Source organism: Musca domestica, unplaced genomic scaffold (genome assembly GCF_030504385.1).
Source record: "Musca domestica strain aabys unplaced genomic scaffold, Musca_domestica.polishedcontigs.V.1.1 13, whole genome shotgun sequence".
NCBI classification, from domain to species: domain Eukaryota; kingdom Metazoa; phylum Arthropoda; class Insecta; order Diptera; family Muscidae; genus Musca; species Musca domestica.
In genome coordinates, this window is record NW_026712172.1 from 5,411,633 (window position 1) to 5,555,811 (window position 144,179).

General features: G+C 35.4%; 3 protein-coding genes across 7 annotated transcripts; all 3 read left to right on the plus strand.

The window, feature by feature from the left end:
* The first annotated feature begins 551 nt into the window (after positions 1–551).
* Positions 552–65,773, plus strand: LOC101887563 (alpha-actinin, sarcomeric). Of its 5 annotated transcripts, none has more exons than XM_020035511.2 (9): positions 552–702; positions 32,965–33,099; positions 57,414–57,830; positions 57,907–58,060; positions 58,381–58,529; positions 61,382–61,474; positions 61,540–62,069; positions 63,412–64,546; positions 64,633–65,773. In XM_020035511.2, the coding sequence occupies exons 2-9, from the start codon at positions 32,983–32,985 to the stop codon at positions 64,789–64,791; spliced, it is 2,754 nt and encodes a 917-aa protein (XP_019891070.1). In that variant the 5' UTR covers positions 552–702; positions 32,965–32,982; the 3' UTR covers positions 64,792–65,773. The 5 variants fall into 5 exon arrangements, with proteins under 5 accessions (XP_019891070.1, XP_011291032.1, XP_011291033.1 ...); XM_011292730.3 differs by lacking the exon at positions 552–702 and adding an exon at positions 31,768–31,924 and having other exon boundaries at positions 32,706–33,099; XM_011292731.3 differs by lacking the exon at positions 552–702 and adding an exon at positions 31,768–31,924 and having other exon boundaries at positions 32,706–33,099; positions 58,381–58,466.
* Positions 3,423–5,987, plus strand: LOC101887949 (protein ultraspiracle). The gene has a single exon (XM_005179903.4). The coding sequence runs from the start codon at positions 3,825–3,827 to the stop codon at positions 5,214–5,216; it is 1,392 nt and encodes a 463-aa protein (XP_005179960.1). The 5' UTR covers positions 3,423–3,824; the 3' UTR covers positions 5,217–5,987.
* A 4,542-nt stretch (positions 65,774–70,315) lies between the features above and the next one.
* Positions 70,316–70,980, plus strand: LOC101889297 (uncharacterized). Its single transcript, XM_005179911.4, has 2 exons — positions 70,316–70,512; positions 70,579–70,980. Exons 1-2 carry the CDS (start codon positions 70,366–70,368, stop codon positions 70,795–70,797), a joined length of 366 nt encoding a protein of 121 aa, XP_005179968.2. The 5' UTR covers positions 70,316–70,365; the 3' UTR covers positions 70,798–70,980.
* Positions 70,981–144,179: the final 73,199 nt, after the last annotated feature.

Genomic DNA, 144,179 nt, shown 5'->3' on the forward strand with positions numbered 1-144,179 from the left:
GCCGTACTAAAAACTTTTAAGCTGGGAATACATAAAGCGCTTATTTGGCTGGCTTAAGTCATTGCTTTACATTATTGCAGTTCTGGAACAGGCCATATGTTTTTTTGCAAAATTATGCTTTATTCCAGTACTAGTAAGAATCTACGAGACTTGTAATTTTCTTCGATATCATAGAGGGAATGTCGGTTGCCGTAGTAAAAACTTTTACATTATTGCAGTTCTAACTCACATTTTCAACATTTTCCAAAAATGATCACATGTTTCCTTCGGAACCTCTCTCATAATTAGTCAACATATTGAATAATCGAAATGCAAATCAAAATTTATTTAAATTCACGGACATTGGCTAAGGGCTTACATCTGTCGACAAACGCTTTTATTGTGTTCATGGAAGCCCAATCAATGTAAAACCTATTTTTATATTGGCAACATTGTTCTTGTTTTGACGTTTGTTCTTTGTGTTGTTGAGTCGGAGTGGTGAGTTTGTTTTTGCATTTGCAATTGCATTGTGCAAACCGAACCTGCGTCGCTGAGAACAGAGCGCTGTATTTATTTTGTAATCTCATAAAATCGATAAATCAGTTCTAAAAGTAGTTATTGTTGACAGTGTTACAGAAGGAAAGCAGCAAGCAGTCTGTTAAAATAGTTAATTAAAGTTTTCTGTTCGTGAGTCTGCAAACGAGATTTTGATCAAGCCGGAATGTGAGTAAATTTGTTCTTCATTATTGGCTGAATAATAGAAATTGTGCTAATCAATGGACGTGGTGTTGTTGAAATGCATTTCAAGTATTGTTGTTGTTGCTGTTCTTTGACGCCGCTGTATTGCATATAAACAAATATCAGGTGTGGTGAATTGAAAGGGAGCCACTAAAGACAAGAGTCAAATTTGAAGTCTATTGTTTATATTAACCCCTGATGGACTGCAAGCCAAAATTGTAACATCACAAATAAACGGGTATGTGTGAAAGCCTCAATGCCGCTCAGACCATGCATTTATTTACTCGTTAGCAGCTACAACCATGGTACAATGAAATCCTGGTGGGGCATTGCTACCAATCGGTTTGAATGCTTTCCATTTGCCTGGCTTAATTTGTCCATGTGTGTGTGTTCTTTTCAATTATATGAAAATTGTTCAGAAAATATTCAAATTCAGTTGTATTCAAAATGCGTATTACAAAATATCTGTGGACAAAATTTACACTCTTAATGGCGATATAAATCTTTAGAGAAGTATAGAACATGCTTTTGAAGGGAAATTTTGACCTCTCATTTAATGTTCGCGTTTTTTTTTGTTTATTAATTCAAAGCCAATGTTGTTATTATTATTTATTTTTTTTTTTTTATAATAAACAACTTGTTGCATTCTATTTGATAGTAATTCTTGTGTTACAATTTATACAGGCCGGCCTCTTTACTTGCAAATTTTTCCAACTTAGTCTACCTTATCTTTATTGTACTTATTATTGTATTTATTAGGAGGAGCAAGTTGAGTTTAGGGACTATGATCGGGTCTGTATATTTTGGGCATACAATATCTTTTTTATTTTTTACCATGCGATAGTCTATATAAGGCCGGCTAGTAAGGCAGCATTGTAGTCTTCTTGGTCGACTTAATATGGGCTTTGGTATGACGCATATGTCCTTAAAAGTTGGATGAGGTTTGTTTTGTTTACCTACTCAAACAAAAGATAATACAAAATAGCTATAACAAAGCTAATTGAAGAAAATTGACATTGAAAAATAAGCACCAAGCAATTAAGTAAAAAGATATATATTTTTGAAAGGTAAATCTGGATGAATAAATCCGGATTCGAAAATGGCTAACAATTAACGATTTCTCAAAACAGCAATTGTGATTGGAATCATAGTGCAAATTATATAAGAAACTGTGAGGAAAACGTACACAAATTATTGACATTTCGTTCGATTTTGAAAACCTTGTGTAACACCAAATTATTGCGCCGTGACTAGTAACAATAAACATATGATGACATATACTGAACCAATTAAAAATTAACATCATTACGTAGCGTACGAAAATATTCATATTCCCCACTATGGTAAAATGTTTTGTAATGCAGATATGGTTTTATTTTTTTTATATTTTCTTGACTTAATATTTCAACTTTATTTGTTTTTGTGTGTGTATTCTTTACAATAATAAAAAAGATGTTCAGAAAATATTCAAATTCCAATGTTTTCAAAATGTTTAGAGATATAAAGAAGATGATTTTCAAAAGAAATTTTGACCGTTCATTCAGTTTTTTGATTTTCAATTATTTATTCAAAATCAATGCAACAAGTGGTTTGGATTTTTTATTCTGATAATTCTGACATTACAAGCCAAACAGGTAGACCCCCATACTTGCAATTTTTTCACCTTCTCTTTATTATACCATGGCTGTAAGAATAAAATGGTGCAGCTATTTATAGGAAGCCTCATACTAAATAAGTATATCCAGCTCTGCATTTTTTGTAATTTACAGACAACGACATTGTTGCAAAATAACCACATCCAAAATTAATTAATTAAGTGAATCCAGGCCTTAATTTTTTGCTGTAAACAGTTTTCGTGATAATCCATCATAATGGATGAAAATGCTAGAAAAAAACGTTCGCTTTTTTTATATTACAACAATTATGCAGATTATTTTGATCAAAAAATATATATTATAAAAAATTCCCTTTTGACAGCAAAATAAGACAAAATCTGGTCTTTCCGTTTCACTCTGTAGATACACTTTGGCCAATACCGATCTTAGTTTTGTCTTTTTGGTTATGAGAAATAAAAACAGGAATAATATAAACATTTGATTGGGCAAATTTTGGATTATACGGCAATTTACCTTATTAATAGACGTGTTATATGTCTGTTGACATAAATAATCAAGTAAAAAAACATTAGGCTCGGCCGGACCGAACTTTAAATACACTCCATCATTAGCTAAAGAAAAGATTTTTTTTTATAAAAGTTTCTGCATTTAAACGTATTTCACTTTAAACTGAAAATATCAGTGAGATCGGTAGGAGAATGTAGTAAAAGCTTTCAAAATACAATAAAGTGGGTGGAGCCGTTATATGGGGGCCATACCAGAACGAGAACCTATATAGACAATTTTGTACTACAAGGATTATTATTAACAATTTTTTCATAATAATTTATTGACATTATGTAACTTTCAACATTAAAATTTGTTTCATGGAAATGTACGCACAATTTATGTTCTGTGGCAAAACAATAAAATATGGTTATTGGTTTCCAATTTGCAGCATCTACACGCACCCATAAAAAAGTAAAGCATTCCATAAAAACACAATGTAAGTAAAACACAGATGCGATTTATTTGTATAATTATCCGGCTGCAAAGTTGACACATAAACAAATACAGACATTTGTTGGATATCATTTTTGCACCACACAATTGATGCAGTATCTGTGGCTGCATTCCCATACAGCAAAGGGTTAAACCAGACCAAATTGTGCATCGCTGTCATATCGTTAATACAACTGTGCATTGTTGGTGGTGTGGTGAAATACTCGCACTCAATTTAATTTACCTATGGTGAATTTGAGACGTGAGAAAATAAAATGTCGACGCGAAAACTTTTCATTCATTAGTCAGGCGGAGTAGAGACATTCTTTGTTTGTTAATGAAAAAAATTGAACGACGACTTCAACAATTGAGACTAGATTCGATATTCCACACGAACTTGGAGTGATTAATGTAGAGTAGTGACTCGCAGATTTTAAAGCTCGTTTTGCATCCAGCCAAAAGGACAGGAAAGAGTGTAAGAGCGAGCAGCCAAACAAAGAACAGATCAAAATGGACAATGACCAAGACCATTCCGGATTTCGGATGAGACCGATGTCACCACAAGAAATCAAACCGGATATTTCACTACTCAACGAAAACAATGCATCAAATTTTTCCCCAAAGCCTGGCAGTCCTGGTCCCTTTGGTGCGATTGACTTGCAGGCAATGAATGCTGTGGCAGCTGCTGCTGCCAACAATCAGAACCAAATGCTGCAGACTACGCCGCCACAACAACAGCTACAACAACAGTACCCTCCCAATCATCCACTCAGTGGTTCGAAGCATTTGTGCTCTATATGCGGTGACAGGGCCAGTGGTAAACACTATGGTGTCTACAGTTGTGAGGGGTGTAAGGGCTTCTTCAAGCGTACGGTGCGTAAAGACTTGACGTATGCCTGTCGGGAGGACAGGAATTGTATAATTGACAAACGCCAGAGAAATCGCTGTCAGTATTGCCGTTATCAGAAGTGTTTAGCTTGTGGAATGAAACGCGAGGCAGTGCAGGAAGAGCGCCAACGCGGCACGAGAGCTGCCAACGCACGGGCCGGTGGCTTGGGCGGAATAAGTGGCAGTGGCATTGGTGGCGAGGACTTCAAGCCAAGCAGCTCCTTGCGTGATCTTACTATTGAACGTATCATTGAGGCCGAACAAAAGGCCGAGACACTAAGCGGTGATAATGTACTGCCATTCCTAAGAGTCGGCAGCAATTCCATGGTTCAGGCTGATTATAAGGGCGCGGTGTCGCATCTTTGTCAAATGGTCAACAAACAGCTCTTCCAAATGGTCGAGTATGCCCGACGTACACCACATTTTACACACTTGCAGCGGGAGGATCAAATTATGCTGCTTAAGGCCGGCTGGAATGAGTTGCTGATAGCCAATGTGGCCTGGTGTAGTATAGACTCGTTGGATGCTGAGTATGCAACGCCAGGAGGCGGCCATGACAGTTCATTTGGACGCCGTTCGCCTGTGCGCCAGCCACAACAGCTCTTCCTTAATCAAAATTTCTCATATCACCGCAACAGTGCTATCAAGGCTAATGTTGTATCCATATTCGATCGCATTCTATCCGAGCTAAGTATCAAAATGAAACGTTTGAATATCGATCGCTCCGAATTGTCGTGCTTGAAGGCCATTATTCTGTTTAACCCTGACATTCGTGGCCTAAAGTGTCGCAAGGATGTTGAAGGATGTCGCGAAAAAATATATGCCTGCCTGGACGAACACTGCCGTACAGAACATCCAGGTGATGACGGAAGGTTCGCTCAGTTATTGCTCCGATTACCGGCTTTGCGTTCCATAAGTCTAAAATGTTTGGATCATCTGTTCTTCTTCCGTTTGATTGGCGAACGACCATTAGATCAACTGTTGGCCGAACAATTAGATGCTCCAATGTGTTAAGAGTTTCATATGGGGTTTCATGTGTGATGTATGCGATGAGAGTGCGTTGCATGAGGGTGGGCGTTAATGGTGAAACCATGCCGCAGGCAAAGCCTCGTTAGAGATACGCCCACTTTTGCAGCTGAAACTCTCACAATTCGAATAGTAGCATAGTTCCATTAAGCTTTTATCACTTTCTTGTTATAGTTCTTTTAGAGAAAACTAAAACCAAAACAAACAAAGACGATATCAGTACGAGTTCGAATAATTCAATGTCAGACGATAAGCTTAGAAATTCGGTCTACACATGTGTTTAAATTCGTACTTCATTTGCTGCTATATCTCCAATAGCCCATTGTGCTAACAACACGCAATGAGCCAACAACCAGACTCTAACCAATTGAATTTGAAGTGGACGCAGTACCCCAAGGCAAATGCCGCCTCTGTATATCTTTTTGAAACATTTTTTGGTTATTTTTAATATTTTTCTTAGTTCCCAATTGCTTTGATTTAGTTATATTTTGAGAATAAGTTCAGAGTTTATATTATTTCTCTTTCTACCTATTTCCATGGATAATTTGGTTTAAATTATATTGTGTCTATTACATGCTTATGTCTGTGTATGTGACTGTAAATTAAGAATTTAAATAATGTTCTAATATTAACTATTGTATATTATTGACAGTTAAAACAATAATCAATACCTTATATAGATACAAATAGTATATAAAAATATGAAAGAAACCGAAAAAAAATATACTTATTTTATCCTGTTGAATCAAAATTATCGAATTTATCTGAATTTTTAATTGTTAGATAACCTGGTTCGGGTTAATTGCTGATTTCAGAAGCATATGCGGTTACAAATCATTCTTTTGCAAAAAAGTTAAAAATAAACCGTTAAACTTGTCAAGTAAATTAAAAAAAGTAACAAATAGTGGTCAATTGCAGGCCTTATATTCAAAATATAACACTGGACATGGTAAGTGTTCCATTGAAATTTACGTTTTTGACAGCGAGAGTCCTTCAGCATGATCGAGACAATGCAAGTTCTTCAGGTAAAATTAATAGAGAAGTCGAATTTAAAGGAATTAGGATCAATTTAATTTTTTATTCCCTATAACACTATGTGTTGGGGGTATTATAAGTTTGATTGGGCCAAAAATTATGTGACACCTCGAAATATTGGTTTCCCACATGGGAAAGTATATATGGATCTTCCTATCTCGCCGAGCTGAGTCGATCTAGCTATGTAAGTCCGCTGTCCGTCTGTTCATGTTAATTTATAATCACTCTACAGGTTGTAATTATGACCCGATCCTCACGAAATTGAAAATGGAGGTGGGGTTAAGGTCAGAATAGAACCCTATTTCTTTTGGAGATGATCGCATAATATTTAGGGGGTGAAATGGACTAAAAACTGAAAAATTTCCTGATATTCCAGTTGCTCTACAGGTCGCAATTATGGACCAATCGACGCATAACTTAGCATGTGGCTAGAGCTTAGGGCTGGGCAGAAGCCTTCCAATTTTTATGGTCATCGGCTAATATTTAGTGGGTGAAAAAGGCCATGACATTTGTGTTAAATAAAATCAAATGTTAATCCCAGCGAAATCACAAATAGACGAACAGGTCAATCCTGACCGTTACGTAGATGACGATAGTAAATATATCGGATATATGTAGCGAAATATGTACAATACATATTTACAAAGGAAGGGAATGCTAGCTAAAATAATTATATATCAAGAATGGCTGGACCGATTTTGACAAATTTTGTCAATTCAGAATGACCTCTTGGCATTAAAAGATGCCAGTATTGATGTTAATATAGATTTTGTTGTATTTTGTGACATTTTTTTTTATTTTTTTCATATTTTTTATCGCATGTGATTATTTAAATTTGACTTATAATATTGAAGTGTAAATTTTGTAATATTTTTTCACCTTACAACACAGGTTGGGGTTATTATATACAGATTGCAGTTATCGTCCGATCCTCACGAAAATTTTCACAAGGGTAGGGTTAGGCTCAGAAGGGCTAGGCCAATTGTTTTCAAAGATGTCCGCAATATATTTAGTTGAAATGGGCCAACAACTAAAAATGTTCCTGATCCTGCAGCCGTTATAAACGTCACAAATAGAAACCAAAGGACACGAAATATCGTACGAAGTTAGAGTTTAGGACAGCGGGTAAAATGGATCACTACTTTTGTGTGAAAAAATAAGAACATTACGTACAGGCGATATCCGAAATATACAAAAGGCGAACTTCTGACTTTTTATGTTGATTTCGTTGACGAAATCAACATAATTGCAGACAAGCAAATCATATAGATGAGTCTCAATTTGTAGATGATCGCAAAATATTTAGGGGTTCAAACGAACCAAAAACTGAAAAAAAATTGCTGATCACACAATTGAAGCCAATCGACACGCCTGAGAAGAGAGTTAAGGACAACGAAGAAGTCTAGCATTTTTGTTGTTCATTGGATTATATTTAGCTGTAAAATGGACCCGAACAACTAATGACACGACGCAGTGCGTAAATATTGGACAAATGTCCCTGGTCAAATTGCTAAGGGTAATACTTAGGCAGTGCGAAATCTTCTAAAATGGATTTGGACAGGGGGCTTCTAACATATTGTAGTGTTGTAGGGTATTACATGGTCGGACCCGCACAACTATAGTCTATGCTTACTTGTTTCAATTTATAATAGTGGACAATTGTCAAAAGAAATAATCAAAAAATAATTATAAAAAGAAACTTTAAATATGCAATGTTTTCTGAGGCCGCGTTCAGGCACAGAAAACATAGGGATTTTATGTATTTTAGACATTATTACTAACTGAAAATTAGAAAAATATTTGATTTACAAATCAAATGATTTTTGAGTTTTAACCACTTCTAGTCAAGGGTATTATAAATTTGATTGAAATATCTTGATAATAAAATAGGCCCAAAGTCGGCAACGATTTTACATTTTAGAAAATGAAACGTTTGCTGAGCTGAGATAATGCCAGATTGATTGCTTTTCATTACGAATTTCTAATACAAAATTTATTTCAAAATCTGACTATAAGTGCGTTTACATATAGAATCTTTAACCCTGATAATTGAGCAATAAATTGATGCCTCCGTCTCCTTTACATGAAAATGTGGACTTATGAAAATAAATTTGGGGAAGAGGTATAACCACCTAAATTTCAAATACCAAAGTTGAAACTATGCCATTGAAAAAGAGTGTTTACAAATGTCACATAATTGGTCGATATAATAGACCACCTTCAAACTTGGCATGCGTGCAAACAGAAGAAGCTATGTGCAAAATCTAAGTAAAAAAGCAGTTAGTTCTGCCGGGTCGAAAATAATAATAATAATAAAATAAATAAAATCTATTAAAAATTCAGTTGAAATCTTAAAAATACTGAATATCGGAAGGTGCCGATATATGGGGGATATAAGATGTTGTGGACCTATATAGACAATTTTATTTAAGGGGATAAAGTACTCACAAGGAATTCCTTGTTTGGATTTTCAGACAATTCGATTGAAAAATGTGACTAAAATCATCAAAATACCGAATATCGGGAGGTGCCGTTATATAGGGCTATACGATATCTTGAACCTATATAGATAATTCTCTTCCAGGGGATGAAGTACTCAGAAGGAACTTCTTGTGTGGATTTTCAGACAATTCGATTGAAAAATGTGGCTAACATCATCAAAATACCGAATATAGGGAGGTGCCCTTATACGGGGGATATACGATATTGTGGGCCTATATAAATAGTACGCTGATGAAGAATATAACATTTCGTATCGAGGAGTTACAAACTGAATGACGAACTTGATAAACCCTCCATACTATGTATGGTGGAGGGTATAAAAATTTGATAATCCAGTAAGAAAAGGACATAAGTCGAGCGGGCGTTATTACTTTCAGATGGAACTTGTATACGATATTTGGTCCAAACTTGGCAGACTTTTTCTAGTTGAAACTTGAGACTGCTGTCATTTCTAAGCCACTCGTCCGACAGTTGTTAGAATTATTCCAGTGACTGCTCATTATATTATTTACAAGCGTACAAAAGCATTTTGCTTGGAATTTTCCAGAAAAAAAGTTATTCGTGATGGAATTCAAGCGTGATAGTGTGATTTCTTTGTATTTGGCTGGAAAACCACAAGTGGCTATCGTTAGAGCACTCCAGCATTTAAATGTGAATAAATCTTTTGTGTCTCGTACCATCGCTCGTTGCTGTGATACTGGTAGCGTAGCCCGACGACAAGGAAGTGGACGGAAGAAAACCGCAACATCAGCAGAAATGGTTCGAAAAGTAAAGAAGCGACTTGATCGAAACCCGCGTCACAGTGGCCGAAAAATGACTCGTGAGCTGAACATATCGCAATATTTCATTCGCAAATATTGAGAAATGAGCTTGAAAGAGCTAAACAGTTGCTTCGCTTGGCCGAAAGTGGTAAACTGCCGAATTTGGTTTTCTCCCATGAGAAAACATTCGTTGTCCAGCAGTTTATAAACAAACAAAATGATCGTTTTTATTTGCCAAAGAGGTAAGCTAAAAATGTGCACCTTCGGTTGGCCACCAGAACTCAAGCGCAGGCCATGGTGATGGTGTGGGCCGCCATAACAGCCGATGGTCGCCCTCCGCTCGTATTAATCGACCGTGGCATCAAAATAAATGCGGCATATATTTTTGCGAAAATATTCTGGAGGGTGTATTAAAGGCTTGAGCACGCAAACATTTTGGCCGCAGACCTTGGACATTCCAACAGGACTCAGCACCATCGCACTCAGCACGCACCAACCAAGAATGGTTATAAAATGAGGCTTCTCGCTTCATTTACAGCGCACAATGGCCACCAAAATCTCCGGATACCAATCCGTTGGACTATTGTGTCTGGAGTATTTTGGAAAGCAAGGTTGGCACTAAATTGTCTATTATTCTATTTTACGCATTTGGTGGACTATAAACACAACATCGGGTAATGATGTGTATGCGGGAAATTGCTTTTACAAGAAAAGTGAGAACTCTTATTTTAATACTTTTTCTGCAAAAAAACTACACTTTTGATGAAACTACATCTGCAAATGATTACATACAATTTGTCGAAAAAGTGTGCAATCCTCTATTTAATAACACTGCACCTCAAGCGGCGCCTGAAAGTCTTGAGATGAACTACTCTACAACCGTGGGGCACATAGAACTTAATGATGAAAACTAGAAGGTTTGTCTCCTGGGCAGTGGTAGCCAAAGTTTACTGGGCGACTCACCCATTGGCTGTTTAGAAAAAGTTGACAGAACTAATTCCAGTTTCAAATATCAATGAAACTTAAATATATTAATAATTGAGTTTTGCTTGTTGAGGCGAAGATCATATGTTTATGAGTTTATTAGCTTGTTTCACTTTCGAGAGGAACTCAATAGTCTGACATTTGGAATGAAAAGGAAGTACAGAGTCAATTTCATTGCATATTTCAAGATCCTCTCGAAACAGTGGGTTCCGGTATTTTGATGATTTTTGCCAAACTTGGAATTATTCCATTTAGAGTTTGTAACCTGCTCAACACCCGGTGACATTACATTGCCTATATAGGTTAAAGTTTTACTATAGCCCCCATATAATTCGGATTATCGGTATTCTGAAAATATTTCCTAAAAATTGGTATTTGTAGTTCGTAACGGGTTAGCAGGTTAGGGCAGCTATTACGGTACCTACCGTTATTCGCCAATATTTTGTTAATTTAAGTCACCTTTTTCACAAAATAGTTTAGTATTAAGAGTTTGTAATGGAGTTCAGAGTTGTAGTAAGAATTTTCTTTACAGTTTCTGGATTTGGTATTGTATCAATATAACGGTTCTACCTATTTTTTGGTGTTTTGAAAACTGATCTTCCTAGTATTTGATTTTTTCTAATATTAAAATACTTTTTACTTTTACAACACCATTTGTTGGGAGTATATATATAATGTAACACCTCGAAATATTGGTTCACGACATAGGAAACTATATAATTCCTATCTCGCCGAGCTGAGTCGATCTAGCTAGGTATATCCGCCCGTCTGTCTGCCCATGTTAATTTGTAATCACGCTACAGGTTGCAATTATGGTCCGATCCTCATGAAATTTAGCATGGAGATGGTTTTAAGGTCAGAATAGCAGCTAATTATTGTTGTTGAATAATTTTGTTCAAGCTTCTGGTTTAAAAATTTGGCTGTAGCCAGAGATCTTCTGGAGTCAGTTGGGTAGGTTTGGCTGTGCAATTGTTTGTGCGGACCTGTATCACACGCCGGGCAGACGTCACGCATATCTTCATCAATTCGTGCATTCATTCTATAACTGCTGATAGCATCCGCGACTGCATCGGTATGAATGCCACTCAGACCTGTCTGATTGGTTTCTTGATCTAGAGGTTCTCTCTCATAGCGTTGGACCTCCCTCTCTAGATCTGTATGTCCTTCCTGACACGCCTGGGTGGGGGAGTTGTATCCACCATATGATGATTGGGATGACTCCCACGGTAACAGCCAAGCAGGTACTGCAACGGAAGCATATGATTATGCAGACGTAAGGGATGGACTTTCGCCTCCTCATGTAGATTGTCTACTGGTGTCATAAGAAGGCGCCCTGTCGCAGTTCTCAGGGCAGAATTCTGGCAGGTCTGGATGTGCTTCCACTGCGTATCGCGTTATTAGAGGTCAAACAGGTTTCCTTGTCTGAACCCCAAGTGCTGCCGGCTAGCGCCTTGAGGACCTTGTTCTTACTTTTCATCTTGTCGCAGATAGCTGTGGCTTGCGCGGACGATGTGAACATTCTATCGAATGTGACCCGTAGAATCATGGGGTAGTTCGTGGTCGATATTAAATTCCCCTCGACCTGCACATTCAGCTGTCTTCTCATCTCCGCAGACCATGTGGTAAAGAGTGTGGCCGTTGATTTCGTGGCGGATATTTTCATATTCCTCGCGTGGAAGTATACGGCAAGCTCCGCGAGATAGGGGTTCAGCCTTTCACATATGTCATCGACTACTGGGCCCGACACCATGATCGTAAAATCATTCGCATACGTTACGATCTCTATGCCGACTGGAGGGCGAGGAATTCCGAAAAGGTAGAGGTTAAACAGTTTCGGAGATATCACCCCACCTTGGGGACAGGCTTTGGACTTCTTGTTCCTGAAATTTCACGTACGACTGGCGTCCACACAACGTTTCAAACTTGGTCGGAGGGTGGTTCTCTTTCACGTCCTCCTACAGTATGGCATGATTGACCTATCAAATGCCTATGATAGGATTCTAGTTCAATCCTCTACTTATATGTGTGGAAATGGTGTGTAATGCTATTGTGGTACTGTGTTGTGGACGGAACTGTACTGATGGTACTGATGGTTGGCAACTAGATAGCTTCCTCTAATGCTAAAGAGGAGTAAAGCCTCAAGAGTCTTAGCTACTGGCGACAAAAGCGAAATCGGTCTGTCCGATTCGCCTTTACTGGCTTCCTTGACTGGCTTCAGTAGCGGGAACACCCAGCCCATATTCCAGACTTCGGGCACTATGTGGGTGGCTAGCGAGAGGTTGAGAACTTTCATTAGGTACACGACTCCCAGCTGTTTCAGCATTACCATTGAGATTCCGTCTGGGCCTAACGCTTTGGTTGACTTAGCGTTCCGGATGATATTTGCAATATCACCCATCGTAAACTGTTGTGGTTCCTTCGCTTCACCCTGTCGCACTCGGGATGTTCGACAAATTGTCAGTTAAAATTTTTAGGGGTTGAAATGGACCAAAATAGAAATATGTACTTTGCATTTGGTCTAGATTTCAAAATTATAGAGCAATTAGCGGAATTTAGCATGTGGCTAGAGTTTTGGGCTTGATGGTCATCGAATAGTATTTAGCGGGTGAAATAGACCATAACTTTTATGTAAAAAAATACTAACTATTCTATTAAAGCGCGAATATTTTTAATTCAAGCAAAATTATAAATACATGATATCCAAGATATCGCATATATAGAAAATTATATACAATCTCATCTTTCAAAGAAGGGGATTTTAGTTAGACCGCTTATAACTCAAAAAACGGTTGGACGAATTTTGACAATTCTCACCAATTCAGAAAATTTGCATGAAAAGATGCTAATAAAAATGTGAATTCTTTTCTGTAATATTGTGAGTTTTTTTGTCATATTAGGTGTGTCTTGGTACGCTTCCTGCAGGAATTGTCCAGCAACATCTTTCTGAGAGAGTAAGGTAGTTTTATTCTCTTTAGCCAGGAAAATGCGAAAAGTAAACAGACGGTATTCAGCTGATTTGTCAAAACAAATCAATTAGTCCCCCATTCAAAGAATTAAAAGAAAGGAAGCACCACCAATTTTAGAAGTTTTATAAATAATAAGTAAAAAAGCAGCTAAATTCGGCCGGGCCGATCTTTTAATACCCTCCACCATTTCGAAGGAAATTGAAAAATTTCAAAAAAAAAAGTTCGAAAACTTCACTTAAATGAAAACCGTTATATGGGGACTATACAAAGATGTGGACCAACATACGATTTTTTTGTCACAGGTTGTAGTTCCCATTACGAACTTCAAATGCGAAATTTGTTACAATTACGGTGAATAATGTCGCAAAAAATCATGAAAATACGGGGTATCGGGAGGTACCGCCACATGGAGGCTATACGAAGACGTGGAGCTGTATACGAATTTTTTTTGCCATAAGTTGTAGTACCCATTAAGATCTTTCAATACGAAATTTGAAACGATTCCGGGGAATAATATTGCTGAATTCATTAAAATAGCGACTATCGGGAGGTACCGTTATATGGGGCTATACGAAGATTTGGACCTGCATACAAAAATTTTTGTCATAGGCTGTAGTGTCCATTACGAACTTCAAATACGAAATTTTAAATAATTCCGGTAAATAATGTCGCTAAAACCACGAAAATACCGAATGTAGGGAGGTACCGTTATATGGTGGCTATACGAAGATTTGGAACTGCATACCAACATTTTGCCATAGATTGTAGTACCCATTAGGATCTTCCAGTACGAAATTTGAAACGTTAGAAAAGCACTTATGGCCTAGCATTTTGGATGGTCATGGGTCATGGTTTATTGTGTGAAAAATACCAAAATCACCGATATCACAAATGACATGAATGTAAAATTTCTGTTCTTTCCAAAAGAACCAATTAGGTATTTGACGTAGTAGAATCATCCGTTTCGTAAAACACCGATGATTTTTTTGAGATAGAATGTTTTTGGAAAATTCTGGCTGTAATGATTAAAGAGGAGCAATTAGGTTCAACATTTGATTTTATTATGTAGTAGATATGTTTCTTAGGGGAAACTTCATTCTAGTCAATAGGGTTTCAGATCAGCAGAAACTTTACCGCAAATAGTAGTGTTATAGGGTATCAAATGGTCGGCTCGCTTGACTATAGCCTTTGCTTACTTGTTTATAAATGTTTTCTTTCATTCATGGTGGAGGGTATTAAAAGTTCTACCCGGGAGAAATTAACGTTTTTTACTTGTTGTTTTATACCAAAAAATAGCCTACAAACCATTTATTTTTATTATTTATTTATTATTATTTTGATTTATATATATTTATTTATATAGTGGCAGTGAGTTTGATACATCCAATTTATTTTGGTATTTAGTTTTTATATTGAGCTTAGCCGAATATTCGGCCTCAAATAGGTGTGAGGTAGTAAAGGGGGAAGGACTTGGATAGCTTCATCGAAGAGGCAAAGATACTCCGGGTTGCCCACTTATTTCATACTAGCTATTGCCCCATATTATTTTGCATCCTATGAAATTAGCTTTGTGCCCTTTTTTATATATGGCAATATTACCGATGGACAATTTTGATGAAATCCTTTGTATATACAAAATAAATAACGAAAATTTATAAAATAATATATCACAGTCTTTGATTGCATGGCTATGAACTTATTTTTATGACAGACTGTAGGTGCTTCTCTGCCTTGTCTACACTGGCCCATTGAAAATTTTATTGAAAATATTCCATAATCATTTTATTGGAATATTTTATTCATTATGTTTGATAAATGTATGTGTGTATATTAAGTGATAAAGATCTAGAGCATACATATCTGGAATAAAACCAAATTGATCAGAGGGAAGATGTAGATACCGAGGCATACGAACACATAACTATTTATTTATATATTTTTAAACAACCTTAATACGTTCGGGTCCCTTGCCTCTTTTAAGCAGACTAAATGGGAAAACGACAATCGTATAACACATATATATATCCGCCCGCGGACGTAAGCATATTTTTATGCTAAACATACGTTGATGTTAGTTTGCTGTGGTTTTGACTTTTTTATGAGTGAAATATTTATTAACATTTTTTGTTTTTCGTCAGAAGTTGAAAATAGAAAAGTTTTGTGTTTTTTTCTCCTGTGCAATACTTATTAATAAAATTTAACAACAACAAACATTTGTTGTCATTTGGCAAACATTTGTTAATGTTAATTTTACTGATTTATTCGATAGCCAAAATGTATGAATTTATTTGGCATTGATACGTTTTTTTTTTGCTGCATATACGATGCCCTTCAATAATCCAGCTTTATTTTCATATTTTGCAAAACAATTATATACTCTCCATAAAAAATAAAAAAAAAATAAGTTAAAAAGTTCAGTCGTTTTTGCCGACAGATGCATAACCACAGCCCATTCCTGTTTATTTAAATATATTTTGATTTGCGTTATGTTAATTCAAGCTTTTGACCCCTTATGAATGAGGTTCCGAAAGAATTTGCCAATATTGACTTAAGTCTGATTTAAATATTTCATGTAGTGTAGTGTAGTGTGAAGCTAGTACTGTATAGTAAGTTCGACCGGAGCGATTACGTTTAAGACTGCTTTAGGTGTGTTTTTTTTTTTTATAAGCCTGTGATTACAATTGATACTTTTCGTTGTCTCGTCACCTTTGGCACGAATAATGGCCTTCAAACGGCCAATGAAAACGTCACACGCTTCCTGAATGCTGCTCTGCGGTATTTTGGCCCATTCCCGGCGAAACGCCTGCTTGAGGTGATCGACACTTTAGTATTTTTTAGTGCCAACCTTGCTTTCCAAAATACTCCATACACAATAGCCCAACGGATTGGTATCCGGAGATTTTGGTGGCCATTGTTCGCTGGAAATGAAGCGAGGAACCTCATTTTGTAACCATTCTTGGTCGGCGCGTGCTGAGTGCGGTGGTGCTGAGTCCTGTTGGAATGTCCAAGGTCTGCGCCCAAAATGTTTGTGTGCCCAAGGCTTTAATACACCCTCCAGAATATTTTCGCGATAATATTCGGGCCCACACCATCACCATGGCTGGCGCTCGAGGTTTGGTGGCCAACCGAATTTGCACATTTTCAGCTGACCTCTTTGGCAAGTAAAAACGATCATTTTGTTTGTTTATAAACTGCTGGACAACGAATGTTTTCTCATGGGAGAAAACCAAATTCGGCAGTTCACCACTTTCGGCCAAGCGCGGCGACTCTTTAGCTCTTTTGAGTCTAATTTAATTTCCGCTGCGGTGTAAGTTCTTGCACTTTTTGGAATTTCAATGGCTTTACCTCGAGCCCATTTTTCAATATTTGCCTAATTTAATATTGCGATATGTTCAGCTCACGAGCCATTTTTCGGCCACTGCGACGCGGGTTTCGATCAAGTCGCTTTTTTACTTTTCGAACCGTTTCTGTTGATGTTGCTGTTTTCTTCCGTCCACTTCCTTGACGTCGGGCTACGCTACCAGTATCACGGTAACGAGACACAAAAGATTTATTCACATTTAAATGCTGGAGTGCTCTAACGATAGTCACTTCCAGCCAAATATATAGAAATCACACTATCACGCTTGATGTTCGTAATGGGTACTACAACCTATGACGGAAAATTGTCTATGTAGATCCACGTCTTCGTTTATCCCACATATGACGGTACATCATTTTATTTGGTATTTTGATGATATTAGCGACATTATTCAGAGGAATTGTTTCAAATTTCTTATTTGAAGTTTCGGAATCGGTACTACAGCGTATGACAAAAAATTACTTATTTAGGACCACGTCTTCGTATAGCCCCTATATAAAGGTTTTCAATTGAGAGATATTTTTCGACATAGTTTTTTTTTGTATAATTTTGAAAATATAATTGATTGACGTTACCTTCTTAATTCCACTATGAATTTAAATAAAATCGATATGATTTTTTTTTTCTGAAAAATAAGAAGGCCAGAAATAAATAAAATTCCAAATTGAATTGAACTTTGCAGTGCTCAAATAATTATGTCACTAGGAAGAAAATATCGTAAATGTTTTTTTTTTTCTAATATTATGCAAGCAAAGTCAAAGTCAGTATTTCGTTGGGAATTATTTTCATGAGAGGGCTTCTGCACATGTCTTATCCATTGAACTGACTTAGGCGGAACATTGGATGACGTGATTGCGTATCATTTATCCTTTATGATTTTCCACAAGGATGATTTCTTGCAGGTTTTCAAGTAGCAATCGCTCTTTTTTTTGATTCCACAAAGTTTTTCGATGGACTATAGATGACATGTTTTAACATTATTGACAGTAAGCTAGTCGTAACGTCTTGTTAACAGTGCTTGAGGATGTTATCCCGCTGAAATATCCAGGCTAAGTGTGTTATCTGAATAATAGTTTAATAAGTGGTCCTCTAGAATATTTTTGTACACAGTACCAGCTATTTTTCCACCAATGTAGATTCAGTGGAACCGTCCATACCTTTACAGATACGCCCCCACATTTGTGTATTCTTTGTGTATCTAGGGTTAAATTCCTGTAGCGAAGGATGTCGGAAATAAGGCCTGTCATCATTGTCGTATGCATTGAATTTAGATTGATCGTTCCAAACAATGAAATTCCAGAGCGCTAAATCTTTTTAGATTTCATTCGAATCATTTTGGGTTTGAATGCGCAATATCTGACATAAATTCGATGATTGTATTTGTTATTCGAAACATTTTAAATTGGTTTCGAAAATTTTATTTATAATTTTTATACCCTCCACCAAATATTAACAGTGTCATTCCGTTTCTAACTCCTTGAAATTTTTCTAATAGACGTCTGTCTGTCTGTCCATCTGTATGTTGTAATGACGCTATATTTCGACCGAATTGAGATAGAAGGCTAAAATTTTGCATAAATGCATAGTACCAGTAGGCAGGTTAAGTTCGTAAATGGACCATGTCGGTCCACGTTTCCCCAAAACCCCCATATAACGGTATCTCGCGATATTCGATATTTTCATGATTTCAGCGACATTATTTACCGGAACCGTTTCAAATTTCGTATTGGGAGATGTTAATGGTTACCACAACCTATGGGAAATTTTTTGTATGCAGGTCCACATCTTCGTATAGCCCCCATATAACGGTATTCAGATGATTTTAGCGACATTATTAACTGGAATTGTTTCAAATTTGGTATATGAAGTTCGAAATAGGTAGTACCATGGTACAATGAAGAGAAGGTAGGCCAACTTTGAAAAAATTGCAAGTATAGAGGTCTACCTGTTTGGCTTGTAATGTCAGAATTAGTATCAAAACAATAAAAAATCAAACAACTTGTTGCATTTATTTTGAATAAATAATTGAAAACCGCGATAACTGAATGAAAGGTCAACACTTCTTTTCAAAATCATGTACTATATATCTCTAAAGGATTATTTCGCTACAAAAACTCTAGATTTTGTCGATGCATACGTTGAAATAAACATTTTGAAAACACCCGTTGAACGTTTTCTGAACAATTTTTTTGTTATTGAAAAGAAAACACATACATAAACAAATAAAGATGACATATTAAGCCAAGAAAATAAAAAAATTAAAATCATATGGTGTCATAACCCTACCTTGATATCATTGTACCATGGGTAGTACCATGTTTTTTAAGTTTTTTTTTTCAATATTCAGCTTTATTGGCGAGGAAGGTACTATCGGATATTTTCATAAACATACCGTTAGAAATATTACATAAATATAACTTATTACATTAAAATGGTACAATAAAAAGGTAAGGTAGAGCTACCAGCTGATTACAATTTTTTTTCTATGTGTGTCCGACTTCTGTTAGTTTAGTGTATGTATTTATTGTTTTGAAAAATGAAAACAAAATATTTTCAAAATCAATGATTGGAAAAAACTTAAATAGCGGGGCGCGCATTAATAATATTAAGCAGATTCACCAAGAAATTGAAAGATTGATCACTTAGGATCATATTTTTAGAGGACATCAAGGCATTTCATTCACCTTTCGCGCTATTTGACTCATTTTAAAAATAAACAAATAACATCAAATAAATGAAAACAATTTGTTGCATATAATTTTGAGTAAGCGAAAATAGCCTCAGGGATGTATTTCTCTGTTCTACCTCCTTATTGTACCATGTACATTAAGATATTATTTTCTTGATTGTAAAACTTACAGCTGTATAGATTTATAGTTTTCATTCAATTTGATATCTGACGAAATTTGTGTACCGATTTACATGCCATGGCCAATTAAAGTTGTTTGAAAACTGATATTATACCCTCCACCATAGTACGGAGGGTATATTAAGTTTGTCATTTCGTTCGTAACACTTTGAATATACATAAAATTCTATGTCGATTTAGCGATGTTCGCTCGTCTATGCGTTATGTCTGCAGGACTTTTGGTATTGAAAATGGGCCATGTAGGTCCACGGTTTGGTATAGCCCCCATATAACCCCCATATTATTTTAGTGACCTTTTTCACCGGAATTGTTTTAAATTTGTCATTTGAAGTTCGTAATGGATACTACAGCCAAAGGACAGTAAATTGTCTATGATGGTCCACGTCTTCGTATAGCCCTACTCCCGATATTCGGTATTTTGATGATTTTAGCTACATTTTTCACCGATTTTTTAAGTTTCCCATTTGAGTATTGTAATGGTTTATGACAAAAGTTAAATATGCAGGTCCATTTTTTTTAACGGATTTTATTATTTTTGAGAATTGCTAAATGGTGGAGGGTATTCAAAGTTCGACCCGGCCGAACTTACAGCTTTTTTATTTGTTTTTAAACTGCTTTTTTACTTGTTTTTAAACTGAAATATGTCATTCTGTTTCAGAGAGGCAAAGAAACGTTTGCAATATTCTTGATTTAAAAACAAATACAATCACAACAAATATTTTTTGACATGATCTGCCTATCCCTTGGAATTGATTTAATTTTTGGAATTTATCTTCTTCTTCTATATATATAAAAATCAATTGTTGTTCGTTGGTAATGGAATCAGTTGAAAACGGCTGGACCGATTTGCATAATTTTTTGTACAAACGTTTGTCATACCCTGAGTTAGGTTTTTAAAGAAAAAATATTGACCATGCCTCCTTTTACGTCCACCATTTATATAAAATCCTTATATTTCCCAAATAATGAAGATATTGGTTTAAAAAATATTACACGAGATACTGTTGACCTTCCCTCCAACACTAAGTATTTGCTTGGGGGCTAAGGAACTGACCACGCCTACTTTTTAATCTATCTATACATAATAGAAAGTCGTGTTAGTTACTACGCTTATAACTTAAGAACCGCTTAACTGATTTTAATGATTCATACAAATTCGGAATTGTCTCCTATCCGAAAAGGATAATATACAAAAAAAAAAAAAAAATCACGTAAAAATGTGATATATTAACATTTTCATTTTGACTTTTGAAATGTACAATAGTAATGTTTTATTTTGCATGATTTTTTCCAGTGTTTTTTGTAGTGTTTTTTATATTTTATTTTTGAATTCGAATATTAATATCAATTTATTTAATTGACTTGATTTCTTGAGAACTGAAATTGATGACGGGTTACATGGAAGTGTAGTACCGAATTATGTGGTGGCGAAACGGAATAGATGATATCGAAATAATTTAACGCGGTCACACCAAAGTTAAAAGAACATTACTTTTTCAAAATCGCTAAAAATATTACGAAAAAAGAGATCTCATTGCAAAAATTCTCAAAACGGGACAATATCAAAAAAAAAATTCGAATGGAATTGAATTTTAAAATAAAAGTACATTCTATTGACAAACTTTGTAAGGATCTTTAAACAGTTGCTGTAAAAAATCAGCGAACAAGTTGAAGATTTTTTAATTTGTTATTTTTCTTTTGTCATTTTTTTTTCAATTTGTATTATCATATTGAATTCAGTGGATTTTTTGTGAACGAAATAAAGAATAATTTTTCACTATATACAATTTTTCACCAAAAAATGAAATAAGTGCGAAATACGATTGTAACTGACATCTACCTTTCAACTCCAGGGCCCACATTGTGCTTCAGCTGGAAGATGCGCAAACATTTTAACAAACAAAAATGACCGAAAAAGACTAATGGGGCTCATTTCAAAGCGTGGACCTACTTCTTTCATGTGACAATAATCCGTCCAATGAGAGCTCAAAATGCAAAAAATTTTGGGACTACAATGAGTAAAGTACCAAATATAAAGGGTGCAAAATAGTAGAGCGAATGGGACTTTTAGTAAGAAAAGGATTTCTATCCTTCCAAAAATTCTTCCCGAACATTTAAGATACCTTAGATCGCTTTTGCATGACCTGCAATATGATATATGATATCGATCATAAATAACCATTGTATGATTTAAGCTATTTTTGGAGTATTCGCCATTTTCTTCTATTTTTTGCCCTTATTTGGCATCTTTGTTTCTAAGGGAGTAGAAAATTCTCGGAGTAGGGCCCATATTGGTCTTGACCACTAAAAAATTGTATTTATGCTACCCTGGCGTAAGGAACCATCGTACAGATAATTGCCACATAGAAATTTATTCATGTAAAGTCCCCACATTGGAGTATCCCCAAGTCCACTTTCACATCTAATGTGTGGTCAGAAAAGAAAAAATTTGTATTCTATTGAATTTGTAACCCCCAAGAGAATATTGGTTGGGAACGTAGATATAGATGTACATCCCAAATCAAATAAATTAGTGAAAACAAGAACAAATTATAAATATAAGAAAGTAGCACGGGACCGAATATTTGTTGAATCGTCATTGAATTATACTATGATGAAAAATATGGACTTTATGGCGTCTCCAAATTACAATTTAAATGACAAATAAAATTAGTTCTCTTCTTACGGTAATGGGAGTAAAAAACTATCCTGAATTCAGTCTGCCCTCAATTATGAGATGAATAAAATTATTTTTACTTATTTAAATCACGTGAATTTTTTTCAGTTTGACATGTTATGTTGTTCTGCTATATTTTCGATTTGGCCTCTATTTGTCATCTTGGATTATAAGGGGTGAAGAAAGTTTTCAATGTAGGTCGATGTTTCGCAGTAGTGCCCACATGAAGGTAATTACTGATTTTACCTTACTTTAAAGGATTTGGCTAAAAATGTGTATTTGGGGGGTGAAGATCTTACACAAAAATTTCAACATATCTACAAATTTTAGAATTTTCTCCATGTAATAGTACCCCCACAAGTCCACCTTTTGGCGGACTTATGAGAACTCTAATGCACAATCTGAGGTGTTAATGGGTTTAAAAAAGTAATTAACTTTGGCTATTCTTAAATCATTCAGCCCTCAATTATGAGGTGTAACAAAGTACAGTAAATTCCAAATTACTGCTCATTTGACTAAAAATTAAAAATTAATCGACCAGTACATGAACACTTATAACAGTCATATCTTTGAATAATTATGCTTTGAAAAATATGCATAATAGACTAAAACTACGGGCCGGCAAAGCGGACAGGGTTAGCTAGTTTTTTATAAAATTGTTTGAAATTTGGATTGTGTGTTCCTAATGACATAACCTTCGAATACTGAAATTTCGGCATTTACATATTTTTACATGAGGGAAAATGGTGGGGGTATAAAAAGTTCGACCCGGAACTACTTTTGTACTTGTTTCTACTAATTATTTTAATTAATTTCACTGTTTCTTCGTGTACATCAATGGTCTATACTCTAGAGTGAATACGGGACCTCCCAAAAGGTCAACATTTTAAATAAAAATAACTCTCAAAAGTGTCTGATTTTCCTAATTCCAAGATTTTTTCCAATATAAGAAAATCAGATTTATGGGTACATTTCTTCTTGTACCTCTTCGACAAATGGTCAACATTTTGAAAAATAGCAAATCTGAAATGAGTTGGTCGGAGTCCAAGGCTAGGCCAAGGTCGTTCCGATCCGCCTTGTAACTTCTCTAAAAAATTATGAAAAGTAATAACTTTTATAAAATAAAAATTTGTGTTTGATTTTCTTAAAACTTTGCAAAACTTCAGCTCATATTATATATGGAATTGGTTCAATCCTTTTCCTACGATCAAAATTTAAAGAATATATATTTTTGTTATATTTTAAAGGAGGGTATATATCGCTTTGCCGAAGGCTGATACTTTGAAGTTTGTTTGGATAACAATCACTGCTATTATTGTTGCGTCTCGGAAAAATTTATCCAAATTCCAAATATTTTTTATAGAATTTTTCAGTTTGACAAAATTGCATTTCTTCATGAACACACACACACACACACTTCAATTTTTATGAGTGAATGAATGTTAAATTACATCAAAATTGAAAGATTCGTTTATTTGATGCTAATTTTACAAACATGAAATTATTTTTTTCATTATTTCTAATTTTTAAAATGTTTACCTTGTACTGCTATTTTTTCATCATAATTACTCGACTCGGTGTGTGTGTGTGTGTTTGTGAATGTTTATGTTTTGAAACAGAAAAAGAAATTATTTTCACATGATATGGGGCATTTTGGCATTTTCTGTTGAGTGGTTGTGGGGTTTTTTTTTCTCTGATAAAAATACGCCCGTGGTGTTCAAACGAACACTACACATCTCACTACATACAGACAAATGTACTTCATATATAAAATTCATTGAGTGAGAGTACCCTGGGGTAAATTCATTAATGGCAACCAATAGTTTGGGGAACACAAATTCTTTGATTATAAAGTATACGTTTGATTCAGGGACGTTATCGAATAAATTTTGCGCACTTCGCATGTCAAAGGAATTGTTCGATTTTATCAGACATATATTCGATTGTTATTCGAACTTTATGTAAAATAGAGATGACGAGTCAAAATAACAAAATTTGCGAGTATTCTGAATTTTGGGAGTTATATCGTTATGGATTTATGACCGTGGAAATTATGTCTTCGTTCTAAGAAACAACCAAAAATGTATGTGGCTTTGCAGAATGATTTCTTTTTGTATGGCCATGCAAACTGAACTGAATAATGAATCAGATATCATATTAAAAGGTTGGAACATAAAGAGCTAAATTCGTTCTGATCTACCACGTGCACAGAGTAGCCAATGAAAAAGTATAAAAATTAATTTTAGGTTTATTCCTGTATGTATCAGAAGCTGACAATCATGTCACCAGATCAGATTCGTATATTAAAATGTAATATATATATAAGGAGTCTCTGTTTTCCCAAAGTTTTGTCAGTTGTGAAAATTGGCAATATAGGTCTATTTATTTCTGTATCTCCCCACAAAGGTTCGGCTTTTTGAATATTTAATAATGATAATAATTGTTGTCTAAATTAGATATAGTTGGGTCATCTGTCCTCGTTGACAGATACACCGATATTTCTAAATGAATTTTCAAATTTTTGAAAGTACACATTATCGGACAACCTTTTCCGGCACTTCGACAAACGGTAAGAAATGTACGAAGCGAAGGCCTCGTTGAAACCATAGGTCTGTTCCAGAACCTGCAAGAATTTACTAGTTTTGCAATTTCCCTCAATATCACAAAGTGAACATCGGTTATCGTTTTGCATTCTTGCAGTCCTGGAACAGACCACATAGGTTTTGTACCTCGTTTAATTTGAAATTAATGTCAAGGCATAACAAATTTTATTGAATAAAAGCAAAAAATGTTGGAAATAGCATACATGTTTAGAATAAGTTTAGATTTGTTCGAATTGGTCACCTTTGGCACGAATTATGGCCTTCAAACGGCCAATGAATTTTTTTGCCCATTCTCGGCGAAGCGCTTGCTTGAGGTGATCGACACTTTAGTATTTTTTAGTGCCAACCTTGCTTTCCAAAATTATTCCAGACACAATAGTCCAACGGATTGGTATCCGGAGATTTTGGTGGCCATTGTGCGCTGGAAATGAAGCTAGGAACCGCATTTTGTAACCATACTTGGTTGGCGGGTGCTGAGTCCTGTTGAAATGTCCAAGGTCTGCGGCCAAAATGTTTGCGTACCCAAGGCTTTAAAACACCCTGCAGAATATTTATTCTGATGCCACGGTCGATTAATACGAGCGGAGAGCGACCATCGGCTGTTATGGCGGCCCACACCATCACCATGGCCGGCGCCTGAGTTCTGGTGGCCAACCGAAGGTGCACATTTTCAGCTGACCCCTTTGGCAAGTAAGCAATGTGTTTTCTCATCCCAGAAAATCAAATTCGCAGTTCACCAATTTCGGCCAAGCGAAGCAACCTCTAGCTCCTTTGAGTCCATTTTCTTTCTGTTGCGGTGTAAGTTCTTGCACTTTTTTGAATTTCAATGGCTTTACTCCGAGCTCATTTTCTAAAATTTGCCGAATGGAATATTGCGATATGTTCAGCTCACGAGCCATTTTTCGGCCACTGCCACGCGGGTTTCGATCAAGTCGCTTCTTTACTTTTCGAACTATTTCTACTGATGATGCTGTTTTCTTTCGTTCACTTCCTGGACGTCGGGCTACGCTACCAGTATCACAGTAACGAGCGATGGTACGAGACACAAAAGATTTATTCACATTTTAATGCTGGAGTGCTCTAACGATAGCCACTTGTGGGTTTCCAGCCAAGTATAAAGAAATCTCACTATCACGCTTGAATTCCATCACGAATAACATTTTTTTATGGAAAATTCTCACCAAAATGCCTTTGTACGCTTGTAAACTATATAATGAGTGGCAGTCTTTTCATCTCACTGCAACTCATTGGTCGACTTGTGTATGACGCTCGGCATGTAATCCTATGCAAAATACCAGCAGTGTGATAAATGTTATAACAATGAATGTTGTTGCTATAAACATATCCTAGATGTACATATGAATAGACATTTATGTACATACAAATGTGTAAATACAGTAGTAAGTCAATTTATTCACTTCATTTCATCCGAATTCAATGAATCGGACCATCAACCAGCCATCCATACATTGTTTGCCCAAATGATGGGACTACTGTTGACGGGGCTGGTGCTGACGGTTTTGCTGCTCTTCTCTTCAATGGGTTATGATGCCACCGGCGGCACGCGGTGCTGTGATGATGATGGCACCACTTATACCGATCAAAATAGAAACTGAAGACAATTTTAGAAACAGAAAAAAAAAAGCGAAAGAAATAACAAACCTCCGATTCATTGCCACAAAATTAAAAACTTGTTCAGACATTTGTCCAATAATTATTTCGTTTCGAGACTCTTTCATGTTGTACGAATTTAATTAGTCATCATGGGAGAAAAACTTATTGAATTGCTGTTGCATCATAAATCTAATGCAAACTTTAATACTCTTATGTATTTAGGATTGAAAATCAAACAAATGCAGAATTAGTTTACATCCAAAAATATATCCTGACAATTTATTTTCTATATTTGGTTGATCGGGTTTATAAGTAATGCAGTGTATGTGTGTTATTAGTAAGGCTATTCAAAATAATACTTGATTTAGATTTATTTTTAAGGAACTGGGATAGAAATCTAAAAATATATAACTAGTTTAGTCATTTAGGTACTTTTTTAAACGTAAATCTACAAAACAGATATTTCCGATTCCCTCTCTGTTAGCCCAAAGGTTTTTGTTCATTTAGTAATTTGCAATTGTCCTAGGTTTTTATTAGGAAATGTCGACTTTTCGATTTTTACCTTCAAAGAAAAAAGTTTACAATTCGAGCTTCCGATTTCGTTCCATCAGTTAAACATTGACATTCGGATTTCAAAACAGAAAACAGAAAATGTAAAATCGTTTGCCAAAAATCGGCTGTGCGATTTTTTAGACATTTCAACAACAAAAGTCGATTGATCGATCTATTTAATGGTCATTGTTAGGCCTTCATCGTGTTCGGTCCGAAGGCAGATTTCTCTCATTGACTTTCTTTTTATTTTCGTCGAAAGGCAGATATGTCGTGGCATTTTTTATTGTCACTACCCTAGGTAGTAGAAAGAAAAGTGGTTTCTTGGTTCTTTAACGGTCTATTCGAAACAGTTTGATCCATCTCACTCCGATGGGTGATGTGGATCGTAGGTTATTCTATAGGATTCTAGGAGTCTCCGATCCACCTTAGCGTCGTTATTATACCCTACACCACAAGGTCGTCAGGGTATTATGTCTTTGTGCATTTGTGTGTAACAGGCAAAAGGAAACGAGATAGACCTATAGTTCCTTTTGATGATCTGCATAGGATTACATTCTGAGTCGATTTATGCATGTTCGTCCGTCTATTTTTGTAAACAAAGTACAGTTCGCATTTATTGCCCTATATAGATGAAATTTTGCACAAATCATTTGTTTGGCCCAAGGACCCTATTGAAATTGGAAATAATCGGTCAAAATTTAGATATAGCTCCCATATATATCTTCGTCCGATTTGCCGTTTATTGTGCACCAAACGTGTAATATCAGCCCGAATAGTATGGAATTTTGCACTTACAACAAAATTAGGCCTGAAAATAAGTATCCCAAATTTGATCGAAGTCGGTTCTGATATAGCTATAGCTCCCATATATACTGTTCATCCAATTTGTTATATTTGTTACCCACAGCCGTAACAACATATTTGGGAAAATATATCAAATACAGCTCAGAAATACATTTGCTAAATTTTATCGAGATCGGTTCAGATTTGGATATAGCTCCCATATATAACTTAGTCCGATTTACCTTTTATTGTGCACCAAACGTCTAATATTTGTCCAAATGGGATAGAATTTGGCACTTACGACCGAATTGAGTCTAGAAGCTAGTATGTTAAATTTGGTGAAGATCGGCTCAGATATAGCTATAGCTCCCATATATACTGTTCATCCGATTTGTTATATTTGTTACCCACAGCCGTAATATGCACTCCGTAACAACGATATTCAGGGAAATATATCAAATACAGCTCAGAAATATCTTTGCCAAATCTTCATCCGATTTCAAATTAATTGTGCAATACAAGTCCGAATTTAAAAGATACAAATGCTTCGGCATATTTAGTCCTTTGAACTTTAAATTATAACAATAATCATAGCGTGTATGATTGATTTCTCCCATAAAAATTTTTAATTGTTATGCAGAGCTTTACTAAATTAGCAAAGTGGTGTAGGGTATCATAAAGTCGGCCCGCCCGACTTTAAGACTGGTTTTTAGTAATGAAATATATATTTTCACACCTATGGTAGAGCTAAGATATTCAGTGGAAATGATTATCAGATAGAAATATATTGCAAAGATGTTTCACACTCGTTAAGAACCAGTCATGTCCAATTTAAAGACCATTTTGTTGAGAAGTCCTTTAATAACCTTAAATTGGGTTTATTTTTACAACCTATACTCCTAGTTTTATTTATAACAAGTTAAAAAGTTTCAGTCGGTTTTGCCGACAGATGTCAACCCTCAGCCAATGTTCGATTATTTACAAATATTTTTCTATGGAGTGGGTTCTGAAGGAATGGGCCAGTATTGTCCATTTCATATCGATATAAATATTGTCACGTGCCAGGTTTGGTCTATATTGGTAACTTCATCCTAAAGTCCATTGAGAGAAATATTAATATATATCAAATTGTAAAGAATCGCTGACTGGTTTCGCAAGTTATGATAGATAAAAGTATTGAAAATTGTGACCCTTTGTAGGTGAGATACAAGAAGTAGATATAAATCATCTTCACAACAGATCTTGTGTTAGCAAAAGTGTAAGTGTGAAATTTAAATAGATTTGAATTCATATTTGACTTACTTTGATCGTTTGGTTTCTCAAAATCTTAAACCCTATGGGAGTAGGTACCAGAAGAAATGGTCCGATCTCTCCCATCTTTATAACAGATCTTGTGTTGATGGAAATATGGAGTATACTAAGTCTGAATGGAATCGGATATTTACTTCGCGTTTTATGAGCTTTATGGATATTTAAAATTTCGACCTTTTGTGGGGGAGGTACTTAATAGAGTGGACCGATATTGTCCATTTTCTCCCCTGACCTAGCACTGACGCAAATATTTGGAAAATATATTTTTTGAAAATTTCAAAAATTTTGTGGGGGAGGTACTAGAAGGAGTGAACCGATATATTCCATCTTAATACCAGGCCTTGGGTTCCTAAACTTTCAAATTAGTTGTTTTTGATCTCTAATATTTATCAGAGATTAAAAACAACTAATAACGAAATTTCATGTTTGTGCAAAATACAGGGTGAGATAAAAAAACTGCAATGAAATCAAACGCCATTATTTTTACATTTTTTCTTAATTTTATTGAATCTCGGAAATAGTATCACATTATAGAATAAGTTTAGATTTGTTCGAATTGGTCACCTTTGGCACGAATTACGACCTTCAAACGGCCAATTGTGCGCTGGAAATGAAGCGAGGAACCGCATTTTGTAACCATTCTTGGGTGGAGTCCTGTTAGAATGTCCAAGGTCTGCGGCCAAAATGTTTGCGTGCCCAAGGCTTTAATAAACCCTCCAGAATATTTTAGCGATAATATTCGGCACTTAATCTGATGCCACGGTCGATTAATACGAGCGCAGAGCGACCATCGCAGCTTGAGTTCTGGTGGCTAACCGAAGGTGCCCATTTTCAGCTGACCTCTTTGGCAAGTAAACACGATCATTTTGTTTGTTTACAAACTGCTGGACAACGAATGTTTTCTCATCGGAGAAAACCAAATTCGGCAGTTTACCGCTTTCGGCCAAGCGAAGCAACTATAGATCTAGAGATTGAGAGCTCAGTGAAGCCACCTTTATTCCACTTCTTCGAAATACTGCTAAACACTATCTTTGGAGATTTCAACTAAACGGGCTAACTGAAAGGGGAGGTAATATCTCCAAAAAGATTTGGCCGGTGAACTCCGAAAGGAGATCAAAGTCACTCATATCCATGACGAAGTCGGACTTGAAGCTTGTGGTGGGCCTAATTACAGGACACTGCAACATAAGGGCCAAGATTTTCACGTGGGGGTGACGATACTGAATACTGCATGCTTTGTCAGGGCGAGGGGGAAACTGGAGCACTAACTCTGCCACTGCCCAACTCTTATCGGAGTGAGACAGAGGCTACTGTTTAAGTAAATTTTGCCCGACTTGTCCTCCCTCTCCGAAACCGAGCCAGCGGTCATTCTTCAGTTAGCCAGAGGACTAAAATGGCTAAGGGTGACACGCTGATTACACCGTGTATACAAACCTACTAACTTCTCTATTAATATCGTCAAATTCACGCTTCTTCACTTATCGTTTCCTTCCCTTTTAATATTTTACTCTTCCATCTTCTCTGGACACAATGGACCAACGAGTGGAGTGGTTGTTTACACAACCACACATCCTTTAACCTAATTTAACCTAACCTAAGAGCCTGCACTTTTAACTGAGACTTGACACTTTTTCACAGAGTAGTATAAGCATCATGTTTGTCACCAGGGGATGCATGGGGGATAAAGGTCGTCTGCTACTTCATTTGTCAATGATCTTAACTGTCCCGAGTTTAACTTTTGTCATGTTTTTTTCCATTAGAAATCAAATGCAGAAACACCGCTCATATTGTCACCCATAGCACCCACACATATAGCTGTTGACAGTCGCCTCATTCTTTGTCCAGATGATAAATAACTTTTTGCTTCTGTCAATGGGGCAAATAAACATTCTTTAACGGTCACTTTGTATGTATACACACATACATATGTATGTACCTTTGCTATGTGCATCTTGGGGTATATTTAATAGCTATCGACAACGAACATCCTGTCTATTGATTGTTGACTCTTCGATATTGAGGCGATGAGAGAGGGCTTTTTGAGTTCGGATGTTATTTTGTATGTTTGTTTGGCTGGTTTGGTTGATGGCAGGGGGGAGGTGTAGTTGATGGCAGGGGGGAGGTGTAGTTGATGGAAGGGAGGTAAGCAGGTTGCTCTCCTGTTATGTTTCCTGAGCCATCGATTGATTGTTTCTCAGCCAATATTGTGACGTCGACGACAACGGCAACGTCAGTCGTAAAACGAACAACTGGCAAGACAACAACATTGCTTTACATCTGGTGTCTCCCCTTTTGGTTGGCACCATAGCAGCGCAGTTAGCTGCAATTTTGTGTGACGTCAACGCAGCTGTTGGGGGCATTGAGAATGGTTTGTTTGTTTGTTTGCATAGTGTTTTGGGTGAGCGGCGAGTGTATGAATGAGTGCGAGCAATGGCCATTCATCAGACACGAACATCGAAACAAGAGCACTGAGAGAGCCAAATGAGTAGCAGGCAACCAACCCACAAACCACTGAAGATCACGGCGAACACCGAGCACCTAGGGATCCAAAGTAAAGTTGCACAAAAATCCAACAGAAAGTTTTCTTACGAGTTCGAACGCACGATTATCGTTGGCGCAACATTAGTTTTGAGTTGGCTACCAACGCGAGCGGGTCATTCTCTTTGCAAGCGACACACGTATCTATCGTTCTAAAAAACCAAAAAAAAAAAAAAATATTCATCCTATATATACAATAGATATATAAATTCGATCTACATACATATATACACACACATAATATTAATGTGTATTATATGAACATTTCAATATCGAAAAAATATATAATTTTTTTAAACTAAAAAAACTCATGTGGATATTGCTGCTTTGGCCGACATAGAAATATTTTTCTATTTAAAAAAAATAATATAAATATAAAAATTGAATTTAAATAGAGAACAACAACAACAATAAACTAGTGTTATACAATCACAAGAATAAAAAAGAAATGAAAAATTTGAAAAAAATAAATCGAAAGAAAAATCTTTTAAAAAAGTTTTATTTTCCATTTCAACCAGAAGAAGAGGAAGAAAAGAAGAGAGGCAGAAACGAAGAAAAAAAAGAGGAAATTGCCTCTATTACGAAAATTTCATTACTTTTTTCGCATATATTTGAACCAACAAACTGAATTGCTGCATGGCAATTATTTTCAAAAATTGTGCCAAAACTCTGCATTTAAAAATATAAAGAAAACAAAAAAAAAAAAAGGAAACATTTATATGTATTTTATTTAAGTGGATATTTTAAAATTAGATTTGAATTTGCTGCAGTTAGAAGACATCCCTGCTTTCTTCTTCTTGCATTTGTCGTTATTTTCTTCTTTGGGCCTTTGGTCTGTCTCTTGCTTACATTGTATTTTTCTGAATTTCTTACGTTTTCTTTCCCTCTTTACCCTCTGAATGTGTATTTTTTTCTATTTAGATTTAGAATCTTAAGGATACTTCGAACGAAATACCAATTGCTTTAGTATAATTCGCTAATTTTTCGCTTCCAACTTTCAAGAAGTGTTGGAATCGACTTCTTAACGTTCTAAATCCCTCTACTCCCTGAAAGAACAAAACGAAAGAACAGCAACAAAAACACAAAATAGTTTAAGACACAAAAAATTAAACAAATCTAATAATAAATCCGAGAAAACCAAACTAACTAAACTAAAACGTCATTTCAACTTCAACTACAGTAACACGACGAATTCAAAATGATGATGGAGAACGGTCTCTCCATGGAAGGTTATGGTGAAAACTACATGGAGCAGGAAGAAGAGTGGGAGCGCGAGGGACTTTTGGATCCCGCCTGGGAGAAACAACAGAAGAAGGTAAGTGGTGTCGAAACTCTCACAATCATTGTTACATAAAAATATCAATATTTGTCGATATTAGAATGGATTTGTCAAATTCAATTCATAGAGAAAATTGATTGGCTACTGATATATAATCCCAATATATCTACCACCGATATACCCACACACATACACACACGAATCCTACTGATGCTGCATACATATACAAATATAAATAAATGTAGAGATATTGGGCGATCTGTGCATGTAGACATTCTTCACATGCTCGCAGCAGCTGTTGAACACCGCCCCAAAGCACCATCATGATGGTCAGATCTCTTCTCCTCGCACTCCCCACCCCCACACACTCGTATGTATTTTCATACATATTTTCTTTTTTTTTGAAAATTTATGTGAAAAATTCCCTCCTTACGTCTTCTTTGCCTCACATATTGGAATACTAAATTTTTGGTCGTTTTTTATTTTCCCCGAAAAGTGAAACGATAACAACAAAAACAACAACAGCAACACAATCTTATAAATAATATTTTGTCGCTATATTGCAAGAACCACTGAAAGCCATCCATCCACCCAAACGCCCACACGAAAAGTCTATTTTTTATAGAATTATTTTTAAAAATTTCAAAACTTTTTAGAATTTGTTTTTCAGTATCAAAATTGTCTTGGCCGCGAAAAGTCACAGAAGGTGTGGGCCAGCTCTCGCACACTTTTCCCACCGACCCATTTTTCACATCTTAATAAGAAAGGGTGATCCAGTTCGGTTCCCCTGCCACTGCAATACCAAGTCCATCCTCTCTAACTTTTATTCTAGATATTTCCTGCCCCCCTTTCTTCGATCTTTATCAAGTTCTTTATTTCGTTGGATTTTCAATAGATACGAACATTTTCATTTTTCAGTAGGTAAACTCATGAGAAGCGCGAGAAAGAAAAGCTTTTTCTCATATTTAAAAATAGACTTGTTTTTCACATTTTCTTCACGCAATACATTATCCTCATCTCCACAGCATCGGCATCATGCATTTTTCATCGATTTCTTCTTCGTTTTTTTTTTATTCAAACATATTTTTCCGTTTCTCCGTTTAAGTAGCAGTATGTGTGTTTGTGTGGATATATGTGTGAGTGCGGGGGAAAAGTGGCCCAGCACTCATTTTGAAAAGAATAGCTGTGTGTATGGTTTTGAAAAAAAGAGAGAAAAATAGAAAAAATGGAACATTTTTAGCCGAATATCTGTCATATTTGTGACAATGTCATTTTTTGATTCACTGCAAATGGTGCGTTGAATTTGTGTTAATGGTTCTAGGGCAAAGTGGGTCCGTTTTTAACCAACAAAGATTCTAGTCAAAAATACTAATTTTAGAGTGGTGGGTCTCTATTCATGATTTTTTTATCCAGGGATCTGATATTTGAATGGAGTCAAAATTTGGGACGGGTTATTGATAAAAAGTTGCGAAATTGTTTAAATTTTCTCCAAAAGTAAGAAAATACGTAAAAGACTTTTTAAGTCCTCCATGAGGACATGAGGAGAACTTCAATTATGGTGAAATCGCTAAATAAACACTTGGCTTGGGCCTTTAAAATATTTTAAAAATCCAGAAAGTACCGGAGTATAAACGAAAACTCTCTCAAATCCTTCTTGGAACTGCATTTTTAAAGTTGTTGCACTTGCCTTATATTTTGCTCGAAATATTTTGCAGGGCTCTTCAGAAGATCTGATCTACTGAGATTTTAAGTCTCTTCCCCCTGTGCTTGATTGTAGGCTGGGTGCTTGTTGCATCAGCCTTGACCACAATTGCAGAGGATTGCTATAAGGCGTAATCTGCAGACAGAACAAAACCATCCTTCGGTGTTGAATTGGAAGGGCAAAAAAATTGTCCCTTTGTTGACGTTCCCCAGGAACAGTTTATTATTTTCGTTCGCAGGAAATACTACATTGAATGGTCCAATCAGCTCTTCGAAGGGACAACGTTACGTAGACATGAGCTGACGACAGTACATGGATATTGTATTAATTTTAGTTATTAAGTCCGATGGACTCTTCCGCCTCCGGTTATTAACATTGCGTGTCATCAGGCCATTAATGGATTTATTAAACTTAGTCAAGAACAAAAGTCGACTTTGTCGACATTGCTAAAAATCGTTTCCGATTTTAGTTTTTTTGTTTTTTTTTTCGATTCGAATTTTAGATTTTGAATGGATAATAAAATTGGGGTTATACGAAAATATGGGTCACAACTTAAAATACTTTGTTTATATTTTAGCTCGACCAAGAACTTATTATCGAAAATCCAAATGTTGACTTACCAATCCCTTTAAGGAACATATCTATCCTGTCACCACCTCCAATAGTATCTGCTTTCACACAAATTCTATTTTTTAACAACCACCACATACCAATTGAAAGTTGGCCGTACGCCATTCCTATTTAGCACAACTGACGCCTTTTGAATTTTAACTCCCTCAGACCAAATGAGAAATTCATTATCAAAATTCTTGTTTTATAATGTTTCAAAACTAAATTTTCAAATTATAAATATATTAAGGTAAATTTAGGTGTATATATATTGAATGATATAGAGCGCAGAGGAGATATTCTATAGCTATAGGGTGGATATGGAAGTTGTCCGCCTAAGTTTGTATTTCGTAGCCTTGGATAGCAAAAGCTCGATTTTTTTTGTGTCTGCCGTGTCTAGCAGTGGTTCAAATTTCGGTAGTTTAATTGCGTTGAGATCCTGAATGTACAGGCACATTCCTTAGAATAGCAGTATCGTCATCTGAAAACCTATGTAATTTTGAAATTACAATGCAAACAAATTGTTAGACGATTTTCTTTTCGGTAGAAAAATCCATAATGCAGCTAGGTAAATGAAAATCGCTATGTGTAGATACAAAGTTGGTTCATGTTAAAAATTAATAAAAATTAATAACACCTCTGACACTGTTAATATCTTTCACAAAACATTTCCTAATTTCCTCATACAATTTCTCGCAATTACCGTTCTTCACTATCAAAGATCACGTTTAGTCAACCATTATCGTGATTAATATTCAAATTTTGGTGTAGACTATATTTTTTATCTTCTCGAATGAAAATGTGCCCATGTATCCAACCACAAGATATTCCCGATTTTGATAACATCTGCATGGGTAGTAGCTGTTTTGTAGCATTCTTTTCAATTTCCCTTCCGATTGTGGTGTGCCAAGGTCACATTGTTTCTATGACGATAGCAATATTTACGGCAGTGCATCGAAAGACAGTTGTAGTTTTTGTAAAACAATTGTAAAAACATTACTCTCACCTCTCGCTTCGTTCCAGCTTGTAAGGTGTGGGCTTTTGGAAACAAAGTGGTGGTTATATACAAAGTGATTGTGCAAATTTGTTGTTTTTCTTGTTCGTTCAGAGAGACAAAGTATGTTTTTCTTTGACTTTTGTCTTTTTCTTATGCCGAGGTATGAATCAAAATGTTTGTAGCAGCAAAGTAGAAAAAATCTTCTTTTGCTCTGCGTATCAGATTTGGCAACTATAAACAATCTCCCACCTGTGTTGAGGTGATGCTTTCATTAAAACAACAACATACAACTCACAATTGTTGTAGAAAAAATACAGACTTTGACAGAGATAAAAAAAAGTACAAACAGTAATGCTTTAGAGGCAAAAGATAACCACACCAACATTATCACAATAATCCACCTCATCATATCTGAGCGGTGGACATGGTTCATCGGAGAAGAGTTGGGGTACGGAGGAGGATGGGGGCGGACGGTCGGACGACAGATCAGACGCACTCGTCGCTCGTCAGTTATGGGAAAAAAGAAAACGGAGACAAAAACATAGATTGTCATGTGGGTATGCTGAGGCAAATACGTTACTACGATCAGTGTGAAGTAGCCACCGGCCATCCATCCACTTGAGTGATGGGCAATTTCTGCGAAACCTCCATGCTTCGACTTTGTTGAATTGAACCCAGACAACTCACCAACGGAGCATATTTATTTTACCAAATGGTTTACACTTTCAAATAGATACTTTTTTCTCATTAACGCAGTAAGAATTTTTTTTTAATTTTTTTTTTTTCATTAAATTGATATCGTGCCTTGGGCGCCACCAAAACAAACTTACATAGTCTAGATAAATGTTTGGTTGTTGAATAAGAAGCATTTTGAATAAGAAGCATTTTGAATATTGAACAATATCTTCATTTCATTTCCTTGCTACAACTATAAAAAATGTTTGGGGCGGTCCACTGTCTTCGTCCCTGGTTTTTGCGTTATCTGAAGAAGATTACAAAACACTTTCGCGAATTGACTGTTTTAGTATGGAGTCTGATGTCCTCTCAAGACATTTTTAAAAAACATACCAGTGCCTTTTTAAAATTACGATTAAAAACAAATTTTCTAGAAACCTGCAACAAATTAATAACACTATGAACGCTGTTTTACACTTTTACTAAATTAACAAATATCAACGGTTTTCTATAGAAAAAATTCTAACCACTCCGTAGATCCTAACTAATGCTAGACCACCAAGACCTACTTAACTTTTTTTTTATAAAAAACGCTTCTTTATATTTTTTCAGTGTCTTTGAGTTTATAACTTATTCAAAATTCTCTAGGTCTCAGTCAATTTCAGAAGTCTTTCAATGACTATATTGCAAATTATATGGTATTATTTGGGTTCATACCGATCCATCCTTCTGCATCAATAATTTTTAAGATCATGAATCTAGACTTACTCGATTGTAATTTTCTTCAAAAAGCTTAAAAAACTTCAAACTCGTGAAGCTTATGTACACGGCGTCCAGTTTTGATCAATAAATTTTGAAAGTTGAAACATGTATAGTTTCCACACAGGTGATCAAAATATTAAAAAGTCTTTATTGTCTTGCATTTCAATTCTGTTCTGACTCCAATAAGCCCTTTATTTGATTAATTTAGTAGATTTTTGGCCATCTCTTGGGTAGATTTGTAAATCCGCAAAAAATCGTGTATTGTATTTTGCTAGAAAGAATAGTTAGCATTTGTGAGTTTCATTCAGCCCCCTTGATTTCAATAAAGCTCTCTTTTCCTGTGGTAAACTTCAAGCGTCTTCTTACGGACTAATCAATAAAATTGAATTAAAATCGGATGTTAGGAAATTTCATTGCCAAGAAAAATATAAAAAATGTGTTATTCCTAGATCTTGCAAACCTGCCCTCGTGTATACGAATCTTTACTTAGACATCACTCTGCGTACACAAATGTTTGTATGAATAAATTGTTTTAAATTACAATAAAAGTCACACACACACACGCACCCTCTTAATAGATGTCAAGTTTAACCTTTTTCGCTTAACATCTTTAATATTTCGAACAAAAACCAAAAAACAAAGTGGTACAAATGATATTTTAAGCTATTATCACAAATAAAATTCAAAGAAATTTACAATGATTTGCTCCCAGATGACCCGACCCTATTACCTAAAAAATAATCATAAAGGTGGGTTACTCTCTTAAATTTCCATTCCATCAACATTCTCAAAGGCATTATTCCATTTGCAAAGCTGACTGTCGAAGTGAATTTCGTTCTTTTTTTTGGGAGGTTTTGTAAAAACAAAATTATGAATTTTGTAAACATTTGCACAAATATAAAAAGAACAACGACCACAACAGTAACAACAACACTAACAATTCAGCAAAAATTGTAGCCGTTCAATGACACACAATTACTGCTGCCTCTGCTGTTGTTGTTGATGCGCTGTCGACGCTACAGTCGTCGCCTTTGCCACCACAGATGACGAATGCCCGGATTTTTTTTGTGTAATTTTTGTAGTAACAATTTGGCCGTTCATCGATTTTCCAATTGATGAAGAATTACTGGGAAAATCTCTATCTACATCTATATCTACCAAATACAATTTCAGAATTTTTACATGGTAAAAGAAATCGTATTTCCATATTTATGGTTTTTCAAAGATACCATTTAAATATTTGAAATATCTTCAAATTATTTCCAAAATTTATTTGGCTTTGCTAATTGCTTGTTGTTTGACCTTGCAGAATAGATTGTCTCAAAACAATGATTTATTATTGTTATTTTGACATTATCCAACAATTAAACATTGCTTTGGTAAAGGTGAAAAATTATTTTCTTTTTCAAGAGATAAAAAGAAAAGGAGGACAAAAATCAGTTTTAATTATTTGTCTTGACCATTATGTGGGCAGCGGCAGCCTAGCACTGCGTGGGAGACATTGTCAGCGGTGGATGATGATTGGCAAGCAAGAGTCGCCAACAAAAAAAAAAGGAAAATAATTGCTTTAGAAATATTTCTCTTTGTCCAAAAAAAAAAATGATCTTGAACCATTTTTTAACATCTATACATTGCCACACACGCCTGTGTTTGTCACATCTTGAAATAAATGCTCTCAAGGTAATAAATTTCGAATATTACAAACAGATTTGTTGTAGTTTTTTTTTCCAAATAGAATGTTTTATAATCATAAATTTATAAAGAAATAATTTTTAATTCCCTTGAGTTTAAAAAAATAAAGATATAAATTTTAAAAACATCTAAAAATAGATCAGATGCTGAAAGCAGTTTAGCCCACGGATTTTAAAAATTAAATTTAATGGGACATAATTTCAGGCAGTTATTTTCAAAATTAAATCCCCATCTTTGCTGAAATCTTCAAACTGGATACAGAGTAAAGTTTTCAATGTTATTTGTAGAAGTTGACTGTTTGATCTTTCGATTTTGTCCTATCAAATAAAAGTCGACTTTGACAAGCTTCTATTCGAAAAATTTTCGGCCTTCAAATTAACTTCCTCTCTCTACGCTTACAATCTTCCCACGATATTTTAAGTTTTTTGTTAATTGCGGTTAATATACATTAGATCTATAATTGATAGAAGTATTGAGAAATAGCATGTTTGTAGAAAATCCTTGATTTCTTTCGCATGTTATTTTTTATAGAGTGATAATTATTCAAAATGTAACCTTTTGTGGGAGGTACCAGAAAGAATGGACCGATAAGACATATTCACAGTAGATCTAATGTGCCAAGTTAGAAGAAACATCGAACAATTATTTTAACATTTATGATATTTGTAACTACAAATTGAGCAATTGTGGTCAGATGTATCAGAAGAAGTTGGTCGAAAAATCCCATAATCGCATCATATCTCGACTTCAGCGAAAAATTGAGATACACTTAGTGTGTACCATGTTATAAGTACTTAAAATTTTAACTCATTGTGGGGGTGGTACTTCATTTTCTATTGTTTGTAGATGTGTTGGAATGTACCAAATTCAAAATGAATTGAATGTTTATATCGGAAGTACCAGAAGACAAGGTCACATCTTCACACCAGATCTTGTGTTAATAAAAATATTGGAATGAACCGATTTTGAAAAGAATCGGATTCTCATTTACAATTTAATGAGCGTTATGATTATTCAACATTCTGACCTGTTGGCGGGGGGTACTAAAAGGTGTGGCCCGATGTTGTTCATTTTCCCACCTGACTTAGCCCTGATACACGTATTACTATTTGCAAAGATTCAACTAAATCGGATACTCCCTTCGAGAGTTATCGTGCGCATCAGCCAGACAGACATCGACTCCTCCAAATGTGCAAAACTAGAAGAAACATCGAAAATTGCCTTCCAAATGGATTAAAACTAAAAAAAAAACTTAAAAGTTGTCAAGATCATTTCAATAAATAATTTCTTAATAAAATTCAAGTTGAGTTATATTTTATGCATATAGTACTTTAAACGAATAATTTTTGGTGTGCATATATTCTCAAACAGAGCCAACAGAATGTTCGAACAGAATAAAATGATTCTCATATATTGTTTAAAATGTAACTTCATTTTACATTTTTGATTTAAATCTGGCGATTATTTTTTTTTTCTGTCCAAAAAAAAAAAATGTTTTGTTTTTGTTGTCGGCAAACAGCTTCGATACCATTTTGGGAAAGAGCTCATTATATAATCTAGCCCCGAGTAGAATTAAATACTTTTTCTTGAAATTGTTGTTGAGTAATGCAATTTTTTGACGAACAACCAACAAAAAATGCAAATATGTATTTGGTCTGTGTTGCTATTTTGAAAATTGTCCTCCGTTTTCTTTGTGTTTGTTGTTTTGCTTTACTTCAGACGGCCATTAAAAATAAATTTATGGCAAAAATAGCCGATAAGTGACAGCAGTATGTCAATATTTCTATATTTAGATATTGTTATACATATGCATATGCATATTTATATAAACATTTAGAACCGAAATCACTGTTGTTTTCTATTTTCTTGGTGAGAAGGTATTGTATTTCGCTTTAAATAAATGAAGACTAATTTGGATGAGGTTAAGATTGGGAGGATAGATGTTGAGAAAAGAAATACCTACACGCAAGGATCTCACCCCTGTCTAGGTATATTAGTATATTACAGTACAAATTTGGGAAAAGCGACATCTATAGTTCTGCCCATATACTGACAGTTAGTTCTCGTACACCAGTAAAAACCGTTGATTTCGATTTTTAAAATCAAAACGAAAAGAACTTTACTTCATATCATATTATAATGAAAAGTCGAACAAAAAACTATTACCTCAAAATCAAAAATCGATTACGAAAAATCGATTTCGACTATTCAATACCAAAAATCAATTAATTGAAAGTCGGCATCCGGAATCCATGAGGTAGTGCAAATAACCATGTTTTGATTTTTTTTTTTTCATTTTGGTAACTAGAACGTATAATCTTCCGTTTAGAAAATATGCATTTTTCTTGACGTGGCCGAGAGCAGACTACGGAGTGAGATAAAAAAAAACTGCAACAAAGTCAAACGCCACAATTTTTACATTTTCTTTTAAATTGTATTGAATGAAAGCAAAAAATGTCGGAAATAACATCAAGTTTTATAATAGGTTTAGATTTGTTCGATTGGTCACTTTTGGCACGAATGAAACCGTCACACGCTGCCCGAATGTTGCTCTGCAGAATTTTGACCCATTCTCGGCGAAGCGCTTGCTTGAGGTGATCGATGGCCATTGTGCGCTGGAAATGAAGCGAGAAATCTCATTTCGTAACCATTCTTGGGAGGCGCGTGCTGAGAGCGATGATGCTGAAACCTGTTGCCCAAGGCTTCAATATACCCTCCAGAATTGTTTTGCGATAATATTCGGCATTTATTCTGATGCCACGGTCGATTAATACGGAGAGCCTCCGGAGAACGACCATCGGCTGTTATGGCGGCCCACACCATCACCATGGCCGGCACTTGAGTTCTGGTAGCCAACCGAAGGTGCACATTTTCAGCTGACCCGTTTGGCAAGGAAACACGATCATTTTGTTTGGTTACAAACTACTGGACAACGAATGTTTTCTCATCGGAGAAAACCAAACTCGGCAGTTCACCACTTTCGGCCAAGCCAAGCAACTCTTTAGCTCTTTTGAGTCAATTTAATTTCAGTTGCGGTGTAAGTTTTTGCACTTTTTGGAATTTCAATAGCTTTACCTCGAGCTGATTTTTTAATATTTGCCGAATGGAACATTGCGATAAGTTCATCCCACGAGCTTTACTGTTCGAATCATTTCTGTTGTTTTCTTCCGTCCACTTCCTTGACGTCGGGCCACGCTACCAGTATCACGGTAACAAGCGATGGTACGAGACACAAAAGATTTAGTCCCAGTCTTCTAGTAGTGTAGGTAGACGCGTCGATGGATGCGAGCCTGACTCGGCAAAGTTCATGATTTTTCAAATCATTAAATGGAGATAGCAATTTAATTTTGACCTTAAGTTCGTTATTGCATTCTTTTATAAAAATCTGACTACATTTCATAGAGAATTTCAAGCTTGCGTGAACAGCTCAGGTCAGGCACTTAAAAGACTTGGCTAAAAAATAAATGGCAAAGAGCAAATAGTATGCTTTGTCGGCCTTCAATGAGTTTATAGGAGAAACATTGAAAACCTGGTCATTAGTTTAAGAAAATACAAACCTCATTTAATTATTGTGAGCGAAAACTCTATCCACCTTTTGGAGTTATGATGGTCTTGCCCTAGTGTGTGTAGATATTTGCCATTTGCAAGACTTCGAGTTCCAATCCAGTGTATAGCACCTCTGTGGAAAGAAACATGCTTATCTACAACTATAGTTGTCATGTCAGTTGGAGATACGATATCTTATTTTTCCAATAAGTGTCCAAATGCTAATTTAGTATAGCTTGACTCATTAAGGCCACTTGGGAATACATTTTCTTAAGATTTCTCTTTAGTTTTATTCAATACCACTTTCAATTATTTTTTGTTTATTGCCTAACATTCAAATTTTGCATAACATACACAAAACCTTCAAATGTCAAGTTGACAATAATTAAGATCAATATGCAAACAGTTTTTTTTTTAATAAAGAAGAAGACATTGAAAAAAATAAATTTCAGCAACAGACAAATATGCCAGACTTCAGATGATGACAATTTGACAGTTAGACTGACAGACAATTGAAAATTCTATTATTATTTTGTTTTTCTCCAAGATGTAATGAGCCTATTTGTACACACATATGTGAATGTTTGGAGGCTACGTGGCGGGCCAAAAGAAATATGTGTCATCTATGTATTTGTCTTCCTTCGGAACGCTCATGACGTTACAAATCGAAATTATTCATAGTGGGTTTGACCGTCTCTGGCAAGTGAATATGAGCTATTTTCAACAAAACGATAAACAGCAGAGCTTTTTCTTTCTATTTTCCTTGTGTTTCTTTCATGATCAATGAAGGTTTTCACTCTCTCTCTCTCTGCCTCTCTCCTTTTCTCTGTGTTCCCAGTATGCCATAATAGACAAGGGTCAAATTACATTGAACTAAAAATGGTTTTAAATTGTTTGCAATGCGCCGGTCAGAGCTTCCAAAAGCTTTTCTAGCCATGTATCTCCATCTGCAATGAATGGGAAAAGCGAAAAGAAATATTGTTGTTAGATTCCCCACTTGAAAGCTGTGAGTAATGCGGCAAACAACTTTTTTTAGAAAAGCTGGTTGTGAGGGGGGAATGTTCACGAGTTTTCGTTATTTTGCGCATGCGCATAAAAGCTCACGAGGCAGTGAGGGGGAAATATCTGATTCCCAGATGCTGCTCTTCTTTTTGAATTGTTAGAGAATATTGATGGTAATGATGCAATGGCGTAGGAGTCTTAAAGAGAATGGGGGTAGGCAAAAGGGGGGAATTAATTCAATGTCTCTCTCTCTCCCTCTTCATATAAATACATAATGTTCGTTCTGTATGTAGTCTATTTGCTGCTGATCTTAGCCAACATCATACATATGACAGGCGTCATATATTTCAATTTTGTTTTCTGGCTTTTGGCAAGCGTTTTTTTTTTTTGGTGTTGCCTTTGGTTGTTTTCTCCTCTTCACATCATCACTGGGAATATTTCATAATATTTGTTATCGTCGCCACCGTTGCCATAGCCAACAGTATTTTTAGCAGAATTATACAATACTTATGGTCTATTTTTATAAAAAGAATTTATTTTTCAAAATCATTGGCCAAAAGGAAAAAAAGACGACGATGAACAAAATGCCACCCTACAAACTAAAAAAAAATATGAAAAAAGCAAAAGCAACAACAACTGCAGAACTAGTATCAACGAAATGTTTGTTTACCATTTAGAAATTACAATTTGTTTGATGACGGGAGCCATATGCTACAACTAGACAGGTATGTACCTCGAACCAGACAGACATACCTTGCAGGTGATTATCTTCATAGTTTAGGATCGGAAGAAGATATGGTTTGGTTTAGTTTCATGTTGTGGCATTTTTTCTCACTTCTTCCCCCCCGCTTCTCATTCTTTAACGTACAGATTATTGGCCGATCATGTATTTTTTCTGGCAATGTTTATTTTAGACATTTTTTCGACTGCCGCAATTAATGCTGCTGTTGGCGTTCAATTCTATTTTCTTTCATTACTCTACAATTTGAGCTTTTTTTTTGTCTTGTTTTGTTTATTCGGAATATTTGATTTTATTTGTATTTATTCTAAATTTGAAAACGAATTGTGTTCAATTGAATAAATTCGAATTAGTCATCATCATCAGCACTCGGCTGGTTGAATATTTCGAATTAAATAGAACAGCTAAAAAATAGCAAAATTTATCGAATTTTCGAGGGCATGAATGGATGAATAATTACAATGGCCATTGGGCTGTTTTCATGCGGGGTGATAATGGTTTGTAAATAAATGTTGTGATAACTACTGTGTTACTTATTCACCACGATTTTCGAGAAGCATATGTATGTGGCTTGCAAGCAACATAAAACAGCTGAGAATTTCAATTGCCGCCAATTGACATGACAATTTTATGACTCACTCAGGCATTGTTAATATGTGAGTTTAAAACGGCCGAGTACAATCTCTCTCTCTCTCTCTCTCTCTCTTTTTTGTGATTTGTCATAACAGGTGGCGATAGGTCACTGTCCCCTCACAATAGGATGAGAGAGAAAGAATTTTTCCCAAAGAATACGATCTATCAGGATGGACCTCACAACACCTTGTCAACAGGAAATTGAGCCCACACAGTTGGTTTTTGAATTAGCGTGTAAGGGAAGGACATAGGGGTAAACACCCCTAAGGACACATTATGCACTACTACTAGAGATAAAAACCTACGAAGGATATTGGGGTTGTCGTACAACTGCTCGTCTTTATGTCCCGCACTGGGTATTTGCACAGAAGTGTAGTAGTATCTGACAGAAGGGACAATTTTTTTGACGTTTTTGGAACTTTCGGCCTTAAACAATCTCAATTTGTTTACCATGGAGGGAGTATGGAGAAATATATACATTTCGAAATATACATTTTAGACCCCACAAAGTATATATATTCTTAATCAGCATAAAATTCTATGTCGATTTAGCGATGTCCGTCCTTCTATCCGTCTGTGGAAATCACTCTAGCTTTTGAACAAAATGAAGTAGATTGATAAAATTTTACTCCAATGTATATTATGTCTGCAGGATTTTTGGTATTGAAAATGGGCCATGTAGGTCCACGTTTTGGTTTAACCCCCATATAATAGTACCTCTCTGTTATAAATTTAGGATCTTGAAAATGGTTTTTTGGCTAATAGAAAAACTTCAAAGCTACTTATTTTTTTTTGGATGAAAAACGTTAAAAAAAACTGAATAAAAAGTTCCACTGTAACTCGAAAAGTACCGTTATGGCACATGCTTAGTAATTTCAAAGTAATAGAATATAGATCGTCCCTGAAATTAGAACTCACTCACCCATCAATCTAAAATCACAAATTCAAAATGTTGTTCTTTGGTAGAATTAAGAAGGTAAATTCATGCAATTATATGTTTACAATTTTTTTTTTTTTTGAAAATAATTCATTTGACAACATCTCATTGTCAAAATGTTCATATACAAATATTTAAAAGTCAGAGATGGCAATCTGTTTTCTACACAGTGTAATTTGGCAATGAAAATGCAGAGATGGATATGCTTATTTGAAATGACTTTACCATTTTCATTATACCATGTGTTGTTCTATATGAAAATTGTAAATATATTGTTTAACTGTTTACATTTAAAACAACAAAAACAAAATAATTAGACAACATAAAAGGCAAGCTAGCTGTGTCATAAATAATTTTACGCACTGCCTGGGCTTGCCTGGCGATATTCAAATAATTGTTCAATTTGCTTGCTATTTAATTCATTTATTCTGTTTTTTTGGATGAAAGAAAACTTAACATATTTCCCAAAAAAGAATTGTTTACAATAGAAGTTTGGTTGAGGAATTTGTTTTGTTGCTGTCTATGTTTGAAAAGGGGTGGGGGTTTATACAAATGGTAATGGATAATTATGACTAGAATGAAATAAGTGCAAGTTTTGTATACATGATTTTCTGATATAGCCAGTTGCTATAATCCAGTGATGTCATTTGATCAAAAATAAAATCTCTCCTTTCCGACCATAAAAACTTGGCTGTATTTTTTTGCATTTTCAAAGTAATTGAAATCATTTCCCAATCAGATGAAGATTTGTTTTCGAATTGAATGAAATGTTTAACAATGAAAAAATGGAAATTATTTTAAAATTTGATTATAGGATGTATGTTACCCCAGTAAACTTTACCTTTTAGTTGTATTTAAGAATGCAACTTCCATTTTTGCAGTGCTGGAATCTCCAATCACCAACTTCATTAGTGCAATGGTTAAATAAATAGTACGTTTTGCCGTTGCTTTGTTTAAAATGTAGGGTAAGTGTACCAGTAGTCGGCACTTTTAGGATTTTCACCATTCTGAGTGGAACTTTTCAATTATTACAAAGTTAATTTATTCAGATTCGAAATTTTGTATAGTTTTTGCAATAATAAATAAAGTTTTAATAACTTTTTATTAAATTTCATAAATTTGTAGTTTTATTAAAACAATGCTTTTGTGCCAGTAGTCGGCACCACTTGCCAATTGTCGGTATGGCATTTTCCAACAGTCGGCATACCAATTTTTTGTAAGAATAATTAATAATAAGAATAAATTAATTCATTAAAATATAATATTTTTGTTTAGTTAAACTGATTCGACGTCTTTATTGTACTTTTCTTAAGAATATGGATTGTTGAGGACCTTCACAGAAAAAAATGTAATTTTTATTAGAATAAATCATCTTTTTTAGCGAAATTGTACACAAAGATAGCTGACAATATATTTGAAGTAAACAAAATACATTTAGTTATAAAAGTTTCATTTATTTGGGCTTAAAAATAAAAAGTGCCGACTACTGGGACATGTCGAACTTAGGCACACTTACCCTATTTGCAGATCCGAAGTGTGTTAAATTATTTAAGATATCAATCCATAATATCTATTTCCTTATTAACTTATACACAGGGTTAGATAAAAAAACTGCAACAAAGTCGAACTCCTTAGTTTTTAAGTTTTTTTATGTCGGAAATAGCATCAAACTTTAGAATAAGTTCAGATTAGATTTAGATTTGTTCGAATTGGTCACCTTTGGCACGAATTAAGGCCTTTAAACGGTCAATGAAACCGTCACACACTGCCCGAATGTTGCTCTGCGATATTTTGGCCCATTCCCGGCGAAGCGCTTGCTTGGGGTGAACGAAACTTTGGTATTTTTTAGTGCCAACCTTGCTTCCAAAATACTACAGACACAATAGTCCAACGGATTGGTATCGGGAGATTTTGGTGGCCGTTGTGTGAGAGAAATGAAATTCCATTTTTGTTTTCAATTTATACGCATTAACTAATTAATAAAAATGTAGTCCTATATATGTATGTATTTGTATGGCGTTTACCAGTTTGTAACTTGCTGCTCCGTTTTTTGCCTTGCATGGCATGGTTGGTCGTGTTATTTGTGCTCTTATTTTTCTCAATATTATTTGCAGTTAATTCTGTAAAAGGTATTTTCAAATGAACCCGGCTTTTTATGTTTATGACGTACTGAAATTATTATTCTTGCACATGAAATATTAATTCTCCACAATCCTTACTTATTTAGTTTACAATTACTACGATAGTAATATAGAGTTATTTATTTTATTTGTTTGCGAGGAGAATTTATTTCTATTTCCTTCCACCTCAAGCCGTATGATCCATGCTTTAAACTACACCTTCTTTTATGTCTTCCTAATCATCTCTCCATTGTCATCTTCTCAAGCAGATGCGAGAGGCTTACTTATGTAAATAAATAATTGTCCATACAGTGACGGATAAAATTGCACAACAGAGTCTCTTTTTTCTCAGCTTGTCATTTTCAATCTGTCGTTTCGAATTGCTGAACAAACGCTTAATTGGGCTTAGCTCGAAGTTTTAAATCGCTCTTTATTATGCCCTCCACCATAGTATGGAGGCTATATCAAGTTTGTCATTCCGTTTGTAACACCTCGAAATATACATTTTAGACCCCACAAAGTATATATACTCTTGGTCAGCATAAAATTCTATGTCGATTTAGCGATGTTCGTCCATCTATCCGTCTGTGGAAATCACTCTAACATCCGAACGAAATTGATAAAATTTTACTCAAATGCATATTATATCTGCAGAACTTTTGGCATTGAAAATGGGCCATGTAGGTCCACGTTTTGGTGGTATAGCCCCCATATAAATGTACCTCTCGATATTCGGTATTTTTATGATTTTAGCGACATTATTCACCGGAATTGTGTCAAATTTTAATTTATTTATGTATTTGAAGTTCGTAATGGATACTACAGCATAAGACAGAAAATTGTCTGTGCAGGTCTACGTCTTCCTATAGACCCCATAGAACGGTACCTCCCGATATTCGGCATTTTAATGATTTTAGCGACATTATTCATCGGAATTGTTTCAAGTTTGATATTTGAAGTTCGTAATGGATACTACAGCCTAATGCAGAAAATTGTCTGTGCAGGTCCATATTTTGGTATAGCCCCCATATAATAGTACCTCTCTCGCTTTAGGAGGTGAGTTTGTCAACAAAACGTTTTTGGCTTACTGGTAATACAATCTATCATTATAATCTCTCTTCTTGGTAATGTGTGAATATATGTGTTTATTCCCACACATCGACATCGATAGGTGATAAAAATGGTTCAATAACCCCCAATATTTTGTCCTTTTGCCGATCGTTTCATCTTCATTACTACTCTAGCGTCCAAACAGAAACTTTCACTTTTAAAGAGAAACAAAACGTCTGCTATTTTGCCCGTCTGGCAGGGCTTGAGGAGTGCAGGCTGCACTTCAAGGTTACTGCAAGTCTGAGCATTTGTGCCGCAAGCCGATCAACCAGCAACATATGCAATACAATAACGGTATGCCAATTAGTGTTAATGCTGGCCTCCTGCCTGCTTTCAGCAAATGCTGTAATGTTGTCTGGCCAGTTGGCTGGCCAATCTATTGGCTATTGACCGGTAAAATATGTTGATTTAACTAATACCAGATTTTAAACGGATTTGCCAACACACAAAAACAATTCCATACATGTGGACATAATATGCCACTGTGTAAGTGTTTCAAGTGATGCTACTGCCGTTGCAATAGCCGGTTCTGCTATCGGCTAAAATAGCGGTCGCAACGGCAAAACTAGTTCTCAAATGTCCGTTTGTTTTTATACTGCTGGTTATTTTTTGCTCTCCCTCTCTCTCTTTCGTTTACAGCGCGTCTCCTTTAGCTATTCGCCTGGACAGCTCTGTTCCCTGGCAACTTAAGATCTAATTTAATTCTTGGAAAATTAAAGTAGCTGATAGAATTATTAGATGTGCCGTTATAGAAGCATCTTAATATGAAACGTGTTTGCCTACCATCTCCTGGCTTCTTCGTTTCTTTCACCGCCATGATATGGTTGTACATTGGTATCCAGAAAAGCGGAGTAACTGCTCTGTGGTGTTTCATCTTATTCTATTTGCTGCCATACCATAATCCATTCCATGTGCAAGCCAAACAAGTCAAGCACTCAAACAAAAAGACTTTCATACATAAATGTCATTGTCATCATTTCCATCCATCCCCGGCAACATTCTAATTCATGGTGAAACCTGTAGGCAGAGCTTAAGCCGGTCGACCAGTCGACAAGTGGCAAATCTTCTTTGTCTTCAGCTCGTTGCTGGAGATGATGAGAGATGGTGTGTTGGACACCATAATAAAAACATCATTTAAATTACATTTACAGTTTGTCTGTCAGACAGCTTGCCTGTCTGCCAGGTTGCTTTCATTCAGAGTTCCTAATTTTCCCTCATTATTCGAGTATTCAATATGATGACTGACCGACCAGCGACTGGCCACTTCAGTTATGTTTTTCATTTAATGAGGCTGCATTTCTTTGTGGCATTTGAATGGAGAACGTTTTTCGAACAGGTTATGTGCCATAGTTTTAGTTAAACTGTATATCTCATCTCAAAATTCTTTCGATTCCATTGACCAAAAGTGTCAATTCATTCCAGAATTGTATGGAAGTTTCAGACATCTTTGGCATGGAGAGTAATTGTTGACAATGAATTGAAAACAAAGAAAACTGTTTCTATTTTCGGTGGTTTTATGTTTTCGTTTAATTGGAAACTTATTTGTTATTAACATAAAAAACTTGTAAACCATGATATCGTCGGATTGATAAATAGAGTATATTGTTCATAGTATATTGTCCGTAGATCTTAAAATGCATTGTTTTTAAACGGAAATGTGTGGGAATTGTGACTAAAGGTAACGCCGAAACGTGTTTGTACTTTGGCGACCGATGAGAACTACCCAAAAAGTGCGGATTTTTTTAAGAAGGGCTCTTCAGATCGGCCCATCATATATAGCTATGTTCAAATCTGAACAGATTTCAATATAATTTAGCACATTTAATCTATAACGGATAAATAGATGTGTGCATACAAAAACTAAATTTTTTGGAGGTACCTACGATTCTGATGCTATATCTCCAGTTTCAAGTGGAATTTCACATGTATGTATATAGACTATAGTTGTGTTCCAGTACTTTTTTAGTAGTAAAACTAGCAGAAGAGAGAACAGTATAAAATGCCATTCTCATTTAGGTGTGCTCAAAAAATAAGGGAACGGAAAATTAGCAGAAATGCGATAAAATGTCAACATTCAAAATTCCAAAAGAAAACAGTCTAAATCGGACTGGTGAAACCTTACTGAAATGGACGCCAAAATTTAAAAAAATGAGTATTGAAAATAATTTAAAATTAAAAATTATTTTTGAATGCTGTTTATTTAGAAAGTTTTGATTTCAGAATCCGTTGAAGAGTATTTAGAGGTGGAGTTTTCTCAAATCACAACCCCGGAGAAGCTGACATGATTGGAGGCGCCGGTTAAATTAATGTTAAGTCTGCTAGAAGACTTAATGCCACAATTTGGAAAGACAGCCAACCTAAAAAACAAAAATAAAATGTTCGCAGTAATAAACAAACATCTTTGATTTTCAGCTTAATTTTTTAATTTACCTTTCACTAATTTTGCACTGTTTTCCAATACGTTTTCATCGTCTGATTCCTCATTCAGTGAGTCCTCTTCACTCCTGGAATCATCCAAAAGCGAATACATCAGTTGCTCCCTATTTTCCCTTTTTGTTTTTTGCACGACAAATATTAGTTTTAAGGTTTATCTTTTTTCTTTACATTTGTTGCCACGCGCGAACCTTGAAATGTATCAATACATTTTTCAACCTTGTTAGCCCTGCCAATTAAATGCCAAATTTACAATTTGCACATTTCTGCTCGGCCAAATTCATGTAGCTAAAACAAGCAGAAATGTGCACCACTCAGCGCCATTTTTTCTCGAGAGAGCTGCAAGTTTTGCTAGTTTTTGGAGTACGGGAACGCGTTGTAGCAGAATTAGCACTAATTAGTACTAATTTGTAGGTTCTGGAACACAGCTTATGTTACTTTCAGGCGATGTTGTAGTATACCTGGAGATTTTCAGGAAAAACCGTTTAGCAGTCTATAAATTATAAGCAAACAATCAAACGTAGAAACATTTTCCTCTTTTATAGATATAGAAGAAGATTTCACATGATTGACAATTAAATTAGTTTCTTAATAATAGGTTTGCACGATAACCCAGTATTTTGGGTTTCTCAACAGTTTAAATGTACTATAACGCCATGCATTTTGCAAAACATCTGTGTTCTTGCTGAATTTTACTGAATGTTATATTTTGCAAAATTTGCACTCCAGAGAGATAATTGTCTTAATGCAGGTTACCGAGTAATTTTTACTGAAAAATGTATCCTAAATACCTAATACACATATATGAAGTTCAAAGATTGACATAACTCAAAAAACGAATTTTGATGGAAAAATATAAAGAGTTAAAACTCATAAAAGTCAAAACACCTTTATAGGGTTTCAGGGGCATCCATTCTTATTATATGTGCTTTCTACATAGTAAATGGCTATTATGAATTGTACTGGGCTTTTTTTTTTTAACAGAGATGAGTTACACTCTTACAAGGGCTTATACCTGACAAGGGCTTATAAACCAATGTATGTGTTTTCTTTTCAATAACAAAAAAAAAATTGTTCAGAAAACATTCAAATTCGGGTGTTTTCAAAATTTTTATTTCAACGTATGCATCGACAAAATCTAGAGTTTTTGTAGCGAAATAATCCTTTAGAGATATATAGAACCTGGTTTTGAAAAGAAGTGTTGACCTTTCATTCAGTTTTCGCGGTTTTTAATTATTTATTCAAAATAAATGCAACAAGTTGTTTGATTTTGTTATTGTTTTGATACTATTTCTGACATTACAAGCCAAACAGGTAGACCTCTATACTGCAATTTTTTCAAAGTTGACCTACCTTCTCTTCATTGTACCATGATTGTACCATGGTTTGCCAATAAAATCGAATCGAACCTTACTACACAAGTTTTTCAACAAACCCACATAGTGCTTCGCTTGGAGAAGAATTTCCCAAGTTTAAATTAGGCTTAGCTTAGAAATCCATACCACTAAAGATGAACCCCTCTCCACCCATTCAATGACGCTTGATTTTTGTTGTTATTGTTGTTGCGAACAAAAATGTTGCCTTATAAAACCGTTCATAATTATCACCTCTTTTTTATATTGTTAGCTGTGCGTGTGATTTTGCCTCAAAATGAGTAATTAATTATCATTGTCGGTTTCGTCGTCGATGTCGTTTTTGTTGTTGCTGATGAGATTTAACCATAAATGATTAAAAACAATGAGTTTTGCCACAGTTGTAGGTTGGTTGGCCGCTCGCTGCTCACTCACTCACATAAAACGTCAATGACAGTCAAAACAAAAGAAACGCCAAGAAACCCAACCAAACAACAACAACGCAAAAAACTGACAACTAAAAAATGCGGATTTTGCATCGATGGCGTGTGCGCTCACGCGCCTTTTATACAAATCTGACACCGACCGACACAATTACTGCAACTGACTGACATCTACTGTGTAGCAACACAACGATAACAAGAACAAAAGGAAACCCGTTGCAAAGAGATATTGACATCTTAACATTTGCTTGACACAAGAGAAGTCTGTTTATGAATTATAACGGAGAGTGTCGGACATTCGGTCGTCTTGCTGCTCTCATTTCTCTCACCACTGGATCACAGCGACAGTGATTTAGGGTCTGTTTAAATTTGCCAGCCGGGATACATAAAATCTCGGCGCAATTGGCAGGCACTCAAACAGATAGCTAATTGGCAGGATAACTATTAATGCAAATCTTCAACTGTTGTAATCCTTTTTAAAAAGGCTGTACAAATTGGGTTTTTTACAAAGAAAAAACACCCAAACATCATATACAGGGTGAGATAAAAAACTGCAACAGAGACAAACGCCATAATAATTTTAATTTTTATACCCTCCACCATAGTATAGAGTTTGTCATTCCGTTTGTAACACCTCGAAATATACATTTTAGACCCCACAAAGTATATATATATTCTTGATCAGCATAAAATTCTATGTCGATTTAACAATTTCCGTCCGTCTGTCCGTCTGTGAAAATCACTCGAGCTTCCAAACGAAATTAAGTAAGTTTATAAAAATTTACTCAAATTTGTATTATGTCTGCAGGATTTTGATGATTTTAGCGACATTATTTACCGGAATTGTTTCCAATTTGGTATTCGAAGTTCGTTATGGATACTACAGCATAAGACAGAAAATGGGCCACGTCTTCGTATAGTCCCATATAACGGTTCCCCCCGATATTCGGTATTTTGATGATTTTAGCGACATTATTTTCCGGAACTATTTTAAATTTGGTATTTGAAGTTCTTATGGCCTTCAAACGGACAATGAAATCGTCACTCGCTGCCCGAATGTAGTTCTGCGATATTTTGGCCCATTCCCGGCGATGCGCTTGCTTGAGGTGTTCGACACTTTGGTATTTTTTAGTGCCAACCTTGCTTTCCAAAATACTCCAGACACAATAGTCCAACGGATTGGTATCCGGAGATTTTGGTGGTCATTGTGCGCTTGAAATGAAGCGAGGAAACTCATTTTGTAACCATTCTTGGGTGACGCGTGCTGAGTCCTGTTGGAATGACCAAGGTCTGCGGCCAAATGTTTGCGTGCCCAAGGCTTTATTACACCCTCTAGAATATTTTCGCGATAATATTCGGCATTTATTCTGATGCCACGGTCGATTAATACGAGCGGAGGGCACCCATCGGCTGTTATGGCGGCCCACACCATCACCATGGCCGGCGATATGTTCAGCTCACGAGCCATTTTTCGGCCACTGCCATGCGGGTTTCGATCAAGTCGCTTCTTTACTTTTCGAACCATTTCTACTGATGTTGCTGTTTTCTTCCGTCCACTTCTTTGACGTCGGGTTACGCTACCAGTATCACGGTAACGAGCGATGGTACGAGACACGAAGATTTATTCACATTTAAATGAAAGCCACTTGTGGTTTTCCAGTCAAATATATAGAAATCACACTATCACGCTTGAATTCCATCACGAATAACTCTTTTTCTGGAAAATTCTCAACAAAATGCTTTTGGAAATCGCTATCCATGATTAATCTCTGTTTATGACGCACTAATTGCATTGTTTTGTCAAACCAGCTGATTGCTTGCAAGATTTTTGCAGGAATTCCGTCTGTTGGCACAATTTTTTCCAAAAGAGAATAAAACTACCTTACTTTCTCAGAAAGAAGTTGCTGGACAATTATCCAGTAAAATCTCGCAAGGAAACAGCTGTTATGAGCAATGAATGCGTTATATATCATTATTGAGAGAAGAATTTTTTATTGTTGTAAACCAATATTAAATGTCTATAATCTTAAAAATGTATTACCTGAAATTTTAAAATAGTTTTGCATCGGCTACAATGTATCTGTTTTTCAATCAGCTGATGTTACTGGATAAATATTACTGAGTAAATTTGTTGTCAGTAAAATTTTGCAAACTATCTTGGTTTATCGAACAACATTTAGTGATATTTTTCAAAAAATATTACAAAATATTGGTTTAACCTACATATTATTCGAAAAAATTTTAAGAGAAACAACACTTTCTAAAAATGTTATCCGAATCTTTCCCCAATGACTTTTTAGTCAAATTGTTTAAAGTCTACTAAATGTGAACCAAGACCTTTTCCAGCAAATAACGTAATTGAATAATTAGAACATTTCCTTTTCTTTTCGCATGCCAAAGCGAGGGATTTTTCTTGCCAGATGTATCTAGATTGATTAGGGGTACTCTGGCGCACTCCAAGTTTCAACGTTTCTATTTTAACGTAAAGAAAAGAACGTCATATTTCTCCCCATTGTATACACTGTTCCTGTGGCTAGTATGTTAGAGACATCACTCCACTCCACAATCTGTCCAATTTCTCATTATGTTACTGTTGTAAATTGGCAAAATAAGATTTGTGTGTAGGTCATAATGTGTAATAATGCCCCAGCATCAGCGACGGCAAAGGGAGCAACGTACCCGTATGCTGCTTGTTTACTGGTAATGCAGTTATTTTGCTTATAATGTGTAACCGTAAAAGCCAAATGGGGACAAAACCGCTTTTAAACCAGTTCACACACAGTACAAAGATCTTTTAGTCGTGTCTTTTTCACCTCTAAATTCAATGCTGCTGCTACTATTGCTGTTCAACGCTGCCGCTAGACTTTTTCCACGGTTTTCTTTTGGTTCGACAACGGACTAGGCAGCTAAGCTAATAGGAAACCCCATGCTAGAGACATACAGACTGACAGACAAACAATGATTGCGTCGTTTGTTCGCCAGACCTTAGTAGTTGCATTCATCAAGACAGACGGCTGCAATGCCATTGTTTGTTATTGATGCTGGTAATAATCGTAGCGGTGTTGGTGGTAGTAAACGTTATTGTTGTTCAAAATATTACCACCACGTCTCGATGTGAATAAATTATAAAAAATATAAATGTATAATTTAGTAAAATACTTTTATGATTGTTTTTTCTTTGTATAATATCCACTTATTAATGTTCTTTTATGAGAATCTCGCCTAGAAGAGTATATTCATATAGTCCAAATGTAGTCAAATTTGAAAATAATTAAATACAAATTTGAAATTTAGATTCATAACAAATTTTATAAACATAAATTTATGACTATCTTAATAGAATTCGCTATGGTTTGAAATACGTATTGTAAGAAGAGAAATTAAGCCAATTGCACACAAACCCATACTGAGCAAAATCAAGAGCAATTTCCTTTCTTCTCACTTTAGACAATCATGTTTAACAAAACATAGTTCCAAGGAATCTCATCTCGTCCAAGATCCACGCCTATTTTAATGTCCAAAAATAGCATTTATTTTATTTGTTTTGCAAAATTCTAATGAAAAATTATTTGTTTTTTTTTTACCAAATCCATTGCAGACCTTTACAGCATGGTGCAACAGTCATTTGCGCAAGGCCGGCACCGGTATCGAAAATATTGAAGATGATTTCCGTAATGGCTTGAAATTGATGTTGTTGCTGGAAGTTATTTCTGGTGAAACTTTGCCCAAGCCCGATCGTGGTAAAATGCGTTTCCACAAAATTGCCAATGTCAACAAGGCTTTGGACTTCATTGCCTCCAAGGGTGTTCACTTGGTATCGATTGGTGCCGAAGAAATTGTCGATGGCAATTTGAAAATGACTCTCGGTATGATCTGGACCATTATCTTGAGATTTGCCATTCAAGATATCTCCGTTGAAGAGATGACCGCCAAGGAGGGCTTGTTGTTGTGGTGCCAACGCAAAACCGCCCCCTACAAGAATGTCAATGTACAGAACTTCCATCTTTCATTCAAGGTAAGTCAGACAACCAAAGAAGAAACAAAAATTGAAACTATATTTCACTATTTCTTTTGATTCGTTCGTTAAATAGGACGGTTTAGCCTTCTGCGCTTTGATTCATCGCCACAGGCCCGACTTGATTGATTATTCCAAACTCTCCAAAGACAATCCATTGGAAAATCTCAACACTGCCTTCGATGTTGCTGAGAAGTACCTCGATATTCCTAGGATGTTGGATCCTGACGGTAAGTCCTGACCAGTTGTACTTGTTCAGACAGAAGTAGTTTGGCTAAATGTAATACAGATTCTATTTTCCGAATATGGTATTAGATTTAGTTTTTCTTTCACTTTTCTTAGAAGAACACCTTAATTTTAGATATTCTCACTTATTTGTTTTACTTCCATTTGTATCTTTCTTTTGATTTATGACACCATCAATTTTTAATTTAATTTCCACTTGAAAAACAAAACCAAAAACGAAACAACCATTTTCAATTGGTTGTTATTGATGATGATGATGATGGTGGTGGTGGTACAACTGATATTAACGTATAACACCTAACAGATTTGATCAACACTCCCAAGCCGGATGAACGTGCCATCATGACCTATGTGTCTTGCTACTACCATGCCTTCCAAGGAGCTCAACAGGTTGGAAATATGACGCATGTTCCCGAACCCACAAGACAATACACCTACGTCCCGAATTACAATGTGATTAACCTTCACAATCAATACACTTGATACATTATTTCGTTTTTTTGGTTTCTATTACAGTTTGTTTTTTGGAAAAAAATATCAGATTCCTTTAGTAGTATTTAAATAACACCAATAACCTTAAAATGATATGATTTTAAATACCGAATGTTTAAGCGCCACAATTGCCGCCGTAATCTCTAAATGATCTATGCAGATCTAAAGCTCGACTGCCTATATAAATACATGCATACGTATATACCCTAAGTGTATATGTATGTGTCTAACAACTGACCTGTTGTCGGTGTTGTAATTTAAATCGAACTCAACAAAACATTGATGTTGTTGCGATTTGCGATACCAAATTTAGTTCAATAGCAAATGTTCTAAAAGTCTAAACTCGCCATCAATCCGGTAATGCAATGCTAGGGCTAATAATTTGTAGCAGTTGTGAAAGTCTGCTTTTCAGTGATTCTTATCATCTTTTAATAATCTTTTATCTTCTTTCCTTCATATTTCATAAATTTTAATTATTCTCCATTCTTTTATTCAAATAATTTTGGTAAATTTTCTAAAATTATATTCATTCCGTCGCAAAAATCCACTTTAGTTACTTTCGAAAGAATCTAGTTTACAATTGTCAATCGAAACTTAAAACAACTAATACTGTTTTTCAGAAAATACTTTTTTATAAAGGAATTACCATTTCAAAAAAAAAAAACTTAAATGTATCTATTGTTTGGCATCTAGACACATCTTTTCATAAAAGAATCAATTAACTAGGAATATAGATTTTCCTCATAATAAATAGTCTCTGTCTGGCCACTAAATTGAAAAGTGCTGTTAATTATATATTTACCAATACTTTAATGGACCAATTTCCAAAAGACAAATTATAATTAATTTTTTTCATCTGTATATTGTCATATTTTTTCTACAAAACAAAAACATACATACATGTTGGTTAAATTGTATTGCAAACTTTTTAGGTGTAATATAGAATAGGTTTCACACTTATTTGGGAGTTCATATTTGATAGGAGGAGGAGGAGGAGTTTTTTTGCGAATTATATGAACAGTTCTTATATGAAAAGAATTATTTTCACTTCCAGAATCTTTACAAATAGCCGCATGTTCATTATTTCCCAAGGCATCCCAAGAATAAAATTAAATGCGCCGCAATTCATACAGCTAGATGGCGAAAACTCTTTCCATATATACGGCTTGAATTTATTTCTCGTAAAGGTTTTTTCGTGTCATTTGTCTCCGAATACGAGATTTCCCTACAAAATGAATATAAAATCAACATAGGAAAGTAATTTAACTAATGAAGTTTAAAATCCAAGGAGTTTTATAGTTCCATCTCAAATTTCTAATGAATGTTTGCAGTACAGTTTTCTATCATGACTATGTTAGCCAATGAGGGCACATTTTTGTAATGAAATTCCAAATCAAAAACAAAAAACAACACTGAAATTACCAAAAAACATTTTTCTGCTTAAAGTTTATTAACAATATGTATGTTGTTATTGTAACTAGTGTTTGCTGTACTTAGGAATCGATTCAGAAGACACATACCAATCCAACAAAAGCCTTTCTATTGCAAGTCCTTCGATGACAAGTACAGGAACACAGTTCTATTAATTTTCAACTCCACGCTCATTGTCATTACACAAATCCCATTACAACGAAAATCTGTTCTTGAACTTCTATTAACAAAGTCGTTTGCAAGAGAAACTGAGAAAAGATTGCTGCTGCTGCTCCCGCTGTTGTGACTGACAATCTGCCATTGTTGCATGTGCCACCCAATTAACAAATATAATAATATACAAAAGTTAATTAATAATTTCTTATTATTTGTGTAATGTTTTTTATTTTTTCTATATATTTTTGCATGCTTATATTTATTATTGTTGCTGTTTTGTTCATTTATTGACATATTAACACAAATTTCTATATGTCTTGTTTTTGTTGCTTTCTTTTTTCTATTTTTATGCAAATCCTTTAACAGACCTACAGAATACCGCATTGCCAGATGAAAGGGCAGTCATGACATATGTATCGTCATATTATCATTGCTTCAGTGGTGCCCAAAAGGTTAGTTTTAAAAATCAAAACCTCTACATAAGGAGAAGTGGTAAAAATTGATCGAGACTGCAACGAGATATGGAATGCAAAACGGACTTTACGACAAATTGATATTCAAAACCAAGAAATACCCAAAACACAACATCTCGATGAATGTTTTTTAATGATTATAAACAGAAAAAAAGAAAGAAAAACTTCAGAGTAAAAAAATCTTCAAAACTGATAAAAAATATGATATAGAAAAATTCTAGGATGTAAGAACTTGCCATTGATACATTAGGAATTTTTAAGCACTAAAACTCTACGTATAGAATTTATATATCACTTCACTCGAAAAGGACAAGTCAATCACTTTTTTGTCGGAAACGCAATACTTTTATTATATAAAGGCGTTAGTATAAAAATAAAACAGAATCGTGCTTTGCGAACAGTTTTAAATAAAATGAGACAATATATTTTACATGATCAACCCGATGATTCTACTACCTTCATAAAGCCCCCACTAAATAATGACAACCTCAAGGGCGGGAGTACATAGAGAGAATGTAGTAAAAGCTTGTGCAAAATCGTATGTCGCCATTTACTTCTCCTGCCACCGATAATGTTCCATGACATGTTGTTGCCATAACCAAAGTTATTAACGAATTAACTGATAATGTTCCAAATTGTTTTTGATGTTTATTTGTATTGTTGTTGTTTTATTCTTTATTTCTATGTCCTTTTTGGGGCAAACCAATGGATAAGAAATTTCTAATGTTTATATATTTCTTTATCCGTATACAGGCTGAAACGGCTGCCAACCGTATTTGCAAAGTTTTGAAGGTCAACCAAGAGAATGAACGTCTCATGGAAGAGTATGAACGTTTGGCTAGTGATGTAAGTCTAATGGAAAAACAAACTCTAGTGAAACGTCTTAATTCACTTTTTGTTAATAATTGTAGCTTTTGGAATGGATTCGCCGCACCATGCCCTGGTTGAATTCCCGTCAAGCTGACAATTCTTTGGCCGGTGTCCAAAAGAAATTGGAAGAATACCGTACCTACCGCCGCAAGCACAAGCCCCCACGTGTCGAACAAAAGGCTAAGCTCGAAACCAACTTCAACACATTGCAAACGAAATTGCGTCTCTCCAACCGTCCAGCCTACTTGCCCACCGAAGGCAAAACTGTTGCCGACATCTCGAACGCCTGGAAGGGTTTGGAACTCTCCGAAAAGGCCTTTGAAGAATGGCTTTTGGCTGAAACAATGCGTTTGGAACGCTTGGAACATTTGGCCCAAAAGTTCAAGATCAAGGCCGATGCTCACGAAGACTGGACTCGTGGCAAGGAGGAGATGTTGCAGTCTCAAGATTATCGTCAATGCAAATTGAACGAACTGAAGGCATTGAAGAAGAAGCACGAAGCTTTCGAATCCGATTTGGCCGCTCACCAGGATCGTGTTGAGCAAATTGCTGCCATTGCCCAAGAATTGAAGTAAGTATGCCATTCAAGAAAATCCCTAATCTACAATTTAAATAATCCCCTAACTTGTTTATTGTTTCTTTATTAAAACCCAATTAAACATGCCCACGTCTTTGTTGGGATTTGTGGAAACATTAGTGTGAGGTTCGATGTAGTATTCAACATATTAAAACACATATCTCATTCGATACACATGTCTATCCAAATGTTTCAAATTTAGTTTCAATAAATGTACCTATTCAGTACCTATTCAGCCCCATCAATGTATCTATATTATTCCATATGCAATCTGTTGGAATAATTGTAAACATTGAAAATTACAAACAATAGGTTGTAGGTTATGGACACTTTAGACTGCATAAAAACGAGTAACAGCTGCAGTCAGCACGGTTTAGACCATTCAAGAGTTAGAGTCAATGATATAGCACATACATATATAAACAATCAGTCGCAATAGGAAGGCCCAAGAGTTGGCAAAACTATGTTACTCCAAACATCTATAGCATAGTTGTAGAGCGCACACAGGCCTAAAGGACGTTTAGACTTGTAGAGTGGATTTCAAGCGGCTTTTCCATTGCATATAAGTCAAATCAAATACACGGAAATTTTAATTTTGACATTTTTTAAACCACTTGATTTAATAATTCCACTCGGGCTAAGTGCAGAATTGATCCTTTTTTTGTTCAAAAAATGCAATTTGAATCCCAATCTGCAAATGCATTATTTAACATAAGTGCAATTGAAGAAAGCATCACAATGCTTTGCGTTATTCCCAACGAACATGGACAGGCTTAGTAGATAATGAGTGAAATTAGAAAAAAAACTGAATATTGATTAATTAATTCATCCTAATTTCACTTCTAGTTATTGGCATAACAGCTTAGCAAATTTCAGTTGAAACTTAATATCAAACTGTCATTGACGTATTGTCTATATTCACTATTACAATAACGTTTTTAGACAAATTCCCTTATTATCAGACAAATGAATTAAAGAGTTTATATCAAAATTGAGGTTGTGTTTTTATTGAGACTACATTAACAAAGAAAGAATTCAAAACAGCAAAACATTGCAAGAAAGTACTTAAAACGCTTAACACGCTTGTTTTCGGCGTTAATCCAACATGGAGAGTTGTTCTCCATTGAAACTTAAAGCTAGAACTTGTAAAGTAAACTATAAAGATTAGCCCATAGAGACTTAGTGTAAAAATAGTGAATACCAAAACGGGAACGAGAAGAGTTTAATGTCAATCAAAATACAAACACACAATCTCATCTCATTTAAAGAGATTCGAATAAAGAATATTTCATTAAAGATATTTATATTCGCTCTCTCTATCTCTCTTTTCGTTAAGCTCCTTGGAATACCACGACTGCGTCTCTGTCAATGCTCGCTGCCAACGCATCTGCGACCAATGGGACCGTTTGGGTGCGTTGACTCAACGTCGTCGCACTTCTTTGGATGAAGCCGAACGCATCTTGGAGAAAATCGATATTTTGCATCTTGAATTCGCCAAGCGTGCAGCTCCCTTCAACAACTGGTTGGATGGCACACGCGAAGACTTGGTCGATATGTTTATCGTGCACACCATGGAAGAAATCCAAGGTCTTATTCAAGCTCACGATCAATTCAAGGCTACATTGGGTGAAGCCGACAAGGAGTTCAATTTGATTGTCAACTTGGTACGTGAAGTTGAGTCCATTGTCAAGCAATACCAAATTCCCGGTGGCTTGGAAAATCCCTACACCAACATCACCGCCAACGACATGACCCGCAAGTGGAGCGATGTCCGCCAATTGGTGCCACAACGTGACCAAACCTTGGCCAACGAGTTGCGCAAACAACAAAACAACGAAATGTTGCGCAGACAATTCGCCGAAAAGGCCAACATTGTTGGACCTTGGATTGAACGCCAAATGGATGCCGTCACCGCCATCGGTATGGGTCTGCAAGGTTCCTTGGAGGATCAATTGCATCGTCTCAAGGAATACGAACAGGCTGTATATGCCTACAAACCCAATATTGAGGAATTGGAGAAGATTCACCAAGCCGTCCAAGAGTCGATGATCTTCGAAAACCGTTACACCAACTACACAATGGAGACATTGCGCGTTGGCTGGGAACAATTGTTGACCTCAATTAACCGCAACATTAACGAAGTGGAAAACCAAATTCTCACCCGTGACTCCAAGGGCATTAGCCAAGACCAATTGAACGAGTTCCGTTCCAGCTTCAATCACTTCGACAAGAACCGTACCGGTCGCTTGACACCTGAAGAATTCAAATCCTGCCTTGTCTCTTTGGGCTATTCCATTGGCAAGGATCGTCAAGGTGAAATGGACTTCCAACGCATCTTGGCTGTTGTAGATCCCAACTCCACCGGATATGTGCACTTTGATGCCTTCCTCGACTTCATGACACGCGAGAGCACAGACACCGACACTGCCGAACAAGTTATTGATTCGTTCAGAATTTTGGCAGCCGACAAGGTAAGCTGAAAGAGACATCGCCACATATAACAAATTATATTTTACTCAAATGCGTATTATATCTTGTTTTTTTTTTTTTTCTCTAGCCATATATCTTGCCCGATGAATTGCGCCGTGAATTGCCCCCAGATCAAGCTGAATACTGTATCCAACGTATGCCTCCATACAAGGGCCCCAACGCTGTTCCCGGCGCCCTCGACTACATGTCCTTCAGTACAGCTCTGTACGGTGAAACCGATTTGTAAATCATCTGAGCTCATGTGCCACACAAACAATTTTAGTTCTGTAACCAACAACTCGTCTATTTTAAATGATTTTTTTTAAGTAACCAAAATTAGAGTGAGAGATTATCAACCACATAGATCGGCTAAATAAAATCTACAAAAAACAAAACAAAAACACTATTCAAATACGTTTTAAGTTAATCAATCTTAAATAAAATATAAATAAATGTTCTATTTCGTACTAACCCGCCCGCCCGCTCGCCCGCTCGACTATACAGCAACAAGAGAAAGAAGAGATCGAGATTAAAACTAATCCACCATACAACACCACATCAATGCGATTAACAAGAACAATCATGCAAAATACACATAAACACACACGCATACATGCAAAGCTTATAATCCTCACCACAGAATAGCTGAATGTGAAACTGACTCCTTTATATCACAATATACATATCACAGCAAGAAAGGGAGAAATATTGAGAGAGATAATCGGGAAAAAAGAAAGAGAGAGAGAGAGAGCGCAAGCAATCATATTCTTTCACAAGGATTTCATCTTTCGAACGATTGTTTGGTCCTGAAAGCCCTTTATTGGGATTGATATCAAGGAAAACTGAGCAAACGTGTAATCTACCAATGGATTGGCATTGACAGCGGATTAGCTTAAGTCGCTGAAAATAATTATCCTGGCAGAGATTGCATTCAACACCTAAACCAGAACACAACAGAAGGAATCAACACTAAAACAACTTCTATTTTTATGATCACAGTTCATCTGAGATGAATAGATTGTAATGTAACTGAATATAACAAATATATATTTTTTTGATATTTTATTTTAGTTTTTATTTTTTGTTTTATTATTTAATTTTTGTTAATTTAATTATTAATTTATTCTATTTTTATTGTGCGCCTCATCCATAACGTTGATATTTTGATTGATTCGATTTCGTTTCTAATAAAACACAACAAATAAATTATTATTATTATCATTTAAATATGTAAACATTTTTATATAAAAAAAATAAGGCTAAAAAGTAAAGAAAACAAAAACAACACGACAAAAAAGAACGTATAAATTATTGTAATACTATTTTATTATTACTACTGAATACTATACAATTTTACTATTAAAAGGAGAGTAAATTATTTTATTACGAAATAATAATAACAATAAAATATAAAAAAAACAATAACAACAACAGTAATGATCATAACCACCACTACTCAACTCGATGCAACAATCAACAGTGATGCAAATAAATGAATGCCAAACCTATTTTTAAACATACCTAAAACCAAATCGTCCACAATTTAAATTTAGTCAGGAACTTCGCAAAATGATAATCTAGCTGTAATGTGTCGAGATCAATCTGACCCGTACCTTCAGCTCGTAGAACTCAGTCCCCGCTCTTGCTCTTAGCAAAGAAGAAGCTATTCGATTCTACACACATTCTTTCATATTTTTCAGAATTAAGACAATAGAACGACCACTTGTCGCGGAGTGCATTAAATGTCCATTTCATCTCCTATCGCGAAAAGAAAAAAGCAAAATCTGACAAACAGAAAGCAACAAGGTTCGATGTTCATTCGTTTCGCTTTGCTGGCCCATAATTTTTTTGTTTAATGCACAGTTTTTTATAAACTACTAATTTTCTTCACATAAATTGTAACCTTTTAATTTTTCTCTTTGAAAAACCCTCACCTTTTGGCTTTCTCCTTCAATCCTTGCTTTATTGGTTATTGCTGTAGTCTTTTTCTCTAGGGGACTCACAATGAATGATAAATGAACGAAATTTTGTATCCTTTACCTACAAAAAAGCAAACATGTTGTAGTACCAATCTATATTAATGGCTATAAATAAAAAACAAGTTAAAAAGTATATGTCGGTTTTGCCGACAGATATATACTCTCAGCGAATGTACGACTATTTAAAAATATTTTGACTTCTTTTATGATTATTCAAAGGTTTAACCCCGAAGGAATGTGCCAATAAATAAATAATTATTATATAAATATTGCGACGTGCCAGGTTTTGGACTATATTGGTAACTTCCTTTTACATGAGATATATGATAATTTGTAGAAAATGTTAACATGTGCCTGAGGTATCTACCGAAGTATTCCATTTTCATGCTTCATCTAATACATATAAAAATATTGGTATGGGCATTTATGAAAAATCGTAAATTTTATATTCATTCATTTGTGGGGAAGGTACCAGAAGAAATGGTCCGATATCTACCGTTTTTATAAAAGATTCTGTGTTGATAGAAATATTCAGATGTGCCAAGTCCAAACGGAATCGGATATTAATTTCGCGTTTTATGAGCTCAATGGATATTAAAAATTTCGACCTTTTATGGGGGAGGTACCAGAAGGGGTTGACCGATATATTCCATTTTAACACCAGATCTTGAATTTATAAAAATATTGGGATGTGTGACATTTATGACAATCAGATTTTTACATCTCATTTTATAAGAGTTATAATTATTTACCCTTTGTAGGGGAGTCATTTCGACCTTTTGTGGGGGAGGTACCAGAAGAAGTGGACCGATGTATTCCTTCTTTGCACCATTTTGTGTGGCACGGACATTATTTTCTTTGAAAATTTTGACATTTCGTGTGGGAGGTACCAGAAGGAGTGGACCGATATTGTCCATCTCCGAACTCGATCTAACTTAGACATTAAGCCAAAATAAGTTATTAAGAATTAATATACTGGTCAACAATAAAAAACAACAACGATAAAAAAAATATAAAAAACCTAGGTATTCCCTGCTTTACCCCCTGCTAAACATTACCATCGTTCTCCCCTAATAAACAAACGTTGTTAACAAAACAGCAATAATGGGATTAAGCCTGACCAGTTTGCAACAACAAAATACTATGGTATCCCGAACAAGCATGCCAACACTGTTCTAAATAACAAAATATATCAAAATTATTTTGATTCTAATTTTGTTCTGCCAGCAAACCATAGCCGTTTTTTAGTTAACATAATATGCAAAATTTCGATTTTTGTCGAAATTTCCGAGTTATTCACTAAGAATTCTTAACTTTTCCATTCAAAAAGCCATACTGGAACAAATGCACCAAAATTCCATATTAAAAACAAAAAAAAACAACTTTCTTGAACTTTTCTGAAGACTTTCTTCAAATTTTTTCTTTCCTTCCCACTGCAATTACAAACAGCCGAAAGAAAATTTAACTCAAATCGGCCCAAATTGACAACTTCACTAAAAATATGACCAAAATCTTTAAAATTCAAAATATCATGAGATACCATCATTTAGAACTTCACATATCGAATTCCATTGAAAACTGTGGCTACAATCAACAAAACACTGGATATCATCCAGGGTACTATTATACACAAATGTGGTTATATCCATAACTCTGACGGAAATCATTGCAATTCCTAAAATCGGAAAGTACCTTTATATGGTACGCCAAAAGACAGCTCTGCGCAAAATCTCATTACAAGTCGTTTGAACTCTGGCAGACAGACGGATGTGACAAAATCAAGTTCAAATTTCACCATCATCAAGAATATTTACTAAAACTTAATAAATCTATAGTATAGTATTGCCCTAACAGGGAAACTGAAAAATTATACTAAAATTGATTACCCCTGTGGTTAATGTTTAAATATCCATGCAAATTTGGAACTGAAATCCGGCACAAACCTATTGTTTTTCAATTGTGACATCAGAAAATGTAAACTCCCGCATCACATTTTAGAATAAGTTTAGATTTGGTCGAATTGGTTACCTTTGGCACGAATTCGGGCCTTCAAACAGCCAATGAAACCGTCACACGCTGCCGGAATGTTGCTCTGCGATATTTTGACCCATTTCCGGCGGAGCGCTTGCTTGAGATGATCGCCACTTTGGTATTTTGCCAACCTTGCTTTCCAAAAAACTCTTGACAAAATAGTCCAACGGATTGGTATCCGGAGATTTTGGTGGCCATTGTGCGCTGGAAATGAAGCGAGGAACCTCATTTTGTAACCATACTTGGGTGGCTGAGAGCGATGGTGCTGAGTCCTGTTGGAATGTCCAAGGTCTGCGGACAAAATGTTTGCGTGCCCAAGGCTTTATTAATACGCCCTTCAGAATATTTTCGCGATAATATTCGGCATTTATTCTTACGGTCGATTAATACGAACGGATAGCTACCATCACCATGGTCGGCGCTTGAGTTCTGGTGGCCAACCGAAGGTGCACATTTTCAGCTGACCTCTTCGGCAAGTAAACACGATAATTTTGTTTGTTTACAAACTGCTACACAACGAATGTTTTCTCATCGGGGAAAACCAAATTCGGCAGTTCACCCATTCATTCGGCCAAGAGAAGCAACTCTTTATCTCTTTTAAGTCTATTTTCTTTCTGTTGCGGTGTAAGTTCTTGCACTTTTTGGAATTTCAATGGCTTTATCCCGAGCTCATTTCTTAATATTTGCCGAATGGAATATTGCGACATGTTCAGCTCACGAGCCATTTTTCGGCCACTGCGACGCGGATTTCGATCGAGTCGCTTCTTTACTTTTCGAACGGGCTACGCTACCAGTATCACGGTAACGAGTGATGGTACAAGACACAAACGATTTATTCACATTGAAATGCTGGAGTGCTCTAACGATAGCCACCTGATATTTTTCCAGCCAAGTATAAAGAAATCACACTATCACGCTTGAATTCCATCACGAATAACTTTTTTTCTGGAAAATTCTCGCCAAAATGCTTTTGTACCCTTGTAAGCAATATAATGAGCTGTTATAGGAATAATTTTAACAGCTGTCGGGCGAGTGGCTTACTAATGAAAGCAGTCTGAAGTTGGTTGCAGTTTTTTCATCCCACCCTCTATTACTGAGTTTTGTAAGGCGAAAACTTCTTTTAGCAAAAAGGGACAACTTGCAAAGTTGATATGTAGATGACAGTTTAGCAAAGTAAAGTCGTCCAAATGTCCCATAAGTAAATGTTTTTTGAAACCGCCCATTAGGTACATCTACAATTAATATTCGGGATTGTCATTTATGTTCGAAATATTGAAATAAAAAATCCCATTTAATTTACCAAAATAAATAAACCAGAATAAAAAGAGGAAATTCAAATAATTAATTATCAAATTTTTGTATATCCTTATCCGGGTAGGAAATCGTTTCTTGGGTTTAGTTAAATTATTGGAATTGCACACAAGGTCATAAATTCAAATGCTGGAAATATTAAAACTCACACAAAGTCAAGGATAATGATTGACATGACGCTTGATAGGTTGGTGGTCAGACTAAAAACAGGTAAAACAGATAACAAAAAGCAATGCTACCTGGTATTTAGTAGCAGTGATCCCGTAAATTGTCACCACAGGGAATTTCCAAGATATTTATCAATGAAGCCGGTTAATCCTTATGAGTCGATTCAAAGTGGTTTAGGTAGAAAACCCAAACATCAATGAATTTCCCTTGGATATTTCCCACAGTTTTATGAATGAAATAGTTTGTATCCACGTATCCGTATAAAAGGGCGACAAATGTTGAAAACACAAACAGTTTTAATCGTGCAACCGTCCCAACAACATCAGACCGAAATGGCGAATATTAAAGTTTATATTTTCTTGATATTTTTATGTCTTCAAGACAGTGTCGTTCAAGGCAAAGTTATAGATTTCTCTAAAAATTCGAAGTTACAGAAATATTTAGAGGTTCACCGCTGCCGCCAGGAATGTTATGCGAAGGTAAGTGGTAAATTAAACAACTTTATCGAATTTCTATTATTAAAACTGAGTGTCTCTTTTTTACAGACCCTTAATGCCGAAGTGGAGAATTGGGATATTTGTCGTGATGTTCCCGATTGTTATATGTGCTATGACTATTGTGAAATGCTACCGAAATTAGCCATTGACTTGGCTCATTCTATGTGTTCCGACGAAGTATACTGTTCGAAAGGATGTCGCATTGCCTGCAGGAATCATCAGATAATGGGTGTTCATACTCTTGTCTATGAAACTCAACAGCTTTAGATCCTGAAAATTATTTGCATAATTTTGATGTACATATGTATATTTGCAACACTAATTACTCAATTGTATTGTTTTCAACCGATTATTATCTTTATATAGTTACAATTATTTAAATAATTATGTCAAGTATTAATTTATAGCTACAAAACAGTGTTGTTCTTTAATAAAAAAAACTAGAAGAAATAATCAAATGTTTATTACTAGCGCCAAAAAGTATGCTATACTTTAAAAATTGTGTGTATGATTGTGGTCTAAATCATCGACACAAACCGTGCCAATCCGCTACTACAGAGACATCTAAATGCCGGCTTTTTATTCAGTTTTATGTAGTTATCAATAGATGGATGCAACTATGTTATTGTAAGTAATTTACATCACTAGATGGCGCTGAAATTAGATATTTTAAGGGGTTCGCACTGCTTATTATATAATATCCGAAAAAGTTGGTCGATTTTTAAACATATTATAAAATAATTAAATTATTTTTAATTATATGTCTAAGAAAACAGTACTGTCTAATTTTCCCCGAGCTACACATACTCAATTTCCGATGTGCAATATATTACAAGGCTAGGCAAAGAGTATTCTATGGGATATCTGTGTGTTCACCAACACAATTGTAAAACAAAAATAAATTGTTTTGAATTTTTTGTCTAAATGGGTTTTGGGAGAATATTTAGTTTTGTTCGAGCAGTCGATGAGGAAGGTACAGTCAGATATTTTTATGAATACACCGTGAGAAATATTGGAGCACATAAATATATCTTACAACATATTTGAAACAAATATTTCCGAAATCGTAAAACTTTTTTAAGATTTATCTTTTTGATTGAATCCAGTTTGACAGAATTTGTTTAAGAATTCACATGTTAGAAATTGGAATTCATTTAATATTGACCGTCAAATTAATGACCTTCTAAATTGAAAAAATTACACGTTCTTAGTCAATTTTAGGAAAAATAGCAAGATGTGATGTTTATCATTCTGTTTGTAATTCATATAAATAATCTTTTCGGACCCAACACAGGATATGAGTTTTTGATCAGCATAAAATTCGACGACTATTTGAGTATGCCTGTATGTCGGCCCGTAGTAATCGGGTCAACTTAGTTGGTTAGCATGTTATGTCCGAAATTATTAAATGCAAATTTCATCAAATCTATAAAAAATTTTTAAAAATGTCAACTCATATATAATTGATGGACATTTATATAATCTTTTTTTCTTTTAAAATGAATCATGATTGAAGTAATTTTTCAAAAATAACTCCGAATTGTCTGATCAAAATATTAATTTTTACCCACGAAGTTGTTTTGAAAACAGAAAATTTAAAATTGAAGAATTAAAGCTAACAAATTATTTCACTCTGGTTATAGAGAGATAAAAAAAAAACACTTGCAATATTTTTTATTTCAAAACACATACAATCACAAAATAATTTTAAATTTATCTGCCTACCCCTGTATACATAGAACAATAAGAATTTATTAAAAACAAAACAAATTAAAACAAGTAAAAAACTTGTAACTTGAATACCCTCCATCATTTGGAACGAATTTGGCAATTTTCAAAAAATAAAATCCGTTAAAAATTCTTCAAAATCCTAACAAGTAAAAAGCTGTAAGTTCTGCCGCGCCCTCCATACCCTCCATCATTCGGAACAAATTTGGCAATTTTCAAAATAAAAATAAAAAAATAAATAAAATAAAATAAAATCTGTTAAAAATTATGTTAAAATCTTATTACTATATTCAAATGCAAAACTTAAAAAAAATCGGCGAATAATGTAGCTAAAATCATCAAAATACCGAAAATAGGGAGGTGTCAATATATTCCGATGCATAATGTCGCTAAATCATCAAAAAATCGAATATCGGGAGTTACCGTTATATGGGGGCTATATAGAAACGTGGACCTACACACACAATTTTCTGCCCCCATCCATTACGAACTTCAAATACCAAATTTGAAACAATTCCGGTAAATAATGTCGCTAAAATCATCAAAATACCGAAAATAAGGAGGTACCATTATCATTTTTAATACCAAAAGTCCTGCAGACATAATATACATTCGAGTAAAATTTGATCAACCTACCTCATTTCGGAAGCTAGAATGATTTCAACTGACGGACGGACATCGCTAAATCGACATCGAATTTTATGCTGATCAAGAGTATATGTACCTTGTTGGGTCTAAAATGTATATTTTGAGGTGTCACAAACGGAATGACAAACTTAATATATCCTCCCATTATGCATAGCAATTTGAAATATTTCTTTTCGTATTGTAAGTTCGTAATAGGTACTACCACCTATGGCAAAAAATTGCCTGTACAGGTCCTTGTCTTTGTACAGCCCATATAAGACTGAACCAACTTATATTCGGTAGTTTGATGATTTTAGGGATATTTTTCACCGGAAATGTTTCAAATTTCGTATTTGAACTTCGTTATATGTGATATAACTTGTGACAGTAGGTGCGTATGTAAGTCCATGTCTTCATATAGACCTCAATATAAAGGAAACTGCCTATATTCAGTATTTTTATGATTTTAGCAGTAGTTTGCAACGATGTTTTTTTTTTTAAACTTTCAAATTTCTTTCAACTGGTGGAGGATATTCTCAATTCGGTCCGGCTGAACATACTGCTTCTTTATACCCTCCACCATACTATGGAGGGTATATTAACTTTGTCATTCCGTTTGTAACTCCTCGAAATACTCATGTCAGACTTAACAAAGTATATATATTCTTAATCAGCGTCAAATTCTAAGTCTGTGTGTTGTAATCACTTTCGAACGAATTGAGATAGAAGACTAAAATTTTGCACACGTGTTTATTTTTCCATTAGGTAGGTTAAGTTCTTGAATGGGCCATGTAGGTCGACGTTTTCATATAGCACCCATATATAAGTACCTCCCGATATTCGGTATTTTGATGATTTTCGCGATATTGTTCGCCGAAATTGTTTCAACTTTGGTATTTGAAGTTCGAAATGGATACTACAGCCTATGACAGAAAATTATCTGTGCAGGTCCACGTCTTCGTATAGCCCCCATACAACGGTACCTCCCGATATTCGGTATTTTGATGATTTAAGCGACATTATTCATCGGAATTTTTTCAAATTTGGTATTTGAAGTTCGAAATGGATACTGCAGCCTAAGACAGAAAAATGTCTGTGCAGGTCCACGTCTTAGGACCCATATATCAGTACCTCCCTATATTCGGTAGGTGCAATACCCACCGAAATTTTTTGAGATGTGTATGCTGGTCCAGGTCTTCGCACAGCTCCGATATAACGGTACCTCTCTATATACGATATTTTGATGATTTTAGCTACATTATTCATCGTTTATTTCAAGTTTCGAATTTGAATATGGTAATGGCTTATGACAAACAAGGCCTATATAGGTCCACGTCGAATATACCGCAATATAAGGGCTATATTCGGTATTTTTTTAAAATTATAATAGAATTTTTTAAAGACTTTATTTTTTGAAAATTTCCAAATGGTGGAGGGTATTCAAAGCTCGGCCCGGCCGAACTTAGTACTTTTTAACTTGTTACTTGCTATATCTCTTTTCATAACCACATCAATTTTTGTCTGTAGAAATTTTATTTTTTGATAAACCAGTAGAGAAAGTCTTAAAGTCGGGCGGGGCCGACTTTATGATACCCTACACCACTTTGCTAATGTAGTGGGAGAATTCAATCATACACGCTATGATTATAATTATAATTTAAAGTTCAATAGAGTAAATATGCCGAAGCATTTGTATCTTTTAAATTCGGACTTGTATTGCCCATTTGGTGAACAATTAATTTGAAATCGGATAAAGATCTCGATAAAGTTTGGCAAAGATATTTCTGAGCTGTTTTTGGTATATTTTCCCGAATATCGTAGTTACGGAGTGCAAATTACGGCTGTGGGTAAGAAATATAACAAATCGGATGAACAGTAGATATGGGAGCTATAGCTATGTCTGAAACGATATTGTCCAAATTTGACATACTAGCTTCCAGACTCAATTCGGTCGTAAGTGCCAAATTTCATCCCATTTGGACAAATATTAGACGTTTGGTGCACAATTAAATTTAAATCGGACGAAATTATATATATCCAACTCTGAACCGATCTAGATAAAATTTAGCAAATTTATTTCTGAGCTTCATTTGCTATATTTCCCCAAATATTGTTGTTACATTGTGCATATTACGGCTGCGAAGGACAAAAATAACAAATCGGATGAACAATATATATGGGAGCTTTTTTTCAGGCCTAATTTGGTTGTATGTGCAAAATTCCATACTATTCGGGCTGATATTACACATTTAGTGCACAAAGGCAAATCGGATGAAGATATATATGGGAGCTATATCTAAATGTTGACCGATTATCTCCAATTTCAATAGGGTTCGTCCTTGGGCCAAACAAATATTGTTTGGAAAATTTCATCTCAATCGGATAATAAATGCGACCTGCATTTTGTTCACAAGAATACATGGACAGACGGACTGACATGCATAAATCAACTCAGAAAGTGATTCTATGGAGATCCTCAAAAGTAACTATGGGTCTATCACGCTTCCTTCTCCATGTTACAAACAAATGCACAAAGACATAATACCCTTACCACTATGTGGTGTAGGGTATAAAAACAAGTAAAAAAGCAGTAAGTTCGGCCGGGCCGAACTTTGAATATCCTCCACCATGAATTAGGAAATTTTCAAAAAAAAAAAAAAAAATAAAATCCACTAAAAATTTTGTTAAAATCCTAAAAATACCGAATATCGGAAGGTGCCGATATATGGGGGATATACGATATTGAGACTATTCTATTTCAGGGAATAAAGTACTCACACGGAACTCCCTGTGTGCAATTTCAAACAATTCGATTGCAAAAAAATGTAAAATGTAGCTAAAGTCATCGAAATACCGAATATGTTGGGGGGTGAGGTGGGTGTGTGCCGTTATTAGAGGGATATACGATATTGTTGACCTATAAAAATAGTTCTCTTCTAGGGGATAGAGTACTTATAAGGAACTCCTTGTGTGGATTTTCAAACAATTCCGTTGAAAAAATGTGACTAAAATCATCACAATACAGAATATCGGGGGTGCAGTTATATGGGAATATACAATATCGTGGACATATGTAGACAATTCTCTGTCAGGGGGTAAGATACTCATAAAGAACTCCTTGTGTACAATTCCATTTCCATTGAAAACTGTGGCTAAAATCATAAAAAAACGAATATCGGGGGGTGCGGTTATATGGGGGCTATACGATATCGTGGACCGATATAGCCCATCTTCGAACTTGACCTGCCTGCAGACAAAATATAAAATTTTAGCTTCCTATCTTAATTCGCTTTGACTACTGTAGCGTGATTACAACAGATGGACGGAGGGACAGGGCTAAATTGTCTTAGAATTTTACGCTGATCAAGAATATATACACTTTGTTGAGTCTAAAATTATTATTTCGACTATGAATTATTTTGGAAGAGAATAAATAATGCGAATGACGTAAAAATATTTAAGGTGACGTTTTTACAAAGTTTTACTAAATTATAGAAACTATGTATATTCAGTTAAAAAATATAAATAAGTGGAAATGTTGAAGCTGAAATAGGGAATAGAAAGATTCTAGATATCACGACCACAGGATGCAGTGACAGCTGGGATGACCATCAATGAATAAAATGTGTAAAACGATTAAAAATGAGAATATAAATACTTTATACTATTACAAAGTAAGATTAATATAATATCACCTTCGTAAGCTTATTCTACAATTACAAGTTTAAGCTCACAAATTAGGGTTTAATTTCGATTTTTCTACATTTTTTCCACAAACAGTCTTTCTCTATTTAATATTTAATATTATTATTTGGTATTTTGGGAAGGGCATTGATCTCATATTTAACTTTGTTTTAGATGTCGTTGCAGTGTATTAGAACATATCAATGCCCACAAATTGTTTTTGAAAAGGTACTATATCTGTAGCATGAACAGCCATGCCATCTATGTATTAGTAACACAGGAAGTTATTTAAATGCAGATGGCACACTCGTACATTCCCAATTTACACGGATAGATGGCGCTTTATGTTCAACACTAAAATTTTAGGTACTAAATTATCATGACCGAAAATTAACCACAAGATGGGCTCATATAAACACATGTATATGGACTAGGCAGCAGAAACATAAAATCACCAAGAAAACTAGATGTCTCTCAACATTAAGGGTATTATGGGTGTCTGTAAAAGCCTTTTACCGTAGTATAGAAGGATATTAAGTTTGTCGCAAAATACATATAAGCTCTGTTCCAGGACCTGCAGGAATCTACTAGCTTCGCAACTTTTTTGATATCGTAAATCTGTGGAAATTACTCTAGCTTTCTAACGAAATAAAGTAAGTTGATAAATTAGGCGCACTTTCTCTGACAGAGACTTGGTTATCGTATAGTCCATATAACTGTAACACCAGATATTACGAATTTTAAAATTATACTGCCGTTTTCAACGGAATTTGCTACTCAATGTTTTGTAAAAAATTTTTAAAAAAAATTAGCTTGATCTTGTCTGGATGTGAAAGAAATTTTGACAGTTGCGTGTTGAGGGTTTATTGGATTTTACTGAAAAAACTGTTCAGCAAATTGGGCATGGGCATTGTAGTTCGTGGCAAGCTGCTAAAGTGTTTTTCGTTCGATCCCGGGGCAATCACACCCGCACCAAGCGACGGAGGAGTCCATGGGGAGTTTGTTATTAGTGGTAATACCAGCTACATGCGTATCAGCTTGTCATATGTATACAACATCCCCAAAATTGTCATGGTACAATGAGTAGCAGGTAGCCGCAAAACTCAGGTAATTTACCTCTACTGTAATGTTAGTGCCAAATTCCATACGACACTTTGTGTTTTACTTCCAAGGTGCAATAGAAGGAAAGGTAGAGCTACCAGTTGATTACAAGTTTTTTCTAAGTACGACCGACTTCTGCCAGTTTTTGTATACCCTCCACCATACATAGTATGGAGGGTATATTAAGTTCGTCATTCCGTTTGTAACTCATCGAAATAATCATTTTTGACCCAACAAAGTATATATATTCTTGATCAGCGTAAAATTCCTCTGTTTGAACTAGTGTCCAAACGAATAAAGATAGGAAGCTAAAATTTTTGCACAGATCAATCTTTTGTCTGCCGGCAGGTCAAGTTCAAAGATGTGCTATATCGGTCCACCATATCGTATAGCTCCCATACAACGGTACCACCCAATATTTTCAGTATTTTGTTGATTTTAGCCAGATTTTCCATCCACACAAAGAGTTCTTTCTGAGTACTTTAACCTCTGCACGAGTTTTGTTTATATAGATCTACGATATCGTACAGCCCCCATGCAACGGTATCCCCGATATTCGGTATTTTGATAATTTTTGCCACATATGTCCAATGGAATTGTCTGAAAATCCACAAAAGGAATTCTTTCTGAGTACTTTATCCTGTGGAAGAGAATTGTTCATTTAGGTCGACGATATTGTATAGCCCCCATATAACGATACCCCCGGTATTCGGTATTTTTTATAATTTCAGCCAAATTTTCAATGAAATTGTCTTAAAATCCACACAAGGGGTTCCTTCTGAGTATTTTTCCCCTTCGAAGAGAATTGTCTAAATAGGTCCACGTTTTAGTATAGCGCCCATATAACGATACCCCCAGTAATTCATTATTTTCATAATCTTTGCGATATTATTCACCGGAATTGTTTCGAATTACATATATAAAGTTCGAAACCGTTACTACAACCAATGACATAAATTACTTATGCAGGACAACGCCTTCTTATTGCCCCCATATAGCGGTTTTCATTTGAGCGGTATTTTTCGACGGAATTTCTTTTGAAAATTATCAAGTTTTTTCCAAATGGTTGAGGGTATAAAAAAAAATAAACAAGTAAAAAAGCTGTAATTTCTGCCGGGCCAAACTTTGAATACCCTCCACCATTTGAAAGGAATTTGGTAATTCTCAACAACAATAAAATCCTTTAAAAATTCTGTTAAAATCTTGAAAATACCGAACGTAGTCGTATATTAGGGTATATACGACGACCTGCGTAGGCATCTTTTGTCATAAGCATTTTAATATTATAATAGCTTATATTATACAATTTTCTGACATAGGCTGTAGTATCCATTACGAACTTCAAATACCAAATTTTAAACAATTCCGGTAAATAATGTCGCTAAAATCACCAAAATACCGAATATCGGAGGGTACCGTTATATTGGGGCTATACGAAGGCGTGGACCTACATGGGTAATTTTCTGTCTGAGGCTGTAGTATCCATTACGAACTTCAAATACCCAATTTGAAACATTTCCGGTAAATAATGTCGCTAAAATCATCAACATATCGAATATGGCGGGGTACAGTTATATGGGGGCTATACGAAGACGTGGACCTACATAGCCCATTTTCAATACCAAAAGTCCTGCAGCATAATACATTTGGGTAAATTTTAATCAACTTACTTCATTTCGTTCGAAAGCTAGAGTGATTTCCACAGACGGACGGACTTTAATAAATCGACATAGAATTTTATGCTGATCAAGTATATAAAGTATATATATATTACTTTGTAGGGTCTAAAATGTATATTTCGAGGTATTACAAACGGAATGACAAACTTTATATACCCTCCATACTATGGTGGAGTGTATAATAATTTTGACATTCTCTGGCTGGTCCTGTGTTAGAATAACGAATGACTGACGTCATTGTGATAGAAGGGGTCCTATGTGACAGCCTTGGGAAACTCACGAAATAGACCAATGTATTCATTAAAGTTATAAATGCATAGACAAATGAAGATATAGAGGACGAACAGTTAATTTTGTCTTTTTATCCAGGTGGCTCCCATCATGTTTTGCATAGTCAACATGCTGACTTACGCGTTCAATCCACTCGCCTTCAAAAACACGTTTTATCGTTTTTCAAGAATTTCACTTGAATATTCCCATATTTTTCGATGTCATCACGTACTTTTCACATTTCTTTTATTTGAAATAATTTTCAACTGACAAATATCCTACAGTTTTTGTTATTTTTAGCATTTTTGAATTGAGTGACTTCAAAATTCCCACTCAAACACCTGAAACGATATGGACGACATCTGTTGATCCGATTTTTTTCGAAGATAAATGGTTAGAGCATTTCGTTGTCTATATTTTCATTTGTCTATGTCGATGGTCAGTGTCCTCATAGACAAATGAAAATATAGACAACGGTAGTGGTAGTGCAATTTTTTTTTTAAATATCACTAAAGGGTTAGTGGTAGTGCAATTTATTTTTCACTACCACTAACCCTTTAGTGGTAGTGGAATTAAAAACTGCACTACCACTAAATGAACAGTGATAGTGAAATTATTAGTGCACTAAAAATACAGTGCAAGATGCCCATCTCTGATCTTCATTTGTCTATGGTGTCCTTATATTGTTTTCGAAAAAGTACTAAATCTACGACACGAACCTGTTCCCATGCCATCTATATATGGTATACTTCAAACATATTTCTTTGAAATGTAGATGGCATGATTAAACATGCACAATTCTCACTACTACTTGGCGCAATATATATCAGTCTAAACATTTTGATACTACAGTGTCCTGAAAGAAATGGACCACTAGATGGGCTTATATATATGGAGTATGTGGTATATAATAAAATCAACAACTAATGTAGATGTCTCTCAACATCAATGTTATGGGTGGCTTTTTAGCCAAAATTCTATAACAGTTTTTAACAAAAATTATTTAGTATTGTTTGAATATGAAAGAAATTTGGAGAATTGTATTTTGAGAGTTCAATGAATCTTACTGAAAATCAGCGTTCGAAAAAACAGTATTGTACTGTACCGTTCCGAGGCGGAGTGGTACACTAATAGCATGTTTCCATTGGAAACCGAACAACGTTGTTCGCTCTCAGAATTAGGTACACGAATTAACCCGTTCATACGGCACTATTCGATTTATTCATAGTAAAATAATTCCTTTTTTCAAAAAAATGGTTTGTTGATTTTAAAGGGAATGTATACGAAAATACATGAAATTCTCACTAATATGAATATAAGAAATTATTGTTTTTCTCCCAAAGATTTATTATATCATTAATTTTGCAATTTTCATTCACGTTTTCAACTTTTTGTGTAAATGTTGACATTTTGAACATATTTTTGTGTTTTTCCATTTTTAAATTCTGCTGAAGAGACACTTGTCAAACATTTTTTCTGCCGATAGACACATTTTGAAAATATTGACTATTTTGTTTGGAGTTTTCTGTAGAAATTTTAACTCGTGGACCAAATGCGTAACTCGAATGAGAGAGAAAACAAAATTTACTTTCGTTTTAATGTACATACGCCATTCAACATTGTAGTTTTCATTCATAATTTTCAGTCTTCCCAAAAATTTTTAAAATTTCATTAAATTTTTCTATTATTAATTTTTAAATGTCATAATTTATTTTTTCGATAAATGCTCTCATTTGTTAGGGATGGGACATATTTTTTCGTTGTTCTGAGAGTGATTTGATTTGAACAACGTACAAATATGAGTGTTCGCTCAGGAAATTTTGTGTGAAGAATTAGGTAGTTTTTTCATAGTTAAGGGTCCAACAACGAATAGAGAGGGAATCAAGTGCAGTGGAAACGCCACATAAGATAATGTACCGTGCCGTAGCACTACGCTTAAAAAGTATTTTAGTGATACTGTACCGGAGCACAACGAGAATCGTACTGTACCGTAGTCGGAGCACTACTAAAAAATCGTAGTGTACCACATGGCGGAACATTAAAAAAATAATGTACCGGTAGTGTACCACATATGTGTTGTTTACGATTTGTGAGTACCACATGTTTTGTTTACGATTTGTGAAGAAGATTAGATGTTTGTTGTTTTTGATAATGCAAAATTACTAATACCATTCAATATAATGAAAATAAAAGCTGAATTTATTTTATTTGTCATGTATGTTTAGATTGGTTGCGAAATTAAAGAAAGTAGAAAAATGTGGGAATAGGTTGAAATAATCAAAGAGGACCAAATCTGAAGTGATAATAATTTGTATTTAACCATTGAAAATTTTAATTACCGCGAAAAAGGGTATTTTAGTGGTTGCATTGTAATGGGATATTATGCAAATAATTTGCCTGCTATTTTGTGGTACCGAAAAATCAATTGTGTAAAAAACTAAATATTTTACAAAGTATGGCTAAGTGTTAAAATTCAGATTTATGATTTCGATTTTTTTTTTTAATTTGGTGCATGTGGTACACTACGATTTGTTAATGCTCCGATTGCGGAACACTACGTTTTTTAGTGCTCCGACGATTTTTTAGTGTTCCAACTGCGGTACACTACGATTTTTTAGCGCTCCGACTGCGGAACACTGCGATCATCGTTGTGTTCCAGTACAGTATCACTAACATATTTTTAGTGGTAGTGTACCGGTACACTACCGCTAAAATATTTTTTAGTGATTTAGATGATATTTTTGTTTGTGTACTGTATATTTTCGAACGCTGCTGAAAATTGAAACTGTTCAGTAAAATTGGGCACAATAAATTGTTGTTCTTTCAATCAGGTTAGGGTTTATTAAAAAGGCCTGCGTTTTGGTAATTTTTAAAATTCTTTTATTTTGGTTGGAATTTTGGTCGGTTTTAGCCTCTGTCTTAACATTAATTTTAAACCACCACTTTTATAAATTTAAATGTTTACGAAAGTCGGTACTTGCTGTTCAAGTAAGCATATTGTGCTGTGTAACGAGAAGGATGGGTCGGCTTTCTGTGTGGGATGCTCCAAATCATTAACAAGTGATTTAACCGAATTAAAGGGTCGCGAAAAAAAACAGCTTTGCACATTCAAAACTACGACAGGCAGAACAAATAAATGAAGGTAGAGAAGTTTTTAATAATGAACATGAATGAAAAACAAACAAGTAAAAAAGCAGTAAGTTCGGCCCGGCCGTACTTAATACCCTCCACCATTTGGAACGATTTTGGAATTTTTTTAAAAAATAACATTCGGCAAAAATTCTTTTCAAATCTTAAAAATACCGAACAGAGCCGTTATATTGGGGTATGTACGAAGACGTGGACTAGCATAGGCAACTTTTATCATACGCCATTACAATTTTGAAACACGAAAGTTGAAAAAATCCATCATCAAAAAACAGAATATAGGGAGGTACTGATATATGGGGCTTGTACGAAGGCCTGGACCTGCATAGACAATTTTCTGTCATAGCCTATAGTATCCATTACGATACCCTTAATGTTCGCGAATCCTACAAGCTTGGAAACAACTGTAGCGTATTTCAGGCGGAAATCTTTGCGGTCAAAAAGGCCACAGACCTGCTGGGTCACGAGTAGCACTGAGGTCAGCGGTCCGGTGACTACATATGTCAATAGTCAAGCGGCTCCTTTACTATCAAGTCTAGGGCTGTTTTGAACTGCAGGGAAGCCTTGGAAAACACTGGGTTGTCCATCAAGCTCTGTCGGGTTCCTGGCCATTATAAGATCCCAGGTAACGAGACTGCAGACGAATTGGCCAGGCTAGGATCCGAATCAACTACAATTGAAGTAGACAAATCGGTTAAACCACCACTGTGCCATTTCCTACAGGTCATTCACAGACATTACTCTGAGAGAATCCAACAAACATGGCGGGAAATTTTGATCTTATTTGTCTTGGTGATTTCAACTTACCAAGTATATCGTGGATCCCTAAACAAAATTCCATAGACTATATTCCTGTATCGTCTGCAGGCTCAGCTAGTAGAATGGACGAATTCTGGGAAGCTATATTTGACCAAGGACTTTTCCAAATAAATAATGTTTTTAATGTCAAGAATAGAATTTTAGATTTAGTATTCTCCACAACCGTTAACCTTTCATTATGTAGATGTGCACCGTTTGTCGAACCGGAGGATAATTATCACCCAACCCTCAATATAACTCTTGATCTTAAAACTCAAATAACATCCAAACCACTCAATAAAAAAATATCCTTTAACTTTTCCAAAATTAACATTGATTTGTTACGTACTACTCTTTCCAATACAATATGGCGTCTTGAAGGTGATATTGATTATTGTATTTCCGATTTTTATAATATCTTAAATGAAGCCTTTAAACTAACAGTCCCTAGTTCAAATTACGCGCCAAATGGAGGCTCGCCATGGTTTACTCCATATTTAAGACGTTTACGTAATAACAAAAGTAAACTTTTTAAGAAATTTAAAAAATTTAACTCATCCTTAAACTACTCCAATTACTCCAAAGCTCGAAATAATTATAACACTGAAAATTTAAAATGTTATTCGGCATATCTACAAAGAATTAGAAATAGTTTTCAACGCAACCCAAAAAACTTCTATAATTTCGTGAATTCTAAAAGAAAAGTCCATGAATTCCCTAGCTGTATGAAATTCGGCAGCACAGAGGCTACCGATGATTCTGATATTGCAAACATGTTCGCAGATTTTTTTCAGAATAGCTATTCAACATTTACATCCACTAGCAACTACAGCTTTAACATTAATAGACTGAATTTTTTGCCCCAAATTTTGCTTACGGAAGAAGAGGTTTTAAATGGTTTAAAACTTTAAAAAATTCGATCTCCCCAGGTCCAGACGGAGTACCGGCAAACGTTCTTAAATTATGTGCAATTGAATTATACATACCACTTACGAAATTATTTAATTACTCTTTATCTTTAGGCTACTTTCCTTATTTTTGGAGATCTAGTTATATAATTCCTCTCCATAAAACTGGTAGTCGTTGCAATATTGAAAATTATAGAGGCATTGCTAAGCTTAGCGCAATACCTAAACTTTTTGAATTTTTGGTTTCGCGTAGGCTAACACACTTTGTGGCTCCAATTTTTTCACCGTGTCAACACGGTTTCATCAGAGGTAGGTCAACTTTAACTAATCTTATGGAATTAACATGCTATGTTCATAATGGTTTTGCTAATAAATTTCAAACTGATGTAATTTATACCGATTTTAGTAAAGCTTTTGACACTGTCGTACATAGTTTATTACTCCACAAACTTGATTTAATGGGTTTCCCTACATTATTGTTAGACTGGATTTCATCATACCTTGAAAACCGTACTCAAAAGGTGTCTTTCACAAATGCCATCTCAAAAAATATTCTAGTCCATTCTGGTGTTCCTCAGGGAAGCCATTTAGGACCATTACTATTCGTTCTCTATCTCAATGATCTTCCGTCAGTTGTAAGGTTTTCCAAAATTCTAATGTTTGCAGATGATGTTAAGCTGTTCATTAATCTCGATTCTCTCAATAGCTCATTACATTTACAACATGATCTACATTCCATTGTAAATTGGTGTGGTATGAATGGCATGTCACTAAATCTTAAAAAATGCAAAAAATTATCATTATTCAGATCTAGACATATTCAATCTGATTACTTCGTAGGTTCATACAAATTGGAGAATGTAGACTCATTTATTGATCTTGGTGTTATTTTGGACAATAAACTTCGTTTTAACTTACACATTGAATCTAGCGTTAATAAAGCAAAGTCTCTTCTAGGTTTCATTAAGCGCTGGTCTAAAGAGTTTGAAGACCCTTACGTAACTAAACGCTTGTTTACTAGTCTAGTTAGACCTACATTAGAGTATGGTTGCGTGTTGTGGAGTCCATTTTATAAATGTTACTCTAATTCAATAGAAGCAGTTCAAAACAATTCATTATATTCGCTCTCAAAGGTCTGCCCTGGAATCCGTCTGAAGCACTCCCCCCCTATGAAAATCGATTAAAACTTATAGACCTTCCATCGTTAGAAAGAAGGCGTTTAATGCTTAGATCAATATTTTTAATACGACTTTTGCGTGGTCAAATTGATTCACAATTTTTAATTAGTGAAATAAAGTTTAATGTTCCGTCTAGAATAACTCGTAATTATATACCGCTAAATCTTTCCTTGGCGAGATCTAACTACGAACTAAGCAACCCCCTTAGATCTTTATGTGAAATATATAACAACCTCTATAATAATTTATCACTATCTGAACCTTTGCATGCAATTAAAATATCAATACTTAATTTATAATTATAGTATTTGAGCTGCCAGATTTGTATTTTTGCTCGTTGTGTGTGATTTGTAATACTAATCCTTTTACTAAAACCGGCTGATGTTTTACTGTAGCTGGTGTTTCCCTACAATACTAACACTCCATGGTGCGGACTATGGGGTGTACGCGCTCCCTACGTATTGGGAGGTGGCCCCCTCGGTCGGCAGGGGCGGGTAAGAGTGGCGTTGGGACCGAACGAAAAAAAAAAAAAAAAAAAAAAATGGGATGCACCATCTCCAAAAGAATTTGGCCCACACTCTCAGAGAAGAGAACAAGGTAAAGATGTCATTGTCAAAACCTGATTTAAAACTTGTGGTGGGTATCATCACAGGTGAGGGCTATGACCTCGAAATGGGTCAGCGACGACATTGATTACTGTAGAATCTGTCAAGATGAAGAAGAAATCGAGACAGTCGAACACGTGCCCATCACTCATTAATGTGAGACACAGACTAGTGGGAGAACTAGTGTCACATGATCTGTCTTTTTTTCTAACACTGACCCTATAGTAATCCTTCAATTAGCCAGAAGATTTAAGTGGCTAAAGACGACACGGCAAACTCCTCTATAACTCTATCTCTCTTCTTCACCTCTTCTACAAACCACTTTTTCCTCTTTTCTTAACATTCTTCTAGGATGAGCACAATGGACCTATAGGTCTCCAAGTGGAGCGGTTGCCATATGGTAACCGCGCGTCCTTTAACCTAACCATCCATTACGAATTCTAGGTACGCAGTTTAAAACAACTCCGGTGAATAACGTCCCTAAAATCGAAAAATATCGAATATCCGTTACCGTTGTATGTGAGCTACACGATATCTTGAACCTATATAGATATTTATCTTCCAAGGAGTAAAGCGCTTGGAAAGAACTTCTAGTATGGTTTGTCAGACAATTTAATTGAAAAATGTTGCTAAAATCATCAAAATACCGAATATAGGGAGGTACCGTTATACTGGGGATAAGATATCGTGGACCGATATAGCCTGCAGACAAAAGACTGATCTGTGCAAAATTTTAGATTCCTATCTTTACTCGTTTTGACTCTAGAGTGATTACATGTCGGAAATAGCATCAAATTTTAGAATAAGTTTAGAATTGTTTGAATTGGTCACATTTGGCACGAATTATGGCCTTCAAACGGCCAATGAAACCGTCAAACGCTGTCCTAATGTTGCTCTGCGGTATTTTGGCTCATTCCCGGCGAAGCGTTTGCTTGGGGTGAACGATTAATACGAGCGGAGAACGACCATCGGCTGTTACAGCGGCCCACACCATCACCATAGCTATAGCTCCCATATATATATTGTTCAACCGATTTTTTAGTCAAAAACATTCTTGGTTAGCGTAAAATTCTCCGTCCGTCTGTTGTAATCACGCTACACTCAAAACGAATTAAGATAGGAAACTAAAAGTTCGAAGATGGACTATATCGGTCCATGATATAGGTTTTTAGGTACTATACAGGGTGAGGTAAAAAAACTGCAACCAACTTCAGACTGCTCTCATTTCTAAGCCACTCGTCCAACAGCTGTTAAAATTATTCCAGTGACAGCTCATTATATTGTTTACAAGCGTACAAAAGCACTTTGGCGAGAATGATATTTTGGCGAGAATGATAGTGTGATTTTTTTATATTTGGCTGGAAAACCACAAGTGGCTATTGTTAGAGCACTACAGCATTTAAATGTGAATAAATCTTTTGTGTCTCGTACCATCGCTCACTACCGTGATACTGGTAGCGTAGCCCGTCATCAAGGAAGTGGACGGAAGAAAACTACAACATCAGCAGAAGTGGAAACCCGCGTCGCAGTGGCCCAAAAATGACTAGTGAGCTGAACATATCGTAATCGATTCGGCAAATATTGAAAAATGAGCTCGGGGTAAAGACATTGCAATTACAAAAAGTGCAAGAACTTACACCGCAACAGAAAGAAAATAGACTCAAAAGAGCTAAAGAGTTGCTTTGCTTGGCCGAAAGTGGTGAACTGCCGATTTTTTTTTTTCGATGAGAAAACATTCATTGTCCAGCAGTTTGTAAACAAACAAAATGATCGTGTTTACTTGCCAAAGAGGTCAGCTGAAAATGTGCACCTTCGGTTGGCCACCAGAACTCAAGTGCCGGCTTGGTGCGGGCCGCCATAACAGCCGATGGTCGCTCTCCGCTCGTATTTATCGATCGTGATATCAGAATAAATGCCGAATATTATCGCGAAAATATTCTGGAGGTCGTATTAAAGCCTTGGGCACGCAAATATTTTGGCCGCAGACCTTTGACATTTCGACAGGACTCAGCACCATCGCACTCAGCAAGCGCCACCCAAGAATGGTTACAAAATGAGGTTCCTCGCTTCATTTCCAGCGCAAAATGGCCACCAAAATCTCCGGATACCAATCCGTTGGACTATTGTGTCGGGAGTAATTTGGAAAGCAAGGCACTAAAAATACCAAAGTATCGATCACCTCAAGCAAGCGCTTCGCCGGGAATGGGCCAAAATACTGCAGAGCAACATTCGGGCAGCGTGGGACGGTTTTATTGGCCGTTTGAAGGCCTTAATTCGTGCCAAAAGTGACCAATTTGGACAAATCTAAACTTATTTCAAAATTTGATGCTATTTCCGACATTTTTTGATTTTATTCAATAAAATTAAAAGAAAATGTAAAAATTATGGCGTTTGACGTTGTTTCAGTTTTTTATGTCACCCTGTATTTTCTATTATAAATCGCTCCTAAGTCATAATATGCATTCGAAAACGATCATAGTTGATATGATCTACTCCTCATAAATGTCCATATATAAACGGTTTTTTTACTGCAGTTAGTTCTACTTAATAAGAATAGAGATGTAGGGTATCATAAAGTCGGTCCGCCCGACCTTTCTTTACTTGTTTTACTTAAGATTTGTGGGTCCTTGAATAGGCCATGGGTGTGATTGAACTTACCTCAGCCTTAGATAAAACCACTCGTTGTAGTTTTCTCAAATCTTCTGTCTGGGAAAACGAAATGACTGTGGGATGTGTTCTTCAAATACTAAAATTAGCATATCTAACGAAACAAAATCCATCCCATCTACTACAGTTTATATGCAGCTTTCTGAAATTGCGCCTGCATTCCCATTAAAAAGCTCCAACATAGTTTAGATACAAAATTGCGAATGTTGTGCTTGCCACTGGACAGTTACTGACAGCTAAGAATTCAACAACGTGTTTTAATTGAATTTTGATGGCTCTACAACGAACGAAATCAATAAGTTTTAGTCATCCTATTACCGGGTGCTTGGCATTCCATGCGTAAAACATGATCCACTTGGATAGTAACACAAGAGCGATCGGTTCGACATTCCGGGCATCATCAACCAATGTAACACTCATTTTTAAAAGTGGCAAATATGTTTAAGCCGTCGGGGTTTTCAATGGCTTCCTTTGTTCATAAAAAACAAAAAAAAAAAAAAAAAAAAAAACAAGAAATATTAATTTTCCGCAAGAGTGGATGGGGTAGCGATGGTGGCCACCACTTATATTGTTGGATTGGTGAGACGCGAAATACAGTGTTTGGTGTCTAAAATACCAACTTAATGTTTGGTTGTTTTAATAAAGACGTTTTAGCTAAAGCCCCTCCCTAAGTTATGTTCGACCCTCTGGTACTTATTTAATGTTCAAGTTGTTGCTGTTTGAACACAGTGGGGATTCTTAGGTAAGTTTATGCTTAAACGGAGGTAAGCGATAAATTCTCAGCGTATTACTATCGGAACAAAAGATGCATTTCAAAGATTAGGCAGATAGACAAGTTGTTATGGAGTTGCAAAAAAAAAGTAAATAAATCAGTAAGCCCGACCATATCGAACTTCCACCAATTGGAAGAAACTTGCAAAATGGAAAAAATCCTTTGAAAATTGCGAATATTTAGTGTTACAGTTATATGGGTTATACGAATAGGTGGACCTTTACAGCCAATTATCTGCGGAGAAAACTGTGATACAAATCATCAAAATACCGAATATTAACTTGAAATCTGTTGAAGATATATAGGAGCTGTATCTAAATCTGATCCGATTATCACCAATAGGGTTCGTCCGTGGACCAAACAAGTATTGTTTGCAAAATTTCATCTCAATCGGATAATAAATGCACATTAAATTCACAAGAATACATGGACGGACGGACGGACGTACGGACGGACATGCATAAATCCTCAAAAGTAACTATGAGTCTATCTCGCTTCCTTCTCTATGTTGCAAACAAATGCACAAATAAATAATACCCTTACCACTATGTAGTGTAGGGTATAAAAATCATCAATTTGAAGAGAATCGGACTCTTAACTCACATTTTATGAGAGTTATAATTATTCAAATTTTTGACCATTTGCGGGGTAGATACTTGATGGAGTGGATCGTTTTCTTAATTTTCGCTTCGAGCACTGACAAAAATATTAGGATTTGCAAAGTTTGAACAATATCGAATGATCCTTATTTTTCTAAGAGATAAATTATTTTCTTTGAAAATGTTGACCTCTTGTGGGGAGGTGCCAGAAAGAGTGAACCGAACTCGATCTAAGTTTGACAATAATATTACGAAGTGCAAAGTCGGATACACTCTTCGACGGACGGTAAATAATGAAGATGCTCTATAAAAATATCGCAGCATTCATTTTTAAAATTTAAAAGAGTATATCCTACACTGTGCAACATGTGAACACAACATAATAACATACAAATTGCAACTCTTTACATTCCTGTTGTCCTGTCGATGCATTGGCAAAGTGATCGGCTGTTTGTTGCAGGCCAGCTTTTGTTGCGTGTCTTTAAATTTTAATAGTTCCTTTATTTTTTCCTGAAGAACTAAGAGATTTCAGTTTGGAACAATTTTTAATTGATTTTTTTGGGAACCCCCATTTCAATAGGCAACCGTTTTGGTTCAGAATTCACACAAAGAGAAAGTTGAATTTATAGAGTCCAGTCCCTCAGAAAAGATGATGATGACTTACACCTTGACATTATTATTGATATTCAATGGGTTTTATACCCTCCACCATACATAGTATGGAGGCCATATTAAGTTCGTCATTCCGTTTGTGACTCATCGAAATAATAATTTTAAACCTAACAAAGTATATATATTCTTGATCAGCGTAAAATTCTAAGACGGACCTGTCGGTCCGTCTGCCCATCTCTTGTAATCACGCTAGAGTCAAAACAAATAAAGATAGGAAGTTAAAATTTGGCACCGATCTGTCTTATGTCAGCAGGCAGGTCAAGTTCGAAAATGGACTATATCGTATCTCCCTTTATTCTGTATTTTGATGATATTAGCGATATTTGAAGTTCGGAATCGTAACTACAGTCTATGACAAAAAAATTACTTATGAAGCGCCACGTTTTCGTATAGCCGTATATAAAGTTTTTCATTTCATTTTTCGACGGTTTTTTTTGTTGAAAAATTTAAAGTTCCTTGTTTATTTAGTTCCTATACTCTTAAAAACTATTACAGTTAAGTCGGGCCAAAGTTTTTGTAACACCTCCAAATACTGGTCTTAGAGTTTATGTTAGGGTAAGAGTTTACTTTTGAATTTCATCACAAAAAGTTTGAGGGACAAAAACAAGAATTTTTCGTGATATTGCAGTTGTTTTTAGATAACAATTTAAGACCAATTCATGGAGAATTTTGTATGGGGTTAGAGGATAGAACAGGGCCGAAGACTGATATTTTGGATGGCCATCAGATAAAAATGTCAAATATAACAAGTAAAAAAGCTGTAAGTTCGGCCGGGCCGAACTTTTAATACCCTCCACCATTTGGTACAAATTTGGCAATTTCCAAAAAAAATCCGTTTAAATTCTGTTAAAATCTTAAAAATACCGAATGCCTATACGACGACGTTAACTGCATAGGCAACTTTTGTCATAAGTTATTACAATATTCAATTGCGAAACTTGAAGAAAAATCTGTTTATAATGTAGCTAAAATCATCAAAATAGCGAATATAGTGGGTACCGTTATATGGGGGCTATACGAAGGCGTGGAGCTGCACATACAATTTTCTGTTATGGGCTAAAGTATCCATTACGAACTTCGCATGCGAAATTTGAAACAATAAATAATAATAATAAATAATGTCGCTAAAATCATCAAAATACCGAATATCGGGGGGTATCGTTATATGGGGGCTATATGAAGACGTGGACCTACATGGCCCATTTACGAACTTAACCTGCCTACTGGCAAAATATACATGTATGCAAAATTTTAGCCTTCTATCTCAATTTGTTCGAAAGATAGCGTGATTACAACAGACAGACGGACAGACAGACAGACAGACGGACATGGCTACATCGTCTAAGAATTTTACGCTGATCAAGAATATATATACTTTGTTGGGTCTGACATGAGTATTTCGAGGAGTTACAAACGGAATGACAAAATTAATATACCCTCCATAGTATGGTGGAGGGTATAAAAATATCCCTTTACTCGCGAATATTTTTAATGCATGATCTAACTTTCCTGCGAAATCACATTTACATCAAAAGTATTTTTACAGTGACACCAATTTTTAATATATCTATAGATGTTTAGATGTGATGAGAGTCTAAACTTTTTAATACAGCTTTGACATTTTGCCAGCACAATAAAATGTTTACATTTCAATTGTCACAGGGACTCGTGCCCTCAGTCGAAAACCAGAATAACCAAGACAGTGTGTTAAGAAATGATTCATTCATTCTAATCAAAATTGTTTCAGATTTACAGAAATTTTACTTCAAATTATTGTGTTGTAAATCGACCCCGCCCGACTATAGCCTTTGATTATTTATTGTTATTCTTCTTCATTAGGGACAATTGATCAGAACTCGATTTTTATATAATCTTTAGAAGTGTATAAATTGAAATGGGAAATTCAAGGAAAGATAATAGCAATACTTCAAATACTACTTTTTGATCATTTAGAAGTATTTTATTGCAAAATCGTAAATAAAATCCAATAATGAAATCTCTTACGTGGCTAAAACACACTCGTTTGCTTTCAGTTTTCGGTTGAGTAGGGTCTAATTATTGTGGCAAGCCCCTGAGGTATAATTTGCCTGATTGATTTACATAACGATCGAAAATGATCAAGACATTAATTTCTTATTAACGTGGCCTCAAACGCAACGGAACAACATCGACAACAAGCTATGCAAGGAACATTTGCCATACAGCCAACCATTAGTTATATCTACAATACATTCCAATGGCAACCTATCATCCTTCCACAGCGCTTATTGTTTATCTGAAGCATTCAATAAAAGGTTCGGAACGTGCGATGCGAATAAATTGTTCCCGGCGACTCAAGCCACTACTTTTGGCAGTATAAATTTTCACACATACATGGATATAAAGTCATTATTTTCTTTGTAAGAAACATTTCAATTTAATACCTACGATGGTCATCAGCCTCCACTGTTGCCTTTCTATCCTTTTCCTTATTTGTACTCAGAGATATTTTGGACTAGAATACATTGTATTTGATTGAAGTTTACGGATGAGCAATAACAAGTAAAAAAACAGTAAGTTCAGCCCAGCCGACCTTTAAATACCCTCCACTATTTGGAACGAATGTGGAAATTTTCAAAAAAAAAAAAAAAACATCCGCCAAAAATTTTGTTAAAATCTTAAAAATACCGAATATAGCCGTTATATTGGGGTTGCATATACAACTTTTGTCATAAGTCATTACAATATTCAAATACGAAACTTGAAAAAATCTGTTGAATAATGTAGCTAAAATCATCAAAATACCGTATATAGGGAGGTACCGTTACATTGGAGATATAAGATATCGTGGAGGGGATGAAGTACTCAGAAGAAAATTCTTTTGTGGATTTTCAGACAATTTTATTGAAAAATTTGGCTACAATCATCAAAATACCGAATATCGGGGAGTACCGTTTTAAGGGGTTTATACCATATCGTAAACTTATACAGACAATTCTCTTCCAGGGGATAAAGTACTCAAAAGGAACTCCTTGTGTTTATTTTCAGACAATTCCATTATAAACACTCATCAAAATACCCAATATCGAGGGGTACCGTTGTATGGGGGCTATACGATATCGTGGACCCGTATAAACAATTCTCTTCCAGAGGGTAAGGTACTCAGAAAGAACTCCTTTTGTGGATTTTCAGTCAATTCCACTGGAAAATGTGGCAAAAATCATCAAAATACCAATATCGGGGGGTACTGTAGTATGGGGGCTATACGATATCGTGGGCCTTTATAAACAATTCTCTTCCAGGGGATTAAGTACTCAAAAGAAACTCCTTGTGTTTATTTTCAGACAATTTCATTTAAAAATGTGGCTTAATCATCAAAGTACCGGACATCGGGAGGTACCGCTGTATTGGGGCTTTACGATATCGTGGACCATGTAGGCAATTTTCTTCCAGGGAGTAAAGTACTTGCAAAGAACTCCTTGTGGTTTCCGATATCGTGAACCGATGTAGCCCATGTTCGAATTTGACCTGCCTGCAGACCAAAGACTGATCTGTGCAAAATTTTAGCTTACTATGTTTATTCGTTTTTGATTCTATCGTGATTACAACAGACGGATGGACAGAGCTAAACCGTCTTAAAATTTTATGCTGATCAAGAATATATATATATATATATATATATATATATATATATATATATATATATATATATATATATATATATATATATATATACTTTGTTATGTCTTAAATGGCTATTTCGATGGGTTACAAACGGAATGACGAACTTAATATACCCTCCATACTATGTATGGTGGAGGGTGTATAAAGTAAGATTGGCCAAACCTCAGTGAAGTGTCGGCACTTGATGTTGCCAAAGGTCATGTTTTCCACAATTTCAAATTGGCGAACACCACAATAAGATAATTCAATTATATAAAACCACTACTTACGGCCAGTTTACTTTGTTTGAACAATCAGCGATATTTTTAGTGGTGTCTGTGAAGTTTCCGTAGAGAAGGTTGATATGCCAAAAGGTTAGATTCTCTTTCTCACCAATATTCTCAAACAAAACGACGGTAAAATGACGTTGACTAGAACTTTTAGAGAGAGAGAGATTCAGGGAGTCCTTCCTGTGTATTTCGTTGATGTTGTGATATTTGCAAATCTACACCATTAAAACAAAAATTTCTCTGCTGTGCAGACAGACAAAGAAATCACATAAAAGCAAACCCAATGACCATTAGACGTTATACTTGTATGGACTCCAGTTCTGTAAAAGTTCGACATGTTCCGCCTTTACTTCCCGAGTTCAGTCAATCACGGATGCTGATTGACACCATGGGCATCTCCTCGGCACACGTCAAAGTACAGTGTTTGTTGAGTTCGCTCTCCTTGCTTTACCCTTTCTCTTATTGGAATATGTGGTTTTAGTATCACTTAGAACATCTGCATTCATTTGTCGTTCTGTACTCTAAGTAGGATAATGACCTTCACTCTTTTAAAATGTAGATGTCCGAGAACCTGTAAAATATGTGGCAAAAACTTGAGTTGACACCGTCATTGACAAGCAGGGGAATGGGAAAATATACTTAGCCTCAAAACATTTACAGACATACCACAAACCAAGTACCAATAGCTTCTCGAAACAAATGAACGTATGTTTTGGGGATTTGTGCTGGACACGTCCTCCATTTGAAACAAGTTGGAATATATCGCTTATTTATTTAAAGAGTGACAAATTACACATTACCTAAATTAGCAATATCTTTGTTTATATCCTCCCACCATACTCCCGTTTGTAACTTCTCAAAGCGTATATATTCTTGATCAGCGAAAGTCGATTTAGTCATCTCGTTGTCACGTTATCTTTCGAACGAATTGGGATAGAAGGCAATTGTCAGTAAGCATATTATATTCGTAAATGGACCATATCGGAGCAAATTTTCGTATAGCCCCCATACATCTGTACCTCCCGATATTCGGCATTCTGATGATTTTAAGTTCATGGTAGATTTGGTACTTCCAAGTATTCGGTATTTCAAAGAATTTAATCACATTTTTCAGTATGTAAAATTTATATTGGGTATGTAAAATTTATAGTGGATTCTGCCTTTTTTGGCTGAAGATTGTTGGAATAGGTACATGATTTCTTATATCACCCATAATACAATGAAGAGAAGTTAGGCCAACTTTGAAAAAATTGCAAGTATAGAGGTCTACCTGTTTGGCTTGTAATGTCGGAATTAGTATCAAAACAATTAAAAATCAAACAACCTGTTGCACTTATTTTGAATAAATAATTGAAAAGCGCGATAACTGAATGAAAGGTCAACACTTTTTTTCAAAACAAGGTTCTATATATGTCTAAAGGATTATTTCGCTACAAAAACTCTAGATTTGGTCGATGCATACGATAAAATAAACATTTTGAAAACATCCGAATTTAAATTTTTTCTGAACAATTTTTTTGTTATTGAAACGAAAACACATACATAAACAAATAAAGATGACATATTAAGCCAAGAAAATAAAAAAATTAAAATCATATGGTATCATAGCCCTACCTTGATATCATTGTACCATGGATATTGGTACCATCGACTTAACGCTGATAAGAAGAATTTGTACCAATCAAAATCACTGCAAAAATGGTAGTAAACCAAATTTACAATACTGATACTTTTATTTTTAAATGTTTTTTACCCAATGGTGGAGGTAACTTAAAGCCCGGCCCGGCCGAACTTAACGAGTTTTTACTTGTTATACCCCAGCCCACACTGTGGTAAAGTGTATTACATATTTGCACATTTGTTTGTAGCAGGTAAAAGGAAACGAAATATACCTATACAAGATGAGATAAAAAACTGCAACAAAATCAAGCGCCATCATATATTTTTTTTTTAAATTTTATTGAATGAAAGCAAAAATTTTGGAAATAGCATCAAATTTTAGAATAAGTTTAGAATTGTCGAATTGGTCACCTTTGGCACGAATTATGGCCTTCAAACGGCCCATGAAATCGTCATACTCTCTCCGAATGTTGCTCTGCGTTTTTTGGCCCATTCTCGGCGAAGCGCTTGCTTCAGGTGATCAACACTTTGGTATTTTTAGTGCCAACCTTGCTTTCCACAATACTCCAGACAAAATAGTCCAACGGATTGGTATCCGGAGATTTTGGTGGCCATTGTGCGCTGGAAATGAAGCGAGGAAACTCATTTTGGGTGGCGCGTGCTGAGTCCTGTTGGAATGTCCAAGGTCTACGGCCAAAATGTAATCGTGTCCAAGGCTTTAATACACCCTCTAGAATATTTTCGCAATAATATTCGGCATTTATTCTGATTCCACGGTCGATTAATACGAGCGGAGATCGACCATCGGCTGTTATGGCGGCCCACACCATCACCATGGCTGGCGCTTGAGTTCTGGTGGCCAATCGAAGGTGCACATTTTCAGCTGACCTCTTTGGCAAATAAATACGATAATTTTGTTTGTTTGCCATGCTGGACAACGAATGTTTTCTCATCGGAAAAAACCAAATTCCGCAGTTCACCACTTTCGGCCAAGCGAGGCAACTTTTTAGCTTATTTGAGTTTATTTTCTTTCTGTTGCGATGTAAGTTCTTACACTTTTTGGAATTTCAATGGCTTTACCCCGAGCTCATTTTTCAATATTTGCCGAATGGAATAATTTGATACGTTCAGCTCACGAGCCATTTTTCGACTACTGGAACGCGGATTTCGATTAGGTCGCTTCTTCACTTTCTGCAGATGTTGCTGTTTTCTTCCATCCACCTCCTTGACGCCGGGCTACGATGTCACGCTTGAATTCCATCACGAACAACTTTTTTTTTTGGAAAATTCTCACCAAAATGCTTTTGTACGCTTGCAAAGCAATATAATGCTGTCACTGAAATAATTTTAACAACTGTTGGAAGAGTGGCTTAGAAATGACAACAGTCTGAAGTTGGTTGCATTTTTTATACCCTCCACCATAGTATGGAGGGTATATTGACTTTGTCATTCCGTTTGTAACTCCTCGAAATACTCATATCAGACCCAACAAAGTATATATATTCTTGATCAGCGTAAAATTCTAAGACGATTTAGCCATGTCCGTCCGTCTGTTGTAATCACGCTACAGTCAAAACGAATTAGGATAGGAAGCTAAAATTTTGCACAGATACGTTTTTGTCTTTTGTCTGCAGACAGGTCAAGTTTGAAGATGGGCTATATCGGTCCACGATATCGTATAGCCCCCATATAACGGTACCCCCAATATTCGGTATTTTGATGATTTTACCGACATTTTTCAACGAAATTGTCTGAAAATCCACACAAGGAGTTCCTTGTGGGTACTTTATACCTCGAAAGAGAATTGTCTATATAGGTCGACGATATCATATAGCCCCCATATAACGGTACCCCCCCCCCCCCCCCCCCCCCCCCGATATTCGGTATTTTGATGATTTTACTCACATTTTTCAACGGAATTGTCTGAAATTCCACACAAGGAGTCCCTTATAAGTATTTCACACTCTGAAAAAGAATTGTCTATAAAGGTTCACGATATCGTACAGCCCCCATATAACAGTACCCCCCAATATTCGGTATTTTGATTATTTTGCCCACATTTTCAACGGAATTGTCTGAAAATCTTCAAAAGGAGTTCCTTGTGGGTACTTTATACCTCGGAAGATAATTATCTATATTGGTCGACGATATCGATTAGCCCCATAAAACGGTACCCCCGATATTCGGTATTTTGATCATTTCAGCCAAATTTTTCAATGGAATTGTCTGAAATTCCACACAAGGGGTTCTTTGTGAGTACTTTACCCCCTGACATAGAGTTCCCTATATAGGTTAACGATATCGTAAAGCCCCCATATAACGGTACCCCCGATATTCGGTATTTTGATGATTTTAGCTATATTTTCCAATGGTATTGTCTGAAAATCCACACAAAGAGTTCTTTGTGAGCACTTTAACCCCTGAAAGGGATTTGTCTATATAGGTCCACAATATGGTATATCCCCCATATAACGGTCCCCCCTATATTCGGGATTTTGATGATTTTAGCCACATTTCCACATTTTCCATTTTAGCCACATTTCCACAAAATCCACACAAGGAGTTCCTTGTGAGTACTTTACCCCCAGACATAGATCTGTCTATATAGGTCCACAATATCGTATACTTCCACAGATATCGGCACCTTCCGATATCAGGTATTTTATTTTCTAATTCGTTCAAAATGGTGGAGGGTATTCAAAGTTCGGCCCGGCCGAACTTACTGCTTTTTTACTTGTTTCATCTCACTCTGTACTTTGACTTCTGTTATGATTATTCAAATTGTTGACCCTCTATGCAGTGGGTTCCGAGGGAATGGACCAATATTGTCGATTTCGTATCGGACGTAAATATATAAATATTGCGACGTGCCAGGTTTGGGCTATATTGGTTACTTCCTTCGTTCTATATGGGATATGTGATAGTTTTTAGGATATGTTAAAATGTGCGTGAGGTACCAGAAAAAGTCGACCGAAGTATTTCATTTTCATACTTCATTTAATACAGATAAAAATTATTGGTATGAGCAAAATTACAAGAAAATCGAACATTTATATCCAATTGTATGCGAAATCATAAATTCCCTATTCACCTCAAGTTTTTGGCTGAGAGAAATATTTAGTTATAGCAAGTTGTAAAGAATCGCTGACTTATTTCGGAAGTTATGGCAGAGAAAAGTATTGAAAATTTTGACCCATTGTGGGTGAGGTACCAGAAGGGGATTGCAGGTATATATATATCATCTGTACAACAGATCCTGTTTTAGCAAAAAGGTTTGTGTCGTGAAATTTGAAGAGAATTGTACGCTTATTTGGCTTTCTTTGTGTTTCAAAATATTTAACTCTATGTGGGGGACTTATTAGGAGAAATAGTCCGATCTCTACCAACTTTATAACAGATTTTGTGTTGATGGATTGAGATGAATGGAATCGGATGTTAGTTTCGCGTTTTATGAGCTTGATGGATATTCAAAATGTTGACTCTTTGTGAGGGAGGTACCAGAAGGAGTGAACTCAATCTAAGTTTGAAAATAATATATAGATGCACCAACTTAGGACCAAATCGGTAACTCCCTTCGAGAGTTATCGTGCGCTCCAGACAAGCAGAGAGACGGACGCGCTGACATCGCTAGATCGATTCCAAATGACCTGAAACCGACTTGGTCCAAAGAGACCTAAGACCGTTTTTTCGTAGAGGCACATTTTGGCCGTAACAAATGACATATACTTTGGCACAATACATTGGAATCCCTTTATGAATATTAAACCTGGCTAAGATAAACAGTATTACTAATTAGTAGAAACTCAAATGGAAAGACCCCCTCTAAGTAATGACCATTATGTTGAATTACTGCCTTTTATACCCTCCACCATTGTATGGAGGGTATATTAATTTTGTCATTCCGTTTGTAACTCCTCGAAATACTCATGTCCAACCCAACAAAGTAGAAATATTCTTGATCAGCGTAAAATTCCAAGTCAATTTAGCGATGTCAGTCTCTCTGTCTGTCCGTGTGTCTGTTGTAATCACGCTATATTTCGAACGAATTGAGATAGAAGTCTAAAATTTTGCACACATGTTTATTTTGCCAATATGCACGATAAGTTCGTAAATGGGTCATGTAGGTTCACGTCTTCGTATAGCCCCCATATAACGGTACCTCCCTATATTCGGTATTTTGATGATTTTAGCGACCTTATTCACCGGAATTGTTTCAAATTTGGCATTTGAAGTTCGTAATGCATACTATAGCTTATGACAGAAAAATGTCTGTGCAGGTCTTCGTATAGCCCCCAATAACGGTACCTCCAAATATTCGGTATTTTGTTGATTTTAGTGACAGTGACGGCCGAACTTACTGTTTTTTAACTTTTTATACCCTCCACCATACAAAGTATGGAGTGTATATTAAGTTTGTCATTCCGTCTGTAACATCTCGAAATGTACATTTTAAAACCACAAAGTATATATATTCTTGACCAGCATAAAATTCTTTGTCGATTTAGTCCGTCTGTCCATCTGTGGAAATCACTCTAGTTTTCGAACGAAATGAAGAAGGTTGATAAAATTTTACTAAATCTGTATTATGTCTGCAGGACTTTTGGTATTGAAAATGGGTTATGTAGGTCCACGTTTTGGTATAGCCCCCATATAATGGTACCTCCCTATTTTCGGTGTTTTGCTGATTTTAGCGACATTATTCACCGGACTTGTTTCAAATTAAGTATTTGAAGTTTGTAGTGGATACTACAGTCTAAGACAGAAAATTGTCTGTGCCTCCATACAAAGGTACCTCCCGATATTATTCACTGATTTTTTTCAAGTTTCGCATTTGAATATTGTAATGGCTTATGACAAAAGTTGTCTATGCAGGTCCACGTCGTGGTATAGACCCTAATATAACGGCAATATTCGGTATTTTTAAGATAGTAACAGATTTTTGACGGATTTTATTTTTTTGAAAATGGCAAAATTCGTTCAAATGGTGGAGGGTATTCAAAGTTAGGCCCGGCCGAACTTAAAGCTCTTTTACTTATTTTACTTGTTTTAAATAGAATTTTGGAATATTTAATAATAGTTGGTAATCCAGATGGTAGTTTGTTAACTTCATCGTGTAATCGGTAATCGCCTGAGATAGCTCCCAATTTTTGCTGGGTAGTTTCGGAGTTTAAGCATCTCTCCCATTAATGAAGACCACAGAGAAAGTAATTGATAGAACCTTTTGGAAACAGGAATACCCATCTCCTCTTCTTGGGTAAAAAATTATGTAACACCTCGAAATATTGATTTCCCACATGGGAAAGTATATATGGATCTTCTTATTTCGTTGAGCTGAGTCGTCCGTCCGTCCGTCTGTCCATCTGTCCACGTTAATTTGTAATCAAGCTACAGGTCGCAATTATGGCCCGATCCTCACGAAACTGAAAATGGAGGTGGGGTTAGGGTCAGAATAGAAGCATATTGGAGATGATCGCAAAATATTAAAGGGTTGACATGGACCAAAAACAAAAAATTCGTGATTTTGCTGTTGCTCTACAGGCCGCAATTATAGACCAATCGACGCGGGCGACTGTAGCCTCTGCGTACTTGTTAAAAACTGGCATTACACTGTGTTCACTGTAACATAACATATTAATTGTGTCATTGTTATATGCTGTCTTAATTAAATCGGTTGTGAGAAATTATTATTATTTCCTACCAAAAGGAAATATATTCAAATTGATACTTGGCTGGAATGTTTCCATAGCACACACACATATTCACTAACGGTGGAACATATTCGTGACCATTGTACATTTATGGAACCGGTATTAAAACAATTACCCAGTATTAAAGCAATCAAGTTGCACTTTCGTGTGTGTTAATGTCGGTTGGTTCGACAGTCCGTCCGCTTATACGAGATATCGTTAAAATAAATTGCTTACAACACTTTTATGGATCATGATTGAGTTGTCGTATTTTATAGCCACAAATGACTACTTGGCGAAGGAGATCACTTATGTTCGTCATCATGGTCAAGAGCACAACAACAAGTTGCATGGTCGCACGACTCCCAAGCACGTTGATGCCAACAGAACGTGCAACGAGGCGCATGTGATTCCACTGTTGACCAGTTCTTTGCGAATGAAGGAACACTCTTCAAAATGACTATATTGCTGAGCAACGTTCAACCGCTCCTAAAGCAAACAAATAGCGTAACAATTTCAGATGTCTGCAAGAAACTCAAAGGAGGCCGCCACCTGTTAATGTCTGAATTCATTTCGTTTAAGTGGCAACAAATAAAGCCATCAAGGGATGGTCTGTAGGACGGTAGGTGTAAGTGGTACATCACAGGGCACGATAATTTGCTATTGCTATGGTTGCGGCGTGACTCCTAGCTGATTCGTAACGTTCTCCGAACTCAGGTGATAATATGGCCGCCATTTCCGTAATGTCAAATAATTGTTGCAGCTGACGAATTAGGGTGATCGTTGCATGGAACTCTAGCACGGATGGCCAGTTTAACTAGATACTGAACAAATCTAAAGGAAGCCTTCTTATGCTAAATTATATGATTTTCATACAAACACCAAAGGTGCGGATAGACTAGTTAAACATTATTTGTTATTTCCATATCGAGATACTTATGCAGTTAATCTTGTCTAAGTTAAGCCGATATCTGACTGTTCCACAAAAGGATGAAGTTTAATTTTGTTTTGCACTACAACACTATTTTTATGAGTTTATTATAAGTTCGATTGAGTCCATACGTTTGTAGCACTTTAAAATATATAGGTCCATGAGGGATATACCATGTAGTCTATCGAACTTCCTATTTCACCGAGCTGAGTCGATCTAGCTAGGTGTGTCCATCCATCTATCTAGGATAATTACTTTTCAAACTACAAAACGCACTTATGGTTCGGTCCTCACGAATTTCGGCTATTGTCAGAATACAAAAGATATTCGCAAAATATTTGATAGTCACTTCCAGGTAAAATCCCAAATAAATTAAACATACATTGAGGCTGATTTCGTCGAAGTATAAAGTAGAACATCGGAGATATAACAAAATTCATACAGACATCCAAATTTGTAAATATGTTTTTGAATTCCCATCTGCTCGACAAAGGACTGTATCGTATCACATGATCGACCCAGCCCGACCATAGCCCATATATAACCTACGCCTTCGTCAAGCAAAGTTCTGTCATGATCGTTATCTAACCACATTAGGCTAATACATTTTTTCTTCTCCAACTTTAAGAGTTATATCGAAACTGGCGTTGAACATCCTCCCGATGGTCTGAAGAATTCGTAGACTAGCGACCAAAACCTTTTTTTTTCGAAATATAGTATTGGCAGTGTATGTGACCCTTATATTCAAGAATCTACCAATCCTCATCGTCCACGTAGTTAAAAACAATGCTTCATATATTTGCAATTACCTTAAGTGGAATTCTCGTGCAACATTCTCGTGCAACTATTCTCACCTTTTGAGATATCGCCCCATTTCGGGGTAGTCCATAATTTATTGGACACCGCATAGATGTCTTCAGATTCAAGAAATTTGGCTGGAGATTTGTCTTTAAATGTAATAGCGTTTTTCCTCTATCAAAAACTCGCAAAAAAATATTTAATATAGAAGTTATTTATCAAAAAAAGTTTAAGTAGACTCACAAAGCAATGTTATATTTCAATTTCGAATTTTGCTATGGTGTGTCAAAAAAAAAAAAAATAAAATAAAATAAAATAAATAAATAAATAAAAAATTAAAAGTACAATGAAGTCATGGTACTATTAAGTCAAAGCAACCTCATTTTAAATAATAATATGCAGCTCTACATTTTCTATAATTGACCTTGGAAAAATTAACTTCCTGGAAAATAGGTGTGGTACATTCAATGGATTTATGAATAGGTATAATTAAAAAATAAAAAAACATGATAGCACGAGATTGAAGTGTTAATTTTTTTCAAAACTAATGTCTCTGTAAATTTGCAAAATACATTCTTTAACACAAAAAAAACAGGAATTTTTAACTGATTTGGATGTGACTTGGTATTTGGACTTAGATTCTATATATATCTTAGACCACTTTGTCTTTTATTGTGCACCAAATATGTAATACTAGCCCAACTAGAATGGAACCTGCGACCAAATTAAGACGTAGATGTCAAATTTGGTCAAAATCAGTTCAGATATACAGGGTTGCCCATATTCGACGGACCCATGTTTTTTTCGGCCATTTCGATGACTCTTTGGGCCCATTCCAATCGACGAGGCTTGTCCGCAGGGAACAAATGCAAATCAATGCGAATAATCCGTTGTAAAGTGGACCGAGCCATGCCCAACTGCTGAGAACGGCGTTTTTGGGATGTTCTTGGGGACCTCTCCACGCTGGCTCGTACGGCAGCGATATTCTCGGCCGATCGCCTTGGTCGACTTTTATATGGCCTCTTCGGATTAGAAAGAGCCTTACCAGTCGAAAATTTTTCGTATAAAAGCTGAATGGTGTTCTTAGAAGGCTCACTTCTCACATTTTCTTTTTTTTCACAATTGACTTCTTCTGTTGAATGTAAATTTCAACTATTTCGGAGCGCTCGCGTGGCGTGTATTGGTTCATGGTAAAAATCTGCTTGGACTGACGCTTCAAACGCGGTATGTCATTAAGCGATGGTGCATCTCTGTCAAAAGTTATGGCGTTGCCAGATGGGTCCGTCGAATATGGGCAACCCTGTAGCTATAGCTCCCATATATATATGCTTTATCCAATTTGATTTTGAAGATATAAAGGAGATACATCTAAATCTGATCCGATTGTCATTTCAATATGGTTCGTCCTTGTTTGGAAAATATCATCTCAATGGGATAATAAATGCGACCTGCATTTTGTTCAGAAGAATACATGAACAGAAGGACTTGCTTCCTTCTCCATGTTACAAACAAATGCACAATTACATAATGCCCTTAATACTATGTTGTGTAGGGTATAAATACCTTTGCCATCTTTTGATCGGTTACAGTCTTTAAATTTGGAATGGGCAACGGAATTTGGTAGACAAATAAAAATAAATAAATAATAAAAAAATAATAATAAATAAGTTTACCAAATTATATTGAAATCGGTTCAGATATTTGGCACAAAAACACATTTTCCAAATAATATTGAAATTGGTTCTGATTTGGATATAGCTCCCATATATATTTTCGACCGATTCGGCTTATATATTTACTATCGGCTCTACGTAACGGTCAGAATTGACTTTTTCGTCTACTTGTGATTTCGCCGGAATTAAAAATATTCGCGATTTAATGGAAATTTTGAGTTTTATTTAACACAAATGTTATGGTCTATTTCAGCCACTAAATATTACCCGATTACCATCCCAATTGGAATGCTTCTGCCCAGCCCTAAGCTCTAGCTCCATGCTAACTTCCGCGTCGATTGGTCTATAACTGCCACCTTTAGAACAACTGTAAAATCAAGAAATTTTTGAGTTTATTGTCCATTTCAACCCCAAAATATTTTGTGGTCATCTCCAAAAGCAATAGGCTTCTATTCTGACCATAACCCTACATTTTTATACCCTACACCACAAGGTGGTCAGGGTATTATGTCTTTGTGCATTTATTTGTAACAGGCAAAAGGAAACGAGATAGATCCATAGTTCCTTTTGAGGATCTGCATAGAATCACATTCTGGGTCGATTCATGCATGTCCGTCCGTCCGTCTGTCCATGTATTTTTGTAAACAAAGTACAGTTCGCATTTATTTTCCTATCCAGATTAAATTTTGCACAAATCATTTGTTTGGCCCAAGGACAAACCTTATTGAAATTGGACATAATCGGTCAAAATTTAGATATAGCCCCCACATATATCTTCGTCCGATTTGCCTTTTATTGTGCACCAAACGTGAAATATCAGCCCATTCGAATAGGAATGGAATTTCACGTACGATCAGATTGGACCTGAAAATAAGTATGTCAAATTTTATCGAAATCGGTTCAGGTATAGCTATAGCTCCCATATATATCGTTCATCCGATTTGTTATTTTTGTCCTCCGCAGCCGTAATATGCACTCTGTAACAACAATATATGGGGAAATATATCAAATGCAGCTCAGAAATACCTTCGCTAAATTTTATTGAGATCGGTTCAGATTTGGATCCATACATAACTTCGTCCGATTTACCTTTGATTGTGAACCAAACGTCTAATATTTGCCCAAATGAGATGAAATTTGGCACTTACGACCGAATTGAGTCTAGAAGCTAGTATGTCAAATTTGGTGAAGATCGGTTCAGATATATCTATAGCTCCCATATATACTGTTCATCCGATTTGTTATATTTGTTATCCACAACTGTAATATGCACTCCGTAACACGATATTCAGGGAAATATATCAAATACAGTTCAGAAATATGTTTGCCAAATTTTATCGATATCGGTTACGATTTGGATATGGCTCCCATATATATCTTCATCCGATTTTAGGTTTCTTGTGCACCAAATGGCTAATATCAGTACAAATAGTGTGAATTTTGGCACTTCAGACCGAATTTAGCATAGAGATAAATACTTCAAATTTGGTGCACGATACAAGAATAATATTTAGTATCAGATATCAGATGCAGCCAAGAAATAGCTTTTATCCATTTTATGAAGATCGGTTCAGATTTGGATATAGCCTCCATATATATCATTATTTGATTTCAGGTTTATTGTGCACTCTACCATAATGATATTTTGTACCAGATATGTCATAGAACTCAGAAATTGCAATATAAACCTTTCTTTTACGAGAGTTCTACTAAATATGCATAGTGGTGTAGGGTATCATATAGTCGACCCCGCCCCACTTTTGAGCTTTCCTTACTGGTTACAAATTAAAATGGACAGCCGGACGGACATGCATAGCTAGATCGACTCAGCTCGAGATAAGAAAATCCATATATACTGTTCTATGTGTGGGAAACCAATATTTCGAGGTGATAAATAATTTGTGTCCCAATCAAACTCACAATACCCCACACATAGTATTGTAGGGTATAAAAATGTCGGATTATATCCTTTTCTGACAAGAGACCATTTGGAGATGGTGAGAATTGTCAAAATCCGTCAAGCGTTCTTGAGTTATAGGAGTAGTAACAAACATAACTTTTTCATGCATGGTAGAATCATGAAGGTAAAGTCAAGGTATCATATGTTTACAATTTTTGCAAAATTATTCATTTGACAACATCTCATTGTCAAAAAGTATATTTAAACATTCATTGTTATACACAAATCAGAGATGGAAACATTTTTTTATTCAGTGAAATTTGACAAAGTAAATTACAGAAATACAGAGAAGGATATTTTTATTTGAACCGACTTTACCTTCTTAATTTTACCATGGATGTATGCTTTGTTGGTAGGTAATCCAGTTTAATCAATTTGCATAAATATCCCTGTCTAAATATTTATATCCTACCGGATGGTTGGTATTGAAGATGAGATATATCGGTCCACGTTTTGGTATATGCGTAACATCAGATGTTCAGTAATTAGATGTTTGGAAATAAACAAACACATTTTTTCCGGAAAAAGCTTTAGAAATATTAAAATCAATCTAGCAACAATTGAAAAGCTGAATCCAACCAGAAGTTTTTTTAGCATTTCCTGGCTAAATTTGATGGAATAATTGCACCAACTGCCTTGTCTGAATTTGGCGAAAACACTATACATGTCAGTGCCAGTCATTTGGGATACCAAATACTTCATATACCCTGGATCTGAAACATATAAATTTTAAGACAAAATAATAAAATGTTTGTTGGAAAACTTATCTGCAATTACGCTGTTTAACCTTCCGGGTGAGCACACTAAGACAAGTTTTCTTTTATACCCTCCGCCATACTATTGAGGGTATATTAACTTTGTCATTCCATTTGTAACTCCTCGAAATGCTCATGTCAGACCCAACAAAGTATATATATTCTTGATCAGCCTAAAATTCTAAGTCGATTTAGCAATGTCCGTCTGTCTGTCGGTTGTAATCACGATATCTTTCGAACGAATTGAGATAGAAGGCTACAATTTGCACAAATGTTTATTTTTCCAGTAGGCAGGTTAAGTTCGTAAATGGGCCATGTAGGTCCACGTTTTCATATAGCCCCCATACAACGGCACCTCCCGATATTCAGTATTTTGATGATTTTAGCGACATTATTCACCGGAATTGGAATATGGCAGAAAATTGTCTATGCTGGTTCAGGTCTTCACACAGCTCCGATATAACGCTACCTCACTATATCTAATATTTTAATGATTTTAGCTACATTATTCACCGTTTATTTCAAGTTTCGAATTTGTATATGGTAATGACTTATGACAAACAATGCCCACGTAGGTCCACGTCGTAGATGCAAATATAGCGGCAATATTCGGTATTTTTAAAATGTTAACAAAATTTTTTAAGGATTTTATTTCCAAATTCGTTCCAAATGGTGGAGGGTATTCAAAGTTCGGCCCGGCCGAACTTACTGCTTTTTAACTTGTTATCATACATTTTTTTTGTAAGTTGCATGAAATTGTTTTTGTTGTTAAAATTTGCGCCAAAGTTGTTTTGATGGGTCAGCTGTTATCTTACAAATGTTCTGCAAGATGCTGTTCGTTTACTTTTTGCAAGATTTTCTTTACCGAGAGAAAATCTTATTCTTTCTCAAAAACTTTTTACTAAGTAATTGTTACTGGGAAAATAAACGAACGCATCTATTATGCCTTGTCGTGGGGTCACAAATCCCTTTAATACAATAACGATTTCCTTCTTTCTTATGTTTACCTTTTGACTGGCTCGCAGCGCATTTGTCGTCATATTTGTTTGCCACATTAGTCAGACGAATTGTTTTTTCTTCTATTTGTTATGCCAATTTGCACTTGTTAGGATTGTTTATTTTCACCCATTCATTACCGCACATCAGAGGTCGGATTATTTTATAACTGCTCCCTTGCGATGTTTTCACTCCATTGTTCAGCAATACCAGAGAAGTGAGGATTAAACGCAAAGGGAAATGCAGTCAGCAGATCGTCTTGTAGACGCATAGACAAACATTTGTTCATCAAATCCATTCATTCATTTATATCATGTCATACTTGAGGGTTGTTGCTCTGGCAAAGTGTCCACCATAGTGTTGTCGTTGTTTTCTGGTTTCAAGAGTTTTTTTATTCGGTATAAATGGGACAATGATGGTCTGTACAAGGTTGGATTTTTGTATCGCCTCATTTCCTTAGTTTATGCAAATCACTGTAAACGAATCTATTATTATGTTGAAGTCACACCAACAAACCACGTCCAACTCGATTTGACTTCTTTTGTTAACACCCTGTTATTGTTGTTGGCATTGTCCTTGGTCTCTTCGGCGGAAAACAATGACGGGTCCAAACAATTACCTACCACCAATTCTCAAAAAAGATTACGGGTGTTTTGTAATGCTTGAAGTTAATTAGACCAGAGAATAATCGGTGTTGGATTACTGTTGTTTTTTTTAAGTACTAGCAATTTAACAATTCAACTCTAAGCTTACTGCGAATTTTGGTACTTATACCCTACTCCACATATTGGTAAGGGTATTATGTCTCTGTACATTTGTTTGTAGCATGGAGAAGGAAGCGAGATAGACCCATAGTTACTTTTTAGGATCTTCATAGAATCACTTTTTGTGTCGATTTATGCATGTCAGTCCGTCTGTTCATGTATTTTTGTGAACAAAATGCAGGTCGCATTTATTATCCGATTTTTCCAAACAATATTCGCTTGGCCCTTTTAAAATTGGTGAAAATCGGTTCACAGTTAGATATGGTTCCCATATATATCTTCAACCGATTTCGGGTTATTGTGCACCAAATGAAGTGAATTTTGGGACATCCGACCGAATTTAGTCTAGAAACAAGTACATAAAATTTGGAGAAAATCGGTTCAGATATAGCTATAGCTCCCATATATATGTTCATTCCATTTGGTGTTTAGCTTAAGCCAACCCATGATCCGCATCCAAGGAAGTGGATGGAAGAGCAACATCAGCACAAATGGTTCGAAAAGTAAAGAAGCGACTTGATCGAAACCCGCGTCGCAGTGGCCGAAAATGGCTCGTGAGCTGAACATATCGCAATATTCCATTCGGCAAATATTAAAAAATGATCTCGGATTAAAGCTATTGAAATTCCAAAAAGTGCAATAACTTACACTGCAACGGAAAGAAAATAGACTCAAAAGAGCTAAAGAGTTGCTTCGATTGGCCGAAAGTGATGAACTGAACTCCGATGAGAAAACATTCGTTGTCCAGCAGTTTGTAAACAAACAAAATGATCTTGTTTACTTGCCAAGAGGTCAGCTGAAAATGTGCATCTTCAATTGGCCACAGAACTCAAGCGCCGGCCATGGTGATAATGTGGGCCGCCATAACAGCCGATGGTCGTTCTCCGATTGTATTAATCGACCGTGACATCAGAATAAATGCCGAATATTATCGCGAAAATATTCTGGAGGGTGTATTAAAGCTTTGGGCATGCAAACATTTTGGCCGCAGACCTTGGACATTTCAACAGGACTCAGCACGCGCCACCAAAAATGAGGTTCCTCGCTTCATTTCCAGCGCACAATGGCCACCAAAATCTCCGGATACCAATCCGTTGGAATATTGTGTCTGGATTATTTTGGAAAGCAAGGTTAGCACTAAAAAATACCAAAGTGTCGATCACCTCAAGCAAGCGCTTCGCCGGGAATGGGCCCAAATACCGCAGAGCAACATTCCGGGTTTATTATATATATTTTCACAAGGGTAGGGTTAGACTCAGAAGAGCTAGGCCTACTGTTTTCAAAGATGTCCGCAATATATTTAGGGGTTGAAATAAATCAACAACTAAAAATGTTCCTGATTTTGCTGCCGTTATAATGGCCACAAATAGAAACCAAAGAACACAAAATCTAGCATGAAGTTAGAGTTTAGTACAACGGGTAGAATGGACCACTACTATTGTGTAAAAAAATACCAGCATTACTTACAGGCGATATCCGAAACACACAAAAGGCTGATTTCGTAGACGAATATAGCCAAATATCGCAGTCAAGGAAATCATACAGATGAGTCCAAAATTTGGAGATACAGAGGGACCTTTTCCTTTTGGAGATGATCGCAAAATATTTAGGGGTTCAAATTAACCAAAAACAAAAAAAATTTATGATCACACACTTAAAACCAATCTACACGGAATTTCACATAAGAAGAGAGTTAGGGATAGGGAAGAAGTCTAGCATTTTGGATGACCATTGGATTATATTTAGCTGTAAAATGGACCACAACAACTAACAGCTCATCGGAATGCGTATATATTGGGCAAATGTCTCTGGTCAAAACGCTTAGGACAATGCCCTATGACATAATTTCAAAAGCGAAATCTTTTAAAATGGATTTGGACATAAGGGGGCTTCTAACATATTATAGGTTTGTAGGGTATCACATGGTCTGCACCGAACGACTATAGCCTTTGCTTACTTGTTATTTTTCAAAAAAATAAATACAAACACAGAATTGGCAGAAGTCAAGCACACTTAGAAAAAACTTGTAACCATCTGGTAGCCTTTTTATTGTGCCATGGTATAATGTATGTTTTTGAAATATTTGTTAGTTCAATAAAAATATAGTTCAAACCGTTTGTCATCATATCGGATAAGACATTGGACATATAACTATCCAGCAAACAAAATCTTCCAAACTCATGGAGTTTTCACCCCTAACAGGCCATCAATTTTATTAATGAACCATGAACTGAAAATATCGGTTTTGACGTTTAGTTTTTCATATAGATACGAAGTATTTACAAAAAGCATGGCAAGGGAAACTAATTGAAAGCAAAATCAAAACACTTGTAGAATCATTAGAACATAATATGGATCATGTCGGTCCACGTATTGGCATAGCCGTCCCCCATATATTTTTAATATTTTTGCTTTGATGGTTCTTCTTACTAAGAACTCAACTTATCAAAATTAGCTGAAATAATTTTGGTAATTTGAGTTCTTAGGAAGAAGAAGCCATCATTGCAAAAAACTAGCATTATAGCACTTCGCACATTTTTTCAATGTAGGCCAGTGTTTCGTATATTTGACCCATGTTACAATGATATCAAGGTAGGGCTATGATACCATATGATTTAATTTTTTTTATTTTCTTGGCTTAATATGCCATCTTTATTTGTTTATGTATGGCTTTTCTTTTCAATAACAAAAAGCTTGTTTAGAAAATATTCAAATTCGGGTGTTTTCAAAATGATTATTTCATCGTATGCATCGACAAAATCTAGAGTTTTTGTAGGGAAATAATCCTTTAGAGATATATAGAAGTGTTGATCTTTCATTCAGTTATCGCGGTTTTCAATTATTTATTCAAAATAAATGCAACAAGTTGTTTGATTTTTTATTGTTTTGATACTAATTCCGACATTACAAGCCAAACAGGTAGACATCTATACTTGCAATTTTTTCAAAGTTGGCCTACCTTCTCTGCATTGTACCATGATTTGACCCTATATAAAAAGTTTGGCTTGAGAACCCAAAACCCTTTTGGGATTTACCGTCTAAACTTCCGTATGTCCGATTTAAACTAATTACGACAAATTAAGACTTAATGGACAAGGTGCAATTTTATTTGCAAAATATCAGATATTAGTAACTGTAGAATTTATCGATTTCAAATTGTATTTAATTAACCTAAAATTTTATACCGATAAAGAATAAAAACACTCCTACCACTATTCTAATGAAATGAAATATTAATAAAACATTCGTTATAGATTTCCTGCGAGAGGAATTACTCTCATCGTGAAGCACCTTTTCACACAACCAAAGTATTGAGGATAATCAAAGACATGAGTCAAAAGGTCTAAAAACATCCATTGAGGCTTAAAAACTCCTGCTAACAGAAGAACTCAAGCATCCCAGTTAAAATAATGGGTTTATTATGTACACTTAGGCTTCAATAACTACTTACAAAACAATGTCATTTAGAAGTTTATTTACTTTTTTCGTCTGGGGGTAAAGGCTCATTTTACCTTTGTGTTGTTGCTTCCAAAATGAAAATTTCTTTATATTTCTAAAAATGGTTGCGTCCGTTGGTTTTGGAATTTCCACTCTAAATAAATGTGTAAATGGGTGTGACGGAAATATCAACCTAATCCTCAAAAGGTTGCGTAATGCCATAAATGTTTTGAATCTTCCAGAAAATACAGGGTGAGATAAAACAAGTCAAAAAGCTGTGAATACCCTCCAGCATTTGAACGAATTTGATAATTCTCAAAAACAATAAAATCCGTTAAAAATTCTGTTAAAATCTTAAAAATACCGAATGTAGCTGTTATATTAGGTAACATTTGTCATAAGCAATTACAATATTCAAATGCGGTTATAATGTCGATAAAATAAAAATACCGAATATCGAGAAGTACCGTTATATGGGGGCTCTACGAAGAGGTGGACCTACATGGCCCATGTTCAGTCTTATATTGTAGTATCTATTAAGAACTTCAAATATTAAATATGAAACAATTCCTGTGAATAATGTCGCTAAAATGACCAAATACAGAATATTGAGAGGTACCGTTACATGGGGGCTATACAAAGACATGGACCTGCACAAACAATTTTCTGGTGAAAAATATCCCTAAAATCATTAAAATACCGAATATCGGGAGGTACCGTTATATGGAGGCTATACGAAGACGTATACCTGCATAGAAACTTTTCTGTATTAGCCTGTAGTATCTATTACGAACTTCAAATGCCAATTTTGAAACAATTCCGGTGAATAAATTCCCTAGAATCGTCAAAATACAGAATATCAGGAGGTACTGTTATATGGGGGCTATGTGAAGACGTGGACCAGCACAGAAAATTTTCTGTCTTAGGCTGTAGTATCCATTACGAACTTTAAATACCAAATTTGAAACAATTCTGATAAAAACGGGTTGACGGACATCGCTAAATCTACATAGAATTTTATGCTGATCAAGAATATATATACTTTGTGTGGTCTAAAATGTGTATTTCGAGGTATTACAAACGGAATGACAAACTTAATATACCCTCCATACTATGGTGGAGGCTATAAAAAAACTGAAACAAAGTCAAAGTGACCTTTTTGGGAAGTAAGCACAATCATTTTGTTTGTTTACAAACTGCTGGACAACGAATGTTTTCTCATCGGAGAAAATCAAATTCGGCAGTTCACCACTTTCGGCCAAGCGAAGCAACTCTTTAGCTTTTTTGAGACTATTTTCTTCCTGTTACGGTCTAAGTTATTGAACTTTTTGGAATTTCAATGGCTTTACATCGAGCTCATTTTTCAATATTTGCCGAATGAAATATTAAGACATGTTCTGCTCACGAGCCATTTTTCAGCCACTGCGAAGCGGGTTTCGATCAAGTCGCTTCTTTACTTTTCGAACCATTTCTGCTGATGTTGCTGTTTTCTTTCATTCACTTCCTTGCTCTAACGATAGTCACTTGTGGGCTTCCAGCCAAATATAAAGAAATCACACTATCACGCTTAAATCCCATCACGAATAACTTTTTTCTGGAAAATTCTCACTAAAATGCTTTTGTACGCTTGTAAATAATATAAACAGCTGTCGGACGAATGGCTTAGAAATGACAGCAGTCTGAATTTGGTTGCAGTTTTTCATCTCACCCACGATTTTCAATACGGAGCTACTTATTTCCCCGAGCTGAGTCGATTTAGCTATGTGTGTCCGTCTGTCCATTTTTATTTGTAATCACGCTGGATGTCGCAATTATGGTACGACCCTCACGATATTTAGCGTTGAGTCAGGCTTAGGGTCAGAAATGGACCTAGAAAGATCTTTCAAGTTTTGCAGTCACTCAATATCCATTTTTAAACACAATATTTAATTTGTTTAAATTTTGTGAATGAACGATTAATGGCTTATATAAGGTCGAAGAAAGCCCATCCGACAACCAAGTGTGCTGTCAAAAACATAAATGTGATTTGAAATTCTAAGGGTGCCAAATCAACAACAATAGTGCGAAAACTACTCAGATTAATCGCTGTCAAAAGTAGTCTTCCTGGCCGACCTTATGTAGGCCTTGGAACGATTGATTTTTTTCATTGTTTTGCTTGTGTTGGAGTTTGTTGAACCAAAATTTGCCTATAGAATAAAGCTCTTTTTGAGTTTTGCCTTGTTAAGGCGAAGATCATATGTTTTATGATTTATGTGTTTGTTTTCTCTTTCGAGACGAGCTTAATGATCAGGAATTTGCAGTGAAAAGGAAAGCCAGATAGACACTATCACACACTCACCACTATGCGACGCGTTTCGCCGTTGGTTAAGCGGCTCATCAGGCATATTTGGTGTGGATGATGGCTTACAAGGGCCGTTCTCTGGAAAGTAGTATATATTTCGAACTTATTGCACATTAGCATATGCGAATTATACACTAGAAACTCTCCAGGTTCGACTCAAGTTCTATTGGCAGATCTTTTTCACAGCAAAGTTTTGTTTTTGTAGTGATGGATTTTTTGTCCACAACAACTACATTGCTTTTTTTGTTTACTTACGTAGAAAAACCAAAAACCATTTGACTTGCAAATGGTAGAAAACTAAGTTTGCTGAACAGGCTACAATTTTCTTTTGATAGAGATATCAAAAATATTATTAGATGCAACAAATTGATTCAAATTTGATACAATTATATCCAAAAGCAATCATATGTACTAAGAGCATGAAGATCTTTAAAGTCAGATGATGTGATGACAACATTTTGTCTGGGCCACGAATTCGGCCACAAACAACTAACAGAATAACTAGCAACAAGGACGGACTCTTAATTCCACCTCGGTTGCTGACTCTGTGAGTAAAACTCCTTTCTCCCCTTCTCTAATGGCAGTCGACGAAGGGGCGTCCGTCTCAAGCCATTTCAAGTTGTAGTTATTTCGGAAGTTACTAACTTACACAAGCCCACACAATCATCCCTACATCGTTATTTGAAGGAGAGCGCCGAATCAGACACTATTTACTCTATTCTTCTCTTGATTTAGCTTGTTTCAAACTTGTCGCTCTTTACTTTCAAATGAAAGAGATGTTATAATAACATATATACATTTCAAGTGAAAGAGAAATAACTTCTCAATTGTGTCCACCACTGTTCTTGATGACAAAGTTAATAAGAACTCGTACATTGTAGTGAAATTAAGAGAACCATCCAAAACAGTTTAAAGAAATTGAATTGCAGTAGTGTTCTTGTATAAAAAAACTTGCAACGCTTTTCAAACCTATAGAGAAACAAGTAAAAACATTAGGTTCAGCCGGGTTGAACTTTTTATAACCTCTACCATTTGGCGAAAAAAAAAACATTTTTAAATAAGTGTACCTAAACTCAAACGTGTTTCATTTTAAAATGCAAATAACAGTGAGTTGGGTTGGATATTGCAGTTAAAATACAAAAAAGAGAGTGCAAAAGTCATACGGGGGCCATACCAAAACAGGAAACATGAATAGATAATATCCTACTACAAGGATTTTTACACTATCGCGAGTCTCAAATATCAAATTTTAAACAATTCTTTGGAAAAATGTGGCTAGGATCATCAAAAACTCGAATGGGTACGGTACCGTTATGTGGAAACCGTGGACCAATATGGACAATGTTTTTACAATGGTTGTAATATCCACTCTGAACTACAAATGCCGAATTTTAAACTAATTCGAAAAAAATGTGGTCTAAATCGTAAAAGTATCGATTATTTGGAGGTACTGTTATATGGATTTATATTATCGGGAGTTACCGTTATTCAGAGGCTATGGGACCTATATAGACAATATTATGCCACAGGAGGAAAAATCCATTACAAACTCTATGTACTAAGAATTTCAACTTTTCCATTCTAAAAGCCATTCTGGAACAATTCATCCATTCCATATCAAAAAAAACTTCTTTTTTTGGGATTCGCGATTTTTCTGGAGGCCTAGGCCCATATAGATAAATTGGTTTAAGACTTCCATATATAAATATTTCAAAATGTGTCTAGGTTTTGATACAGCCCTCAAATGACACCCGTCTAATTAGTCAGCATTTTTATACCCGACCCTACACTGTGGTACAGGGCTTTGTGCATATGTAATATGCAGAAGTTGTTGTTGTTCCTTTTGATGATCTTCATAGGATTACATTCAAAATCGATTTATGCATGTCCGTCTGTCTAACCGTATAAATCTGAATCAATTGAATTTTAGCACATACGGCCAGGTTCAGTCCAGAAGTATGTCTGGCAATTTCGGCGAATATCGGTTCATATTTGGATATAGCTCCCATATATGTGTTTTATCCGACTTTATGTCCTCATATTCGTAATATGACCCCACAAGAATGATATTTGGTACCAGATATCAGATACAGTTTAGAAATAGCTTTTTCAAATTTTTTTCGAGGTCGGCTAGGATTTGGATATAGTTCCGATGTTTATCATTATACGATATCAGGTTTATAGTGCACTAAATGGCTAATAACAGCCCAAATGGAGGACTTCCGACCGAATTCAGCCTAGAAGCAAGTAATTAAAATTTGATGAAAATCGGCCCAGATGTAGCTATAGCACGCAAATATATATTTCATCCAATTTTACATCCAAATCACTCAAATCCGTATAATACACTCCATAACAAGGATTTCACAATCCTAAAAATACCTTTTCCAAGTTTAGTCGAAATCGGTTCAGATTTGGATATGTCTCCCTAATTTGATGTAAATAATACATTAAGAACGCTACTTATAATCAAATAAAGTAGTTTCATCCGACTTTATATTTAGGTATTCTGAAAGTCATAACATGCACTCCCAAGCAACGATATTTGGTTCGAGATGTCACATACGACATAAATTTTCCTTACGTCAAGTTTCGTGAAAATCTATTAAGATATAGCTTTTATAGGTCTGTTTTAAACTATTTCGAATTTAAACCGCTCTAAAGCTTTTATACGCAATTAACACCTAAATTGACAATATGAACGTTTGTTTGCTACACATGACTCTACTAAATAGTCATTGTGGTATTGAGTACCATAAAGTCAGCACCGCCCTATAGGTTTATGTAACTTTCTGCCGTCAACTCGAAAAAGTTAGAGGAAAAATGGATAAAAAAAATAAGGAATAATAATTTTTGAACAATGTATAGAGGTGACTGATGATGAAGACTACTTTTATCTGTGACGTCATCCGTCTAAAATGATGCTTTATTGGAGATTTTGGCACAAAATCACACAATGTGAGGCTTTAGCTCAAAAATGTGTTGGTAATATATGCGAATTCCTGGAGTTTAAATAATGTTTAGAGTCTTGACGTCTTCTAGGACCTATCTATCTGGGACCTATATTTAAAATTTTATGACGAATAATTTTTTGGAATATTTTGCCCTGCTACGTTCCCGTTCAATTAGATTTAAAAAAGGACCAAAAAGATCCCTTTGTTGGCTCGCTTGAAAGTTAAAATCCAAAATATTCCTTGCATTTTCATCTGCAATATTGCCGAAGACACTATATACCTAAAATGCATGGATTCTTAGAATTTTTATCGGAAAATTTCTAAAAGTTACTTTGCTATGTAAACTTTCAAAACGTTGATACGTGTGTTTTCGTTTTTATACCCTCCACCATACATAGTATGGAGGGTATATTAAGTTCGTCATTCCGTTTGTAACTCATCGAAATAATCATTTTAGACCCAACAAAGTATATATATTCTTGATCAGCGTAAAATTCTAAGATGATTTAGCCATGTCCGTCCGTCTGTCCGTCTGTCCGTCTGTTGTAATCACGCTACAGTCAAAACGAATTAAGATAGGAAGCTAAAATTTTGAACAGATCTGTTTTTGTCTTTTATCTGCAGGCAGGTCAAGTTCAAATTCCACACAAGAAGTCCCTTCTGTGTACTTTACCCCCTAAAGGAGAATTGTCTATATAGGTCCACGATATGGTATAGCCCCAATATAACGGTACCCCTCGATATTCGGTATTTTGATGATTTTAGCCACATTTTTTAATGGAAATGTCTGAAATTCCACACAAGGTGTCCCTTCTGAATACTTTACCCCCAGACATAGATTTGTCTATATAGGTTCACAATATCATATATCCCCCATATATCGGCACCTTCCAATATTAGGTATTTAGAAGATTTTAACTGAATTTTTAATGGATTTTATTTTTTTTTTTAACTTTCTGATTCGTTGCAAATGGTGGAGGGTATTCAAAGTTCGGCCCGGTCGAACTTACTGCTTTTTTACTTGATAGCTCTACTTTCATAACCTGAAACCCCCTCGGAATTATTGAAAAATATAATTTGTCGCACAGTGTTATAAACGACAAATGAGAAGAAGAAAACTGACTTCAAAAAAGCGCGAAGCAGTAACGTAATGACGACGCTGGGAACCATTCGATTTTGTGTTCGAGCGAGATGGTTATACAACAATTCAACGGCACTGGAGTTTAAGTTAAGGGGTTGGTTTATTAACTACAAAAAATACTGGGAAATTGTTGCTGTGTATTGGGAAGTAATCCTAGGAAAAGAAATGAAATGTCATCCCCTTTGTTTATTAGCTTATGTAAACTGCCACTTGGTATAAAAGTTATTATGAGTGTTTATTGTCCATATAACAAAACGCGAATAATTTAATGGATACCCGAGTGTGTACGTGGATACATAAGCTTTTGTGATATGTACCAACCTCACGCGCTTCATCACAAGAGTATATAGCCAACTTTGCATTTTCTCTCTGCAGTCAGGTCCGAACTTGTGTGGTAATATTTGTTTTAAACAAGCAAAAACCAGTAAAGAAAGTAAAAAAACGTTGTAAGTTAGGCCGGGCCGAACTTCGAATACCCTCCACCATTTGGAAGGAATTTGACAATTTTCAAAAAATAAAATCCGTTTAAAACTCTGTTAAAATCTTAAATATTCCGAATGTAGCCGTTATATTAGGGTCCAGGCAACTTTTGTCATAACCCATTGCAATATTCAAATGCGAAACTTGAAAAAAAAATCGGTGAATAATGTAGCTAAAATCATCAAAATACGGAACATTGGGAGGTACCATTATGTGGGGGCTATACCAAAGCGTGTACTTGCACATACAATTTTCTGTCATAGGCTGCAGTATCCATTACGAACTTCAAATATCAAATTTGAAACAATTCCGCCTAATAATATCGCTAAAATCATTAAAATAACGAATATCGACAAGTGCCGTTATATGGGAATATACGAAGGACCTGCGCGAATAATTTTATGTCATAGGCAGTAGTATCCATTCCAAACTTCAAATACCAATTTGAAACAATTCCGGTGAATGTCGCTAAAATCATAAAAATATCGAATATCGGGAGGTACCGTTATATGGGGCTATACGAAGAAGTAGACGTGCACAGAAATTTCCTGTCATAGGCTGTATCAAAATACAAAATATCGGAAGGTGCCGTTATATGGGAGCTATAGTATCCATTACGAACTTCAAATACCAAATTTGAAACAATTTCGGTTAATAATGTCGCAAAAATCATCAAAATACCAAAAATAGGAAGATACAATTATTCGAGGCTATATTAAGACGTGGACCTACATGTCCCATTTTCAATACTAAAAGTCCTGCAGATATAATATACACTTGAGTAAAATTGTATCAACCTATTTTATTTCGTTCGGAAGCTAGAGTGATTTCCACAGACGGACCGTCATCGCTAAATCGACATAGAATTTTATGCTGATCAAGAATTTGTATACTTTGCGGGGTCTAAAATGTATATCTCGAAGTGTTACAAACAGAATGACAAACTTAATATACACTCCATACTATGGTGGAGGGTATAAAAAAGCCGACGGGCCGACCACATGATACCCTACACCAGTATGTATATTTGCTAGAGCTACCTGTAACAAATAAACGTTTATGTTGGGAATTTATGTGAAGTAGTTCATACCAACTCTGGCCGTTATTAATTGCGTGCATGCGCTCTAAAGTGCGGTTTAAATTTTAAATCGGATGTAACCAACATATGGAAGTTACATCTTAATCTCAATCGATTTTCACTAAATTTGGTTTATGTGTATTCTCTACAATTGTTATGGCATATATATCGGAGCTATAGCTATATCTGACCCGAGGCTCACCAATTTTAACACATTTCCTTCCAGGCTGTGTTCGGTAAAATTTGTCAACATCCAAAAAATTTGGTCTGATAGTAAACTTCTGATATTTTTTGCTGCAATTAAAATAAATTAAAAACGTTGATTCTTCCTGTGGATTATTTTTATTTGGTATTTTAGTTTTTTTTTTTTTTTTTTAAATCAAGTCGAGAATATGATTTCATGTAAATAGCCGCCGCCACAGTTTATTGTAATTTGAGCCCTTATGATGGCATTTTCCATCACTTTGGCGATAGGTCCTCACATTCTTGACGTATATTGTCTTTAAGAGATGAAAGAGGCTGAGGCTTGTTGACATAAACCCGCTTCACAAAAAGAAGTATGGAGCGGTAATTTTTTATTAACGTGTATTTCGCATGTGTTTACTACAAAAATGTCCAAACAGAACTGACTGACTGATAGGAAGATTACTTTTGTGCCACCCTGTGTATACCTTTTAAAATTCACATGTTGTAATACTTACATTTAATATCTTTAATAATAGAGTGTTAATATCAATTACCTAGTCATTCATAAATATTATGCACATGTTGTTGGAAAATACCTCCCAATTGTGGAGAAATATGTATGTATTGCAATGTACAGGTGTGAATTATGTCTATTGTTATAGTTATAATGACATTAGTCTATGATTTACTAGCTTCTAAAGTATAACAAAGCTCTCCAACAGTCTCGTACCTCATGCACACATTTTGCGTTGAATAGAATTTCTTTTCCCATTTGTCAAAAGCTTTTGTTAATTTACACCTGAATGTGGTGATGCCATGTGCTTTGGAAGATGAAAGCTAAAATCGTGCACGTTCCTTTCAATACCAGTATTACCCACCCAAAAATCTCAATGCCAGTCGCCATATTTATTTTCATTATGGTTTTCTGTTATTTTGTTTGTCTCATATATGGAAGTGTATGTGGTATATTTATACAAAAGTAATTAAAAACAAGTAAGCAAAGGCTATAGTCGTGCGGGGCCGACCATGTGAAACCCTACAACACTACAATATGTTAGAAGCCCCCTTATGTCCACATCCCTTTGGGAAGATTTCGCTTTTAAAATTATGTCACGAAGAACTGCCCAGATATCACCGCTAGCATTTTGACCAGGGACATTTTCCCAATATTTAGGCACTCCTTCGTGCTGTTAGTTGTTATGGTCCATTTTACAGCTAAATATAATCCAATGGTCACCCAAATTGCTAGAATTCTATCCTGTCCTTAACTTTCTTCTCAGGCATGTCGATTGGCTTCAGTTCAGTAATATTTTTCTGTTTTTGGTTCATTTTTTTTCGCAAAAAAGTGGTGGTCAATTCTACCAATTGTCCTAAACTCCAACTTCATGCGAGATTTCGTGTCCTTTGGTTTTTATTTGTGACCTTTATATCGACTGCAAAATCAGGAACACATTGGGGACTTCTCTGAAAACAATATGCCTAGCCCTTTTGAGCCTAACCCTAATCTTGTGAAAATTTTGCAATTTGTATATAATAACCCCAACCTGTGTTGTAAGGTGAAAAAATATTACAAAATATGCACTTCAATATTCAAAGTCAAATTGAAAAAATCGCATGCGATAAAAAATATGAAAAAATAAAAAAAATTTCACAAAATACTATAAAATCTACATTAACATTATTATTGGCATCATTTTATGCGATTTTTTAGATTTTGATCCTTTGTACCAAGAGGGCATTCTGAATTGACAAATTTTGTCAAAATCAATCCAGCCATTCTTGAGATATAAACATTCTATCTAACATCCCCTTCCTTTGTATACACACATTGTATATATTTCACTATATAAATCCGATATATTTACTATCGGCATCAACGTAATTTTCCTTTTCGTCTTTCAGAATTTTCCTTTTCGTCTATTTGTGATTTCGCCGGGATTAAAAATATTCGCGGTTTAATGGAAAATTTTACTGTTATTTAACACAAATGTTATGGTCTATTTCACCCACTAAATATTACCCGATGACCACCAAAATTGGAAGACTTCTGCCCAGCCCTAAGCTCTAGCCCGATGCTAACTTTCGCTTCGATTGGCCTATAATTGTGACCTGTAGAGCAACTACAAAATCAGGAAATTTTTCAGTATTTGGTCCATTTCAACCCCTAAATATTATGCGATCATCTCCAAAAGAAATACGCTTCTATTCTGACCTTAACCACACCTACATTTTAAATTTCGTGAAGATCGGGCCATAATTGCGACCTGTAGAGTGATTACAAATTAACATGGACAGACGGACGGACGGACATACATAACTAGATCGACTCAGCTTGGCCAGATAGGAAGATCCATATTTACTTTCCTATGTGGGAAACCAATATTTCGAGGTGTTACATAATTTTTGGCCCAATCAAACTTATAATACCCCCAACACATAGTGTTGCAGGGTATAATCAGTCAAATATTCAAGCACACAAATCTATTGAAAATAATTTTTTTTTCATTGTCATTTGCCAGAAATCTCTACACCAACTGTAGTCTGGCGACAACTCCAGTCAATTAATATGCAATCGCTCCATTGCTGTATGTATACCTCTGCCCGCGTTGACATTTTGTCTGTCGTGGTATATAGACGATTTGACATCCGACAAATGTCAGGCTTAACTGTCTGTACGACACAAGTAAATTATCGCTACGACTATACACAAAAAAGTGTGATGCTATTTGTAATAATAACAAGGAATAAAGGCTTTAAGGTCTTCTTTTATACCATCCACCACTATGTTTACTAAATAATATGAAATAATGCGAAGCGCAGAATATGTTAAGTTAGAATATCAATCCGTTTTTAATAAAATTATCGAGTAAAAAAGCTATAAATTCGGCCGGGTCGAACTTTGACGACCCTCCACCATTTCGAACGAATTTGGCAATTTTCAAAAAAATAAAATCCGTTAAAACTCTGTTAAAATCTTAAAAATACCGAAAGTAGCCGTATGTATACGACGACAAAGCCAACTACGTTCATAAGCCATTACAATATTCAAATGCGAAGCTTAAAAACATTTCGTTGAATAATATAGCTAATATCATCAAAATATCGAATATCGGGAGGTACCATTATGTGGAGGCTATACGAAGACATGGACCTGTACAGACAGTTTTCTGTCATAGGTTCTAGTATCCATTACAAACTTTAAATGCCAAATTTGAAACATTTCCGGTTAATAGTGTCGCTAAAATCATCAAAATACCGAATATCGGGAGGTACCGTTATATGAGGGATATAGGAAGACGTGGACCCGCACAGAAAATTTTCTGTCTTAGGCTGTGGTACCCATGACGAACTTCAAATACCAAATTTGATACATTTCCGGTGAATAATGTCGCTTAAATCATCAAAAACCCGAAAATAGGGAGGCTATACCAAACCGTGGACCTACATGACCCAGTTTTAATACCAAAAGTCCTACATTTGAATAAAATTTTATCAACCTACATAATTTAGTTCGGAAGCTAGAATGTTTTCCACAGATGGACAGACGGACAGACATCGCAAAATCTATATAGAATTTTATGCTGATCAAGAATATATATACTTTGTGGGGTCTAAAATGTTTATTTCGAGGTGTTACAAACGGAATGACAAACTTATGGCCACCATAGTATGGAGGGTATATTCTCCATACTATGATGGAGGGTATAAAAACCTATAAACATATTGTCTTCGCTTAAACAATACAAAACTCAAATATTAATTTTTCGTTTATGTGATGTTAATTTTTGCGTTTATTGCTAGAATATCCATGTTAATAATATATAGAGGAGATATACATGTATATGTTTATGTATTCTTGTATGAAAGTAAAGTAGTTGCATCTTAAAATTACGTTACCATAGAGCTTAAGATGCCTCTACAGCTGTGCAAATAAAGCTGCAACTGTTTTACAAATGAATGAAAAAAACAATAAGATATAGTGATGAAGAACTTATTAAAATATAGTTTATACCCTCTGCTATGGGGTGAGATGAAGAAACTGCAACCAACTTCAGACTGCTGTCAGTTCTAAGCCACTAGTTTTTATACTCTCAGCCATATGGTTAGAGAAGGTATATATATTTTGATACGGTCGAAATACCGGTTTTAGACACTAGGTTTCTTTGGACCAAATCCGTTTCAGGACATTTGGAGTCGATCTAGCGATGTCCGTCCGTCTGTCTGTCTGGCTGGTGAGCACGATATCTCTCGAAAGGAGTATCTGATTTGGTCCAAACTTGGTTCATCGTAATATTATTGTCAAACTTAGATTGAGTTCAGAGATGGACAATATTGGTCCATTCCTTCTGGTACCTCCCCCACAAAAGGTCGACATATACAAAAAATATATTCTCTGCACAGAAAAGAAATGATAATCAGATTTTGCTTCAACCTTGCAAATCCTAATATTTGCGTCAGTGTTAGGTCAGGTGCGAAAATGAACAATATCGGTCCACTCTATCAAGTATCTCTCACACAAAGGTTCAAATTTTTGATTAATTGCAACTCTTATAAAATGTTATGTAAGAACCCGAGTGTCTTCAAATTTCACATATCCCAATAATTTATAATCCTAAGGTCAGGTGTTAAGATGAAATATAACAGTCCACTCCTTCTGGTATTTCCCCAATTTTTTTATATTTTTTCTGCACACAAAGGGAAGCAATAATTTGATTTTTCTCCAAATTTGCAAATACTAATATTTACGTCAGTTCTAGGTCAAGTGCAAAAATGGATAATATCGGTCCACTTCATCAAGTGCCTCTTGCACAAAGGGTCAAAATTTTGAATAATTATAACTCTTATAAAATATGATGTAAGAGTCCGATTGTCATCAAATTACACGCATCACAATATTTCTATCAACACAAGGTCTGTTATAAAGATGTTAGAGATCGGACAATTTCTTCTAGCACCTCAGCCACAAAGGGTCAACGTTTGGAATAATAACGATTGAATAACGACCATAAAACCGAATTAAGCATCAGGTTCTCTTTATATGTCACACATACCATTATTTCTACTAACAAAAAATCTGTTGTGAAGATGTGATATATCGGTCCTCTCCTTCTGTTACCTCCCCCAAAAAGGGTAAACATTTTGAATATCAATGAAGCTCATAAAACGCGAAATTAACATCCGATTCCATTCCAGACTTGTTACATTTCAATATTTCCATCAACACGAGGTCTGTTATATGTAGAGAGCGGACCATTTCACCTGCCCCACATAGGGTTCAAGATTTTGAAAAACAAAACGCTCAAAGAAAGCGAAATAAGCATTCAACTCTCTTCAAATTTCACACCCACACAATTATTTTTGCAAACACAAGATCTGTTGTGAAGATGATATATATCTGCGAATCCTTTCTGATACCTCACCCACAAAGGGTCACAATTTTTAATACTTTTATCTGTCACAAATTGAGAAACAACTCAGCGATTCTTTACAAATATATGTCTCTCGACCAGAAACCTGAGATGAATATGGAATTTATGATTTCCCATAAAGTAGAGATAAATGTTCGATTTTCCTTTAATTTTGCCCATACCAATATTTTTATCTGTATTAGATGAAGCATGAAAATGGAATCCTTCGGTCGACTATACCTGGTACCTCATGCACATTTTAACATTTTCTAAAAATTATCACATATCTCATGTAAATTTAAGGTTAGTTATGTTACCAATATAGTCCAAAACTGGCACGTCGTAATATTTATATCATATTTATTTTGGTCCGATACGAAATGGACAATATTGTCCCATTCCTTCAGAACCCGTTTCATACATACATAGACCCAATACACAGGTGCAATAGTACTAGGCTTACAGTAAAAAAAGCCACTCAACAATTTAACAGAGGATACGATTATTACGGGGAAGTATGTAGGTTCATTCAGACATTTTGAATGCATATAAAATCAAAGCGCACCGGGTCTAGCTTGTCTCATATATTTATTGATGTCCATCTGAATATTGAAATAGAGCTTTGTTTGGAATATCAGTTGGTACTGTGCCTAGTAATTGAAAATGAGGTACCTCAGGATATTCGGTATTTTTATGTTTTAGCCTACATTTTCTATCGGATTAATTTAAAATTTTGTAGTTGAAGTTCCTTTCTTTTACTTTCGAACATTGCTTTATTATCACAGATAAATTTAATTTACATTTAATTATGAGTTATTCCCCATTACAACTCATCGAATAATGAATTGTGGGGGATGTCTGAAAGGAGTAGCAGATAGTATGTACTTTGCTCTAGCTCCATAGATCTCCATTAAGCTTTCGACATAGTTAGGTTGTCTTAAAATTTTGATGTGATCAAGAATAAATATAATTAACAGTGTCGAAATGAAGAAATTAGTATTTCCACTGATTGTAATCGGAACAAGTAAAAAAGTATCGGTCGGTTTTGCCGACAGATGTATACCCTCAGCCAATGTTCGAGTATTTCAAAATATTTTAACTTCTGTTAAGAATTTTCTAACTCTTCACCCTATGAACTGGGTTTGGAAAGAATGGGTCAATGTTGTCCATTTCGTATCGGACCTAAATAAATAAGACATAAATATTATTATGGGAAATCTTAAATTCCATATTCGTCTCAGGACATATATTTAGATAGAACAAGTTGTAAAGAATCGCTGAGTTGTTTCGCAATTTATGGCAGATAAAAGTATTGAGAATTTTGTCCCTTTGTGGGTGAGATACCAGAAGGGGTTCACAAATCTTATGTTAGCAAAAATGTTTGTATGTGTGAAATTTGAAGAGATTTGGATGCTTATTTCGCTTTCTTGAACGCTGTGTTTTTCAATATTTTGAACCCTATGTGGGGCATGTTGCTACCTGCTTGAAATGGTCCGATCTCTTCCATCTTTATAACAGATCTTGTGTTGATAGATATTTTAAGATGTACCATGTCTGGAATGGAACCGGAAGTTGATTTCGCTTTTTATGAACTTCATGGATTTTCAAAATTTTGAGCATTTGTAGGCGAGGTACCAGAAGGAGTGGACCGATATATTCCGTCATACTACCATATCTTGAGTTCATAAAAATAGTAGGATGTGTGAAATTTGAAGACAATCGGACTCTTACATCATATTCTCTAAGAGTTATAATTATTCAAAATTTTGACCCTTTGTGCAAGAGGCACTTGATGGAGTGGACCAATTTTATCCATGTTGACACGAGACCTAAAACTGACGCAAATATTAGGATTTGCCAAATTAGAGCAAAATTAGATTATTGCTTCCCTTTCTAGCAGAAAATATATATTCTTCTCGAAAATTTCGAACATTTGTGGTACCAGAAGGAGTGGACCGTTTTTGCCCACCATACCTTGGGTTAATATAAATATTAGGATGTGCGAAATTTGAAGACAATCGGACTCTTACATCACATTTTATGAGAGTTGTAATTATTTAATATTTTGACCATTTGTGGGGGAGGTACTTGATGGAGTGGACCGATATTGTCCATTTTCATTCCTGACCCAGTACTGACACAAATATAAGTATATGCAAAGTTGGAGCAAAATCGGATTATCCTTACTCTTTCTGTGTATTATATTTTTTGATCGCTAGATCGACTCCAAACGTTCTGAAACGGATTTGGTCCAAAGAGACTTAGGGTCTAAAACCGTTATTTCGTATCAAAACGTTTTGACCGTATCAAATTGTAGCCATATGGCTGAGGGTATAAAAACAAAAGCTATGTCTGGTGGAGGATATAAAAAATCCCTGTCCCTAGCAAGCTTGACTCCTTAATGCGATATTTCCATCTTTCTAAATAGACCTGTTGTAGAACGAATTAACTACCAATTGAACACCTTTCTGAGGCTTATATCTGAAACATTAAACAAGTAAAAAATTTGTAAATTCAGCTGGACCGAACTTTAAATACCCTCCACAATTTACAACGAATTTTGCAATTTAAAAAAAATCTGTTAAAAATTCTGTTAGAAACCTAAAACTACCGAATATAGCCGTTATATTAGGGGACTTTAGACAACAATTTTAGGTACTAAATATAGCATTGTACATTAAATAAAACAAACTTTGCAACTATTTAAATCATTGAAGATATTGAAATTCTCTTGAAAATGCTGCACTTAAATGGGTTGTCCATTTAACAATAAACCATTTTTCTAGAATGAAAAACATAGATTCCATAAAACGTTTGTCACTCGGATGATCCCGAGTGTTATAAAAGTTATAAAAAGCATGAATTTTATGTTTATTTTTATGCAAATTTAACAAAGCCGAAAGAGATAGAATTGTAAAAATGCCATAAAATCAAAGAGTAAGCGCTTATAAACACAATAACAAAGTATTTATGTCGGATAATAGGTGAATATGTGTGCATATTTTAACCAACCTCTGGTGTCATATTTACAGAATGCTTTGGTTATAACATTAAATATTGCGATTGTGTGGATAATGTTATCAAAAATGAAAAAAAGCCAGCCATTGACAACAATATTATTTAGTAATACAATAGCTGCAATAAAAATAATTAAAGAAATGAAAGTGAATTTAAAGTTCAGGCTCTTGACACACAAATGTCTAGCATAAAACAAGCATAAAATTTGGGACCAAAATAAATTTCACATGTAAAAAAGCTGTAACTTCAGCCGGGCCGAACTTTGAATACCCTCCACCATTTGGAACGAATTTGGCAATTTTCAAAAAAATAAAATCCGTTCATAATTCTGTTAAAATCTCAAAAATACCGTATGTAGCCGCTATATTAGGGTCTATACGACGACGACGAATATTCAAATGCGAAACAAAAAAATGCGTGGACACATATAGATAGGTTATGATGTATTCAGAATTTTTGAAAAATTTGGTTACAATCCTCAAAATACCAAATACCAAAGGGTACCGGTTTAAGGGGGCTATACGACAACGTATACTAATATAGACAACTCTCTTCCAGGGGATAAAGTACTCAAAAAGAACACCTTGTGTTTATTTTCAGACAATTTCATTGAAAATATGGTTAAAATCATTAAAATACCTAATATCGGGGGTACCGTTGTATAGGGGACTATGCGATATAGTGGACCTTTACAAACAATTCTCTTCCAAGGGATAAAGTTTTCAGAAGGAAATCCTTGTGTTTATTTTCAGACAATTTCATTGGAAAATGTGGTAAAAATCATTAAAATACCTAATATCGGGGTACCGTTGTATAGGGGCCTATACAATATCGCGAACCTATATAGATAATTCTTTTCTAGGGTATAAAGTACTCACAATGAACTCCTTGTGTAGAATTTCAGACACTTCCATTGAAAAATGTGGCTAAAATAATCAAAATACCAAATATAGGGAGGTACCGTTATATGGGGGTTATACGAAGACGGGGACCTGCATAGACAATTTTCTGTCTTAGACTGTAGTATCCATTACGAACTTCTAGTACCAAATTTGAAACAATTCCGGTGAATAATGTCGCTAAAATAATCAAAATACCGAATATCGTAAGGTATAACCATAGGGGAGCTATACGCAGACGTGGACCTGCACATACAGTTTTCTGTCTTAGGCTGTAGTATGCATTATGAACTTCTAATACCAAATTTGAAACAATTTCGGTGGAGTGTCGCTAAAATCATCAAAGTACCGAATATCGGAAGGTACCGTTATATGGGGGCTATACCAAAACGTGGACCTACTTGGCCCGTTTCCAATACCAAAAGTCCTGCAGACATAATTTACATTTGAGTAAAATTTAATCAACCTACTTCATTTCGTTCGGAAGCTAGAGTGATTTCCACTGACGAACGGACACCTCTAAATCGACATAGAATTTTATGCTGATCAAGAATTTCTATATACTTTGTGGGGTCTAAAATGTATATTTCGAGGTTTTACAAACGGAATGACAAACTTAATGTACTCTCCACACTATGGTGAAGCGTATAAAAAATCCGTAGAAAAATGAATCCGTTATATGGGGCTACATTGTAATTAATAAATAATTTTTGTCATAGGCTGTAATACCGATTCCGGACTTCAAATAGAAATTTTGAAATAATTTCGGTGTATAATACGCTGACCTGCATAGACTATTTTCAGTCAAAGGCTGTAGTACCCATTACGAACTTCAGATGTGAAATTTGAAACACTTTCGGTAAATAATGTCGCTAAAACCATTAAAACGCCGAGTACAATGAGGTACTTTTATATGGGGGCTATACGAAAACGTGGACCGACATGGCAAAATACACAGGTGTGCAATTTTAGCCTTCTAACTCAATTCGTTTCAAAGAAAGTGTGATTACAACAGACAGACGGACGTCGCTAAATCGACTTTGTGGGGCCTGACATGAGTAACAGAATGACAAGGCTTATTTACCCTCCATAGTATGGGGGAGGGTATAAGAACAATATGAGTCCTAAAGCATTACAATAATTACGTTTTTTACATTCATGAATTTGTGTTTTATTTATTTAAAACCCAGAACATAAAAATAAAACAAGTAAGCAAAGGCTGTAGTCGTGCGGGGCCGACTATGTGATACCCTACAACACTACAATGTATTAGAAGTCCCCTTATGTCCAAATCCATTATGGAAGATTTCGCTTTTGAAATTATGTCCCGGAGGACTGCCCACATATTACCCTTAGCATTTTGACCAAGAATATTTGCCCAATATTTACTTACTTCATCGTGCGGTTAGTTGTTGTGGTCCATTTTACAGCTGAATATAATCCAATGGTCATCCAAAATGCTAGACTTCTTTCCTGTCCTTAAATCTCTTCTCAGGCGTGTTTATTGGCTTCAATTGTTTAATCGGGAATTTTTTTCTATTTTTGGTTCATTTGAACCCCTAAATATTTGCGACCATCTCCAAAAGTAAGAGGCCCCTCTGTATCTTCAAATTTAGACTCATCTATATGATTTGCTTGTCTGTGATATTTGGCTATATTCGTCCACGAAATCAGCATAAAAAAGCCAGAAGTTCACATTTTGTGTACTTCAGATATCGCCTATAAGTAACGTTGGTATTTTTTCTCACAAAAATAGTGGTCCATTCCACCCGCAGTCCTAAACTCTAAATTCATGCGAGTTTTCGTGTCCTTTGGTTTCCATTTGTGATCTTTATAATGGATGCAAAGTCAGGAACATTTTAGTTGTTGGTCCATTTCAACCCCTAAATATATTGCGTGCATCTTTGAAAACAATAGGCCTAGCCCTACTGAGCCTTATTCTACCCTTGTGAAAAATATAAAAAAAAATATATAAAAAAAAAATACGAAATACAACAAATCTATATTGACATCATTACTGGCATCTTTTAATGCGATTTTTTAGATTTTATACTTTTATGCCAAGAGGGCATTCTGAATTGACAAAATTTGTTAAAATCGGTTCAGTCATTCTTGAGATATAAGCATTTGAGCTAACATCCCCTTCCATTGTATATATGTATTGTACATAATTCGCTATATATATATATCCGATATATTTTCTATGGGCATCTGCGTTATGGTCAGGATTGGCCTATTCGTCTATTTGTGATTTCACAGGGTTTAAAAATATTCGCGGTTTAATGGAAAATTTGATTTTATTTAACCCAGATGTCATGGCCTTTTTCACCCACTAGGTATGACCCGATAACCATCAAAATTGGAAGGCTTCTGCTCTGCCCTAAACTCTAGAACCATGCTAACTTCCGCTTCGATTGGTCTATAATTGCGAAATGTAGAGCAGCTATAAAATAAAGAAATTTTTCAGTTTTTGGTCCATTTCAACCCCTAGATATTATGCGATCATCTCCAAAAGAAATAGGGTTCTATTCTGGTGAAGATCGGGCCATAATTGCGACCTGTAGAGTGATTACAAATTAACATGGACAGCGATGTAGCGATGCTCATCGGGTTCAACTAGTATTTCTATGTAAGCAGAAGAGCGTAATACGGAATTTTGAGTAATTCCGTTAGAAAAATCTTCAAAATACCAAATATTGCGAAGTATTTTTATGTGGGGACCATAGGAAAACATGATCCTATGTAACCCTAAATAGCAAATTTTAAACTTTTCTGTCAGAAAGTTTGTCTAAAATCGTCAAAAGATCGAATATCGGGAGGTTACTTTGTTTGGAGGCTATAGGAAAACGTTGACCGATCATCTTCGAACTTGACCTGACTGCAGACAAAAGATACGAGTAACTCAATGCAAAATTTTAGCTTCCTATCACAAGCCGTTGGACTCTAGCGTGATAACAACAGACAAGCGGATGGACTTTTTTGCTTCTTAAATGATTATTTCGATGAGTAGTTAGCTTCTTATAATGCAGAATTTTTGATTCTTTTTTTGATCCCATTTGGTTGCTATTTGAAGTTTATTGCTAGACATTGCAAAAGTTCCGGACTCATTGAATTGTCCTCGTATATCGCTGCAATATTCATACAATAAAGTCTGATGGTCCCAAAATAAATATTTAACCATTCTATTGTAGTGTGACAAACATAAACTAATTCACATTTAACCCTTTTCACGTGCGACTCATGCTTGTATTCTCAACACAATAGAGTCGAACAATTTCACGTCGGATTATTGGAATACCTTTCTGTCTGTATGTTTTGGATCGTAACCAATTGAATGAAAGATAAAAGCTGTATTCAAGTGTGGAAATATAGAATCACACCTTTGCGGCTTATTGCTTTCCTTTTCAACAGCTCATAATCATTGCACTCTTAACCCTTAGTGCCATTCAAGTCACATCCCATAAGAAATCCATTTTGTCGGGCAAAAGGGCGTTAAATTGGCTGGTTAAAAATCATCAAATCAGCACAAAATTTACATTTCAATAAATCCAAATCGATGTAGCGTCAATAACACATTTGTTTCATGGATAGGTATGTTTGTACACATGTGTGTGGCCACAATTTATGGTTTAGCCCACTCCACTACAATGTTCAAAGAAAAGTATTTGTATTCCAAGTCAGTTATAAAGTAAAACGAAATGAATGCTACTTGTTTCGATATTTTTACTGACGAAGCCGTTTTTGGTCTCTTTACGTATCATCTTTCATGAGGGTGGGTTTTTTTAAAACACATGTACGTACACACCCTTATACGCAGGAATAATAGTCAACATTGCAGCTATCCTATGATTTGTTCTTGTTGCAAATTGTGTTATATCAACTAGTAAAAAATATGCTAATATTTGTTGTCTTTTTATACACCCCACCATGAAATGAAGGATATATCGTGGATATCGCTGTGTCGATTTAGGGATGTCCGTCCGTCTGTCTGTTGAAATCCACATTAATTGAAGTAGAGCTTAGAAATTCGGCTCAATAATTTGTATTATGTCTATTATGATCCACGTTTTCGAATGGCTCCCATTTAACGACTCCTCCCAATATTCAGTATTTTCATAATTTTAGCCACATTTTTCTACGGAATTGATCAAAATTTTATTTTAAGATTACGTAAAAGGACCTACTTTTGGTAGAAGAACTTCATAGCTATATCTGAACCGATCTTCACCAGATTTGACATACTAGTTTCTAGACTCAATACGATCATAAGTGCCAAATTCCATCCCACTTGGACAAATATTAGACGTTTGGTGCACAATAAAAGTAAATCAGGCGAAGTTGTATATGGGAGCTATATCCAAATCTGAACCGATCTCGATAAAATTTAGCAAATGTATTTCTGAGCTGCATTTGATATATTTCCCCAAATATTGTTGTTACAGAGTGCAAATTACGGCTGCGGATCACAAAAATAACAAATCGGATGAACAATATATATCGGAGCTATAGCTATGTCTGAACCGATTTCGATTAAATTTAGCATACTTATTTTCAGGCAAAATTATGTGCAAAATTTGGTTTTTCGGCCGGATTTATTTGCCCCATAATCACGCCCTCTGTCGTGCTGATAGGAATTCAAAAAATATATTGTGGTCTTATTACCCGATAAATATTATCCGATGGCCATCCAAAATTTTACGCTTCTGCCCTGACCTAATTCTTACCTCATGCGAAATTTCATCTTCAAATACAATAGGCTTCTATTCTAGCAATACCCCATGCTAAATTTCGTGAGAATCGGTCCATAAACGCGGTCTGTAGCATGATTGCAAATCAATACTGTAACCTCTATGCTGAATTTTTCGGTTTCTATCTTTACTCGCTCGTCTAATACCATGGTACAGAATTTCGTATAATTTAGTTATTTTCGTCCCCCTAAAACGAACTTCCATGAATGAAACTTTTTCTTTCTAATCAACATTGTCCCCCTGTCTTAAAAGGTATGTTGCTAATAATGATATATCCGACCTGCATTTAACTTGAGAAAAATTTTGCATAACTTTTCATTAACTCCGACTTACAAAATTTGAATAAAAATATTTTTTCAACATTTGACAATCTCAATAATATCTTTACACAGTTTTCTTCGATGTATGACTAGTTGTAAAATTGTTTAAGTGCCTGAATTACTCGTGTTTTGTACGCCCTTAGAGGAAGAATTGCCTCTGAAGTAAAATATTGGCTAAATGAACAATGCATAGGAAGAGTGTCATAATCATCATCATCACAGCATCATTATTACTATCGCTGTATTATAACTACAAGTGCATTAATCTCTCATGAGAGGAGAACAGGCAGGGGGGGGGGGGTGGATTACAAAGTCATTTACAACAATATGTTCACATTTTCCTTGTTTTCGCCTGAATACGTTATCATTTCAGCACCAAGTGTAAATGCGACACAAACGGAAACTCAAATACGCGCAAGAACTTTCAAGTGCCATTTTTTATTCCGTCTCTTGTGAGATAAGAGTTTTCATGGAAGATATATTCCATAAACATACAAACTAGTACATGGAAATTAACTGTATTGAATCCTACAGAGATATTAAAAAGTAATAGTTTAGTTGCCTAAGACACAATTGGATGGGCTTTATTAATAACTAGCTGCACCTCGCTACCCCTTTGTATATGCATTCAAAATTGTATATACAAAATTCAAGAATCGATGAAAGTACTTATTGTAATGCTTTGGTATATACGATATATTTTTGTTTTTCTTTCAGGACTGTAAAGAAACAAATCGATAGGTACACGAGCACACAAACACTCCACGCAAAGCTAACCATTTGTTAACTGTTATAGCAAATGCCAACCGTGCAGAAAACTGCATTTTCTTCAAGTAAAACGACATTTTTCTAGCTATTGAACACATGAACCACATACTTCCCCGCAGTGATCGTAGCCTCAATAAGACTGTTGTGTAGTTTTTTTATAGCCTCCACCATACATAGTATGGAGGGCATATTAAGTTCGTCATTCCGTTTGTAACTCATCGTAATAATCATTTTAGACCCAATAAAGAATATATATTCTTGATCAGCGTAAAATTCTAAGATGATTTAGCCCTTTCCGTCCGTCTGTCAGTCCATCTGTTGTAATCACGCTACAGTGAAAACGAATTAAGATAGGAATCTAAAATTTTGCACAGATCTGTCTTTTGTCTGCAGTCAAGTTCGAAGATGGGCTATATGGTCCACGATATCGTATAGCTACCATATAATGCTACCCCCGATTTTCGGTATTTTTAATGATTTTAGCCACATTTGTGAGCATTTTACCGCCTGGAGGAGAATTATTTATATAGGACCACTGTATCGTATAGCCCCCATATAACGGTACCCCCCGATATTCGGTATTTTGACAATATTTTCAACGGAATTGTCTGGAAATCCACACAATGAGTTTCTTGTGAGTACTTTATCCCTGGAAGAGAATTTTCTATATACCACGTCTTCGTATAGCCCCCATAACCCCCCCATTTTAGCGACATTTTTAACCGTAAGTGTTTCAAATTTCGTAGTTAAAGTTCCTAACGGTTACTACAACCTATGACAAAAATTGTATGTGTATGTACTTCATTGAAATTTGATATGCATAGTGTGTTTGGTGCATCAAATACACGAAAGCAGACGAAAAATGTATATAGGAGCTATATCCAAATTTGAACCGATTTCAATATAATTAATTTTATGTATAATTTTACAAATTTGTTTCCAGAGTTCATCGATATGTAGCGTATTTGGTGCATCAAATATACTGAAAATATATATGTGAGCTATATCCAAACATCAACCGATTACAATATAATTTGAAAAATTAATTTTTGTACCGAATTCCGTCACTTATTCCTAATTCCATTGGAATCGGACGTATTTAATTTGGTGAATTTATTTTTGCACCGATTTCAATATAATTTGACAAAGTTATTTTTGCACCAAATTCCGTCACTCGTTACAAATTTCAACATATAGTGTTTGGTGCATCAAAAATGTGAGATCGGCCGAAAATATATATGGGAGCTTTATTGAAATCTGAACCGATTTCAATAAAGTTTGGCCAATTTATTTTCGTACCGACTTCCGTTACACATTCTAAATCTGGAGACTGCATCTATAACGGATTGATGGAGATGTGCATTCAAAAGCTAAATCTTCTGGAGGTACCTCCAATGCTATATTTCCAGTTCCAAATGGAATTTAAAAAATTTGTAAAGCCAAAAGAAACAAAACTTTGCTGTGAAAAATATCTGCCAATAGAACTTGAGTCGAACTTGGAGAGTTTCTAGTGTATAATTCGCATATGCTAATTTGCAATAAGTTCGAAATATATACTACTTTCCAGAGAACGGCCCTTGTAAGCCATCATGCACACCAAATATGCCTGATGAGCCGCTTAACCAACGGCGAAACGCGTCGCATAGTGGTGAGTGTGTAATAGTGTCTATCTGGCTTTCCTTTTCACTGCAAATTTCAGATCATTAAAGCTCGTCTCGAAAGAGAAAACAAACACATAAATCATAAAACATATGAATTTCGCCTTAACAAGGCAAAACTCAAAATAATTTTAGTTTTATTTAATTCTTTGGTTCCTCTTCTATTGAGCTTACGATCTCGTCACTTGGGTAAATTTTTTTTGTCATAGAAGTTATTTTTAAAATAACTTCTGGGGAGAATATCCCAGACAAAAAACAAGGGAACTTATGAGGATTGGTGGCTCTTTCCGAAACCTAGGTATTCTCTGCCTTACCCCCATCATTGCCATCGTTCTCCACTAATAAACAAACGTTGTTTTTATAAAATCAACAATAAAGGGATAAAGCTTGACCATTTTGCAACAACAATTTGTAAAGCCTTTATTACTTTCTTGTGATACTGTAGTATATATGGAAATTTTCAGAAAATTTGTTTAGCAGGTTTTGAGTCTACAAATTACAAACATCTATTAATTTTGATATTTTTTCCGATATCATAAAGGATAATTCCGTTATGGTAGTAAAATTTTTATATCTTTGCAGTATTCGATTTCCACATGGTATTGGCGTACGGTCCATATAAACAAAGCTTTTCATGTTGATAAGCTCTATACTTCAGTGATTAAATGACAAATATTTGAGAGGAGGAAAAGCTCCTTGCACATGTCAATATAAATCCACCAACCGACAGAAGATTATCTAAAAACTTACCATTTGGTCAGTGGTGTCCATATCAACATTTTGATATTTGCATACCATTTTATGTTGATTTGAAAAAAAAACCTTTAAAAATGCCGATATCATTTAAAAAACTTCCATTATCAGGTGTTAGAAAACGTAGACCTTACAACAAATTAACTGCAGAGAATATGGTGCAGTTTAGAAACACCAAACACCAAGTTTTAAAGTAGTCAACATTATTTCCATGTTTTATTGGTGATTTAATAGAAATGTAGCTAAAATCATCAAAATACCGAATATTGGGAGTTACCGTTATGTGAGGGCTACACGAAGATGCATGTTTGTATGGGCAATTTATCTTTCATAGAAACAAGTTCCTACTGCGAACTCAAAATTCGGAATTTAAAATAAAATTGTTAAAATATCGAACAGTTATACAGGAGTTATACAATGTTTTGAACCTGTATAGGCAATTTTCTGCCATTGATATATATATATATATATATATATATATATATATATATATATATATATATATTACACCGCATCAGAAAGAAAATAGACTCAAAAGAGGTAAAGAGTTGCTTCGATTGGCAGAAAGTGGTGAACTGCCGAATTTGGCCTTTTGTAACCAAGAATGGTTACATTGTGAACAAAATAATTTTTCACTATATACAATTTTTCGCCAAAAAAATAAAATAAGTGCGAAATAGGATGTTAACTGACATCTACCTTTCAACCCCAGGACGATGTAGTTCAGCACATGTACATGTTCAACACATTTGAACAAACAAAAATGACCGAAAAAGCGTAATGGGGCTCATTTCAAAGCGTGGACCTACTTCTTTCATGTGACAATAATCCGTCCAATGAGAGCTTAAAATGCAAAATTTTTTGGGAGTACAATCAGTAAAATACCAAATATAAAGGGTGCAAAATAGTAGAGCGAATGAAACTTTTAGTAAGAAAAGGATTTCTATCCTTCCAGAAATTCTTCCCAAACATTCAAGATACCTCAAATCGCTTTTGCAGGTCATGATATAGATCATAACTCACGGATAAGAGTACAACCCGATTTCATATTTATGTAGCCATCATATGATTTAAGCTATTTTTGGGGTCTTGGCCATTTTTTTTTATTTTTTGGTCTTTATTTGGCATTTTTGTTTCTAAGGAGGTAGAGAACCTCTTCGTATAAAATTTGAAATTTTCAGAGTAGGGCCCATATTGGTCTTGACCACATTCATCAATTGATTTGGCTAAAATATTGTATTTATGCTACCCTGGGGTAGGGAACCATCATACAGATAATTGCCACATAGGAATTTATTTAAGTAAAGTCCCCACATTGGAGTATCCCCAAGTCCATTTTCACATCTAATGTGTTGTCAGAAAAGAAAATTTTGTATTGGGAATGTAGATTTGGGATGTACATCTATATGAAATAAATTGTGGAAACATGAACAAATATAAGAAAGTAGCACGGGACCGAATATTTGGCGAATCGTCATTAAATCATACTATGATGAAAAATATGGACTTACAATTTAAATGGCAAATAAAATTAATTCCCATCTTACGGTAATAGGTATAAAATAGTAATTATATTTGACTATTCTAAAATCATTCTGCCCTCTATTATGAGGTGGGTAAAACTATTTTACTGATTTAAATCACGCGAAATGCTATAACATGCTATGTTGTTCTGCTATATTTTTGATTTGGCCTCTGTTTGTCATCTTGGATTATAAGAGGTAGAAGAAAGTTTTCAATGTAGGTCGATGTTTCGGAGTAGTGCCCATATAAAGGTACCTCCTGATTTTACCATATTTGAAAGGGTTTGGCTAAAAATTTGTATTTGGGGGTGAAAATCTTACAGAAAAATTTCAACATATCTACAAGTTTTAGAACTTTTTCCATGTAATAGTACCCCCTCAAATCCACCTTTTGGCGGACAAACAGACCGACATGATTAGGGGGACTTATGAGGACTCTAATGCACAATCTGAGGTGCTAATGGGATTAAAAAAGTAAATAACTTTGGCTATTCTTAAATCATTCAGCCCTCAATTATGAGGTGTACAAAATACAATAAATTCCAAATTACTGCCCATTTGACTGGAAAATTTTGCTACGATTTTTACCATACTAAAAATTAATTTATATATATATTTTTAATAGATTTTTATAGCACATCCACAAATTTGAAGCCCACGGCTTAAATATGGGTACAGGTATTTTAAAACACTTTTAATCGTTCAGTACATAAACTCTTTTATCAATCATATCTGTGAATAATATGCTTTGACAAATATGCATTATAGACAAAAACTACGGGCCGGCAACGCGGACCGGGCCAGCTAGTAATATATAATTATGTCGTAGCCAATGTAACAATAATGTGTTAGAAAGTTGATGTGTAAATAGCTACGTCTCCCTATAATTGGTTTGCCAACCTACCACAAATCATAATCAGCTGTAGTTATTCGAAGACAATCTTCTTTAAATTTCGGTTTCTTTGGTCATTCTCTTGTCTTGTCAAGCTTAGATTATAGAGATGTCTCAATTTGGTTCATAGTTCAGTGCACAAGTTCCTAAACGTATGAGTGATTTCACATATTACATATCACTCATACGCAGAATTTTCATACAAACAATCGGAGTCCGCGGAACTAGAAAAGGAACTAGTTAGTTCAATAGAACTTGATTGGCTCAACTCTATTAGACTGTTTTATTAAAGTTTCGGGTTGTGCAAGAAACCCCCCTATTTACTGCAGTTATGCTTTTGTTTATTCCTTCTTTCATACTGTTCTCAGTCTATGCTTCATCTCTCATCCCAGCGAAAATTTTGTAGTGACATGTGTCACTTTCAACATTACAAGTAATGGAAACAACATTACCAGTATCCCAAGAATAATGTAACTAAAAATGCTCTAAATTACCAGTAAGACAATAAATAATGTGTTATTCCTAATCAAAATGTGATTAGGAATAACAGTGGTTGAGTGCCTGGTTTGCCCAGCTATTAATCAGATGATAATTAGTTCAACAAATAGTTTAGAGGCCTACCTGGGGTAATGTGGGGAATATTCCTTTTTTATACCATCCACCGTAGTATGGAGTGTATATTAAGTTTGAGTGTATTCTTGATCAGCATAAAATTCTATGTCGATTTAGCGAATCCGTCCGCCTGTCTGTCTGTCCGTTCATAGGCTTGTCAAAATCACTTTAGCCTTCGAACAAACTGAAGTAGATTGATAATATTTTACTCAGATGTTTTTTTTAGCTCTGTAGGACTTTTGGTATGGAAAATGGGCTATATAGGTCCAAGTTTTGGTATAGCCCCCATATAACCATACCGACAGATTTAAGTTTTTTTTTTGGGGAATTTTATTCACAATTTTATCCTGAAGTTTCTGTAAGTTGGCAATATATGTTCCCATTATGAAAGAATCATCCTTGCATAGAAATGTCAATAATAGTAATTTGACAAATTTATTATACCAGCCATATGGCTACAGAAGGTATATATCATTTGATACGGCCAAAATGTGCCTAGCCGAAATAACGGTTTTAGACCCTAGGTCTCTTTGGACCAAATCCGTTTCAGAACATTTGGAGTCGGTCTAGCGATGTCCGTCCGTCTGGCTGGTGCGCTGGATAACTCTCGAAGGGAGTATCCGATTTGATCGAAACTTGGTACATCGTAATATTTTAGTCAAACTTAAATCGAGTTCGGAGATGGGAAATATCTGTCCACTTCTTCTGGTACCTCCCCCCAAAGGTCGAAATTTCCAACTAGAACTTTGCAAATCCTAATATTTGCGTCAGTGCTAGGTCAGGTATGAAAATGGACAATATCGGTCCACTCCATGAAGTACCTCCCCAACAAATGGTCAAAATTTTGAATAATTACAATTTTTATTAAATTTGATGTAAGAGTCCGATTGTCTTTAAATTTCACACATCCCAATATTTATGTTAACCCAAGGTCCGGTGTTAAGATAGAATATATCGGTCCACTCCTTCTAGTTCCTCCCCCACAAAAGGTCGAAATTTTGAATATCCATTAAGCTCATAAAACGCGAAATTAACATCGTATTCCATTTCGACTTGGCACATCTGAATATTTCTATCAACACAGAATCTATTAAAAAAAACGGAAGAGATCGGATCATTCCTTCTGGTACCTCCCCCACAAAGGGTCAAAGTTTTGAATAACCAAAACGTTTATAAAATGCGAAATAAGCATCAGGTTATCTTTATACTTCACATATCCCATTATTTCTTTAACAAAAGATTCGTTGTGAAGATGGGATATACAGGTCCATTCCTTTTGGTACCTACCCCAAAAAGGCTCAAAATTTGGAATATCCGTGATCTCATAAAAAGCAAAATTGACATCCGATTCCATTGATGGAAACATTGGGATTTACCAAACCCAATATTTCCATCAACACAAGACAGTCCAAGCCTATCACGTTGCAATATTTATATCATATTATTTAGGTCTGATACGAAATGGTCTGTATTGGGAGCTATGTCCAAATCTGAACCGATTTCAATATAATTTGACAATTTTTTTTTCTGATCAAAATCCCGTCACACATTCCAAATTTCATTAGAATCGAACATACATATCGTGTATGGTTCATCAAACAAATGAAATCGGTCGAAAATATATATATGGGAGCTATATCCAAATCTGTACCGATTTCAATATAATTTGTTAAAAAAATTCTAGAAAATTCCATTACGCTTTCCAAATTTTATTGAAATGTGGCGCACACATCGTGTTTGTTGAATCAAATACGTGAAATTGGCCGAAAATATATATGGGAGCTATATCCAAATCTGAACCGATTTAAATATAATTTGGCTAATTTATTTTATGGTCAAACCCCTTCACAAATTTCAAATTTAATTGGATTTGATCATACT

Excerpts from the sequence above, each read along its gene's own strand:
- LOC101887563 (XM_020035511.2), top strand. The coding sequence starts at position 32,983 with ATGATGATGGAGAACGGTCTCTCCATGGAAGGTTATGGTGAAAACTAC. Across the intron at positions 58,530-61,381 it reads CCTACGTCCCGAATTACAAT|GCTGAAACGGCTGCCAACCG; the intron begins GTGATTAACCTT and ends ATCCGTATACAG. Across the intron at positions 62,070-63,411 it reads GCCATTGCCCAAGAATTGAA|CTCCTTGGAATACCACGACT; the intron begins GTAAGTATGCCA and ends CTTTTCGTTAAG.
- LOC101887949 (XM_005179903.4), top strand. The coding sequence starts at position 3,825 with ATGGACAATGACCAAGACCATTCCGGATTTCGGATGAGACCGATGTCA.
- LOC101889297 (XM_005179911.4), top strand. The coding sequence starts at position 70,366 with ATGGCGAATATTAAAGTTTATATTTTCTTGATATTTTTATGTCTTCAA. Across the intron at positions 70,513-70,578 it reads GCCAGGAATGTTATGCGAAG|ACCCTTAATGCCGAAGTGGA; the intron begins GTAAGTGGTAAA and ends TCTTTTTTACAG.